The sequence below is a fragment of the Anabrus simplex genome, chromosome X, assembly GCF_040414725.1.
Source record: "Anabrus simplex isolate iqAnaSimp1 chromosome X, ASM4041472v1, whole genome shotgun sequence".
In the NCBI taxonomy this organism is placed as follows: domain Eukaryota; kingdom Metazoa; phylum Arthropoda; class Insecta; order Orthoptera; family Tettigoniidae; genus Anabrus; species Anabrus simplex.
Window position 1 is genome coordinate 148,916,402 of NC_090279.1, and position 144,179 is coordinate 149,060,580.

The window sequence follows — 144,179 nt, forward strand, 5'->3', positions numbered from 1 at the left end:
GGACTGGAACGAGTTCCACTCGGAATTTCAACTGAGTAGAGAGCGGTTCGATTCCCTCCTCAGCCATCCTTGAAGTGGTTTTCCGTGGTTTTCCACTTCTTCTCCAAGAAAATGCTGGAATGGTACCGGTACCTAACTTAAGGCCACTCCCTTTTCTCTTTCTTGACTATCCTTTCCAATCTCCCCAACCCGTCACAAGGCCTCTGTTCAGCATGGGAGAGAGGCCACTTGGGCGCGGTACTGGTCCTGTTCTCTAGTTGTATACCCCCGGCCAAATTTCTCACCGCCCTTGAGGTAGAATCTCTCACTGAGTCCGGGGCAAAAACCAACTCTGGATGGTAAACGGAATCAATTATTATTATTATTATTATTATTATTATTATTATTATTATTATTATTATTATTATTATTATTATTATTATTATTATTATTAGGCAGGCTCGGCTTGTGCCGGTAACATAATGGGCTGACTCGGCCAAAGCAAGGAGTCACCCTCTTGATTATGAAACTACAGGTACATTATTATTATTATTATTATTATTATTATTATTATTATTATTATTATTATTATTATTATTATTATTATTATTATTATTGTTTTGCCCTCTGAGGAGCACGTAGAACCATTATTTAGCATTGGACTTCTTGCTCTTCTTACCTTCCCTAAACTTTCTTATCCTTTCACTATGGGCTTGTCTTCTCTCTTGTGCCCAAGCATTTTTGAGTTTTAAGTTCCTGGCTGTTGGGTTCTTGGATGTGAATTTCTGCGAATTGATATTCTGTCAGAATGTGGTCCGTGTAGTTGCCAGCGGGTCAATATTATTTTCTGCAAGGTCGCTTTGAGTGTCTACCAAACAGCGTAATTTGGTTTGTTGACTTCCGTTAGTAATGAAAACGAATTTTGTGGTCAGTCGAGAGTCGTCCATTCGTGCTTTTTTTTATTTTTATTTTGGCCTTCGATTTTAACAACCATTTAGCAGCTACAATTTGGTATGTTTCTGATTATTTATTATGAATCGACTTTGAGGAAATTATACTTTAAGACGAACACAAACACCCAGCCCCAGAGCCGGAGAAATTAACCAAACGAAGTTAAAATCCCTGACCAGACCTGGAATCGAAACCGGGACCCCAGTGACCAAATGCCAGCACGCGAACCATTTAGCCATTGAACCGGACTTTCGTTCTATGTGTCCGTAAAGTTTCAAGCGCCTCTTCCGTGCAACTGAGGAGAATCGCTCCTCAGTCATACAATACAGATCTTCTCACCTTTCACTCATCCAGATACCGTTTTGAATCTTGGGTCCAAATAACTTCCTGAGTATCTGCCCTTCTGTTTTCTCTACGTCCTTGATATTGATGGTTAAAGATGACGTCTCAATTGCATAGAGTGCTTCCGGGAGGACAGTTGTGTGGTGGTGACGGATTTTGGCTTTGGTGGAAAGCGATTTCTTACTGTATATATTCCAAGTGATTGTGTAGGCTTTATGTAATTTTCAGCGCGTGTTATATAAGTTATTTTTTTCACTTCCAGTGTTCCCGATAATTACACTAAAGTACTTGAAGAGCTTGACTTGGGTGATGTTGCCATATTTGGTTGCAAGAGATGTCAGACTTTGTTCTTTGTGTCCAGGTATTGTGTTTCTCATAAGAGATTTTGGAGGCCAGTTTTGATGGCGATTTCATGAAGTTTCACGATGGCATGTCTGGCTTCCTCCGGAGTCCGGGTAATTACTATTTTTCTTCAATTTGTCTTACTTCACACCGACACACCGACACAGATAGGTCTCATGGCAACAACGGATAGGAAAGACCTAGGAGTGGGAAGGAAGCGGCCGTGGCCTTAATCAAGGTACAGCCTGATGTGAAAATGGAAAACCACGGGAAGCCATCCTCAGGGCTGCCGACAGTTGGGTTCGAAGCCACTATCTCATGGATGCAAGCTCTGAGCTGCACGCCCCTAACCGCACGACCAACTCTCCCGGTGATTATTATTATTATTATTATTATTATTATTATTATTATTATTATTATTATTATTATTATTATTATTATTATATAGGCTTGCAAACAACATTTTTTTTTAAACTGGACTGATGGTTCCGAAGTTATAACAATTATCTTCGAGGTCTTACTTGGTGACCATATTGTTTTGATGGGTGATGCTAAAGGATTTATTTTCTGATGTCAGATTATAGATTGTCTTTGCAAGGATATCGTTAACAGCTACTGTGATATCAGCGTTGTAAAATAGCGTCACGTTTTGTGACGGACGTTTCAGCGGTAGAACACGCCCAGCGCCGGATCGACATGACGGACGTTTTCACGTCAAAAGTGACTAAGGTAGTGGTGATTATTGTTTTAAGAGGAAGCATAAGTAGGCAACCATCTAACACTAATCAGAGAGAAAAATGGAAGAGATCCGACACTATGAAAAATTAAGATATCGGCCAAAGAAAGATAAGGGCCACGTAGGGCGTGAAAATAAAAGACTCCCTAGGCCTCGAGTGCTATAATAGCGTCGGAGTCGGAAAAGAACAAGAGTTGACCTAGGGAGGGCGGATAGGATAGATGAAGTGAGGAGCCTGGCACAAGTAAATGCCAGGATTAAGGTAAGGGCCCCGTGGAGGGAAGTTATTCTACTGCCGTCACCTACAGAGGGTGGACTCAGCTAATTACTCCATAGTCGCCAACCCTCGCTGCCAAGTTGAGAGCACCTGGAGTCCTTTTAGTCGCCTTTTACTACAGCCAGATAATACCGTGGATGTTATTCTACCGTCCCCACCCACAATGGGACAGAAGTGACTAAACATTCCACGCGAAAAACATTATTAATTTCACATATTTTATGTATCTAAGGCCCAGAGTTTCTTAACTGGAATAGCGATCACGGGGCCCTTAGTTTAGTCCTGGCCTTTTCTTCTTCCAGGCCCTCATTTTTATCTATACTATCCAACCTCTCTTGGTCAACTCTTGTTTCTTCCGACCCCGACGTCATTAGAGCATTCCCCAGCTAGAGAGTCATTTCACGCCCGTCGTGGCCCTTGTCTTTCTTTCACCGATATTTTCATTTTTCGTAGTGTCAGATCCCTTCCATCCTTTCTTTCTGATTAGTGTTACGCTGTACATCCTGTACGGGGGATACCGTGGTTGTTATTCTACCCCAGCATCCACAGCAGAAATCCATTTCGTGATCTTGAAGACTCCACAAATGGGACGCAGAAAGAGAAAGTCCAATTATTCCAAGCACAAAGTGGATGTTCTTCTCGAACTTGTCGGCTCTTATGCAACCGTACTAGAAAATAAAAATATAAAAACCATACTGTACGGTTTGAAGGAGAAGCAGGCAATGTGGTCAAATGATTCGTTGTGCGATGTATGTTAGCATTGTGCCCAATTACTGTGTTCAAAACACTAGTTGCATCGGGCCTAGGCCAGTTCTTGGGCGGGACAGGCTTATTTCTATCAGTAGGAAATTTAACTTGTAATTTTTTAGTCTAACCACCACCACACTTTCTTTAGGCAGACGAAATCTCTCTTCAGACTTCCAGTCACCCTTTAATATAGTTACGATTCACATGATCAAGATACACGATTCCATCCTGGATGTCATTTTGATTATCGAAACGCGTCACCATCTTAATGCGTGTCTAGATTTAACCCGCATCGTCTCGAGAAACACGGACGTCAAACCACGATCAAGTACGTACACGAGCAAGTCCATGTCCTTGGGGAGGAACGTTAACTTTGCTAGTTGCTACGGAAGTGTTCATATCGGCTCCTCGTAATTGTAACTGTCTTGCGGGTTATATGTCCCATTCAACTTTGATCGTGATCGATGCAGTGGAATTTCGAGTTGAACAGGGTCAAATGCGAACTCACCGTGCTAAACTTTTCATCAAGAATGGTGCACCCAACCGTAGGTCATCTGTACGGTAGCGACTTTGGGACTCGTCTTGAGTCTAGCAATGCTTCTATTAATTTGGCCAAGATTCGTTTCTTTAATTCTTGCCATCGAAGTTCGTTTTGTGGGTTCTTATTCTCTTCTGGCATCTAAAGGACAAGGGCATCTTCTATTGCCCCATCTTTCATTCGTAATTGGCCAAAATTCCTTCTCTACATTCTATGATGATTCTTGAATAACAATAATAATAATAATAATAATAATAATAATAATAATAATAATAATAATAATAATAATAATAATAAAGAACTGCTAAACTGCAAAGTGCTAACAAAATCACATGGAACAGATACAACAAAAGATGTATATCAAAAGCAAAATTACGACACTACAATACAGTCATCAAACCAGAGGCACTTTATGCATCTGAAACACTGATCATTGGCGGCAGGTCACAAATGAAAAGCATTGAGAAACAAGAGAGAAAAATTCTCAGAAAAATCCTAGGACCAAAATTCGAAAATGGAATGTGGATGAAAAAGAAACCACACGAAATTTTTCAATTCACAGAAAAATCACAGATACCATCAGAAAGAGACGACGAAAATTCTACGGACACCTACACAGAATGGATAACAACAGGCTGACAAAGAAAATTCTAAATCTAACTCTAACCCTGAAAATCCGCAACAATTGGTTAGCAGAAATTCATGAAGATCTACAAGAAATGGGTATTGAGGACGAAACCATTCAAGATAGAATGAAATTTAGAAGCTTCGAGAACAAACATAAATTTGCAGAGAAACCAACAAGAAAAATACAGGCTGGACAGAAACACGCAGAAAGGAACACAGTGAAAAAATGAAGAGATTTTGGGAATAAAAGAAGAAGAAACATTGTGCAAAATAAGTTCAAACGCGCTCCACAGTTGGGCACAACGAATCAAAATAATAATAATAATAATAATAATAATAAAGACGGTATCCTGACATTACGTCTGATCTTACAGGACCGAATTAAGGAGGACAATCCCACTTGCATGGCGTTTGTAGATCTAGAAGAGACATTCGACAAAGTTGATTCGATGAAACTATTTGAGGTTCTGAAGGTGATCGGAATCAGATACCGAGAAAGAAGAATTATCTACAATCTGCACAAAAATCAGTCTGCAGTGATAAGGATTGAGGACTTTGAAAAGAAAGCAGCAATCTAGAATCGAGTGAGGCAAGTCTGGAGTTTGTCCCATCCTTTTCAGTAACTATTCCAGATAGTAATATATGTACTAAGTTTGGGTGAGAGCTATGATGCCACATACACGCACACATCCATAATCTCGGTTATCTTTGTACATTTTCTTCTCACCTCCTATGCCGATGGGGATTTGAACTTTGATTTAAACGACATCCAGAGTGTCACTCCTTACCTCAGTGACTCCAGAAACTCCGGATTTCGACACTACTTTCGATTACTTTTATACGCAACCGTCCTCCCGTTCCCACCTCTAGGGTTGCTAGGGATGGCTTACCCTCACAATAAGAGAGTAAGTCATAAGTATGGTTGAAATTGCTTCAGTGGTTTAGGAGGAGATATGATAAGATACTTTATAAAATATGGTAGCGTGTTCCCATCCTCCTATACACAGCATTTATTACCGGACTATCGTTCTATAGAGTAAAGTCCATCAAGGACGATCCAATCTTGGTGCGGCTTTACAATTAAATTAATCACATAAAATTACTCACCATAAGAACTACCCATCAGATTTCGTTTAAACCACTTCCTGAACCCTCTCAGGAGTGACAAGAATAAATAGTGAAATTTTCTGCGTAATCGGTCCGATAGTTTTTGAGACCAGTCAAGACGAACAAACAAATATTCATTTTTATATACAAGACAAGAAGATTTAATTAGACTTGGAATTAAAGGGGTGAGAATGAATCCCTATTCTCAACCACTGTATCCAGGATGTTTACTGAAACATAACGATCGTACCTTGTGATATTGCGTCATCCTATGTTTCTATATTTAATATCGAGGGGACTTGCAATATTCTCGTTTCATTTGAAAGCCCCTCGCGCTATTGGTTACGGACAAAATATTCCATCAAACTGTGTGAGAGGAATTTGGAATGTAATATAAAGTCTAAGCTCTGAATAAGTGCACTCCTACAGGAGAATTTTTATTGGAATGGAATTACAGTGATTTCAAATACTTATGTTGTGTAATGGATATGTACCCAGGGGCACGGGGAGCTGTATAATGTAAGAAATATTGTGTTTATTTATTTATTGAGCGGAGTGGTCATGGGTGTGAAGGGGCCACAGTTATGTAGCCAATCTCTGTATTGGGGACGAGTACGTTCGAACCCCACAGTCGATTGTCTTGAGAGGGGCTTTCTTGGGTTTCCAATTTTCACTTTCAGGCAAATCATAGGCCGGAGCCAATTCCTGCCCCTTCTTTACCCAATTCCATTCACTATCATTAGCTCCTCATCTGAGGTTGGCGTCAGAAAGGGCATCCGAACGTAAAAACATGCCATACAATTTCATATCCCCTCATTTAGTTAATAAATTTCGTGAAACGGGAAATATTGATGATAAACGAAGAAGGCGACGCACAATGCTATAAGAAGATAAATTTTGAAGACATTGAGCAACACCTGAAAAATGTTCTCTCTGAGTAAACGGGAGTTTCTTACTGTCCCATACAAAGGGATAGGAAATTACTGCTTAAGTTAAAGATCTATAAATGTGCTCTGGTGCAAAAACTTAGACTGGGTGATCCTGTGTTCAGGATTAGATGTAGTGAATGGATTATGAATAAAGTGTATAACGGATAACTATATCCCAATCTTATTCTCCTCTTAAACGAAGCGTGGTTTCACTTACGTTGGAACGTAAATTCTCAAAATAGCTGATATTGATGTGCCGGAACAAATAATCTGCTCCACGGGGAACCTCCTCATGACGATAAATTAGGGGGTGATTACTTTTAAAGTTTATTACAATTTATCAGGCAGTCGCTCTAGCTTGATCCCATTCCTCAGAATCGCTTCAGCAACGGTTCTGCGTTAATGGGATGACCCTGCATTTGTAGTCTTGAACTTCGTCACATCTGCCTTAAGTTGTTTTGTTGCGCCCCCTCAGGTTCATCACCATCATAATCATCATCATTATTTTCATTTCCTCTTGTCCAGCTCCTGCCAGGACGGAGTGTTGGTGGCACTTCTCCACCGTTGCCACTCTTTCCACCACACCTCTTCAATCATTGTATTCCAGTTCAGTTTTAATTTTCTTATAGTGTTCCTGACAGAGTCCGTCCATCTTGCTCTGGGCCACTCTCTTGCCCTCTTTCCCTTGCCTTAGACTCCAACACTTGTTTTGGTATCCTTCCCTCCTCCACCCTCATAACATGTCCAAATCATCTCAATTTATTCTTCTCCATCTCATCACTCAGTTTTTCTACCACTATTTATTTTCTTATCTCAACATTTCTTACTGTGTCTTTTCTTGTCTTCCCTCCCATACTCCTCAGAATCTTCATAACACTGGCTTGAATTTTACTCTCATTTCTTTCTGTCAAAGTTCAAGTCTCTGATGCATACGTTAATACTGTATATGGGTACCGTACATCATGTACATTATGATTATCTCTTTACATTTCATAGGATTTCTCTATTCCGCACCACGTTCCTTACATTCTGGTAGAACGCATTTTCCTCTTGCACCCTTCTGCTGATCTCCTTATCCAACATTGTTTCACTTCCAAAATATTTGAAGAATTCAACAACTTCTAGGCTTTATTTCGGGACACTAACGATTCCTTTCCCTTCTCTTTCCCCTCTTGTGATCACCTCTGTTTTGCTCTTCTCTATACTGATTTTCATACCATATTTCTCAATATTGTCATTTAAAGCCTCTAGATTGATTTGCACTTCTGTATTTTTGACTCCTCAGAGCACTATGTCATCCGCAAACAATATTTTCGTATCCCCTGTATATGTTGCCTTTAGAATTTCATCCATAACTATTTTAAATATAAGTGGAGATAATATACGTCCTTGTCTTAGTCCAGTTGTGTTCCTAAACCAATCTGTTCTCCACAATGGTGTCTCGACACAACTGGAAGTTTTTACACGTTCCTTTCACTAACTCCCTTGATTGCTTTTCAGATATTTTTCTTTCCAAGGTTTTCCACACCTTTCCTCAATTAACACTGATCTATGCTTTCACTAGATAACGGAATACCATCACTAGATCTTTTCCATATTCCCAGTGTTTTTCCATCAGTAACCTCATGGTAAATATAGGGTCCATCGTTGACCTGCCCTGTCGAAAGCCATACTTCTTTTCTTCTAAATTTCTTTTCGCCCTTCATCTCATCCTCCTTTCTATTAATCCCTCCAATACTTTGGTTACTTGTGACAATTTAATTTATCGATAATTACCATATAACATCCCATCACTTTTCTTAAATACTGGTATTATTACAACTTTACACCAATCACCAGGTATTTGCTTTTTCCTCCATATACAACTAAGCAGCCTATATGCAGACCAATAGGTCCTGCTGCCTTTATCACTTCCATACATATGTTATCTATCCCTGCTGCTTTTCCTGTTTTAATTTGTTTAACAGCCATTTCCACCCCAGAGACTTATGGGAATTTAAATTGTTTAGGTATTAAGTTTTTATCTCATCTCTATTTTCATTTTATACCTACCTTTTCACATCGCTGCGTCAATAAACAGAAGCAAATACTTTACATCCATCAAGAAACAGTAACAGATGAAGTATGTGTTATATACACCCATCAGCAAGGGATTGTATCATACAGTCCTGTCCGAACGTACAGAGAAATGACATTGTAAAATTATACACAATAATAAAAAATATTTTCCTTTATTTAAATTTCAAAAATTATAAATACATTTTTTTTTGTATTTACAAAGGCAATAGCTTAAATAATACATTAATTTGTGTCTTGGAATGTTCTAATAAATAATGTAGAAACATAAAATATTTTCTTCCAGGTAGCACTTTTGTAAGAAATGTCTACGTTTCACCCAGCGGACATGGTACTGCAGGTCACGTGATAGTTTACTGTGCGGTCCGCCTGACCTAGTAATATAGCAATTTTGTGTGCAGCCTGTGCACTTGGCTGTGGTAACACGACGGTGACGACCTGTGCGGGGATCGTACTGAATACGTGTCTGTCTGAAAATATTGACGTGTACTACAGTAGGTTTTCGTACTTACAGTACTTAGAGGGCACTTCCTCAATTAATATTATTACATCTTTCATAGGTTATGGATTGTTAAATTAATACAGAAATCTTAAAATCGTTAGCCTCACTACCACTTTTAAAACTCGTTCTACCTGCCAGTGAATAGATCAACTGAATCGATTTTAATTCGCTTCAGAGACGGATGACCTCTTTGTTTATACCTTAGAACAAAAACTATCATCATCAGCATGTTCTTGTTAATATTTTAATAAAACAAACACGGGTTAACAGCAGAAACCAAAAATTTCCGTGTCCTGCATTGCCGTGCATTGACGACCCCAGTCAGTAAAGTTTAGACGATCAAATACCAGATCAACATATTTACGAAGAGCAGTTTCAGAAAAAATAGTTTTATAACATCCCTTTCGACTCAGTTAATTTATAAATGTTAGGTTCTTCAGTCTACAGAGAATAATTTTGAATAAATAAATTGAAAACTATCTGAAAATCAAAACATTTGGTAACGGAAGTATACCTCTAGTTTACGCAGTCTTGGCCACTCCAGACATTATTAGCAGGTTATCATTTATCAATAAAAATAATGTCTTACAAGGTACACTTTAATTCAACGAGGGAGTTGGCCGTTCGGTTAGGGGCGCGCAGCTGTAAGCTTGCATTCGGGAGATACTGGGTTCGAACCCCTCTGTTGGCAGCCCTGAAGATGGTTTTCCGTGGTGTCCCATTTTCACACCAGGAAAATACTGGGGCTGTACCTTAATTAAGGCCAGAGCCGTTTCCTTCCTAATCCTAGCCGTTTCCTACCCTTTCGTCGCCATGAGACCTATCTGTGTAGGTGCGACGTAAAGTAAATGGTGAAATAAAATCAATTCATACTTTGCTCAGTCAAATCATTAACATAAATTTCATTCTAAACACACAAAAATAATAATATTAATAATAATAATAAATCTACGAATATAGATCCGCGAAAGGCGTTCACATAAACGAAATTATAACAGAAAATTAAAAGAAAACCAGCCAACCAATTGAAAACTCATTGGACAACGCCTTAATACTTTTAAAAGCAATCTAAATCAAGTTGATAAAATAATTAAATACTGCAATTTTAGTTCCAAAAGAGTTGACTTAAGCGGAAAGTTACGAAAATTACCGGTATAAGAGGCAGCCCATGAAATGCTCATTAAGAACCCCTGCATAGTTTACAAAACAATTTTTGTAGTATGATGATAATAATAACAACATATTTAAGAGGTCATCAAAAATAAAACACCTAAAAGTTAACTAATGCGTGTCGCTGACCTAGTCAAGGCGAGGGGCTTGGAGGGGCGTGACATGGCGGAAGGTTAACAGACTGACTAGCCAGCTGGACTCGCGCCATCTACAGAGTATCGGTATTGCAACAACTTGCATTGTGTGCTAGAATAAAGAAAGGGGAGAACAATATCAAGATAAGTTCCGAATTTCAAATTCTTTGAAATGTTTATACATTTCTAAACATTTTTTGAGTGTGATTCGACAAAACCTGATGACGTTCTCTCAGGAACGAAACCTGTCATTTTATTTTAAATAAGTTGTCTCTTTTTCATATATAATTCTGTTCTCACCTGTTTTGTTTTTAGGTAGTTAATAAATTTATTTATTCAAGATTAGTCTTGTCAGAGTGAAGAATTTAGCTCTTATAAAATAAATAAAAATTGAGGTAAAAGATTCCAGTCATTCAGGCGATTTCCTATACTTTACCCTCACAGAAGGAAATTTCAGACTACAAATGAAAAATCTTCGGTTACTGAAGATTTCAATACATGATTTTCTGATTTCAATTTACTTTTATATTTAAGATTTATTTATATTGTTCTATAAAAAATAATTATAGCATGGAAATGAACAGCCTTTCTTGAAACTAGTAGTACAGCTTCTCTTTAAACAATGTTAGAGCTAATACCAGGAGTTGAAGAGAGAGAGAACACAATACCTTTGAACACCGGCTGTACTTACACCCACAACATTTGGAGTATGACGTTTAGCGTCACCGACGAGAAAAAGTTGACTAACGCTGCTCGAAAATGGTCTGTTGCTATGGCAACGATAAGTAACGAAAATTATCGCCACGTGGGTTAGCTTGCTCCCAGTCGCCTTTCTGATATTATTCGGAGTAGTACCGTGTTATTTGTTGCTTCTTTAAGTATGTACGTGTTTTTGATAATATTTATATTGTTTTAATCAGCGGCTAGTTGTAAAGTTCTATTCTGTATTTAACATGTGCATTTGTTGAGGTTATTGTCAGAAACTGATGATATTGTTAGTGATTATGAAATCTCATATTTATCGGCAATGACATATTCTGTCTTAAATGTTGAATTATAAGCACGAGCTTAGGAACGGTTCAAAGTTCATTGAATTGCATTAGGCCTAAATGTTTTAATAAACACTCAGCTGGTATGATGGGGTGATATGCTGCAGATGGAGGTACTTATGACAACGCAGCGTACTTCCTAGCCATTGCTTTCGCCGCTCAAATGTCAGATTACATCTCTCGTGGGCTGTGCCCAACTATTGCGTTTTCACTCCGGCGGTCATATCTAAGGCATTGTATCGTCACCTGGCAAAATGTTTTTCGCTCAGGTAGTAGGGGCAGAAGGAGTAGAATTGGCAGATGCACAGGTAAGTCACGGGGTCTATACTCTCGCTTCTTGAATGCGGCTTGTATTTCAGTACTCGACATCAGAAAGCAGTTCCATCACAAGTCGGACGGCATGGTAAGAAAGCAATTCTTCACCCATGCAAACCAGCTACTCTATTGAGCTAAACGGGGAAAAACGTAGACAGAACTAGAAAATGCTACCAAAGCCTACCATTACTTGTATTCCGTGAAAGCATTCACCAATGAACTATCCAAAAACAAAAAACAAAAAAATGCAATTTACATACGAAACAAAATATTTGACTCTCTTCTAAAGGAGTCTTTACTATATTCTAATATCTAGAATATATTATGTGTTCACAGTGTAACAATAAAAACAATCGTCTGTTAACACATGTGAAAACTATTTATGTTAAAGATGTTACTTTACACATTTTAAAAAATATGCCTGTGCAAACAGTTCAATCACAGTCAACTTGCTGGTAATACTGCTAAGTGTATCAGCTTACTTATGTAAATGTAGCGCCTAATTTACTGTGATATCAGACTATTATTTTGGACGGTAGAGGGGCAGATTTTCCCTTGGGTAGGTTAGGTATATTTTAATAAAAGACGTGGTGCATTATAATCTATTGTGATTTCAAGAGGGGTTTCATTAATTAATGTTCACTTTTGCAGTCTTTGATATTGGTTGATCTGATAGCATTCTTAAAATGCAATTAATAGAATATCTGCTATGCCAATTATAGGTAAATTATACAAGGTGAGATTTTCCTCTACGGAAAAAACAAGGAGGAGATAAGGAAGATAACAAAACCAATTCACTAGTTACCGGTACCGTTTTTGTATTGGAACTGTAAGCTGCTAAGTCAGTAATTCTGCATCTAGATCTGTATCTGATGGAGCTAGACTACCTGCCAGTCTTTAATTAATTGAGGCCTAAGTGTGAATAGTGAATGCGTATGAGACCTTCCCATATTTTAATCTGAAGGCAGACTGTTTGTGTGTGCAGCTAATGTAACCGGGACAAGAAACAGCGATGATGAAAGGTCGAGCAGCATCCGCAGTAGTCAACGTTGAGTAGACCTGCACCGCTTGCTTAAGGCAACACAAAAGGTTGCTTGTTCTTCAACTTTAATAAACTGAAATGAATAAACTGTAGTATTTTATTGAGCCATACTTCTTGGCCCATCATAGTCCGTCACCTCCCTGTCTTACTTCAAATATTTAAAAACAGAAAATGGCCGAATCAATCTTTTTTTGAACGAAGAATTAGAACACGATTTCCTTACATTGGTCTTCCATCCCCCAAACGTCACCCTGTTCTTATTCAGTACTGAGAAAATGAACAAAGATTTACCGCCAAGCAATGAAACTGGAGGTCATGTGCGTGGTGAACTAGTCAGTTGGTAAGACTTCAGGGTAAGTTTCCTCTTTACTTATAAGTGGTCTTCGCCAAACAGGAGAGAATTTTTTGTAAACATCCACAGGTTGTGATCCATCACGAATCACACCTCAGTTTGTGAATTTTCTCAGCACCATACTTTATAAACAAAACCGTTTCCCAGTGCATGGCCACCTATATCACCTTACATTAACCAAGTTTATTTCCCGCTTGGATGTAAGTGAAGAACGGGCTGAATCAAAGGAACGATCAGACAAGCGATGAGCTGAAGACAGATATACAAAGATTGATAAGAACCATGCCGACAGAGGAAATTCTACGACTATGTAGCAGGCTAGAGAATTATTTTCAACTCTCCTTGTCACAAACAGTGACAATGTGAGTGCAATTTCTAGTCGGAAAAATGGTAAGTAAATATTTTAATTACAATATTTTAAAATTTTATTTGAATTATTGTGCCTATACTTTATTTTCATTCTGCAGGCCTGGCCAACAAATATTCACACCTAGTTTTATTTTTATTTGTTTACACATCTTGCATCCACAACCCAATGTACTAACGAACCTGAATTTCTACATCCAAATACATGATCTCTTGCACAGACTTTGTAATGTACGACTTAATTCAACATAAACAAATAAAATAAATAAATCTTGAAGCAGAGATAGAATTTCTAAATTACAAAAAAGCCTACGGAATCATATGGAACAGTCACAACACCAAAATTCATATCTCGGAACGCTAAATACTCTGTGGACTGGCGCCTACAGTGTACGCAACACGGCGTGCACTCATGCAAGGCAGTCACCAAATTCTCGGACTGGCACCTACAGTGTAGGCAACACAGTGTGTATCTGTGTACGTACTACAGTCAATATATTTATGGATTACCGCCTCCAGTGTACGCAATACAGTGTACATCTATGTACGCACTACAGTCAATATTCCGTGGACCGGCGCTAACAGCTCAAGAATCACGTAGTCTTTTGATCTGCCTTTTCGCGTCTTTTTCACGTCGTGGGGATCCGGGCGATTTCGACTCGATCATGTCAAACGTTTCACTGCGGATTTGCCTAATTTTCGGCAGAACTTGAAATTTGCATGTTGCTCAAACAACGACATTATCAAATCATTCAACTACCCTTCACAAGAGAGACCGTGGTTCTACTTATACTGTGTATTATCGGCACACTTTATCTTGGTGCATTTGTGTACGGGGTTGAGGAGTAAGGAGGGAGCTGTCCCGGTTATGGTAGTGCTGCCAACTGAATGAAAATGAAATCTGAATTGAATCGAGAATATGATCGATCGATATGAAGTTTCTAAACCGTTATTATTTTAAGCCAATAACTGTGTCACATTGTATAACATTTCTCGATGCGAATCTTGTTCCTAGCATGAATTATATAGTTTGGCTTTGCTGTGTAAACAACAACAGTACTAGTACGTAAAGTGTACGCCAATTGTCGCAAAACGATGCTTAAGCGATTCATAGTTTGTGTTTCAAAGGTTACCAGTACGAATCTCGAAGATTGCCGAGGTCGACCGATTCAGCACTAGGGTGTAAATGCACCAAGATAAAGTGTGCCGATAATACACGCAACTACCTCTTGCTGGGACTTGCTGGTGCAAACTCTCCGCTGTAGTGCACCACAGTGACACTATACGGCCAGTCCACGAACTTAATGACTCTACTACGTACAATATCAAACGCTGTTTTTTTTATTTAATTTTGCGCGGCTGTGAGCTTGCATCCGGGAGATAGTAGGTTCGAATCCCACTATCGGCAGCCCTGAAGATGGTTTTCCGTGGTTTCCCATTTTCACACCAGGCAAATGCTGGGGCTGTACCTTAATTAAGGCCACGGCCGCTTCCTTCCCACTCCTAGGCCTTTCCTATCCTATCATCGCCATAAGACCTATCTGTGTCGGTGCGACGTAAAGCCCCTAGCAAAAAAAAGTAAATAATTTTGAGTGACTGTTTATCTTCTAGTATTTTTAGTTTTGGCAGTCTGTAAATGTTACTATCCTCGAATTCGTAAGTTAAATTCTCTGGAAATGAAAAAAGAAACTTGTGCAAATCCACTCTAGGGACAGAAAGAAAATATACTCCGTCAGTACGGTATGCAACAATTCGAACGGAAAGGAGAGGAAATTACTTTAGGATTTCAGTTGCAACTTAAAATCTGTAAGGTAAACATTCCACATTTCGAGAGATCCCACCCACTCTTCCTGAATTACAACAATATTTACCACACGTTGCCAGATGATCCTTACTTCCAAACAGTTGTAAAGAATGTGTAACGGAATTCGACTTTTGGGAATAGTCTTGATACCACAAGTGTTTCTTCAGAGAAAGATAATACATTCCCAGGCAGCAATGCAAGTGACTTCTTACTTCAGTTGTACCAGCACCATGAAGTACGTCACCACGGCACCAAGAACCTGGAAGAGATTCATCGATGAGATCAGTTATCAGAGAACAATTAATTAAGCAAAAGAAATCATATTATCCTATAAATTTATTTTGAAAGAAATGAAATCATGTTAACTGATCAACCAATCGGAAATAAAGTTAATACTGATGAATATAAAATCAAAATTGTTGATAAATTTAGGCGAACTTAGAATCCAAACCAAAAACCACACTAAACAAAATATAATAAATAAATTTAACTAACAAGGGAACACATACAGGTGTTACACTCGTATTCGGTTTAAATTTTGTAGGAATATTCGTGCGAGGCAGTACAATGCTAAGGTGAAAACTGCATGTGCTCAGCGCAAGTTTAAACGCCAAAATTGAACAAATAAATAGTCGTAAAATTAGAAGTGCCGCGGGAATATCGGGGTGTGGCGGAGAGGTAGGGAGGAGCGAAGCAGCGGACGTGAGCCAACCGGGCTGTGTCGAGCTGCGCCAGCAGCCAGGCAGCGTATAGTTAGCGCGTTCCCCGTAATTTCCCGATCAGATGTGCAAAACGTAAATATGAAAATAGCACATGAAACAAGTGTACAAAGAACAATGTTTGAACAATGATGCCGATAAGGTTAGAAAAATTACAACGAGTAACAAGAACTCGGGCGTGAATTTTTCAAACCTTATTGGCATCGTAGTTCAAGCATCGTCCTTTGTATAATTGTTTCATGTGCTGTTTTCATATTTAGGTTTTGCACATCTGATCGGAAGTTAAGGGGAACGCGCTAACTATACGCTACCTGGCTGCTGGCGCAGCTCGACGCAGTCAGGTTGGTTCACGTCCGCTGCTTCGCTCCTCCCTACCTCTCCGCCACACCCCGATACTCCCGCGGCACGTCTAATTTGATGACTATTTATTTGTTCAATTTTGGGCTTTTAAACTTGCGCTGGGCACATGCAGTTTTCACCTTAGCATTCTACTGCCTCCCAAGAATATTCCTACCAAATTTCAACCGAATCCAAATGTAACACATGTATGTGTTCCCTCGTAAGTAAATTATGTCACCGAAACACTTGTAACAAATCAAGACTGTCGATCGCAGCCAAATTAAGGCATTATAAAACAGTCACACAACCAGAGGTGACTTACGCAAGTGAAACTATTTTCAAAACTGCTAATACAGCTGAAATAGATCAAATACTGAAGATAGATGGAGAATAATTGGAATGTGTATAAGGAACAATGTCATCATTGAAGAAAAGATTCAAATAACATAGTTTATAAGGAAATCGAAACTGTTGAGCACAATTAGTAAGAAGCGCATCTTGTTGTTGGACATCTTATTAGAACACCGGAAACTAGAATTAGTAGAAAAATTACGTAATAGCAATACGAGGAATGAGTGGATCACAGAAACTAAGAATGATATTAATAAAATACAAAAAACACTAAATTATCTCAAGAATAACCCAGAAAAATTAAAATTGTCAATGACTCTAATATGATACCAAAACTAATATCCATAAAAAGGCAAAAGGTGGAGTGTTCTCGTGTGAAGAAAGGACGTCGGCATAGGAGAGGGTGAAGAACAATTGCAAGTATAGAAAACCTAAATTTTCTTATTATGATTGACTGAAGTGGTTCTAGGTTGGCCAAAATATTTGATGTGGACTAATATTGTTTTACTCTTTATTTTCTTCTACCCAAATGAAGTACATTACACATCAGTTGTTATGTCCATCTTCTCAACATAATCTCCTTGTAACTGTATGAACTTTTACCGTCGATGTGTCGGTATCTCCAGACCTTCCTGAAATTATTCTTTCGGAATCCTGCGTACCCATGCCTTGACAGCTGTGTCCAGTTCCCGAACAGACGATAATCACTTGGTCGACATTTCTATGGCGGTGCACTGCCCATATGCTTTCTTTTCATCGATTGCTGTTTCGTTTGTAGCTCATGGTAATGGAGCCATGTCTCATCACCAGTCACAAGTCTAACCATGAAGTCGGCTGGATCTTGATCATGGCGTTCCAAACGTTCTCTGCACACGTCCACACGCCTCTGCTTTTCGTCTGCAGACAAGAGTCTAGGCACCCCCGTGGATGACACATTCCCCAACTGTAAGAGGCCGTGCACGATCCGCTGCAGGGTGTTTCGGCTAATTTCCGTGGCTGCCTCCATTTCCATAAATGTGATGCATTTGTTTCCTTGGATGGCCTGTTAGACCTGGGCAATGTTGGCTGGTGTTGACAGTCACATTCCTTCCAAAACTGGTTCCCCCATATCCACCGATGTGCGCCCGGTTTTCCAACCTTCCACCCAGTTGTAAAGTGTTTACCGTGACGGTGCATGTTCTACACAGACTGCCATCAAGCGCCGATGAATTCCTGCAGTGATCACGCTTTGTTTCTATAGCGCTGTCCCTGACGGTTGATTTCCATGTCGTCTGCTCCTACGCTGACAGTTTTGTTATGAAATGGCTATGACGAGTGCATTATTTGGCATGTGCCGCTACCAAACAGTGGAACAAGACACTTGTTACATGTTACCACATTCAAAAGTGAAATGTGAACCATACCCAGCATCGTAATAGGTCGTTCTGCCATCCGGCAGGTGCAATCATGGCTGTGACCTCCGTATCTCTCGATCTTATGCCCTTTTGTTCATTTCTGCATACTCTTCTTTTCTTTTTGTAATGCTGTCTAATAACTTATATCGTCTCATCCTCGTTTTCCTTTTATCATCTCTACTCGTAGTATAGTATCATGTCTTAGATTACGTCCTATCCAATTTTTCTTCCTATTTTTGATTACGGTCGGCATGCTCCTCACTTCTTCCACTCTCTTCAGAACTTTTTCACTTGATATTTTATCTTCCCACTTTACTCCTTCAATTCTTCGCCAGATCCACATCTCAAATGCCTCTATTCTTCTCTGTTCTTCCTTCCTTAATGTTCATGATTCAGCATCATATAGAGCTATACTCCATACGTAACACTTTGCAAGTCTCTTCCTCAGATCTTTCTCTAGCAGGCCACAAAACAGTTTTTTCTTATTGTTGAAGCTTTCCATACCCGGACGTACAAAAAATAAAGTGTAAAGCAATATAGTATGCCCCTCGTAATTACAATCTTACAAATGATATTTTACCTTTAGAAAATGTATGTGATTCATCGTATAAATTACGCAACTATTCTAGGAACTGTTTAACTTCTCAATCGTCAGTTTCCAAACCATAGAACCACCTCTCGATCTGTGTTGCCAGTGCTATACCACCATGAGAACAGCTGATATGCCACGTATCCCTTGTAAATTTTACATCCTGGTATAGTAAATGAATTAGAAATGCATGCTTACTTGTTAATTAACTTACAATACAATAGTGATTAATATGTACTCCATGATTACTTCAAAAGGCGAAGTATTGTGCTGGCTACCACACAGCCGGTGGCGTGATTACAACTGAGTTAGTGAGTCTCAGAGTTCTTTTCTCTCAGGGTACTTCCCCAAGCCACTGAGAGTTTCTTCTCTAACAACAAGACAGTGGTCTGATTAATCAGCTTAACATGCTTAACGGGAAATAACTGGTTGAAGGAAGTTAGGAAGGAGTGGAAGGCTATTGGAATAAGAGATAAATATCCACTAACGACTGCGTAGGAAAGATCTGCTTAGAAAAAGCTCATCGGAAGTCATAAATGGACCGATACTAAGACGAAGATTCAAATCACAGAAGCGGAGAGAAATAGGACTGAAAGAATGAAGAAGTGTTGGGAAGAACTAAGACGTGATAAACATGTAACTCGAGATCCTTAGGGTCGAAACAAATAAAATAAATAAATAAACTTACAACATGCATATAGTTATGTATCACAAAAATATTTTATCCTGCCACTAAATATGAGAATTAAAGTTATCAATACTCTTACCCTCTCTATATTTTCCTACTAGGAAGTAGTATTTATTGATGCCACGGGAGAACAATTAAGCCGATGACAACAAACTATGAATTATTCTATTAGGTTTGCCTTCTCTTTACGCTACGATCTTTCACATAAGATACTTTTGATGGTGGTTTGTTTGTCGGATGACAACGTTAAAGCCCTGAAAATGAAATGACGTGTGGCCTTCAGTGTCGGGAGTGTCCGAAGACATTTTCGGTCACCAGGTGGTCTTTTGATTTGACCCCCGTAGGGGACCTGCGCGTCGTGATGAGGATGAAATGATGATGAAGACGAAAAATACACTCAGCCCTGTGATAGCGGAATTAACCAATGGTGGTTAAAATTCCCGACCTGCCGGGAATCGAACCCGGGACCCCTGAGAGCCAACATTCTGATGATGAAATATATTTTGGACCAACGGGACTCGAACCGGCTAACCACGGTGTCAGACCATGCAGACCGCTCCAACGATCATGACCACCAGGTGGACCAAAATATGATGAGTTTTAGAGCAAATTAGGACTTGCATAGTATGATGACGAAAATAATGAAAATCCACAGCCTGTTTCCAGTCATTCGACCGGATCAGGAATGGAACGAATGGCTTCCATCTAGCGGCGAGGATAGGAATTGTGCCGGCTGCCGAAGCCTGTCCCACTCCTCTGGGGCAATGATTAATGACTGACGAATGAAATGAAATTATATTGGAGAGTGCTGCTGTAATAAAGGGTGACAGGGAAAACCGGAGTACCCGGAGAAAAACCTGTCCCACCTCCACTTTGTCCAGCACAAATCTCACATGGAGTGACCGGGATTTGAACCGAGAATGATATTTGCCACAAAGATTTCTACCATTTATGTATGGCTAGTTCCTGATTATTTGAAAGGATGCATTAGTTGTTAGAACTCCTATGTCTATGTAAAAGCATTTTGTAATAAATATTAACTGTTTAAGAATTTTTCTACAGCTAATTCTGACTAAAATTTGTACAACTTCCATATTATCATTTAACTACAGCAAACAAAATACTGATCTCTTGGCTTGTTGATGTTCTATAGTTACAGAAAGAAATGTCCATTCTAATTTTCAGTCAAAAAATGAAAATGATCTTCTATTACTGCAACCTGGAGTGATTGTATTCGGGAGATAGTGGTTCGAACCCCACTGTTGGCAGCTCTGAAGATGGTTTCCCGTGGTTTTTCATTTTCACACCAGACAAATGCTGGGGCTGTACCTTAATTAGGGCTACAGACACTTCGTTCCAACTCCTAGCCCTTATCTAACCCCATAGTCGCCATACTACCTACTTTATCTATGTCGATGAGACGTAAAGAGGAAACCTGGAATGAATGCGATAAAAAGTTGGATTTTTCAAACATTCTGCTTAATCACAATGCAAATCACTGGACACTTCGGCGCATTTTTGGAGTTTGACTGGGCCTGTTGTACTTTCTATCGCCACCCTCCTAGTTTTGAGCCTTTTTGGGGAGAGGAAGAGACAATCTGACATTGTGAAGGAGTAGAAGTGTATTTTCGCTGGTTTGTCTATTATAGAAGGAGTGGATTTCTCAGCGAAAGAACTAAATAGGGCAACATTGTTACAAACTTTGAAGGCCAAGGGATGGTGATGCTTTGTATTCCACCAGACTCCCTCAGCTGAACGAAGTTTGCGAGGTTATTAATATCGATTGATGGTCACTTTATCTTGGCCGGTGGTGTACCGTAAAGGGGCAACCCCCTTCGAGCTAATTTCAGCGAGTTCGTACTCATCTCGCATCCCCTCTCACTCCACTATTACATTGAAGTCTTATTTATATCTTCATTTAGAGACGGTCTCTTAAATCACAGAGCAATCAAATCCCCGCTCTGCGTTGTACATCAGAAGTAATTCAAGCCTTTACATCCCGTAAGGACATTCATAAGGTCTTAACCCTTTAGGAACTAATTTTCAAACATATAGAACTGCCCCTGTCCTGATTTAGTTACCACGCTTTGTGAAATTCATTGAACTCTGACCTGTATTGATGTACCGTGTGGGGAAAATAAAATTGGCCCGAAAAATATTTTCAAAAGCACTAAAGCGGGACTGACCCTTATTAATGAATATTACAGAAGATGATGAAAACTGCCACATATGAAGAAATGAAAAACTGAGGATCTAAAAGTCCTGAATGCACTTCATTGGCAGAACTCAACACGTGAAGGTTTGTCTGGACGCTTTAAGTTTGTATATATACAGATGTACGTCCCTATACTATGAAAAACATCAAATTAAGCAATTTCCTCAATTGTGCCTGAAGTTGAAGCGTGAGGAGGAGGTCTCTCCCGAGAGCGTGTGGAGGAGGTGGCGGAGGAGGCCTCTGCGGAGGGCCTGTGGAGGTGGAAGCCGCCGAACTGTCCAGTTATACTACTACCCGACAGTAACAATAAATTTCAATATTTCTTAGCCTCCACCTCCACAGTTGAAGCGCCGGAAAGGTTTCACATTGTGAGTCTTGGATAGCTCTATCAAAGTAAAAAAGAAATTTCGAAAATTTCCCGAAATACATCCCAAAATCGTTTGTTTCTTTATTCGTTTTATTTTTGATTCAAATCGTAGCCAAATTAACTTATTTTCATCATTCTTTCTGTAGTGAGTTTCTTGGTGCAATACCCTCAGGTGTTTTTTTTGTTTTTTTTTTATTTGTTCACAGCGAGAAAAGGTCTTCTCCCACCACCACCCTCTCTGGTGTCCCGCAGGGTAGTTGCGCAAAACAGTTTCGCACATGTTTTCTACGAATTGTGCTTCGTACGACTCTCACCAATGAACAAGCTCTGTTTTATCGCGAGCACCATTTTGTGTTGCATTCAACTGGTCACTAAACACGTCTGCTCCTCTCACTCACTCACACGTAATGACAGAGTGACGTACCCGAGAGATGCGCATGCGTCGACATGGAACAGACCCGATTGGTGCATCGAAATCATGGTTTACAGCATTTCCCGTCATGGGTACTTCTCCTGTTCATTAACAAGAGTCAGTTCCACTTCAGCTTTATAAACATTTTCCGGGTCAGTTTCACTTTGCCCATCCTGTATCATCCGCCTACGTTTCTGTCGAATATCACGAGAATTGTCGGTCTCGTCATCGTCCCATTCGCTTCCTCCACTGTTCAAAATCTCACTACTGTTTGCTAACAAAGAGTTATTCTGTTATATACTTCTGTCATTTTCATCTATATTGACCCGAAGTAGTATAAGTGGACTTTTTTGCGGCCTCCATCTCCACAGGCCCTCCGCAGAGGAGCCATATATAGCCACCATCTTGTGCAATTGGCGTCGGGAAGGGCATTCCAGCCGTAAAACTGAGGTTAGGTCCCTCCATGAGATTAGGCTTGCTGTCTTGTGCGTCAAAGTTAGATGTAAAAGATGTTAGGCGTTAGGAAGGGCATCCGGTCGTAAAACTGATGTTAGGCCTTCCGTGAGGTTATGCTAGCTCTCTTACTCATAAAAAGTTAGGTTAAGCCCCTCCAAGATAGCACATGTGAGGTTAGGGTCGCGCTCTTAGGCGTCAGGAAGGACATCCGGTCGTAAAACTGAGGTTAGGCCTTCCGTGAAGTTAGGCTAGCTCTCTTAGTCATAAAAAGTTAGGTTAAGCCCCTCCAAGATAGCGGATGTGAGGTTAGGGTCTCGCTCTTAGCCAGCGTGAGGAGGAGGCCTCTCCCGAAAGCGTGTGGAGGAGGTGGCGGAGGAGGCCTCTGCGGAGGGCCTGTGGAGGTGGAGGCCGCCGAACTGTCCACTTATACTACTACCCGACAATAAATTGCAATATTTCTTAATTCAGCGATTCTATTCTTGACGCTAGTTACATTCACAATCATATACATACAGTTCAGTATGTATCGATGAATAACACCTCTTTGAAGCACATTTCAAAAGCAGAAAGAGAGATGTCCTCAGATATTTTTTTCTATCTTTTTTATATTGCACTCTCAAATGCCGGTCTTACGGCGACGATGGAATAATAACAATGATAATAATAATAATAATAATAATAATAATAATAATAATAATAATAATAATAATAATAATAATAATAATAATCATCATCATCATCATCATCATCTGTTTACCCTCCAGGTTCGGTTTATCCCTCGGACTTAGCGAGGGATCCCACCTCTACCGCCTCAAGGGCAGTGTCCTGGAGCTTCAGACTCTTGGTCGGGGGATACAACTGGGGAGTATGACCAGTACCTCGCCCAGGCGGCCTCACCTGCAATGCTGAACAGGGGCCTTGTGGAGGGATGGGAAGATTGGAAGGGATAGACAAGGAAGAGGGAAGGAAGCGGCCGTGGCCTTAAGTTAGGTACCATCCCGGCATTCGCCTGGAGGAGAAGTGGGAAACCACGGAAAACCACTTCCAGGATGGCTGAGGAGGGAATCGAACCCACCTCTACTCAGTTGACCTCCCGAGGCTGAGTGGACCCCGTTCCAGCCCTCGTACCACTTTTCAAATTTCGTGGCAGAGCCGGGAATCGAACCCGGACCTCCGGGGGTGGCAGCTAATCACGCTAACCACTACACCATAGAGGCGGCTATAATAATAATAATAATAATAATAATAATAATAATAATAATAATAATAATGCCTGAGTCATCAGTCCATAGACTGGTTTGATGCTGCTCTACATGACACACCAGCCTGTGATAACTTTTTTATTTCTACATAACTGCTGCACGCTACATTTGCTATAATCTGCTCGTCATACCCATACCTTCGCCTACCCCTACCGTTCATACCGCCTACACTTCTCTCAAAATCAAACTGAACAATTTCTGAGTGTCTTAATATGTGTTCTATCATTCTATCCGTTCTTCTCGTCAAATTTAGCCAAATCGATCTCCTCTCACCAATTCGATTCAGTATGACTTCATTCATGATTCGATCTAGTCATCTCATCTTCAGAATTCTTCTGTAACACCATATTTCAAAGGTTTCTATTGTATTTCCTTCTGAGGTAATTATCGTCCACCGAGCTCGATAGCTGCAGTCGCTTAAGTGCGACCAGTATCCAGTAATCGGGAGATAGTGGGTTCGAGCCCCACTGTCGGCAGCCCTGAAGATGGTTTTCCGTGGTTTCCCATTTTCACACTAGGCAAATGCCGGGGCTGTACCTTAATTAAGGCCACGGCCATTTCCTTCCACTTCCTAGGCCTTTCCTCTCCCATCGTCGCCATAAGACATATCTGTGTCGGTGCGACGTAAAACAAAATAGCAAAAAAAAAAAAAAAAATTATCGTACAGGTTGCACTTCCATACAATGCCACGCTACAGATGAAAGTCTTCAGAAATATGTTTCTAATTCCTATATCAATGTTCGAAGTATCCAATTTCTTTTCTTAAGAAAGGACTTTCTTCCTTGTGCTAGTCTGCATTTAATGTCCTCCTTATTTCTGCCTTATTACTACCCAAGTAGCAAAATTCACCTATTTCCTTTAAGACTTCATTTTCTAATCTAATATTTCCTTCACCACCTGACTTCGTCCGACTGCACTCCGTTACTCCATTACCATTCAGCAATTCCTCCAGATCTTCTGCAGTCTCAGATAAAATAACAATATCATCGGCAAATCTCAGGTTGTTAATTCCCTCACCTTAAATTGTGACTCCCTTTCCAAGTTCCTCTTTGTTTTCATTTACCGCCTGTTATATAAACATTTTAAAAAGGAAGGACAAACTGCAACCTTGCCTCACTCCTTTCTGGATTGCTCATTCTCTTTGAAAGCCTTCGATTCTTATCACTGCACACTGATTTTTGTAGAGATTGTAGGTAATTCTGCTTTATCGGTGTCTGATCCCTATCATCTACAGACTAATAATTATAATCATCTACCAATTAACCATTACGTGTGGGGTCGGGTGTGTGTGAACTGTGTCGCACATCTGGATTTGGCCCTGTTTTACGGCCGGATTCCCTTCCTGATGCCAACTCTATATGGAGGGATGTAGTCACTATTTCTGTGGCGGTTGGTAGTGGGGAGTGTTGTCTGAATATGAAGAGAACCTTGGGGTAAACACAATCACCCAGTCTCCGAGCCAGAAGAATTCACTAGACTCGACTGAAATCCCCGAACCAGCCGGGAATCGAACCCGGGACTCTCTGAACCGAAGGCATCAACGCTGATGATTCAGAGAAGCGGTCAGATCTCAATAATAATAATAAGAAGAGGAAGAAGAAGAACATCAAATCAAATCAAAATCTCTTTATTTGCAAATGAGGTGTCTACCTCGGTGGCAAATGGTACACTAAAATAAATTATTGTCAAGCAGTAAATTTTAAATTAACAAGAGAAGAATAAAAATTTTCTGGAATACAATAATATACAATTTATGCTAACATTTTTTTCTATTAAACAAACAGATCATCCTTAATAAATTTATATTGTTTACAAAATTCTACTTATAATATCTCCTATACTTACAATCATAGTCAACTTATATAGAGTAAGTGGAATACTTCGAATAATTCTATGCAACTGGTATACAGTAAGATTAAAATTTACATTGCATTTATTTACTTTTTCTTACCATTTTGTAACCTAAGTAGCATAACGACCTGCTGCAGAGCAAATGGGTGTGTGGTTTGGGTCACGTAGCAATCAGCTTGTATTCGGGAGATAATGGGGTCGAACCCCGCTGTCGACAGCGCTGAGGATTGTTTTCCGTGGTTTCCCATTTTCACGGCCGCATCTTTCCCACTCGTAACTCTTTCCTGTCACACCGTTGCCATAGTAACCATCTGTGTCAGTGCAATGTAAAGCAACTTGTAAGAAACATAATAATATGTGCTAATCTTCAGAAAGAAACCCCTCAAAAGAGATAAAATGGAACATCTGACAGACTATTTTTGATTAAAAAAATTATTTCAATTGTAATGAAAACGTAAGCAGGATACATTTTCATGTCATAATAACACATTCCGTTTGCAAAGAATTCGTTACGATTCATTAGAAACAATTTAATTTGCATACATTTTTGTGTCATGTAATGGGGAAATCTGTTTAACAATTATACCGGCACCATCATCATCATCATTTCCCCACTCCAGTTTCCCGGGTGTGGTGTACAAGCCCTCGCCATCTCCTTCTGTCTTCATACATCTTCTGATCGAGTACATCCTCCCATTTTTATCCTCTCTCCTCCACATCTGATCTTACAGTCTCTATCCAAAGTTTTTTTGGTCTTCCCTGTGGTATTCTTCCTAGGTCGAAGTATTTTCTGGCAGATCTTTCCCTGTTCATTCACATTATGTGCCCATACCACTGAAGTTTGCGTTTCTTTATGACACTGGTAATAGTAACCTCGATACCAGTTACTTTCCTATTCACTTCATTTCTGATCTTCTCCTTTCTGGTTGTTTGGTTCATGGTTCGAATGAATCTCATTTCAGTTGCTTTGATTCTTTTGAAGTCTTTGTTTAGTAGGGTACATGTCTCTAAACCGTACGTGAGAATTGGTACGATGTAAGTGTGGTACATGATTGTTTTCGCTTTCTGTGGTATTTTGCAGTCCCAGAGGAGATTTCTGACTTGACTGTAGAAGTTCGATGCTTTCTGTGTCCTCCTGAGTATGTCCTGCCTAACAATGTTGTCTTTCGATATTGTGCTTCCGAGGTACTTGAAGTGGGAGGCTGATTCGATTTGTTTTGCTCATCTTCAGTCCAAAGTTAAGTTTCTTCTGAACTTCAGCATCTGTCTCTCCCCATAAAAGCACATCATCAGCAAATACCAGGGCGTTTGGTTCACTGTCCATTTTCTTGATAGATTTGATGACCTTGTCCATTACTATTACTGTATAAAATATGGCAGATAAATCTTTTTCAGAATTTTTCTCTTCTTTAAACCGTATACCCACCCCTCAAACATATAATTAGCATGTGAAAAATCATCAACAATATTTACAGGTGAGAAAGGGCTAAGAAGTGGAATGTTTTCCTTTGTTATTCCTTACTTGCAAAAGGAACACATAGTTCAATTAACACAAACCGTACTTACATTAGCTACTCATAAAATAAGCTATTCTCTCAGACAAAGCAGAAACATCAATGGAATAAATCAATCATTTTAAAAGAGACAGCAGGAAAAGCAGGGCTACAAATTGCTTTCGACAAACATTAAACATGGTTCAAAATATCATAATTAAGAAAGTAAACAAATGTAAGTACCGCGGAGAGGTAAATGAATCTAATGGTCTTGATAAGGAAGCAAATAAAATAAGATCGTAAAGAAATGAAACTGGCTTATCAACTAACTAAAGATATTTACAACAAAAATGTCAAATCATTACAACATCGTCGAAAAACTGGAGAAGCTGTATGGAACTGTATGTTTGGTCTTAAAAGAAAGGAGAGATTGATGAATTAGAACAGAAAAAAAGAAAGAAAATCTACTAAAACAAATTCTTGGTTCAAACAAAATGAAACTCTTTCTGGTAGTATCAAAAGAAAAGAGGATTACAGTTTATGGCCATTTGTTTAGAATGAATACAGAAATGCCAACGAAGAAAATGTTATCATTTTGATAAAAATCCCAAACCACAATTACGATGGCTTATTGAAATTAAACATGATGTGGCTGAGCTGGATATCACAATTAAAGAGGTATTAGATAGAGTCACTTTCAGAAAAAGGATTAAGGAGTTTGGGGGTTTCCAGGAGTAAGTGAATAAGCAAAACAATATATGTCCGGACGAGGGAGGAGGTGGTGGTGTGATTACTGTTTTAAGCGGAAGTACAACTCTCGAACCATCCTCTATTAACATTAATCAGAGGAGAGAAATGGAAGATGTCCGACATTTCGGAAAATGAAGGTATCGGTCAAAGATAGGCAAGGGTCACAAACGGCGCAAAAATTAGACTCCCTAAGTTTCGTGAACCCAATAACGTCGGGGTCGGAAAAGAAAAAGAGTCGACCAAGGGAGGTCGGTTAGAATCGATGAAAGTGAGGCCTGGCACAAGTAAGTGGAAGCAATGCCAAGATTCAGCTAAGGGCTCAGTGGTCAACCACCCACTCTCCCAAGTTAAGAACCCCTGGGACCTTTTAGTCGCCTCTTACGACAAGTAGCATATATCGTGAGTGTTATTATACCACCCCCATTCACAGGGGGGAAAAGTGAGAAGCGTAGCAAAAGCAAATGGAAACAACTCCAGGACCCAGTAAAGGGCCGTGGTCGCCAAGCCACGCTCCCAAGTTAAGGGAACCTGGGGCCCAATTTAGTCGCCTGTTACGAAAGGTAGGGGATACCGTGGGTGTTCTTCTACCGCCCTCACCAACAGGGACCAAGTCTAAACGAAGGAAAGGAGTGACCATTGTAAATTAATTAATTAATTAAGAAATAGTGGATGGACAGGAAGGCAAGGAGAGGAAGAAAATCGTGAAGTTACTTCACGTGGTCGACAGCTGGCCAAGATTGCAGAAAGAAGCATGAGGGAATGAGATACACGAACATATTTGCCCTGGAATTAGATAATTAGATACGTACGGAGGCGAAGAGATCCAAGGACACAGTGAAGAACTTTGCCCCCGATATAGAGAGTGACTTCTGACACTGTTGGCACACGATCTGGACGAAGGTCTTGGCTTCCTCTGAGCCATCGTACCAGTGACAGCTGTAGGCCGCCTCCATCACAGAGGAGCTCTGGAAAGGCAGACATGGCTCTAATTAGACTGAGGAAATTAAAGTAGCTTTAATAACGTGTTTACAAACAACACGTGCTATTATTCTCCACGTAAAGGCTTCCTCACTCAGAGCAGTCCAAAAATCACTACCCAGTTCAATACGTTTTGGAATTCCATGATAGCATCTTATCTGGATCAGTGATGATTGATGATGATTTTGCAGTACATGATCAAAATATGCTTCTTCAAAGGATTAAATACGATTTTATGTGAGCAAAGTATCTTTCCCCCTTATTCAATTTGTGAAAATAGCCATGGTATTAGAGAGTCTCATTTATTACACACAGAGTTCTTCTCGATGTTTAAGAAAATATCTGTAATTATACTGTATATAGTGTGAACCAAAGTCCGTTAACATTTAACACGGCAATACTTCATGGAATATTGAAGGGAGAGAGATAATAATGATGAATGAATGAATGAATGAATACGCTTCTCTCCCCGTCACGGATGACCACCAACTGGGGAGAGCGTATTCTTTTATTGTAATCTAAACATTACATGTAGTTAAATTGAACGTACTCCAAGCCAGCAAACCCATAACTGAAAGCAAGATACACAAAAATTCAAAGATTTTAAAATTCGTTAACAGTTAGATAATGTTAGTATATACTGCAAACTACATACATATTATACATCCTTATAAAAACAGCGAACAGCCTCCCCACCCCGCAAAGTCAGGGACAACCGCCCACCGGGGAGGGGGAGAAGGTCCGCCCGTCGCGACCATTGCATACACATGCGACCAGGATTATTAATTACAGTAAATCGAATATATTTAACTCCACACAACCGATTGGAAACAATGAACGGACAAACTCCCCCCCCCCCCCCAGCCAAGGATGACCACCAACCCGTGGGAGAGACCGTCCGATCATCGCATCCATCGCTATCACATGTCACTGGTTCTGTTCAATTTCGAAATGCTACTCACTTGTAACTGATACCATATTAAATTATAATTTACTACCACAGACATATTCTTTAAAAGTTACTTACATATATCTTTGAACGTATACAACCTTATACTTATGAGGTATTTCCTAAATTTTAACTAAGTTGTACAGTCCAGGACACCTCACCCGTAACTACATGTAATTATGAGAGAGATAATAATTGACTCACATGATTGGTATGTTATGGAGTTTTATTGGCACCAAAAAGAAGTACACAAAATAAAGAACAGATGGCGCTGGACAACAACACGTCAGGTTCAAATGGCCATACATCCTTAACATGGCATGGGGTTTTATTGACACCAAAATGAAGTGAACAAAATGACGAACAGATGGCGCTGGACAGCAACACGTCAGTGATGCCACATGAGACCAGTTAAAAGGAGTTGTCGTGGGAGAGGGCGTCAGATGCGCCTGCAATCGCGGCATGTTGACGTTACCAGAAACGGCAGTGTTAGTGAACCTTAATTTACTTTATTTTGGTGCCAATAAAACCCCATGTCATGCCGATCATGTGTATCAATCAATACCTCTCTACCTCTAATATGTTTACTGACTTTTGGGTCACCCTGTATATTTTAAATCTACCAGTTTTCACCAGAACAATTATATTATACACGTTTAGTTTTTAATTGTCCTTATAAAGAATACACTTCCAAAATTACCCATAAAATTTAATTTGAATAAATATTACTGACTAGTAGAACTTCCGTGGCTCAGGTGACAGCGCACCAGCCTCTCACCGCTGGGTTCCGTTGTTCAAATCCCGGTCACTCCATGTGAGATTTGTGCTGGACAAAGCGGAGGCAGGACAGGTTTTTCTCCGGGTACTTCGGTTTTCCCTGTCATATTTCATTCCAGCAACACACTCCAGTATCATTTCATTTCATCTTTCATTCATTAATCATTGCCCCAGAGGAGTGCGACAGGCTTCGGCAGCCGACACAATTCCTATCCTTGCCGCTAGATGGGGCTTCATTCATTCCATTCCAGATCCGGTCGAATGACTAGAAGCAGGCTATGGATTTTCATTTTCATTACTGACTAGCATCTGTAAAATCTGTACTTTCATGGGGAGCAAGTGAAAATTTACTATATACTGACAACTTATAACTTCCAGCTTCCTAATAGCAGTCTGTTTTTTGCAAAGGAAATTGCTTGGCATTCATGTGTCGCCTTGTTTTTATCAGATATTTCTGCATTCTTTACTACGGAACACTTCTCAATTAAAACATACAACGGTATTTTATTTCTTTGCAAATTTATAAATAAGTAAATAAGGAGCTAATGAACGTGAGGACTGATATTTACGATCTAAATTTAACACAAATTAACAAAACAATTTCGGAGATCATTAGTTTCCTACCTAACTCTAGAACCAATGGTGTATAATATCGTATAACTTCTGGGTTTGTTTTTCAATTATTATTAGAATCATCATTAATACCCACTCTCATCAAATTACATACAAAATGTCATCAATATGTTATCATCTACCCCCATTTTTACAGCAGATTATTTGTTAAAAGCTCCTCTCCCAATTCACCACCATCATCATCATTGTCATAATAAGCTTCTTATTAATTTGTAAGAATACACAATTCCAACTTTAGCATAGAATGTGGTTAAGTGAAAGAGAGGGCCATCAAGTTTAGCTCTGCAAATTGTAAATAAATAAAATAAATATTTTGCTAACTGAAGAACAAACAAAATATGAATATAGAAATCGTCCTCGTTTCGATCGTGATTTAAGATTAAATATAGGGAACATAGAACCGGACGTTGAAGGAATTATTCGAAACAGAATGAGGCAAGCTTTCTCCCATGATATTTAAACGAATAATTCATAATACTATACTTTTTAATTTTATTCTTTACAAATAAAGATTAGTACACAGATTCTCTCTCCCTTTTTTAAATATGACAACTGAAGTGAAATAGCGTATGGCTTTTAGTGCTGGGAGTGTCCGAGGACAAATTCGGCTTGCCAGGTACAGGTCTTTTGATTCGACTCCCGTAGGCGACCTGCGCGTCGTGATGAGGATGAAATTATGATGAAGACGGCATATACACCCAGCCTCCGTGCCAGCGAAATTAACCTATGATGGTTAAAATTCCTGACCCTGCCGGGAATCGAACCAGGGTCCCCTGTGACGAAAGGCCAGCACACTAACCAGTTAGCCATGGAGCCGGACAATTTGACAATTAAAATATATGGATTCAATGGAAGACAGCTAAGTCGTCGTGAAACTTGGGGAACCACTCTCCAATACATCTTGCTGTATCAGATTCTATAGTGTCGCGTTTTAATTTACTGGGGTACCTGGAAATGGATCATCCATAAATTCATGTCTATTTTTACAAATATATACATCGCTGCACTTCGACGTCCAGTGTCTCCTTATATTTATCTCGAAAATTCCACCCCCCCCCCGTCCCCCCAACACTTCCACGGGGATTGATGTTAAAATTAATTTGAAACACTTAAAAATCAAATAATTACCGGTACAACAAAAAGGATAATTAAACTGTAAAGAACAATGTATCAATTACCGCTATAGTAATTAATAATGCAACATATTATGATTACCATAATCTGCTAACAAGCACACTGGTCTTTCTCAGATGTAAATTAAATAAATAAACATTTCACTTGATAACTGAGAAATTGTTATTATTATTATTATTATTATTATTATTATTATTATTATTATTATTATTATTATTATTAAGTTCGCTGTGTCGACCACGGCGTTCATACGACCAATTTGCACCAGTTGTCCATTTCTCATCCCGGAAAGTCCCAAACGTCACGATGGTTGTTCTGAAAAGGTCCCGTTTGTGTGCGTCATCTGGTTGTAGGTCCATTTCTTCCAGGACTTTCTTGATGTTTACGTACCAGGGAATCGTTGTTTTGGGTTTTAAAAAAACATTTTTTTAAACTGCGTTTTGTCCATCGAGAGTCGTCCATCCATCATTAAGTGACAATAGAAGCGAGCCCTGCGTTTCCGCATTGTGTCCGTAATCTTCTCTACCTTAGAGTAGATATCTTGTCCGGGTTTTCTTATGCAGATCCCGCTATTATAGTTTGGATCAACAATGTTGTTGAGAATCTTTCTCTCTTTATGCTCTAACTTAGCGAGCGTTCATTTCTGAGGAATATCGGCTCGACGACAGTGTTGTAATGCTGAATTTTGGTATTTAAAGAAGAGCACCTTTTGTCATATACGGTTTGGAAAGCTACCTCCATTTTCTTTCTCTGGCCGTTAAGGCCTCGATTTCTAGTTCGTTTGATTGGATCCACTCACCAAGGTATTTAAATTAACGCACCCTTTTCATTTTTAGAAGGTCGTGTTGTATCTGAGGTTAGACATTACTTCCATCTTCCCAAAGGGTATCCCCGTGCCTGTTTCTTATTCTTCTATTTATTATTATTATTATTATTATTATTATTATTATTATTATTATTATTTACATCTCCATTAGAGACTCTAATGCCTTTCAGCGTTCAGTCTGCAAGATTGTACAAATTAATTCTTCTCTTCCATAACTTTTATATAATACTAACAATGATGTAATTTATTTCCACACCTCCTATCATTAATACAAACAGATTCATCCATCGAGTTCAGTTCCTTTGCTTTTATGTTTTCATTCCTACCATTGTTTCAATCATTCTCGCTATACTTCCAACTTAATAAGATATTCTGAGTTCACCACGTTTTCAATTCTGACGTAAAGACGGTTTCATCAGAGAGAATACCGATGATATATAATAATTAACTTACATGCATACTCACCTCCTCAATGAGCCTGTTTCCAAACACGCAGAACAGGAATACCTGTGCCAGTGTATAGAAGAGGTAACCCAACACTGAACAAGCGTACACGTCTACAGCTTCAATCTGAAACAAATCAGGAGGCTCTGGTTAGTCCCCACCGTGACAGAAAAGCCAGGACATAAGATTGGATTGCCAGGACGACTTCAATCTGAAAAGGAATCAAGGGGGCTTTGGCGAGAAGGAGGTGCGAGTTATGTCCCTCCCTATTAGCAATGGATTGGAAGGAGAGGTTTAGGAGGACAAGTAAGGCATCAATATCCACGGTATTAGCTTTAAGAAATAGCTACACGCCAATGGCTCACCTAGAGAATGTTATTGGTGGAGTCACAAGCCAATTGTTATGCAACATGAGCGCTACCCAGCGTTGGTGAGGGAAGAGAGATTACTACTCCCTCAAACTATGTCTAGTCATGCCAGAATAACTTCGTTTTTAGAAAAGTTTTAATAATGTCCAGCATTCAGAATGCGCGACTTTTTCATCGTTGGATAAGTTATTTCGGACGAATTATTTCCAGTGTCCTTCATCATGATTAGAAGATGTTGTATTAGGTACCTGTAGGTTGACTTTGCATAATTTTTCAAAACAAAAAGAAATGTACTATTCCCCTTAACAATACTAAACAAACTAACGAAATTAAACTCGTAGCATTCGTTATGCTCTTTGTTAAATCACATCACATTAAACATAAATTATTAATTGCTAATTGACAGGTTTGTTAGAACAAAAAACAGCATAGTCATCGGCCATCAAACTCCCCAGCTATGCTCTAAAATACTACATAATTATTTAAAGCTACATATTTTTGGTTCCTCCTCTCAAGTATCGTTTTTTCGGGAGAATACGTTAAAGTTGCAATAAAAATAGTAAAGATCATAATTTGAAGATAAAGTTCGAATTCAAGAGGACAAACAGGGGCAAATATTGTAGACATGATATTGTATAGGCTTTTGGGCTTGTGCCGTGTCAAGAAAATAAGGTGAAATTCTTAACGTTTCTCAGAAAACTGTGCTCTGCGTCCTCAGAAGAATTCTCGACTGTCCACGAGAACGGCTTCTTAAACAATGGCACTTTTGAATTTGGAACGTTATAATAGAAGTAGAAGTGGAAATTGTACGTTCATTCACCACCAGATGGCCCCCAGGACGTGGCGACGTGGCACAACGCTAGCGTTCGAAGCGGAAGCTGACCGAACTATCACAATCAGACTAAGCGGTTCACATAACGTTACGCAAGCACGTTTTTCTTCTGAGGACGCAGAGCACTGTTTTCTGCGAAACGTTAAGAATTTCACCTTATTTTCTTGACACGGCACAAGCCCAAAAGCCTATACAATAGCATGTCTACAAGTACGGGCCATGAAAGCATTAATGGCAACAAGGGCAAATCTTGATTTATAGGAAGAGATTTAGAGATTGGAATAATTTTTCTAGGGAAATGTTTGATAAATTTCCATATTCTTTGAAAACTTTTAAGAAAAGCTTAAGCAAGTAATTGATAGGGAATCTGCCACCTGCAACAATCCGTGTATTGAATTACCAAACGCTTCTTTACTTTTACCCAAATTTAAACTGCTAAAACAACATGGCAAATGATCATTAAAATGTACCTACACCTTTGAACATAGAAAAACGGGGCTATTACACTTTTCCCGAAGCAATGGAAGTGAATACTAAAAGAAAACTTATTCGTTAGTAATAACCTATGTCATTATATATGATTAATAAAGCCCGGATTTTTATGCAGTAACAGGTTAGATTGCAAACTAATTTGGTTAGTAGGAAGTGTCGGCCACCCGCTCTTCCATAATGTAGCAAGAGTAACATAAATTGTAGGGGTTCTAATGGGCCGTACCCCTTATGTTTATGCAAACCCCATAGCTTAATCGTTGTAAAGGTAGACTATGCTTGATACTCGCTTCAGTAAGTTTGCATTATAACCTATTAATGCATAAAAATCTGGGCTCTAATGATTAATTATTCAAATTGACGGTGTATCATGGCCACTATTTTACCACTTCCCTAATTATTTCTGAACAGACATTTTTCTATGTTTCTTGTTTTATTATGATTAGTAAAGTTAGAGCTACTGTACAACCTATACTAGAATCACTGAGGTTCATCAAGTATAAATATTTGTTTTCATTAAGTTGTTTTCAAGTAGTAAATTTTTCATTAATTTTTATTTGAAAGTATTTTTTTTAATTAACGAATGAAGATAGCTCAATACTTCTAGTACATCTTCTTACCCTCTATGAAATATGCATGCATGCAAAATTTCATCTTAATATATTAAAAACTTTCAGAGTTATCAGGGAAAGAGTTGTGAGAAACAAAAGTTACTGGAAACGACGCGGTGTAGGGGGCAACGCGTACGCCTGTCACCCGGCGGCCCCGGGTTGGATTCCCGGCCGGGTCAGGAGTTTTTAATTGTAAATGATTAATATCACTGGCCTGGGGACTGGGTGTTTGTGCCATCCTTAACGTTCCTTTCCTCACATTCAACGCTTTAAACTTGCACCATTTACAAAATACATGCAGGTTCCTCACATATGGTGCAAGTAGGGGCAAAAGATCTTTCTAGGTCGACGTCCCGAACAAATAGCATTTAAAAAAAAAATATTGGAAACATACCGATAAAGGGCTTGCTTGGGTGACACAGCTTCACGTTTTTTGGTCATAACTCCGAAAGTATTGGAGATACTAACAAAAAATTTGCACATTTAGAAAGAAAAGAGTTCCATTTTAAATGTAAAAAATAAATTGAAAACTAGTATTTCCCGTTAAATATATGGAAAAGTGCTGTAAAATAAGCACACACAAAACTTTAAAATATCTGACGAAACTGAATTCTGGTGACTGTGTAACAATGGTTTAACAAGAAATATAGCCCTTCTCTCTGTATTCACTGGTCAGCTCTTGTATTTACAGAAATAATTATGTCGTAATTTTCTTAGAAGCGTATATAAATAGAGACATAATGATTTGCTACATGACCGGACGAGTTGGCCGTGCGGTTAGGAGCGCGCAGCTGTGAGCTTGCATCCGGGAGATAGTGGGATCGAAACCCCACTGTCGACAGGCCTGAAGATGGTTTTCCATGGTTTCCCATTTTCACATCAGGCAATTGGTGGGGCTGTACTTTAATTAAGTCCATGGCCGCTTCATTCCTACTCCTAGGCGTTTCCTATCCCACCGTTGCCATGAGACCTATCTGTGTCGGCGCGACGTAAAACAAATTGCAAAAAAATTATATATGTAGTGCCTTGCCCTCCGAAGAACCTTGAAACAGTTGTTCGTCGCACTCGTTGCGGCTGTCAGATTTATCGCTTTTTGCGCTGTTGTACAACAAACTTCCTTTCCGCACTCGCTTTAAAACTGCAGATTAAAAAAATAAAATACTCTATGGCCATCTACACACGGAGCTACTCATTAGTAACTGATTGGTAACTGAAGTTTCCGGCCGCGTACTTGAGTGACACTTCCTGTGTATTTCAATGGAAAGCCACCAGTTAGTAACTAGTTTGTAATCAGTTCCAGGTGACTCGCGGAGCCAGTCACCAACGAGTTTAGTTCCTCAGTTCCCAGTGATCAAGTGCCTTTTACGATGGCGAGCGAACAAGTTTTCAACATAAAGTTAGTGGGAGAAATTGAAAAACACCCCCGTACTGTACAATTATACGCTGAAGGATTACGCAAGAAAGGACATTACGGAGAAAGCATAGAATTATTTTCAAAGCTTTTTTTTTGTTTTTTTGTTTTGTAAAAATGAAGTTCACTTTTCTTACCTGAGAGTTATTAGCACACTTTCCTCAGCACTCACACATTCTCTCACATTTGTATTTCGCTGTCACTTGAGTCAGTGTTTGACATTCTAGCAAAGTTAAGAAGCGATCTAGCGAGTCCGCAACAAACTTTACAAATTGCTAATCAGGAAGAATCCGTCACCGTACAGTAGCTCCGTGTGTAGAGGGCCTATCTGTTTAACTTACTTCTTTTCCAAATCAATTCACTGGCTGAATTAACAATACCGGTACGCTGTGTGATACCGAGCAAGTGGTTGCGCGGTTTGGGTCACGGTACCTATAATGGTCGTCTGACGAGAAGTCAGTCGTGTTGATGCGGGTTAAGAAGTGCGAGGGCTAAGCACGCGCCAATCTCAAGTCTCAAGGCCTGACAATAAACATCGACTCTGTCCGCGGTGAGTCTTGTGGTGACGTTTCAATGTTACACATTTACTATAATTAATAAGTACCGCATAATGAACAGTTTAATAAGGAATATCGGGGAGCTAGCATTGTCTATCACGACAAATGGTCGTACTATTGAAAGAAGTATTCTGACTGATAGGGCTGCAGGGAGGAGCATTGCACGGTGTTGCCACATTCCTGCATTCCGTTCTCCTTTCTCTCGTTTTCGGGTCGCTTGTTCGTTCACACCGCTCAGAAGTTTGGCAACTCAAGCAATTCGACTCGGTCGACAGGCTTATCTCCATAGCAGCCGCAGTAGGCACGTCCACGTTTCCATGGCAACCATACCTCCCTACTCCCTTCTTCTCACCAAGGCAGGCAGTAAACGGACCTCCCCCTAAGAACTGTCAGAATGCATCTTTTAATATTACGACTATAGCTAAGAGTATAGCATCTGTTACTTGTGCCGTGCATGCAAGCAACCGCGACTTCTCGTCATAATTTCAGCTTGTGTTCGGGAATTGGTAGGTTTTCCGTAATTTTGTATTTTCACAGCAGGCAAATGTTAGGGCTGTATCTTAATTAAGGCCACAGTCGCTTCCTTCCCACTCCTAGCCCTTTCGCCCTTGCCTATCCCATCGTCGCCGTAAGACCTATCTGTGTAGGCACGACGTAGAAAAAGTTGTAAAAAATACGCTTCGTGATTTTTTTTTCACAGAAATACTTGGCAGAACATTTCTATGCCGAAGCGGAAAGTTATACAATTGTTGTTTCGAATTCCTTGTCGTATCCATTTGTTCTTGGCCTTGACGTACGTGGAAGTGTATGACTGGCTGTAGGAACGGGGGCGATGGCTGCTACATTCCTTGGGGTTCAGACACGTTAGGATATACTTCCTCCTAATTATTAAGAGTATCACAGTTCTTTATCATGATCCTGCACATATCGTGGAAACACAAGACTACGTGTTATTCTTCTACCGTTTTTCCCCACACCTGTAGGGTCGCGGGTGCGAACTGCGCCGCACATGTGGATTTGGTCCTGTTTTACGACCGGAGGCCCTTTCTAACGCCAACCCTATGCACAGGGATGTAATTACTATGTGTGTGTGCTCTATGATGGTTGCTAGTGTGGTGTGTTGTCTGAATATGAAGAGGAAAGTGTTGGAACACACACAGACACCCAGTCTTCGAGCCAACACAATTAATCAGACGCGATAAAAATCACCGACCCGGCCGGGAATCGAACCCGGGACCTTCTTAACTAAAAGCCTCAACGCTGACCATTCAGTCAAGGAGTTGGACTTGGATACACAAGACACACAGGTATAAATCCTTTCCTTGCCCTTTCTTGGTCGCCAACAACTGCTGACAGTTTTGGTTGTTCATGAAAGGTATACTGTATAGCAAATTTCATCATCATCATCATCATCTGTTTACCCTCCAGGTTCGGCTTTTCCCTCGGACTCAGCGAGGGATCTCACCTCTACCGCCTCAAGGGCAGTGTCCTGGAGCTTCAGACTCTTGGTCGGGGATACAACTGGGGAGAATGACCAGTACCACGCCCAGGCGGCCTCACATGCTATGCTGAACAGGGGCCTTGCGGGGGATGGGGAAGATTGGAAGGGATAGGCAAGGAAGAGGGAAGGAAGCGGCCGTGGCCTTAAGTTAGGTACCATCCCGGCATTCGCCTGGAGGAGAAGTGGAAAACCACGGAAAACCACTTCGAGGATGGCTGAGGTGGGAATCGAACCCACCTCTACTCAGTTTACCTCCCGAGGCTGAGTGGACCCCGTTCCAGCCCTCGTACCACTTTTCAAATTTCGTGGCAGAGCCGGGAATCGAACCCGAACCTCCGGGGGTGGCAGCTAATCACGCTAACCACTACACCACAGAGTATAGCAAATTTACCTTTTTTTATTATTTTTAATTTTATTTGATTATATCCGTTTACCCTCAAGGGTTGGTTTGTTGCCCGAACTTAGCGAGAGATCCCACTTCTACCACCTCGAGGGCAGTGTTCTGGAGCGTGAGACATTGGGTCGGGGATACAACTGAGGTGAAGGACCAGTACCTTATCCAGGCTGCCTAATCTGCTGTGCTGAAAAGGGGAATTGTTAGGGATGGGTAAAGACAACGGAAGCAATCGGTTGTGGCCTTTAGTTAGGTACCATCCCGCCATTTACCTGGAGGAGAAGTTGGAAACCATGGAAAGCTATTTCAAGGATGGCTGAGGAGGGAACTGAAACCCCCTCTGCTCACTTGAACTCCCGAGTTTGAGTGGACACCATTACAAATTTAACCATAAGTAACAAAAATTTATAATTCTTACGTTGTCATAAAAATTCATAAATTAAAATACATGATCTAAACATCTTCAAAATTCTATATATTGACCTAAAACCTTCTAGGAAGTTCAAATACTGACTGGTCATCCCAAATCGGCAAAACGTTCAAAATAATGTAAAATAAAAACGTTCAATCATTTGTTTTATCGCAGAATGAATTTCTATACTACAGAGCAATGTCCTAATGCAAAGCTGAAAAAAGATCCGTCCCATAGTCATAACCAGGGCTATGATATTGATGACAGGTCATCCTTTAATTCAGGGTCTCTCAGGGTGCATGCACGTGGTGCATGCACTGTGCACGGTGCAAAAGACGACTTGGCTTGGTTGACCAGAGTGCAGACCCCCCACTCCTCGATTTGGAGCATTAGCGCTTACTCTCTCTTTCCTCACGCTTGTCTCGCTCGCTCCGCCTATCTCCCTCTGCCCCACTTGCGCCGTAGCACTCCAAATCCGGGCTGAGTGAGCCGAGTATAGCCGAGTAGAGCCGAGCTTAGCCGAGTAGCCCAGAGACGAAGCGTTGATCCGAGCCATTCCGAGCGGCATCGATGCACAGTGCACAGAGCTCTTGCGCCTCTATCTGCACGCGTGAGATTTGGGGCTTTTGAGAGGCCCTGCTTTAATTCGTTCACAACAGACATTGCTAACTTGTACAGAAATCCCGATCATATTTCCCGCATTGTAAGGTAAGGGTGTATTCTGCCCGAAGGCAGTTTAAGTGCGGTAGGGTGACCAGTTCCTTTCCGCTCCTCCATTCCCTTACCCCCACCAACAGCACGTGGCAACCCATCCAACTCCTGACCACGCCCAATGTTGCTTAACTTCGGAGATCTCACGGGATCCGGTGTTTCAACACGTCTACGGCCGTTGGCTCCCGCATTGCAGACATGCTAATTTATTAGGTAATTTTTTGTCATTTTTTGTCATTCTGTATTTTAGGAGTATTTTCCAAAATTATGCGTCATCACATGGTAATTTTATGGAATTTATTAGACTACTAGCAATTACCCGCAGCTTCGCTCGCGTGAATTTCGTAATTTGATCAAAGCAATCGTTCTTCGGCATTGTACTAAGGCATTGTCTGAAAATTCCTAAAGTATAAAAACTCAAACAAAATTGAGATTCATTTACCCCAGAAATTCTTTGTAAACCATGTTTGTGGTATTACCTTCTATGGCTGAGACGACCATGCGACATAGAACTGTACATGTGAGAAACAGTCTTCTCTCGAGTCTAAAAAATAAATACACGTTTCTTTACTTTTAAAGGGGATTCCAAATACCTATTCCCACATCTGTAACATCTTCCCTTTCTGAGATATACAGAAGTATCCCCATAAAAAGAATTCAACCCCTTGATCAGTCCTTCCCCCACACTCACCCCCATCTAAGTGTATTTTCCGAAAACAAAAATACATGTTTCTTTATTTTTAAAGGAAATTCCAAATACCAATTTTCACGTCTGTAACATCTTCAGTTTTTAAGATGTAAGTATCCTCATAAAAATAATTGAACTATTTTTTTACTTCTTTTCAACCCCTGTTGCCTTCTCCGAAAACAAAAAGGTACAGATTCGTGTATTTCTAAATGACTTTCCAAATACCAAGTTTCTGTCTCTATCATGTTAAGTTTTTGACGTTTGATGTAGATATACCGGTACTTATTTTAAAAATTCACCCGCTTTTCCAATTCTTTTCAGCCCCTTAACTGGATTTTCCGAAAACAAAAAAATACGTTATTCATTATTTTTAAAGGAGATTCCAAAAACTAGTATTCATGTCTGTACGTCTGTAATATCTTCACTTTTTGAGATAAACGTGTACTCATAAGAATAATTCAACTTCTTCTTCACTTAATTCCACCCCTCTCCCGCCTTAAGTGGACTTTCCGAAAACAAAATGTACGTGTTTATTTTGAAAGAAAATTCAAAATACCAACTTTCACGTCTGTAACACTTTCAGTTTTTAAGATAAAGTATCCTCATAAACAAATTTCAGCTCCTTATTTACCTATTTTCAACCCCAGACCCTTTACGTCGATTTTTCGAAAAAAAAACCTAATGCGTGTTTCTTTATTTTTAAAGGAGATTCCAAATACCAATCTTCACGTCTTTAACATATTTAGTTTTTGAGATTTAAGTACCCTCATACAAATAAATCAACTAATTTTTCAATTCATTCGCCTCCATTAAGTAGATTTTCCAAAGACAAAAGAACACGTGTTCCTTTACTGCGAAAGAAGATTCCAAATACAAATGTTCATGCCTCCAACTTCAGTTCTTGAGATAAAAGTATCCTCATAAAAAGTATTCGTCTCCTTTTTCACCCCATCCCGTTAAGTTGATAGCCCCCGCCCCCTCCAAAAATGCGGGTTTATTTTTTAAGGTGATTCCAAATACAAATATTCACGTGTGTAACCTTAAGATCTTGAGATATAAGTTTCTCCATAAAAATAATTATAATTTTTCACTTCTTTTCACCCTCTCCACTTAAGTTAAGTGAATTTTCCGAAAACCAAAAATACTTGTTTCTTTATTTATAAAGGAGCTTCCAAATGCCAATTATCACGACTTTAACATCTTCAGTTTTGAGATATATGTATCCTCATAAAAAGGAATTAAACTCCTTTTTCACCGCCCCCACCCCCAAGTTGATTTCCCCCAAAAAATCCGTGTTTCTTTATTTTTAAAGGAGATTCCAAATACTAATGTTCACGTCTGTAATACCTTTAATTTTTGAAATATAAGTATCCTCATACAAAGTATATCCTCATTTTAAAAATTCACCCCCCTTTTCACCCCACTAGCGACGGAATATCCAAAAATCCTCCCTTAGCGAGTACCTACATGTTAATATGAAAGTATCCCCAAAAATTTAAAATCTTTATGTACAGTAGTTTTGGCTCGGCGATGATGAATCAGTCAGTCAGTCAGGACAAGTTACTTTATATACATGCATATAGATTTTCAACTCTTGAGTCATTTTCCTACATGTTTGTGGATTTTGAAACATTTACGCGTGTGCTATTGGATATCATCGCAACTTTACATATTTTTATGCTCGACGATACCAAAATATAAATATTATATGCCAGAAAACTGAATCCTAATGAGGCTCAGTATAGTTCAAGTTGTATTATGATACAGGTTCTCTGCCAATCAGAGTTCATATTTTCATTATGATATAGCTGTTTGGCCAATTAGGTAAGGATAGCATCGCTCCTGCGCTCAACGCACTAGCTTCGCACTTGTTTCCAAAATCAAACATGTCGGACACACATATTAACACCAATGCACCTTCTACTTCTAATATTCTACAACCACATGGACAATTCCCGCAAATTTACTTCACTAAATGTACAATAAACAATTTGTATTTGAAATAAAGCTAGGTTATGATGATCTTCTATCGAAGCTTTGAAAACTTATGACATTGTCAAGGTCTCTGATCCACTCACAACCCAACGCATGCGCTCTGCGCTCTGTTCACTAAACTCAACTGCCAAACGGTATCTCGACAGAAATTTATGAATATTTAAAAATAGAGCTATAATTATCGTCGAGCATAAACAGTCGTATGCAACTCGCATGTAATGGTGATTAAGACACGAGTATGTTTATAAAACGAACTTGGAAAATCTGAACATTCGTTACCTACGAGGGTCATCCAATAAGTTACTATGACGTCACACAAATTATTGATAATCTTATTAGAGATTTATACCTGTACATACAACAAAGTTCTGAATGTAAACTTTCTATGTACATCACCAAAAATCAAAATCTTAATTATTGCCATTATAGGCTTGTTCCATAATGTACTATTGTTTCCTTTTGTTCTTCACGTGTTCCCGACTTAGCGAACCATGTAACAGAAAATATATTCTTGAAAGAAAAATTGAATTAGCAGTATTAAACAATGAGCTGAAATGTTAATCACTATTTACGTGCATCTTCATCAAAGTATGAAGTTAGATGTACGAAATTTATGTTAGTATAGAATGAGGCAGTCTGACTTTATTCGTTTTTGTATTCAAATTATGCCAACAACATAAATATAGGTTTTACCAACTCGATTAATAAACTGATTGTAAAATTGCATTCAATACTTAATTGTTTTTTTTTTTTTATTTTCGGATCATGATACTGGATTTTTGCCGTAATTTTAATTTTTTTTTAAACCTGCAATACTAACCTTGGTAGCCTGGTACGCCAGTAGGGTGAGTGTAACAGTACTCGTCAACATATGTAACAGCAGAGCCGAGCCGTAGGTATCTCCGATGTTGCCGACAAACCTGAACAAGACCAGAACAGATTAATAACACAAATACAGACTAGAGCACACGGTCTACGAGAAGAGAAACACAGGATTAAAAAGGAGGAAGAAAAATACAACCTGCTGTTATTAATGGTCCAGACGGCATAAGCCTTATCTTAGGATATAAAAAGGTTAAAAAGTTGTACAATATTTTTCACAGACTCAACTCACGGAATGAAATGGCTGGCCAGGTAACATTTCTACCTGAGTACAGAGCTGTGGATCAGGCTGAGAGAAAGCACAGTTCACGCCGGTTTTATCTCCTCCGCTGCATGTTCCTAGAACCTTTCCCGGGCGACGTGGGAGCGATGTGGCGGCGCGTTATCATCTTGAAACACCGCAGAACCGTCTGGGCAATGGAACGCCAAAAATAGGTGGAGATGGTCTCCGAGCAGCTCAACGTACCGCGTACCATTCAAAGTCTCTTTCAGAACAACTAGGAGGCCTATTCCATACCAAGAAAATGCATCCCAGACCATAACAAAGACACCAGCGCCCTGGACCACACCTTCGAGGCAGGCAGGCGGGATCCATCCCTTCATGTGGTCTGCGCCATACGCGGTGTCTCCCATCGGCATGGTGTAGTTGAAGTCGTGATTCGTCGAACCTTATCACGTTACGCCATTGTTCCAGTGTCCATCCCTGGTGACTGGCGACAAATGCGCATCGTTGTGCCCGATGACGTTGGGTTAACAGCGGCACCCGTGTGCGGCGCCGGCTCCCATACCCCATAGAACCAATGTTCCTACGTATTGTCCACTTGGAGACGTGTCTAGCACGGCCTGTGTTGATTTGAGGCGTGATTTGTTGCACGGTTGCCCGTCTGTCACTATTGACAATCCGTCTCAGATGTCGCCGGTCACGGTTATCGAGGGTGGCTGGACGGCCGATAGTTCGTCTGCTGTGGACGGTGACACCCGCATTCAACCATTCACGATACACCCTGAACACGGTTGATCGTGTAAAACCGAATTCCCGCACCACTTCCGAAATCGCACTTCCCATCCGTTGGGCACCGACCACCATACCCCGTTCGAACGGTGACAGCTCACGACGACGTTCCATGTTACACCTGTCACATGCACAGCCACTGCTCACAAGGTCTCCTATACAACTGCCGCTGGCACAGGGGGCGTGTAGTGCACAGACAACAAACCTGCGCATCAGTGCTCCGCTATCCCATGACATTTGCTCAGTCAGTGTATATAGCTGTGTACCTACGTCATCATGGCAAATATGGAACAACGACTTCGCTGATAGAAACGTAATTTTCTTCAAAAAGTAAAAACGTCGTCGTCGTGATGGGCTCGTTGTATTTTTCTTGTGAAGAACACACAGAAGTCTTTAACTGGTCCCAATTCCTGCTGTTGAAACCTTATTCTATTCTCAATATCACTGTGAATGACAGACAGAGTTAGGGATTTTATATATATTGCTAACCTTCCTTCATGTTTTCTTTACACTTCTGCGCACCCATCTCAGAAGATAGTTGAGAAATAAAAACAATAGACATATATCTATCATTAAAATACCGTAAGGCGATTTGTGAATCTTTCGTCGTCTCAACACAGCTTGTTATGAACAACAAAACTACGTCAGACTGAACTCGGAAGTGGAGAAGATGGCATCGCATGAAATATGAATTAACTCGTGTTTGGGACAGCGGGAGACATGTTGACATCAGACTTAACTCGTACATGGGATGTAAAAGGTTAAGATATGCTTTTTTAATTAAACAAAATGAAAACTGAGATCAAAATTCTCAAAATACTGATTAATATACCTAATTGACTCATGAAATGGTAACTGTCTTTAATAAATATTCTGTCGTAGAGCCACTGTAAGGGATTCAAAATTTAACATCACTAAATCAGTGACCACCGATTTGCACTTAGGGGTGTCGTCCGAGTTGGAGGAATTTGGGATCATTTTCGCACTTATTTTGACACCACCATGCCAGTTTTCCGTTGCTTTCTCATTATACATTAGCCATAGGTACTATTATTGTTGTTATATTTTATGACACAGCTACAGAGGACACAAATATACTAAAGCAGGAAGCATATGAAGCTGGACTCCAAATTTCCTTTTAAAGAAAACAAATATACGATCTGCATAAAAAAAATAGTATGGTACGACAGAAAGAGTTGACAGCTTCAATTACTTCCGGGAAATCATATTTCTTTCTTTCATATTCTGTTTACCATCGCGGGTTTTTTTCCAAACTCAGCGAGAGATCCCACCCTTACCACCTCAAGGGCAGTGTCCTGGAGTGTGAGACTTTGGGTCTGGGGGATACAACTGGAAAAAGGACCAGTACCTCTCCCAGGGGCCTCACCTGCTATGTTGAACAAGGGCCTTGTGAGGGGATGGGAAGATTGGAAGGGACAGACGAAGAAGAGGGAAGGAATCGGCCGTGGCCGTAAGTAAGGTACAATCCCAGCATTTGTCTGGAGGAGAATTGAGAAACCACGGAAAACCACTTCGAGGATGGATGAGGTGAGAATCGAATCCCTCTCTAGTCATTTGACCTCCCGAGACTGAGTGGAACCCGTTCCAGTCCTCGTATCACTTTTCAAATTTTTGTGACAGAGCCGGGAATCAAACCCGGGCCTTCAGGGGTGGCAGCTAATCACGCTAATCACTGCACCACAGAGGCGGACTATTATTATTATTGTACCGGGAGGTACACCTCTACACCGCGCGTTCAAAAGAGCGCCTAAAAGAACTCCTCTATCTATCAAATGTGAAACCAATAATGCAACAAGTTAGAACTTTACTCTGAAGATATCACCACGAAAATCTGACATAATTTTGTTATTGTGAAGTTTCCTGAACTGTGTGAATTTCTACTTGTTTTGTTTTCCATTCATCAAGAAGTTTGGACATTCTCTCATAGATGGCACTACCAAAGAACGATGATCATGCACCTTGGTGCGAAATGAAAGAACCTTTGATTTAAAGAAGTTTTGTATTCATAAGTTTTTTTCTAATTGATGTTAATTTATTTTTGGGTTGGCAATATTTCCTTTTTATTTCCGCCAGTTTTGAATCTAGCCAAACCCTAATTCCTGTAATTAATTTTCTACCAATCACAGTCTTCTTCTTCTTCTACTTCTACTTCGATTTTCAGTGTAACTTTTAAATTCACCAATAAAAGTGAGAGGGTGTGGCTAGTTTAATCTTGAATGATCTCGAACTTTCCCCGAGGGTTTATAAACTGCGGATTTTCACGTCTCTTGGCCAATTGATCGTCATCTGACCTAGTGTGTGTGTCAAAGCAGGAGGCGGGCGGCGCCTCTTTCATCAGGCAGCAGTACTCCGACAAGGTAATGGCCACATAACATCTTTATTTCTTGCTAGCTCCTCAGTTTAACCTGAGGGAAAGGTCCGAATCATTAACCATGTAACCTAGTTTTCCTAAAAATGTAACTTTCTGCCAGCTAATGTAAAAACTTTATAAAATCTTTAACTGTAAATCGGGGATAGAGAGTGATGTTCCCTCTCGAGCTCCCCTTCATATTGGTTTGAGGTGACTACGTTTTGTAACTGGTTTTCTTCCTTTCCGTAATGTCTTAATTTATTCTTATGCGAGTCACCTCCATAGTTTGGGAATAGCCCCTGTTTCATCGGCCTAGTGCCCTTTAGGTTTTAAGTGTTCATATCTAGGAGTGCAAGTATTCGCCTCCATTCATTTGTGTTCGGGCCATTTATTTAGCCATTATTCTTGTTCCATGAAGGCCCAGTAGGTTGGGTATTAAATACCCTTGTATAATCCAGGAATTGTAAGTTGATGCTGCCTTGAAAAGGCTTGGGAAACTGAGAGCCTGTTAGCTCTTTTTTCAAAGTAAGATTACTGTATGCCTCTTGAAGGCTAGATGTTGGATTTTGGGAGCAAGTGCTCCATGAATTGGGGGGGGGGGGATTTCTGCCCTTAAGTGAATTTATGCTCTTTGTAAATTTGAGCTGAAAGTTTCAGGAAATGTAAAGCGAGGGACTTGAAGCCCAGGACTTGTGGAATTCACTATATTGTATTTTCGTTGACTTGGTTCTAAACTGCTAATTGTACCTGTTACGTTGTTATTTGTTGATTTTTGAAATTCTAAAGAAATATAACCTTTGTTAAAGTTTTAAATAAACTTTAATATTGTAGTTAGACCAGGGTGCGAAATCAGAAAGAAATGGTGGGGGCGAGGAGGAACATAGGAATTAACTACTAGTATTTATTTCAGGCAGTATTTTGCGGGGGGGAGGGGGTATAAATTTCCCCTGTAATTTAATTACCCCCTCCCCGGAATATGTAAATTTAAGATCTTTTTGTTTGAGATTTTTTATTATAACGAGAATGATATGCATTAGAACGTTATTCCAATCAGCTGAGAAGTTTATGAGAGACTCTCACTTTCTTAAGAAACGCCAGGTGAGGCGCGATTTGTCCTGATTTATTCCTTTATTAGTGAAACCTTCGTCTATCAGGGCTAAGTTTTGACTGAACAAATTTTGTCGGTTTGTACACTGCTTAAGTGAATATTGTCCTATTGGCCACCTATCGGAAACACACCCTCTCCAAGAAGTACAGGAGAGGTGTAAGCTCGAGCTACTTAGAGCAACGACAAAGGAGGGCTTCAAGTAACTTATATTTTTACCCGTGTTTCAAGCGGACTTGTCAGAGTGAAACATGAATAATAGGCTGCAGGTCCGGATCGCCACAGCTGCGTTGTTTTATTGCTCAAGGTCTGGCAGCCATTTGAATTATTGCTGATGTTCTTATGAAAATATGTACAGTAAAAATCATGAATTTCAGTAATAAATTGTAGGTGTTCTACATTTTCCTCATTATTTTATAATGAAAGGATCCCCCCCCCCGGACAATTTTAGTGGGGGGGGGAACTTTGAGATAAAATCGTCGGTGGGGGGAAATCCCTCCCTTCCCCCCCCCCCCCGCGATTTCGCACCCTGAGTTAGACCCATTCCCCCCCCCCGGCAACTTCTTTAACCTCTTTCTGCTCCACGGGTAACCCCGTAACAATTATTACTATTATCATTATTATCTTTTTATGATACAGCTATAGAGCACACAATTATACTAAAGCAGGACTATAAATATCATTTGAAAAAAAAAAGCAAATATACAGCCAACATCAAAACAACCCTTTACCATTTGAAGACAGAGCTTCAAGTACCTCGGGGAATTCGTAGGGCAGAAAATTAGTGACAAAGAAGCCATCCACACCAGAAGATGGACACTGCTTTTCGCAGGACACATGGTTTATACAGGAGAAGAGTCATCTCAGGCGAGCTGAACTAAGACACTACAACACAGTGATTAAAACAAGAGTGTCTGTGTGCTAGTGAATGCCTCCGAATGACAGGAATATCGAGACTAAGAGAAGCCGAGAAATTTGATAGAAAGATTCTCCGCAAGACAATAGGTCCAAAAAACGTGGTTGGCCAGTATAGGTTACGAAGTGATGGTGGTGGTGATTACTGTTTTGAGAGGAAGTAGAGCTAGGCAAGCATTTTCTATCAACACTAAACAGAGAGAAAAATTGGAACGGATCTGCACTTCGAAAAAATGAAGGTATCGGCCAATGGAAGACAAGGGCCACGGTGGCCGTGAAAATGAAAGACTCCCTAGGGTTCGCAAACCTAATACCGTCGGGGCCGTAAAAGAACAAGAGTTAACCAAGGGCAGATATGATAGACGAAATTGAAGATCCTGGCACAAGCAAGTGGAAGCAATGCCTGGACTCAGCTAAGGGCCCCATAGTAGCCAACTCACGCTCCCAAGATCAGAATCCGTGGAGCCACTTTTAGTCACCTCTTACACCAGGCAGGGGATACCGTGGCTGTTCTTCTACTATCCCTACCCACAGGAGGATAGGTTACGAGGAAGGTAAGAATTATACCACCGGGCGAGTTGGCCGTGCGCGTAGAAGCGCGCGGCAGTGAGCTTGCATCCGGGAGATAGTAGGTTTGAATCCCACTATCGGCAGCCCTGAAGATGGTTTTCCGTGGTTTCCCATTTTCACACCAGGCAAATGCTGGGGCTGTACCTTAATTAAGGCCACAGCCGCTTCCTTCCAACTCCTAGGCCTTTCATATCCTATCGTCGCCATAAGACCTATCTGTGTCGGTGCGACGTAAAGCCCCTAGCAAAAAAAAGAAAAAGAATTATACCAAAAATGCGCAAGACTCAGTCAATGAAGTAAAGAAGACTCAAATTTTATGGACATATGTTTACAATGGTTGGGAAGAAACTGACAAGGCAGAGTTTTTAAACTCTAGACAATGGGCCTAAAGCTTCCGAGAAACTGGATTATACCGGGCAGACATCCTAAACCGAACAAACTATCGATCAGGTTCGACAGCTGCAGAGGCTTCCACGACGAGCAGGAACTGAATAGGGGATGGGCAGAGGAAAGAAAACAGGCTACCAGAGAAGGGCTACAAGGAAGGTTTCCAGTAATGTGTGATTGTTGCTAAACGTGGTCTCAAGTGGCCGTAAAAGAATATTATAATAATTATTATGATGTAAGTAAAAATCCACATTTCTAGCCATTCAGGCAAGCAACTCAGTGTTAAAAATATCCTAGGGGTGTGAGCTAAGAATTTTAAAATATAAGAAAGTGTGATAATATTTCCTTTATTTATTCCTAAAAATTACAATCTCTTTCTTATTCATAGTTATCCGGTGGATTACATTAGCAGTTTGCCTTTCTCTACCACTACGAGCACTAATGTGATTCAATGTATTGTTTCACTTACGTCCTTATAACTACTGTATATTCGGTATGGACATTTTTCAAAAAATCAAGAAAACGTTTGAGGTTATTGAAAAACACATTACAGAAATAATTATGTAAATACGTTAATTTGGCAAGGATTTGAAACAAAAAAAACGAGTAAAGAAACAAGCGATTTCAGGCTTTTTTTCCCGAACTGCATTTAGACCGGAAGTGATTTCCGAAATGTGTTTCTTTAGTTTTATACAGCGATCCAAGGCTCATAATTTGAAACCTTTCCGGGCCCTTTAGGGCCGGTATTATAATAGTGGTTTAAACTGTTGGTTCAGTTTAAACTTCGGTTTATCTGTTAGTCGTGTATTATAAAACTTATTCTTAAGTTTAACTAGAGATTAATTTTACTGCCACTCATCTACCGTTTAAACTGAAGTTTAAGAATACATAACCTTACAACATGGCAGAACGAATGGATCTCGAAGATATTTTTGAGTTGTTTGAAGAAATACTAAGCGATGACGAAGAAGTGGTTTAAATTATTGACCGACCACGAGCACTACGAGCTTTCCGAGCAAGGGGACGTCACTTTCATATATGGAATGAAAAAGTTTTTAAATAGGTTTAGGCTTACAAAACAGACTGTCATAACCCTATTTCAGCAAATTGGTGCTAGAATAAAACATGCAACGAAAAAGTAAGAGTGTAAAAAAGACCTTTTGAACTGTTTGAATGTCAAAAGTATAAATTTTAGAAAATAAAGTAACTTCCTTCTATTTCAGAAATCATGCTGTAGAACCCATCAGTCACCTACTAATAGCATTTAGGTTTTATGCCTCCCGTAGCATGTTTATTAAAATGGGAGATTTCGGAGTAATTCATAAGGCCACTGTTTCTCGGACTACATAAATATTTCTGTACTAATTGCACAAGCAATTCTATTTCCTTACAAGTAAATTAGGACAACGTTTATTGCTTTCATCCGCCATTTTACCTACAAGAAGTAAAAATCCACAGTTCTAGACATTCAGGCAAGCAACTCAGTGTTGAAAATATCCTAAGGATATGAGCTAAGAATTTTAAAATATAAGAAAGTATGATAATATTTTCATTATTTATTCCTAAAAATTACAATCTCTTTGTTATTCATAGTTATCCGGTGGATTACATTAGCAGTTTGCCTTTCTCTACCACTACGAGCACTAATGTGAGTCAATGTATTGTTTCACTTAAGTCCTTATAACTACTGTATATTCGGTATGGACATTTTTCAAATCATATATTTCCTTTTTCACCGCAGTTTAACTTAGGCTGGCTATTATGAGACTCAACAACGGTTTAAACTCAAGTTACAGTTTAACTCAATCTTCAGTTTAAACCCTCATTATGATACCGGCCCTTAGTCCTTCAACTTTCGGTAAAACTGAGGAAATTGCTTAATTTTTTCATAATATGGGAACATCTACCTTATCTGCTAAGAAAATTGTTTTCAACATTCATCATCATCATCATCATCTGTTTACCCTCCAGGTTCGGTTTTTCCCTCGGACTCTACCGCCTCAAGGGCAGTGTACTGGAGCTTCAGACTCTTGGTCGGGGGATACAACTGGGGAGAATGACCAGTACCTCGCCCAGGCGGCCTCACCTGCTATACTGAACAGGGGCCTTGTGGAAGGATGGGAAGATTGGAAGGGATAGGCAAGGAAGAGGGAAGGAAGCGGCCGTGGCCTTTAGTTAGGTACCATCCCGGCATTCGCCTGGAGGAGAAGTGGGGAAACCACGGAAAACCACTTCCAGGGTGACTGAGGTGGGAATCGAACCCACCTCTACTCAGTTGACCTCCCGAGGCTGAGTGGATCCCGTTCCAGCCCTCGTACCACTTTTCAAATTTCGTGGCAGAGCCGGGAATCGAACCCGGGCCTCCGGGGGTGGCAGCTAATCACGCTAACCACTACACCACAGAGGCGGACGGTTTTCAACATTAATAAATATAAATCTTAAGTCAGTTAATCATACCTTATGTGTGAATACATCATCATCATCATCATCATCATCTGTTTACCCTCCAGGTTCGGTTTTTCCCTCGGACGTAGCGAGGGATCCCACCTCTACCGCTTCAAGGGCAGTGTCCTGGAGCTTCAGACTCTTGGTCGGGGGATACAACTGGGGAGTATGACCAGTACCTCGCCCAGGCAGCCTCACCACAGGGGCCTTGTGGAGGGATGGGAAGATTGGAAGGGATAGGCAAGGAAGAGGGAAGGAAGCGGCCGTGGCCTTAAGTTAGGTACCATCCCAGCATTCGCCTGGAGGAGAAGTGGGGAAACCACGGAAAACCTCTTCCAGAGGTGGGAATCGAACCCACCTCTACTCAGTTGACCTCCCGAGGCTGAGTGGACCCCGTTCCAGCCCTCGTACCATTTTTCAAATTTCGTGGCAGAGCCGGGAATCGAACCCGGGCCTCCGGGGGTGGCAGCTAATCACGCTAACCACTACACCACAGAGGCGGACCATGTGTGAATACAAAGAAGCATTATTACTCAGTATGCTGCAGCTAGGACCGGTTCTAATAGAAATCATACCTAGCACTAGCTCTAGTACTATTACTTACAAGGGGACATTTCCTACTCGTCAACACCGATTTCGCTCAAATTTATAGAACATGCAGGGCTTGGCTAGAAAGGAAAGTACCCGAAGTGGGAACTCCAGATGGCCAAGCACATAGAAAATAAAACTAAAAATGTTCACGCGCCTCTTGCACCGTACAAGCCACTTACGTTACCGCGCACGCCGAACAGTTGTTCGCGTAGCGCTAAGAGCTCGGACTGGTAATTCGATGGTCGTGGGTTCGACTACCCGTGTGGAGACTGGTTTTTCTATCAACTTTTATATTATTTTTTCCAATTAAACAAAGAGGTGAATAATTCATTTTATTTATTTACTTATTTATTTATTTATTTATTTATTTATTTATACGCAAAAGGCATTGAAAAGGTAAAAAATTGGGATTTCATTGTTAGACTTTTTTCTACCTGCGCCAAGAATCTATTGTTTATATACAGCCGCCAGGAGTAACCTTCACTTGTCAGGCAGAAACGAATCCTACAGCGAAACTTCTATTCACGTTTATGGCACATTCCCCAAGGAAGGTAGATAGCCAATAACGGAGAAAAGAAAGAAGAATTTCTCTTTGAACACGTCGGGAAAGTTCGCAACTCCAAATTTTCTACAATTGTGCCCTCATTAAATAAAATGACATCCTATATGCCTTTTGCATATAAATAAATAAATACGATAAATTAGAATAATGAATAATATAAAAATTGAGAAAAAATCTCCAGCCGCGGAGTTGATCCCACGACCATCGAATTACTTTTTGCTATGGGCTTTACGTCGCACCGACACAGATAGGTCTTATGGCGACGATGGGACGGGAAAGGCCTAGGAGTTGGAAGGAAGCGGCCGTGGCCTTAATTAAGGTACAGCCCCAGCATTTGCCTGGTGTGAAAATGGGAAACCACGGAAAACCATTTTCAGGGCTGCCGATAGTGGGATTCGAACCTACTATCTCCCGGATGCAAGCTCACAGCCGCGCGCCTCTACGCGCACGGCCAACTCGCCCGGTCATCGAATTACTAGTCCAAGCTCTTACCGCTTCGCCAACTACTGCTCAGCGTGCGCCCTAATGTAAGTGGCTTATACGGTGCGAGAGCCGCGTCAACATTATTTTTATTTTCTATACGCTTGGCCATCTGGAGTTCCCACTTAGGGTACTTTCATTTCTAGCCAAGCCCTGCATGTTCTATAAATTTGAGCGAAATCGTTGGTGACGAGTAGGCAATGCCCCCTTGTGAGCTCCGTGTAAAATGTAGACTATACGTCACGTTGGTTACCATGGCGATTGCTACCGGAATGTGTAAAGAAAGACTCAGCGGACCTTGACTGTCAAGCGGGAACATTCCTATGTGGCCATGACCTCCATTCTTCATCACACCCTAGGGCGTCGTTAGAATCTGACCTCTGGCGACCACAGACAAGGGGAATAATAGTATGTCCACAATGAAAAGAGTCTTCCAGCGCCGAGATGTTTAAAGTACAGTTCGCGAACCACAGCGTTTATGAGAGATCGTTAAAAAATAGCACGTACTAGAATGTAACTCTGTTGAAGTCTTTAAAGGTTATGAATTAATGAGGTATTTTACTTATCCCGGCAAAGTTGTGGATATATTCCGTATCTTACACTAACATGACATACAATTCATCATCATCATCATCTGTTTACCCTCCAGGTTCGGTTTTTCCCTCGGACTTAGCGAGGGATCCCACCTCTACCGCCTCAAAGGCAGTGTCCTGGAGCTTCAGACTCTTGGTCGGGAGATACAACTGGGGAGTATGACCAGTACCTCGCCCAGGCGGCCTCACCTGCTATTCTGAACAGAGGCCTTGTGGAGGGATGGGAAGATTGGATGGGGCAGGCAAGGAATAGGGAAGGAAGCGGCCGTGGCCTTAAGTTAGGTACCATCCCGGCATTTGCCTGGAGGAGAAGTGGGGAAACCACGGAAAACCACTTCCAGGATGGCTGAGGTGGGAATCGAACCCACCTCTGCTCAGTTGACCTCCTGAGGCTGAGTGTACCCCGTTCCAGCCCTCGTACCACTTTTCAAATTTCGTGGCAGAGCCGGGAATCGAACCCGGACCTCCGGGGGTGGCAGCTAATCACGCTAACCACTACACCACAGAGGAGGACAGATTACAGTTACCTTCAGAAATTTATGCGAAGTAACATGGCTCTATTCACACGTTTAATGCGATATCTTGAAATGATATTTTCCAACGAAATCGCGTGGCAGTAACGTCAAATATGATGAAGCTGAACAAAATCGAGAGAAAATGAGAACGATTTCCGAATTTCTTGTACATTAAAGTTCCCGGTCCCAAGTTCTGCGAAATTCTCCGTGGTTCTCAGGTTCCATATTATATCCCTGACCACGGGTTTAGCGCAAAATGGCTCTTTAGTTTTTCCCATTACCCCACCTTGAAGTGACATGTATGTCATGTCCCACGGGACTTAGACTAAAATCCGTTTTTTTCGTAATTATCTGCGTTATTATCCGTCGTAACATAAATACGTACATGGCATAAAGGAATGAAAATAGCATATCCTTAAACGTTTAGGCTCTTATATACCGTCTTTTGATAGACCTAATGTTAACGAAAATATTTGAGAACAAACTTCTTATAAATACCAAATGCATGCGAGTACCATGACATCGTATGCACGTGATATCACAGTCCTGAGTGAGTATATTCCAAATACATAGTTTGGTTGAAGTAAGTCCAGCAGTTTTCAACTTCTAGGAATATACGTTCAGACAGACAAACAGACCACCAGAGGGGTTAATTTTCAAACCGAGCGAAATATGATGCATCCTCTGATTTTCTCCTCTTATGGATCCTTCAGTCCACCTCTGTGGTGTAGTGGTTAGCTGCCACCCCCGGAGGCCCGGGTTCGATTCCCGGCTCTGCCACGAAATTTGAAAAGTGGTATGAGGGCTGGAACGGGGTCCACTCAGCCTCGGGAGGTCAACTGAGTAGAGGTGGGTTCGATTCCCACCTCAGCCATCCTGGAAGTGGTTTTCCGTGGTTTCCAACTTCTCCTCCAGGCGAATGCTGGGATGGTACCTAACATAAGGCCACGGCCGCTTCCTTCCCTCCTCCTCGCCTATCCCTTCCAATCTTCCCATCCCTCCACAAGGCCCCTGTTCAGCATAGCAGGTGAGTCCGCCTGGGCGAGGTACTGGTCATTCTCCCCAGTTGTATCCCCGACCAAGAGTCTGAAGCTCCAGGACACTGCCCTTGAGGCGGTAGAGGTAGGATCCCTCGCTGTGTCCGAGGGAAAAGCCGACCCTGGAGGGTAAACAGATGATGATGATGATGATGATGGATCCTTCAGAAGACTACGTCTGCGGCGGTGCCCGTCACTAGATGCAGAACATGAAGCGTATTGAAAATAGTTATTTTCTCCGTCATTTTAAGAGTAAGCGAAATTATACACATGAAAAAAAATGGTCAAAAATGAAGGGGCGTTTCACATACAGTCCAGAGATTTTGCATATAATCAATAGTGTAAGAGTATATTTTAAAAAATCTTCTGGTCTTCCTATAAACCGTTAATCTGTTTGGTGATATTTTAAATGATATGCATTTAAAAACTTCTTCCTGGGTGAGTAGATTCTAAATTTGAAATTTGGTTGAATTATATTCAATAGTCTAAGACAGGGCTTCTCAGGGTGCATGCGCCTGGTGGATGCACTGTGCACGGTGCAAAAGACGACTTCGCTTGGTTGCCCAGAGTGTAGACCCCCACTCCTCGATTTGGAGAAATAGCGTTGTCTCTCTCTTTCCCCCACGCCTGTCTCGCTCGCTCTCCCTGTCTCTCCCTTCCTCACTTGCTCCGTAGCGCTCCAAATCCGAGCCGAGCTTAGCCGAGTAGCCCAGAGACGAGCCGAGTGGAACAGATGCACTGTGCACAGGAACTCTGCGCCGCTGTCTGCATGCGTGAGATTTTTGGGCGTTTGAGAGTCCCTGGTCTAAGAGAAAATTAAAAAAGCTCTGCTTGTCTTCCTATAAACCCTCAGGCTTTTCAGTGACTCTTAAATGATGTGCATACGGAAACCTGCTCCTGGATGAGTAGACTCTAACTATAAAACTTGGTCGAGATCTATTCAGCCGTTTACTGGTAATAGTGGAACAAACAGACAGACAGACAAACAAACAAACAAACAGGCACGAAAGCTAAAAACTGCTGATACGATCTCAAGTTGACCCAAAAAACGGATAAATATATCAAAATATGACGAAATAAATGGCATTATAGTCAGTGGACCTACTAGAATTTTATTTATAAGATTAGTAAAAAGTGATTGTAGGGACCCGTCGAGTGGCCATGATCGTTAAGGCGTGAATGGTCTTACACCGTGGTTACGCGGTTCGAATCCCCTTGGTCGAAAATATTTTCACCATCAGAAAGCAGGCCGGCAGATTGCGTGCCAAAAACCTCTCCGAAGTGGACATATGGAATGAGGGCATATGACGCTGTTGATGATGATGATGATCCGTCTGTCGGATGGAGACGTAAAGTTTTGAGCAGTCAGTAGTAGGCTATGTGCCGCCACCAGGTTTCACCCTCTCCCTACCTTTATCAACATCATTCCATGTCAAGATGCACAGATCAAATAGAAGCACCAGTACCAGGCGAGCCGAATATATCTTCGGACATTCCAGGCACTAAAGTCCGGCTCCATGGCTAAATGGTTAGCATGCTGGCCTTTGGTCAGATGGGTCCCGGGTTCGATTCCCGGGAGGGTCAGGAATTTTCACCATCATTGGTTAATTTCGCTGGTACGGGTGGGGGTGTATGTGTCGTCTTCATCATCATTTCATCCTCATCAAAATGCGCAGGTCGCCTACGGAAGTCAGATCAAAAGGACTGCACCTGGCGAGCCGAACATGTCCTCGGACACTCCCGGCACTAAAACCCATACGCCATTTCATTTCATTTTTTCCCGGTACAAAAAGGCATACAATACATCCAATGTGTGCTGTGGTGGTTAGCGTGATTAGCCGGCACCTCCTGAAGGCCCGGATTCGATTCCCGGCTCTGCCACGAAATTTGAAAACAGGTACGAGGGCTGGAACTGGGTTCACTCAGGCTCGAGAGGTCAACTGAGTAGAGGGGTTGGATTCCCACCTCAGCCATCCTGGAAGTTGTTTTCCGTGGTTTCCCACTTCTCCTCCAAGCAAATGCCGGGATGTTACCTAACTTAAGGCCACGACTGTTTCCATCCTTCTACCTTGCCTATCCCTTCCAATCTTCCCAACCCCTCACAATGGCCCTCTTCAGCATAGCAGGTGAAGCCACCGGGGCGTACTTGTCCTCCTCTCCAGTTGTATCTCCGTCCAAATGTCTCACGCTCCGGGACACTAGCCTTGAGGTGGTAGAGGTGGGTTCCTCACTGAGTCCGGTGTGAAAACCAACCCTGGAGGGTAAACGGATAACATAAATAAAAAAATATAAGTACTCTTATTCGTCCGCCTCTGTGGTGTAGAGGTTAGTGTGATTAGCTGCCACTCCCAGAGGTCCGGGCTCAATTCCCGGCTCTACCACGAAATTTGGAAAGTGGTACGAGGACTGGAACGGGGTCCACTCAGCCTCGGGAGGTCAACTGAGTAGAGGTGGTTTCGATTCCCACCTCAGCCATCCTGGAAGTGGTTTTCCGTGGTTTCCCACTTCTCCTTGAGGCAAATGCCGGGATGCTACCTAACTTAAGGCCACGGCCGCTTCCTTCCCTCTTCATTGTCTATCTTTTCCAATCTTCTCAGCCCCCGGAAGGCCCCTGTTCAGCGTAGCAGGTGAGGCCGCCTGGGCCTGGTACTGGTCACCCTGCCCAGTTGTATCACCCGACCCAGAGTCTGAAGCTCCAGGACACTGCCCTTTAGGGGGTAGATGTGGGATCCCTCGCTGAGTCCGAAAGAAAAGCCGACCCTGGAGGGTAAACTGATAAAGAAGAAGAAGAAGTGTCAACATGGCCTAATACGTTCATTTGTTCCAAGAATAGGGACAATCGAGTCTATCGCCAATTAGTACAGTACCTCCGACCAGGTCAGATCCTCTATGCGGGGTCCCTTCACAAACATTAGGAAATATGATCGACCAAAATGAAATATTACGTCATGCAGGTATTGTTACCATCAATCGATACGTGTGACCGTGAAGTTATCTATTTCCTTTTTTTTAGCGCGATGGTGATGGTGTTCTGAGAATACTTTGTCGGGGAAAGGTCACGGCCACAGGGTGTTTGAAGTTGAAATATTTAAATACCTGAATTACACATCTGTGTGTCATTCAGCTCCACAAGTGCAACCGAAGTTCTTCAAATGAAACGTTTACTTTTCATTTTCCGTTTAGGGAATTACTAACGTTTAGTTATTTCACTGTTTCATATTGTTCTTCTGCAATTATTTATCACCTTATAGATTTGCCATACCGGTATGTGTGAACTTTTGAATTCTTTGTAGATTCAGTATAAAAGCTGAAGTGAAAACACGTTAAGTCTCCATTTGTAATATTTATTCATTTTACAAGAAAAGTGACGTTTTAGGCCCTATGTATAGTGGCAATCAAGCAAGAATTAATGGCAAACATATGCGAGACGTGCAGAGAGAACTGACAGGAAGGACAGAGAATTAGCGTGAACTCAGAGCGAGACAACTTCGGAGCCAGTTTGGTCCCTGCTGTTGAGGAACGAGAACAACTGAGTGAGCATGGAGGGGAAGTGCATGATGTAATATAATATACTGAAGGCTAGTGGGGGATACACGTTATTCTCACACTACATGAGGTTCAAGCCTATATTTTCTTACAATAAATTGTCGCATCCCAAAACTTTAGTTAATTAATCGTGAAAATTTACTTATTCAGGATGCACTGCACACTGCTGTATTTTCCGTTGTAGATGAACAAATTTTTTGCCCTGTTAATACTCTATATTCTGTGTCCTGTTTGTTCCGCATAATCCATGCTCCAAATTTTTATTATTACTGTTGTTGCTGTTGATATGGTAACATTTTTTCCGTGCGTTTACTGCAAGTACCACCACGGTATGCAACCCACCTGCCCGCTGCTCTCTTCTCACGCGGCAGCAAGTGATGTCGTCTGGCCTAGTATCCTAACAGTCCCTCCTGCTGGAGAGAGTGGCTGTTCTCTTCAACAAGAAAAAATTAGGAGAAAGCCTCTTTATAAGGGCCCGGAGTTTGATTACATATCTTCCAACTGGCGCATCACACACATCGCTGACTTACATATAAATCTCGGTCTTGGTCCCCTGATTTCTGAAATGCATACTTATTAAATCATGTTTCGTCTTTTTCAACCCACCCATTTTTTACTTTTAGGTTTCTCTGATTTTACCTCACTTTTGTGTCATTTTCAGCAAATTAGTGATATTACATTTTGTTTCTAAGTCATTTCCCTTTGTTCTGCTTTATTATACAGTATAAACATTTTTATGCTTTTACGTTGGATAAACAGCATGCTCGCGAGAACCCCTGTCCATTTGAATGGACATCCTCGTATTCCTTCTAATAATTATAATTAGAGCCCGGATTTCCAAGCACTATAAAATCTCGAAATATGCATGCATTCATGCCCTATTAAAAATGACGGAACATGCATAATAAACTATAAAATATGCACTATCAAAATTCAGCTCCACATTGTTATAATTTCATTTCCTTTTGAAACACTGAACTGTCTCCATATCTTCTTCATTCAAGTTTATTCGTTTATCTGACAGAACATTCCTGAACACAGAAAATGATCTTTCTAAGTCACAAGAAGTGACAGATTCATACTTAAATGAAGATATTTAGGACAAAGTATATCTGAAATGAACTCTTTTCAAAAATTAACTTAGAAATTCCTTTCCCTCAGTCCATTTAGACACGAGGTCTCTTCGTAGACTTTTAACAGGTGACATGAGATGAACACTTCACACCAAAGTCCAACACTAAATTACAATTTGAAGCGTGTAAGCGTGCTGATTTGCAACTCCCTTATTTTCTCAATATGGTCTCCACATTTGTGACCATTGGGGGTTCGGAGCTCGGGGTAGCAAATTCCAAGAAAACAAAACAGGATTCAGCGCGAAACCAAGGTTTGTAAGCTGCTATCTCAGCAACGCGGCGTCATGGAGGTGTGATTTAAGTTTTGATTTCTTCGTCTAATGTAGATGGAAAAAAAAATAGCCGTCATTTAATAATGCTAAATTTAGGGTTCATTTTTCACTGGGCCACCTTATTTCTAAGGATTAGAGTGGTCGACGCGGGGTCTTCCCGCTTATGTCAATATTTTCTCAAGCAACAGATAAGAAAGTGCTTGATTAACTGGATTATGGGACCTCTATGCATCTAACTTTCGATGTCAAGAAGTACGCTAAGAATACGCTCTCTCTCCCTCTCAGTGACAGACAAATAACGTGGGCGTACGGTCCCCAAATTCTGCACACCAATGTTCACACCAAAGAGGATAGAATAGAATAGAGATGAAACTCAATGATAAATTTCGGTTCCAAGCCACTTGGCGCTAGTAGTTTTAGTCTCTTTTCCGAGATAGCGCCACAGTGTGCATTCTGGTGCAATACCTTAGTATTACTATCAACAGATAGCGCGGAGAATTAACATCCGGCGCAGTGACGCACATCCGGTTATGCTTAAAGCACCCTCCTTTCTCCTGCCACCCCCCCCCCCCCGATCCCTACCATTCGTCGATTACAATGCAGTTCTACTATTTCCATGTCCAATACATTGTAATTCATATATTTTTATTTTCAAGTACTTACTATGTTGTAAATAATGATCTGATACCCCTAGTTCGTATGGCATACTATGTTATTGAGGACATAACCTCACACCTCAAAGCAGCTTTAACTTCAAATAAATGATTGACACATTAAAACAAAGCTGATATTATAACAAATAAGAAATCCCTTCGAAAGCAAGACAACAGAGCACACCATATGCAAGACAAAGGGGTATCACATCAATATCCAAGTACCACATGAAAATAAAAATAACACAATTAAATGCACTGAGACAGGAAATATATGGAACTACACTAATAGAACCATTCAGCTTTCAGCCCCTGATGTGTACTCAAACAGGAAATACAGGATTTCAGGAAGACTGGCGAAGATATATTTCAAATAAACAAGCACAAGGAAGGAACTAAGATTTACATCACAAGCACATGAGCACTTGGAATTCAAACAACACAAATACTGTAGCATCATGGGAACTATCGATTAAAATCGATATAAGTTCGAACAAGGTTAATCGATTGGGTAAAGTCGAATTCGATGCAATTCAGCAATATTATCTCCACAATGCTTGACGTTTTATGACTAATTAATTTGTGAGAAGTGCCCACTGATTGAGGTTAGACTTGAAATACTTTAAATACTTCACTTCGAGACAAACTGCCTTTAATTATTAACATCGCTCATTTCATACTTACTTGCGTGCCATCTACAGAACGTGTATATAACTATTTACACGTTATGAATGACCTCCAGCGCCATCTAGAAAAAGAGACTGAAACTACCTGAAGCTAGCTACAGATTGGAACCAAAAGCCCTATTAGAGTTTCACCCCCCTGGTTCACACCTTAACACACCATATACGTCAAAGTCACAAGAAAAGTCATATAATCCAATATAAATGTCCAATTATTCGCTATTGAATCCAACTTTTTTCAAAATATGCATTATGCATGAATTTTATCCCAAAAAGGGCAAAACATGCAAACATGCACAGTAAAAGTACGGTTATTTAGAAATGATTAATTATAAAACGTGTATTTACAAAGTTTCAGAAGTGTAACCAGCTTATTTAGGAACATGCATTTGCATGGAAATCCGGGCTCTAGTCATAATATTCGTTACTTGGCATTGAGATCCAGTGTCCAGCCAAATGGACTGTATGGTGCTGCTATCTGTTGAGGAAAATTTGAGAAAAATGTATGAAACGATACAAATTAAGAATAATGTGTTTCCATGGAGCATCATCGTGTCTGATAAGTGTTCTGCGTTCTTTATGGAATTAAAAATAAATTAATGGTTCTAAAATATGAGTATTGGCATAAAATTAAAGCAAAAACTATATATCTTAATACTTTAGTAATCACTTTGAGATTTTAATGTAGTAAGTTGATGGAAATAAATATTAAAATGCATCTTCATTTTATTGGGACATGATGACATGGTGAGGTTATTTGTTGTTCTGCCATAACCTCAACTTTTACACTGTACATTAATGCTTTAGTAGCCATTGTAAGATTTTAACCCAATAAATAGATGATAAACAAAAGTACCGTACCGGAGATGTGAAAAGTACTCCGCATAACTTAAAAAAAAAAAACACTGTTTCTCAGAGTTCCCTGAAAAGTGATGACTGAATGAATGGAAAAATCAAGTCATAAAACCTCATAAATTATCATGTGCTCTATGTAATATTTGTTCGTTTTCTTGGCCAGTATTTACATTTTAAGCGATTATTTTAAATATCCATTACAATAAAAGTATTTGTAGCAAATATGCAAGTGACTCCAATGTGAACAATGAAAATCCACGGCCTGTTTCCAATCATTTGACCGGGTCAGGAATGGAATGAATGAAGCCCCATCTAGCGGTGAGGTTAGGAATTGTGCCGGCTGCCGAAGCCTGTCACACTCCACTGGGTCAATGATTAATGATTAACAGATGAAACGAAATGATACTGGAGAAAGTTGCTGGAATGAAAGATAACAAGGAAAACCGGATTACCCGGAGAAAAACTTGTCCCGCCTCCACTTTGTCCAGCACAAATCTCACATGGCGTGACCGGGATTCGGACCACAGCGATGAGAGGCCGACGCGCTGCCGCCTGAGCTGCGGAGGCTGTCTGACTCCAATGTATTTTTTCTAAATGTTTATTTAATTTTTTGCATATTTCTTGATTCACATTTTGTTGTTTGATGTATATGTGACTATATTTCCTTGATTTCTCTTTAATTCCTATAAATTGATTGATATATACTGAAATTCAATAAATAGTGGAATATTACCTACTGAAAAATAAATAAGTTCACTTACATTTTTACTGAAAGAAGACCCAATGTCCATTTAAATGGACAACCCTCATTTAAGCCCTTGGGCATCAATATAAAAAAATTACCCCATAACACATTTTAATAATCTATTTTAGTATGTATGAACAAATTTCATCAAAATCTCTCAACCTGAACTACGTTTTGGCTCAGGAAAAGCCTTCAATACACGAGAATACTCAAACATCAAAAGGTTCAGTAGTCAGCTTGAAATCGGAAATAAAGTACGAAATACAGGGCATCATAAAATACGACCTGTCATTGCTCAAGAATTAAGTGACTCAGGCTTACTGTCTTCAACGAGGTTTATGGTCTCCCTGTTAGAGGTACTGGTAACACTCGTCGAATGGACATGACAGCCTTCGAAGAGAACCGAAAAGGATTTATAATAGATACGACGATCCGATTCAAGACATCAGAAACACAACCTAGTGCGGTACATGAGAAAAAGGTAACGACATACCGGTATGAATGAACCATCCCATTCTATCAACAAGTATACCATCAGGATGATATTGAAGTCATCGGATTAATTGGTTGGCGCTAGAGGAATCACTCCTCCCTTTTTCATCAAATTCTGCAAATCTTTTAATCTCGAAGAGAAGTTGCAGTGACTGCCTTGAAATATTCGATAGCAATCCTCAAGAATTATATCTCCCAAACTTTTAAATGCAACAACATATGTCAAATGTAGCCTACTAATCAACTATTATATATGTAATCAACTCACAATTACTTTTTTCTTGTATAGTTCGTCGTCAGACTTCCTGACGGGGAATCGAACTCACGTCCTTCCGGGTGAACCAAGCACGAATCTCCAGTTGGGGAAAGTCGAAATAAATATTAAATACGCTTAGCCGTACCCGTTGGAAAACAGCATTCCTAAAGTATGATGAGACGTTGCTTGTAATCTGCATAGACTTGCGATTAGAGGGGGGGGGGGGTAGATATTATCACTGTAGTAGTTACAGAATTCACATTTTAGTCACGTTATTCAAGTTCAGGAGTACTGACACACATATGTGTATTTGTTACTTTCCTTTTACACTGTGTGACTTTTATTTTATTCGTGTGTTATTCATTTCAAGTGTTAGAATCCCGAAGATAAAGTCTTAAACTTATCCACTGAAGGGAAATTATTTCAAAATCAGGGTTTGTTCAAATGCCTTTCTGAGAAATACGCGAAGTAAAGGAGACAAGAGATAAAGATTTAACATTCAAAGAACGTGCAAATCTCGACAAGCAAATGGTAATATCAGCTTTTTTTGTTTTTTGTTTTTGTTTTGCGTCGCACCGACACAGATAGGTCATATGGCGACAATGGGATAGGAAAGGCCTATGAAGTGGAAGGAAGCGGCCGTGGCCTTAATTAAGGTACAGCCCCGGCATTTTCCTGCTGTTAAAATAGGAAACCACGGAAAACCATCTTCAGGGCTGCCGACAGTGGGGCTCGAACCCACTATCTCCCGATTACTGGATACTGGCCGCACTTAAGCGACTGCAGCTATCGAGCTCGGTAGGTAATATCAGCAGGTAGCATAATATCCTAATAATGATGATATAATAGATGCTGAGTTATTTTGCTTGTAAGAACTACATTTGAAAAAACAGGACTGAAATATTATTTTTCGGGAGTTTTTGTGCATATTATTATTTCTTTATATTTTATGGACTTCTTCGGACTACTTTAATCAATGTTAAAAAGAGGATTTTTCAATTTTCAGTCAGACCAGTACTTCTGCATGCTCTCGGATCTTAACTTTCTTTCTTCGTCTGAAATCATCCGTGTCATTGTCCGTCTGTTGATCTGGGTTTGTCTGTTTCTTTACTCTTCTATTGTATTTTGTAGTTGACACATATCATCCTTGTTTCCTTTAAGCTATCTAATGTTGGTCTCACTGTTCCACAATTTTTCTGTAATTCTCCTGATGATCCTGTTTTCCGCGTTCTGAATAAATGTCCAAAGAATGAGGTTCGTTTCTTTCTGACTGTGCACATTACCGGTTCCATTTGCTTGTAGATTATTATTATTATTATTATTATTATTATTATTATTATTATTATTATTATTATTATTATTATTATTATTATTATTATTTCTTTCTTCGTTATGCCCATTCATAGAGCGCGTTTGAACTTGTTAGTTGGTTTGATGGTTTGTGCCTTCTTATCCTCCCAAAATCTCTTCATGAATGCACTGTGTTGCATCTTGCGTTCTGTCGACCACTTCCTACCAGTTGTCTTTTTTGGTTTCTCCCTAAATTTATGATTGGCTACTTTGGTTCTAAAAGCTCCACGATTTTCCATGATGTCGTCTATAATATTTCTTGGAGGTCCGCCTTAGTTTCTTCTAGCCATTTTATTTTGACCTTCTTTGAGTTGATTACTTTGAATAATCTTTTAGTTAGTCTGTCGCTGTTCATTTTGTAGATATGGCCATAGAAATTAAGGCGCCTTTTCCGTACGGCATCAGTAAACCTGTCGGTGAAGGAGTAGAGGTCCGCTGTTTTCCTCTTAATCCACATTCCATTTTCTCTCGTAGGACCATAAATTTTCCTGAGAATTTTCCGCTCCTGCTTTTCAATTTCTGTAATTTTAGAGTGACCACCTAAGCATATGGTTTCTGAGGCATATAAAGCTTCGGGCAATACAACTGTCTTGTAGTGTCGTAATTTTGCATTACGCGATATGACTCTTTTGTTGTAGTAATTCCACGTCAGTCTGTATGCCTTATGTAGTTTGGTGTTTCTTTCTACATTGGCACTACTGTCTAATCCTGATGGTAGTATAATTTTTCCAAGGTATTTCAAGGAGGGCACCTGTGGAATTGTGCCGTTTTCCATCTCTAGCGGAGTTCTTTTGCTATTTTGACGTAGATTTTCCATGTACTTGGTTTTCTCGTAGGATATCTGGAGGCCTGCCTTTGATGCTATATTGTGTAGTCTCTGTATGGCATACTTTGTTTCATCCTTGGTCTTAGTAATGATTGCGAGATCATCAGCAAATGCTAAACATTTCACATTGACCTTGTTTCCCAAATTTCCGATGTTCACACCCTTGATATCCTTTTCCCACTCTCTAATAACTTTGTCTAGAACTAAGTTAAACAGAATAGGGGAGTGAACGCCCGTACATATTTCAAAAGGCTGAGAGATTTCTCCAAGGAATTTCACTTTAGAGGTCGTACTTGTGAGGGTCTGCTGGATAAGTGCTCTGGTCTTCTTGTCCACTCTGAGTTCTTCTAGAGTATCAAATACTGTCTGTCTGTCACAGAGTCATACGTCTTCTTAAAATCCACAAAGGTGACGATCGTGCTGGCACTTCGGCGAATCCTTAATATCGTCTTCAAGTTCCATATTTGTTCTGCACATGATCGACCTTTCCTGAAACCCGCTTGGTACTCGCCAATCAGGTGATCTGTCTGTTTTTCTAACCGGTTCAAGAGAACTTTGGAAAGAATTTTGTATGCGATTGGCAGTAGAGATATGCCTCTATAGTTGTTTGGATCTGCCTTGTCACCTTTCTTATGCAATGGGTGTATTAATACACACTTCCACTCCTGTGGAATCATTTCCGTTTCCCATATTTCTACTAGGATTGCATGCATTTTGCTAACAAGATTATCTCCAAGTTTACACATCTCCGCAGTGATGCCGTCCTCTCCAGGAGCTTTATTATTTTTAAGCGATCGTATGATCTCTGCTGTTTACTGTATTGTCGGTGGCTGTGAATCGGGGTTGGCATGGGCTTTTCAAAGTTCAGTCTTTCCTTTGGAGGATCACAATTGAGGAGGTCTCGGAAGTAGTCAGCTAGAATAGTGCAGTTCTCTTTGGTGTTCGTTTCTAATGTTCCATTTGCTCGACGGAAACATAAAGATGGTGGTTGATAGCTAGATAAATTCTCACAGAAGGTCTTGTAGAAATTCCTGGAGTTGTTTCTAAGGAAATCTTGTTCGATTTCCATGAGTCTATTTTTGTCATAGGCTCGTTTCTCCCTGCGGATTATTTTTGAGGAGATTTTCTGAACTTTTAGGAAGGTCTCCCATCTCTTAGTTGTTTGGTGTCCATTCCACTGATTCCATGCTTTCATCCGTTCATCAATGGCTTTATCACAGGTCGTGTTCCACCACCTATGTTTGCGTTTCCTTGGAGGCTGTCCTAATTTCATGGCTGATGTCTGAAGTATTTTACGAAGGCCTGGCCAGTTCTTGGGGTCCTGCTCTCGTATGTCTTGTAGAAAGGTCGTGGCGTTCTGTCGAAGACATTCCGGATCAACTCTTAGAGATCTGTTGTGTTTAGGTCTGCATCTGTTGGGTTGGAATCTCACTTTGATTTGTGTTAGGTAGTGGTCCGAGTCGACAACTCCCTTCCGTGCTCTAACATTTTGGATCTCACACATATTCTTTCTGGAGATTGCGACGTGATCAATCTGGAATTCGCCCAATAACGGGTTTGGTGATTTCTGCGTTTTCTTCTTATGTGGGGGTCTCGCAAAATGCGTAGACATTAGTTTTAAGACAAAGGTTTTACAGAAGTCTATAAGACGTTCTCCATTCTTGTTCGTTCTCCAATGTACCGAGTGATGACCAACAATCCATTTGTGTTTCCTCTCTCTGCCAACCTGTGCATTAAAATCACCTACGAAATTTTCACGTGATGCTTTGGAATCTTGCTAGTGGTTTCTTCTAAGAGTTCCCAGAAGGATTCCACTTTCTCTGGGTTTTTCTTATTGTCAGTGTTTGTGGGAGCGTGGGCATTGACCAAGGAGTAAGCTTTATTGCCAGATTTCACAGTAAGTACTGATATTCTTTCAGATGGGGATGTAAAGTCAAGTACAGAAGTACCGCAAAAGCTGTTCCAAGTTGTATTAAGTTCCCATGGATTCTTATGGCAGGTTTACCTTTAAATATCCTGTACTCTTCAGAGTCAAAATGGTTTTCATCCTGGTAGCGCGTTTCCTGGAGTGCTATGATTTGAATATCGAACTTATCCAGGGTGTCCGTTAGCTGTTTAAGCTTGCCTGTTTTCAGTAGGGTGTTGACATTAATTGTACCTAAGAAGGTCTTTTTCTTGGGACGAAGAGATTTTGAGAAGCTCCGACTCTTCTCTGCATGATGCTCCCGATCCCCCAGAATCCGATGATCGGGAGAAACCGGAGTAGGTGTGTTCAGAGCCTGGGGTAGTTGCTGTGATAACGTGTTATCCATCATGCCAATGTTGCAAGTTGAAGATACATGCAATGGGTGATCATACATTATTATTATTATTATTATTATTATTATTATTATTATTATTATTATTATTATTATTATTATTTTGCTTCAACCACCTACGGCTTGCGATCACACAACTTCCATCATTTTCTCTAGTTCTCTATCTCATTTCTCTTTCGCCATTTCTCCTTCATCCCTTGGTTTGCTCATACTCGTTCTTCTGGCGAGAATACTCTGTTCTTTCTCGTTTTCCGCAATGTTATTTTTCTGTAGGCTTCTCTGATTTGTACGTGTTCTGCCCTGATTCCACACATTTTAGCAATGAGGATGCTTCTTAGATCACACAGTAAATAGCCCCCCCCCCCCCCAACCCACCAACTTTGGCAAAAACGTGAAGTTAAATTATTTTACTAAATTGTGACTAAAGCATTGAAGGTAGAAAAACGGAGAAGGTGTCGAAACGCGAGTTTTGGAACGCCCTATCAAATCAGTATTCAGCCCGAAGGCTGGCTTGATCCTCACAGCTCCGCCAACAGCTGTAATGATAGCCTGGGTGTCAATGAAGAGGCATACTAGGAAAATGTGGAGTGAGACAGTTTCCTGTTGCTTTTCTCACTGAGCTAGAAGTTGCTATTACGGATCAGTCCGCCAAGCCCACTGAAATGCATGCACTAACCGACATTATGAACGACATTTTCACACCATTCATATTAGAGTCTGGCTGAATAAGGAATAGTATTGCTAGCATCGCTCATACCTCAGTCACTTTCATATTGTCAAAGCCAAGGATTAGAGTGAGACAGATCATTGAAAGTAACAAATTTATTCTAGCTCATACCAGAATACATAGTGCACTGTAAATACAACATTTCTCCAGTAAAGGCATTTGGATTATATCCGGTGCAAATGTTATTCAAAAAAACACTTAAAATAGAGCATTTAAAAATGAACTTGTTCCGCAATTATTCGATGTTACTTTCGAATATTTCAATAATTAGTTTGATCCTTTGAATGATTTGACCGCCAGACTCTTTGAATTTCCCAAAACTAAGGTTTCCAGTTCGATTTGAACGGGGGTAATGTACACGCATGATCATAAAAACCAGAACACCTTGAAATACTAGAGATAGGAAGTTCTTATTCAGAGGGCATGTGTATTAGTATGTTCTGAAGAAATGGTTAGCATTTGAACTATGTCGGCCCTCAGGTTCAAGGTCCACATCGATATCTCGGCGCATTACCTACGACTGGTAATGTGTGCCTGCGACTCTCGTTCTCACTATAAACCGAAGGTATTGGATCAGTGTGACTTGAGCAGACGTGCAAGATGCCTCGCAGACGTATGCGAGAACCGTATCGTCAAATGAGTGAGTTTGGAAGAGGGCGCGTTATTGGCATGAGAGAACGTGATGCATCCATCCGGGAAATTGCTGCTCGTGTGGGACGAAGTGTGTCGGCAGTGCAACGGGTGTATACTGAATGGTTCACAGAAGGCAGTAGAACACGACAAGATGGCTCTGGTCGCATCACCCAGACCATCCTCCGAGAAGATCGATACCCCATCCGAATGCCATTGCCGGACAGATCTGCGTCCTCCTCGGCTCTGGCGCAGCAGTGGAACAGAGTAACACATCCTACACTATCAGGAGTGACAGTCCGTCGCCGTTTATAACGGTCTGGGTTACGGGTGCGTCGTCTACTTCTCCGCCTACCTTTGACTAATGTGCATAAACAAGCTAGACTGCAATTGTATATGGAACGACGTCACTGGGGACAGGAATGGCAGCAGATACTGTTCTCGGAAATATCCAGGTTCTGTTTGTTTAAAAATGATGGCCGAATTTTGGTTCGCCGCATTCAGCGGGAGAGGCATCATCTTGACTGCATTCGCACAATACATACAACGCCAACTGAAGGTCTTTTGGCGTGGGGTGCTATTGGGTACAACCACAAATCACAGTTGGTGCGTGTCCAGGGCACTGTAACCAGTTTGACCTACGTGAATGACATCCTATGACCTGTAGCCATTCTCTTTCTGCACGACACACCAGGCACCATATGTCAGCATGACAATGCGCGACCACATGTTGCTACACGAACACGTGCCTTCTTGTTGTCACAGGTTGCCAGACTGTTGCCCTGGCCCCCTCGATCACCGGACTTGTCGCCAATCGAAAATGTGTGGGAATGGTGAACGACGGGTGCCACGCTGTGACCCACTGCCAACCACCAAAGATGAACTGTGGAAGCAGATGAATGCCCAATGGATGGCTATATCCCAGGACGCCATTCGCACCTTATACGCGTCGATGCCATCACGCATGGAACAAGTTATTAGTGCCCATGGAGGACCTAGTGCCTACTCGGGAACAGGACACATGTTGAACTTGGGTGACTAAAATATTAATCGTTTCTGCAGAACATACTAATGAACATGTCTTGTGAATATGGAATTTCTATCTGTCGTCTTTCAAGATATTCTGTTTTTATGAGCATGAGTGTATGATGTGGTAGAGTTAATCAACCAATGAGTTTCCGGTTTGAGGTTATATTATCTAACAATGAGTCACATGAGTATGTCGTGCACCATTACGCCACCAACACGTAAATGCCGTTTGGTTTCAAATAATAAGTTAGAAAAGGGGAAAATCTTAAAGTGGTAGAATATAGTGATGAACTAGGACCGAGTGGCCGTTCGGATGAAAATGTCGTGAAAGTAGAGCGACCAGCAAAGACAACTGTTGAAGACAACCGACCATCAAATACGTCGAACGGTATCAAAGTGCAGGAGCAACATAAACCTTATCAACAAGAACAATCAAAGTATCACACGTTGAGAATGTATCAGTCACGAGTCCGACAGCTGATGAAACCATATCATTAGTGAGGAATTCGAGAAGCAAGCTAAATCGTTTCAAAAGGAACTCCATCCGGGAGATAGTAGGTTCGAATCCCACTATCGGCAGCCCTGAAAATGGTTTTCCGTGGTTTCCCATTTTCACACCAAGCAAATGCTGGGGCTGTACCTTAATTAAGGACACGGCCGCTTCCTTCCAACTCCTAGGCCTTTCCTATCCCATCGTCGCCATAAGACCTATCTGTGTCGGCGCGACGTAAAGCCCCTAGCAAAAAAAAAAAGAAAGAAACTCAAATACATCTGGCAAAAGATGTATTTATTTGTATATAATTACAGTAAAAAATGTGTACACTGTAAGAAATCTCATGGTTCACTTCTCCTTCATATCCTAAAGAATCCCTTTTCCACATTTCGTGAAGGAAGATTTTCGATGTTCAAAGGACTAGAAGTGTTGATTTTTTTAGATCCCGATGGACTCCTTTCACTCACGATGGGACTCGTTGACTGAATGGTCAGCATTCTGGCCTTCGGTTCAGAGGGTCCCGGGTTCGATTCCCGGCCGGGTCGGGGATTTTAACCTTCATTGGTTAATTCTATTGGCCCGGGGGCTGGGCGTTTGTGCTGTCCCCAACATCCCTGCAACTCACACACCACACATTACACTATCCTCCACCACAATAACACTCAGTTACCTACACATGGCAGACGCCGCCCACCCTTATCGGAGGGTCTGCCTTACAAGGGCTGCACTCGGCTAGAAATAGCCGGACGAAATTTAAAAAAGTGAGAATCCTGTTGGCGAGCCTTCTGGTTCCTTCCTTTTAATAGTCCATAGAAAACCAATCTCCTTTTCTTCACTGTGGTAATGATATTTTCAAATGTTTGGTATAGTTCGTGGTTTTGTCTTAAGCGGAAAGTAAATTAATCGGTTGACTGCCTGGGTCCAAGAATATTATTATTATTATTATTATTATTATTATTATTATTATTATTATTATTATTATTATTATTATTATTATTATTATTATTATTTGGCATCGGGATGGCAACCCCATCGTTCAGTGGGGAACCACTGCAATCAGCCACCCGAGTATTGGCAGGAAAACCATACCGACTTGAGGTAGGATGAAATGCCTACTCTCAACGGCATCAAGAGGGGCAAACGCTGAAGAAAAAGAAGAATATTATTTGTTATCGGTTTTCGCCATTTTAGGACCACATGAAATAACCCAGTGCATTCATTTCGGTTTGTCTCCTGCTTTCGTTCTTCCTTTCCAATAGTTCTTCATTGTTTCACTGTGTTTCTTCTCCTCTCTTCTGTCCAGTGTTATTCCGCTCCTTCTCTTCTTCAGGAAAGCATTGAAATTTTGTATTAATCTCCCAAAAATTATTCTTATTCTTCTTCTTTCCGACGAGGCCTGCTAAGGACCACGTGCCAATTTCAATTCAGTCTTTCATACTTTGTTGGTTTCTCTTCCGTTCCTTCCAATATTCTTTCATCCTTTCACTGTGCTGTTTCCTTCTGTCCTCGGACCACTTCGCACCAGGCTTCTTGTTCAACCTTCCTTGAAATCATTCCATACTTACTACCCTCTTTCTAAAAATGTCTCTGTCCATAATTTCTTCTTCTCTTATATTATTTCTTTCTAAATCTTTCTTTACTTCTTGAATCCAGCTAGTTGTTGCCTTTTTATCCCAAAGGTACTTGAAAATCCTTTTTGTTAATCTGGAATCATCCATTCTGGAAATATGTCCGAAAAATTGCAATCTCCTTTTTCTTATGGTTACTGTTGTGTTTTCTACGTTCCTGTATATTTCATAATTAGACCATAATTTCCGTACTTCTGTTGTTTTCACAGGGCCTAAGCTTTTTCTCATGATTCTCCAAAAATTATTATTATTACGCTTATTTCTTATTGTAAACTACGTCGCAGAAGATCGCTATTAACGTGGGAGTAAGTCAATGAGCGCTACGAGTTGTTTAATTTGAAGATAAACATTGTATATTTTGTACAAGTGTAGTCAAGCCATTCCATTACCTTTCAGGTAAGTGAACTTTCAATTTTTCGTATCTTCTTCCTTTTCAAACAATTTCAAAATGGCCAGTCTCGGCCTCTTTCGTGGCCGACCAGACTAATGAAATATACATCCAGTGCACACGGTTCTAGATCCATCAGTTTCAACAGTGACCGGCCGTACTTGACAAAAGAGCTTAATAAAATACTCCGCGTCTACAACTTTCACGTTGCGTTACGGCTCTTCAATAATTTCTCTCTAGTGAATAGAATATTTACTATTCGTGCCAACCATTTAATTACATAGGTAACAGTATTCTCCGCTTATAAAAAATATATATAATTACAGTCATTAATTAACGAAGAAATTTGATAATACTTATTCTATTTGAACATCCATACAATTACAGTTGGAATGTTTAATCCGAGTTCTTGTTCGATATAATTATAACCCAGAACAGGATTTCCCAAACTTCTAGTGTCTGAAGACACCTCAGCATATTGCATTCATGTCAAAGGAAACTCTAGCCACAAAACATAATTTTGAATTCAGAGACTGAGAAACAGAATTGTGTAATGTTACCCTGTTTGATTGTATTCGAGCACTAATATTTACATTCCTATAAATTTGAACCTAACTTCATTTACACAAAGATACTTTATATATACATAAAAATGATAAAACATTGTGACACTTAACTAATAATTATAACAGTTTGGATCTGGAAACTTACCGGTACTTCAGAAAATTAACCTGATATAGTTGTTGGATCAATGGAACGGATGGAGCAGTTTTCCAGAAACCAAGCGTTTTACAAGCGCAGTCACTCGAACCGAAGATCAGCCTCAACATTAGTTCCGTTTCTATACTGCGTTTTAATTTGTGTGAGAGCGGAAAAGGTAGGCTAGACTCACACAGGTATGTTGCCACAAAAAGCATTGAACGTAGTACTTTTTTCTAGATAGTGTAGGGTAATGGGGATGTCACGTGGAGTTGTGATACGAGGTCTTCACATGATACCAGTATCGGCGATTATGGAGGGGTGAAGCGAGGGGGGTTCAGTCGCTCCCCTAATTTGTGGAGAAAACATTTTTATTGCATTATAGCCGGCTGCAACTAAGAATTTTATTCTAGGAATCATTTTTTTTAAAAGCAATTTGTAAAATTCTCTGTTGTCTTACGAACTAATTCTTTCCTTTATTAACTTTAATTATTAATAAAATTATTGGCGGGAATACGCACAAAATGTCGTCCGTCCCGGCTAACCGATTTGTACAGCGCCACAGCAAGTAGTGGTGGAGACCTTGCATGTGCTGTGGGGAAGGGTAGAAGGAGGTTGTTTTGTTTTACCAAGCCCATGGACACTGAGGAATAATTCATCCGCTTGCCACGCGCATTCGTCAGTGTGGCAGTCTCTTTAGTGTATGTAGGTTTCTTAGTGTGTAGTCAAATACGAAAAGAAAACCTGGCACTACAGCCCTTAAAGGGCCTTGGCCTACCAAGCAACCGCTGCTCAGCCCAAAGGCCTGCAGATTACAAGGTGTCGTGTGGTCAGTACAACGAACTCGGCCGTTATTCTTGGCTTTCTAGACCGGGGTCGCTATCTCACCGTCAGATAGCTCCTCAGTTCTAATCACGTAGGCTGAGTGGACCTCGAACCAGCCCTCAGGTCCAGGTAAAAATCCCTGACCTGGCCGGGAATCGAACCCGGGGCCTCCGAGTAAGAGGCAGCTACGCGACCCCTACACCACGGGCCTGGCTTGTAGTCAAATACTAAAAATTTTTATTGTATAGTGTTGAATCAAAATCTCAAAAAAACTATTATTACCACACTTAAGTTGGTAAACTATCAGCCTTTACCTATCTGTCAAAATTCGCTCAAAGAGCCGCAAATCTTACCAGTTTGTAGCGTTCTTTTTCTTTTCAGTTTTGATGTATATACCCCCTCCCCTCGCCCGCTATATTGGACAAACAACCCGGGTACTTTTTGTTGTCTTTGCATATTTTGCCACCCCCCCCCCCCTCCCGACCTCCACTTCTAATTCGCAAACGCCGCTACTGCAAGATACTGCCAACGTGTACCATTTATTGGCCAAGATTTACTGAATGTAAGCTATGGGCTACAACAGTGAAGACATAGTTGCAAAATTTAGAATAATGATCTGTGAAATGTGTGCGTTACAATTAAATTTCGCTCTTTAAATACTCACAACTTATCGCGGACCCCTTGGACTATCGTCGCGGCCCCCCGTTTGTCCGCGTATCACAGTTTGGGGATTGCTGTCCTAGAGATATCCCTTTGAAATTTTAATGCGGAACTGTTATATCATCATTTGATTCAAAAATGTAGTGAAGACAAAGCCATTAATTATCTTTACATTAATTCATTGTAACCTTTACGGTTAAATATTATTTATTTTACTGTAGGTGATGCTCTGGTTATAAGTTAATTTATTGTACGAAATATTACTGTAGACCGATACATACAACCTTTCGATAAAACTTGGCGCTACTGAGTTTGTTAGGAGCTTGTTTTTCGTTGGTCATTTGGAGTGCCCCTGCAGCGCTTATGGAGTGGTTCCGACATACAGTGTTGGTCAAAGCAATAACGACACCACTACTTGGGTCTTCTGACGAGAAGAAGTGTGCATGCGGGGTACGGGGTGCGGAGGGTAAGCATTGCTCCTGCTCATGCGCCAGTCTCAAGTCTCAAGGCCTGACAATAAACACCTATTCCATCCGCGTGAGTCTTGTGAACTACTGTAAGGTGCTGCTGTAAAGTTTCAAATTGGTAGTGCAATTTCGCTTTAGTTACACATTTACTGTGAGTACTACATAATGAGGGGCTGCCTGGCCGAGGCGGTAAAGGAGTGCTCGGTTCACCCAGAAGGACGTGGGTTCAATTCCCCGTCAGATGTCGTAAAATTTAAGAAACGAGATTTCAACCTCCGGAGGTGCACATTGGCTTGAGACTCACTCAGCCTACACCAAAAATGAGTACCAGGTTAATTCCTGGGGACAAAGGCGGCCAGGCGTAGAGCTAACCACTCTACCCTACCAAGTGCCGAGGTTAGGGATAGTGGAAGCCTTTACCTTCCACCCCTACAGGGGCCTTCATGGCCTGTACGGAGGTGACTTTGCTTTGCTTTTTACTACATAATGAACATGCATCTCTTTCAGAGACCTCGCACTGTTTATCACGACTAATATTTATAGCTTAATGTAGCTTAGCTTTCACTCGCGCCGTACGTATAAGCTGCCGCGACTTCTCCTGAGACGCAGATAGTAATAAAGTGAGTTCTTCCTCCTGTCCGCAATATGGTGGTGATGCACTGATTTTGATTTTATTAATGGAAACTACAGAGAATGAGCGTACTTTTCGTAAAAGAAATATGGATTTTGGTTGAAAAATAAGGAAGTTCTTTGCTGGTGAACCCTAGTATTTACAGTCTCTTCTGGTATGGACTAGAGCAAGGATGGCAAACATTTACCGACTAGTGTGTCAATTAAGAACTTGTTTATTACGTTTTACTGTATGGTGTGTCATCGGTTATTTCCTATAAAATCATCATGAAACCCTTTATTTGACTTCATTGAGTTATTAGATTACGTTACATATAAATCTATTCGACTGAAGGATTCACGATTTTATTTTGCAAACAACACTGAAAATTCCATTTAAAAAAGGTAAATTGTAAGAATAAGATATATTTTCCGCCTCTGTGGTGTAGTGCTTAGCGTGATTAGCTGCCACCCCCGGAGGCATGGGTTCGATTCCCGGCTCTGCCATGAAATTTGAAAAGTGGTACGAGGGCTGGAACTGGGTTCACTCAGCCTCGGAGGTCAAATGAGTAGAGAGGGGTGGGTTCGATTCCCTCCTCAACCATCCTCGAAGTGGTTTTCCGTGCTTTCCCACTTCTCCTCCAGGCTAATGCCGGGATGGTACCTAACTTAAGGCCACAGCCGCTTCCTTCCCCGTTTCTTCCCCTTTCCTTCCAATCTTCCCATCCCCTAAAAGGCCCTTGTTTAAGCATAGCATGTGAGGCCTCCTGAGCGAGGTACTGGGTCTCCCCCCAGTTGTATCCCCTGTCCCAAAGTCTCACGCTCGAGGACACTGCCCTTCAGGCGGTATAGGTGGGATCCCTCGCTGAGTCCGAGGAAAAACCAATGCTGTAGGGTAAAAAGATTAAGAAAGAAAGGATTATTATTATTATTATTATTATTATTATTATTATTATTATTATTATTATTATTATTATTATTATTATTATTAACGTATACCACCCCCACCCCCAGGAAATGTGTATCTACACCACTGAGCACTAGTAATAAAATTCTACGCGGGATATTTACATAAAAACTGTTTTAATATTTAAATCCAAATTCTAGAGAGTTTATCAATAGCCCAAATGTTACAATTTTATCTTGTCTTCTAGGTCACTCGAATGCCCTACAACATGAACTTCCGCTGTTACTCATAGCTGCGCCAGATGGCTTTGAACCTGGCGTTACTTTCCCACGACCACGGAGGGTTTTGAATATTTCACGGCCTCCTCACCCGAGTGGAGTGAAACTTCAGCGGCATTGGCAGCTTGGATCTATATTCCATGACGTTGTCTGACTGCGGTTGTCAGCACGCCATCATGTTGTGTGCTAACTGGCCGAGCTCGATAATGGACTTGTGTGCATTCTGCGTTTCAGAAAGCCCTTCTCAATATCTTTCTGTCGCATCTCTCTCTCTCTCTCGTGGAAAGAAGAGATTATATGAGCCCACAATTTGTGTATCTTATTCAGTAATGGAAAGAGTAGAAAAGTGCCGACGATTATTCTTTATTAACACAAATCTGAAGGAAAATTCGAAAGGATCCAAGACTTCGAAAAATGAAGTTATTGGCCAAAGAAAGACAAGGACACTGACTTCGAGATGTACAGGCCGTTCTCTCGGATGCGCACCAAAGCCGTCAACTGATTGATTAGGGTGGGCCTAACGAATGTTATGAGTTTTAACTGTGAATGTTATACACACTGTCTGAGAGCAGTATTTTAATCATTTTTAAGAATATTGCATGCTGAAAGGTATAAAATGGCAGGGAGGGATTCAGTTAGGTGAAAATGTAATAAGCAGTTTGGCCTATGCTGACGACTTGGTTTTAATGGCAGACTGTGCCGAAAGCCTGCAGTCTAATATCTTGGAACTTGAAAAGAGGTGAAAATAACCCTCTCGAAGACTAAATTGATGTCAGTAGGTAAGAAATTCAACAGAATTGAATGTCAGATTGGTGATACAAAGCTAGAACAGGTCGATAATTTCAAGTATTTAGGTTGTGTGTTCTCCCAGGATGGTAATATAGTAAGTGAGATTGAATCAAGGTGTAGTAAAGCCAATGCAGTGAGCTCGCAGTTGCGATCAGGAGTATTCTGCAAGAAGGAAGTCAGCTCCCAGAGGAAACTATCTTTACATCGGTCTCTTTTCAGACCAACCTTGCTTTACGGGAGCGAAAGCTGGGTGGACTCAAGATATCTTATTCATAAGTTAAAAGTAACAGACATGAAAGTAGCAAGAATGATTGCTGGTACAAACAGGTGGGAACAATGGCAGGAGGGTACTCGGAATGAGGCGATAAAGGCTAATTTAGGAATGAACTCGATGGATGAAGCTGTACGCATGAACCGGCTTCGGTGGTGGGGTCATGTGAGGCGAATGGAGGAGGATAGGTTACCTAGGAGAATAATTGACTCTGCTATGAAGGGTAAGAGAAGTAGAGGGAGACCAAGACGACGATGGTTGGACTCGGCTTCTAACGATTTAAAGATAAGAGGTATAGAACTAAATGAGGCCACAACACTAGTTGCAAATCGAGGATTGTGGCGACGTTTAGTAAATTCGCAGAGGCTTACAGACTGAACGCTGAAAGGCATAACAGTCTATAATGATAATGTATGTATGTATATTGCATGCCTGTCTCTAAATTTGTCACATCGGCATTTACGTAAAGAGCTCTTATAGCGATAATGAGACCTGATGGATTAGGTTGGGTATGTTACCTTCATGTGATGAGTAATAAAATTTCAAGGGACGTAATGCTTTTCGTGGAATGTATTGTCTGAATTACACACGTTTGTGGAAATACAATATTTTGCAAATTTAAATAAATTGCCACAATTCCAAGAAGTTGGGGGTACCATGACGAAAATCCAACTAAACAAGTGTCTATAGACCAATATTCTCATATCCTTCGAATGAGGGTGGAAGGCATTTATGGAAGACGAAAATCCTAGCAGAAAATGTGTAACTATTACGAAGAATTTAAGAGTATGTTTCACTCATTTTTCCGAGCTGATGGTGAGCTCTTACTTTGACCTCCTTTTTATTACATAGTTTCAGAGCAGTGCGTTTCGTTGTTGATACAGAACAATATTTAAAGAAAAATAGATGATCAGTAACCAAGTGAACCTACATTTGTGCTCTTCCTTGAGGTAATATTGAGAAAGAGCAATAAATAAAGGTGGAATCGAATCCAAAATATAGAACTAAATGCAATTTATAAAATCTAACCCTCTGTTAAATGATTTTGGCGTTATTATACGTACACTTTAAACAATTTCAATTAAACTATTGCTAGTAGACAATAGTCAGGTGTTGCAAGCAATCATCATCAATCACTACTGATCTGCACTTAGGGCAGTCGCCCAGGTGGCAGATTCCCTATCTGTTGTTTTCCTAGCCGTTTCTTAAATGATCGCAAAGAAATTGGAAAATTATTGAACATTTCCCTTGGTAAGTTATTCCAATCCCTAACTCCCCTTCCTATAAACGAATATTTGCCCCAATTTGTCCTCTTGAATTCCAACTTTATCTTCATATTGTGATCTTTCCTACTTTTAAAGTCAATACTTTGTTGGATACTCTTTAGCACTTTTCACGACTCTTAAACGGTCAGCCACAGATTGTACGAGATTTTCACAATAAGATGGATCTATTTTCTTCCATTCTTCACATGGCCTTCAGATGGCCTTCATTTAAACCGCAGTGGTACGTATAAGTTAGGAAATTTGTTCGGAAGGGTAATACGGAGGTACATTCAGGGAAACGGGATGGCCAAGGGACCGGTGATAAGGGAACAGGGAACTGGAAATCAAGTAGGGATGACATAAAATTGTTAGTGTTGAACTGTATAAGTATTGTAAAGAAAGGAATAGAATTAAGTAATTTAATAGATATATATATATTTACCAGATATTGTAATAGGAGTTGAATCACGGCTGAAAAATGATATAATGGATGCAGAAATTTTCTCACCGCACTGGAGTGTGTATCGTAGAGATGGGATAGGAATGGTGGGAGAGGGAGTGTTCATTCTGATGAAAGAAGAATTTGTAAGCTACGAAAAAGTTAAAGATGAGACACATGAAATTCTAGGTGTAAGGCTCATTTCTAAAGATAATAGGCAACTTGATATATTTGGAGTGTACAGATCTGGAAATGGTAGCACTGACGCGGATTCTGAATTATTTGATAGGATAGTCAGCTATGTGAGAAACGACATGGAAAGAAATGTGATTGTAGCGGGAGATCTGAATTTGCCAGACGTCAATTGGGAAGGAAATGCGAAGGACAGGAAGCATGACCAACAAATGGCAAATAAGTTAATATGGGAAGGACAGCTGATTCAGAAAGTGATGGAACCAACCAGAGGGAAAAATATCCTGGATGTGCTGCTGATAAAACCAGATGAGCTCTATAGAGAAACTGAAGTAATAGATGCTATTAGTGATCATGAAGCTGTTTTTGTGGTAGTTAAAAATAAATGCGACAGAAAAGAAGGTCTTAAAAGTAGGACTATTAGGTAGTACCATATGGCTGATAAATCAGGCATGAGGCAGTTTCTAAAAAGTAACTATGATCGGTGGAAAACGGTAAATAAAAATGTAAACAGACTCTGGGATGGGTTTAAAGAAATTGTTGAGGAATGCGAAAGCAGGTTTGTACCTTTAAGGGTGGTAAGGAATGGTAAAGACCCACCTTATTATAATAGATAAATAAAGAGACTAAGAAGGAGGTGCAGACTAGAAAGAAATAGAGTTAGAAATGGCTGTGAAAGTAAGGAGAAATTGAAGGAACTTACTAGAAAATTGAATCTAGCAAAGAAGGCAGCTAAGGATAACATGATGGCAAGCATAATTGGCAGTCATACAAATTTTAGTGAAAAATGGAAGGGTATGTATAGGTATTTTAAGGTAGAAACAGGTTCCAAGAAGGACATTCCAGGAATAGTTAACGAACAGGGGGAGTGAGGATCTTCAAAAGGCAGAAGTATTCAGTCAGCAGTATGTAAAGATTGTTGGTTACAAGGATAATGTAGAGATAGAGGAGGAGACTAAGGCCAAAGAAGTAATAAGATTTACATATGATAACAATGACATTTACAATAAGATAAAGAAGTTGAAAACTAGAAAAGCGGCTGGAATTGATCAGATTTCTGAGGATATACTAAAGACAATGGTTTGGGATATAGTACTATATCTGAAGTACTTATTTGATTATTGTTTGGTCGGAGGAGCTATACCAGAGGAATGGAGAGTTGCTATTGTAGCCCCTGTGTATAAAGGAAAGGGTGATAGACATAAAGCTGAAAATTACAGGCCAGTATGTTTGACATGTATTGTATGTAAGCTTTGGGAAGGCATTCTTTCTGATTATATTAGACATGTTTGTGAAATTAATAACTGGTTCGATAGAAGGCAGTTCGGTTTTAGGAAAGGTTATTCCACTGAAGCTCAACTTGTAGGATTCCAGCAAGATATAGCAGATATCTTGGATTCTGGAGGTCAAATGGACTGTATCGCGATTGACCTGTCTAAAGCATTTGATAGGGTGGATCATGGAAGACTACGGGCAAAAATGAGTTCAATTGGACTAGACAAAAGAGTGACTGAATGGGTTGCTGTATTTCTAGAAAATAGATCTGAGAAAATTAGAGTAGGTGAAGCTTTATCTGACCCTGTAATAATTAAGAGGGGAATTCCTCAAGGCAGTATTATCGGACCTTTATGTTTTCATATATATATAAATGATATATGTAAAGGAGTGGAATCGGAGGTAAGGCTTTTTGCGGATGATGTTATTCTCTATAGAGTGATAAATAAGTTACAAGATTGTGAGCAAGTGCAAACTGACCGCGATAATGTTGTGAGATGGACAGCAGGCAATGGTATGTTGATAAACGGGGTTAAAAGTCAGGTTGTGAGTTTCACAAATAGGAAAAGTCCTCTCAGTTTTAATTACTGCGTTGATGGGGTGATAGTTCCTTTTGGGGAACATTGTAGGTATCTGGGTGTTAATATACGGAAAGATCTTCATTGGGGTAATCACATAAATGGGATTATAAATAAAGGGTACAGATCTCTGCACATGGTTATGAGGGTGTTTAGGGGTTGTAGTAAGGATGTAAAGGAGAGGGCATATAAGTCTCTGGTAGGACCCCAACTAGAGTATGGTTGCAGTGTATGGGACCCTCACCAGGATTACCTGATTCAAGCAGTGGAAAAAATCCAAAGAAAAGCAGCTCGATTTGTTCTGGATGATTTCCGACAAAAGAGTAGCGTTACAAAAATGTTGCAAAGTTTGGGTTGGGAAGAATTGAGAGAAAGAAGAAAAGCTGCTCGACCAAGTGGTGTGTTGCGAGCTGTTAGCGGAGAGATGGCGTGGAATAACATTAGTAGTCGAATAAGTTTGAGTGGCGTTTATAAAAGTAGGAAAGATCAGAATATGAAGATAAAGTTGGAATTCAAGAGGACAAACTGGGGAAAATATTCATTTATAGGAAGGGGGGTTAGGGATTGTAATAACTTACCAAGGGAGACGTACAATAAATTTCCAATTTCTTTGAAATCGTTTAGGAAAAGTATAGGAAAGCAACAGATAGGGAATCTGCCACCTGGGCGACTGACCTAAATGCAGATCAGTATTCATTGATCATTGATAATGCAATTTTCAGACCATCTTTGTTCGAAATCTGGTGTTTTCTTATCGCTACTTCCAAGTAATGTCATAGATTTTATATCACATTTAAGTCTGATGACTGTGGAGGTGTCTCGAATACCTTTGGGCAATAATACAGCAGCCACATCCGTACTATGAGTTTTGTGCTTCGGGTCGTTATCTTGGTAATACTGAAATCGATCAAGTATTCCAAACTTTTGAGCACTAGGTCGTAAATTTTCTTTTAGTATATTTAGATACACATGTTGATCCATGGTCCCATCAATAAAAGTCAACTCTCTGGTCCACTAACCGAAATGCACCCCCAGACAGTTACACTATCTCCACCATATTCAATACTTGGACGTAGATTGCTAGGTTTCAACTCCTCATTCGGTTTCCTCCAGACATTAAACTTTCCATTTGATCCGAATAGATTGTATTTGCTTTCATATGCAAAAATAGCGGTCTTTCAGAAATGAAAATCTTTTTCTATATACTCCTTAACGAAGCTCAACCTTTTTTTCCTATTAATCTTGCTAACAAGTGGTTCTTTCCTAGTTATTCGTCCATGCCTGTTACTTTTCCTTAGGAAAAGTCGAATAGTTTCTGGACGTTCTCTCTGGTTGCTATGTTACTTAGCCATCATACCAATTTAGGAGCACTAATCGCTGGATTTTTCTTCACTTGTCTTATTATCTAACGTTCCTCCCTGAGGTTGAAAATTTTTCTCCCACTTACTTTGTCTTTATTTTCAATACTGCGTGTACTTTTTTATCTATTTACAAGTTTACCCATTTCTCGAAGTGATTTTCCTCTCTTATGGTAAAAATTAATCAGTTCTTTCTTCTTTCGAAAATTGTCCTCTTTGATGCCCCATGATAGCACCGGAACTTGTCTGTACTTCACAACTGAATGTGGTGTCGAAAAACAAACATACGGAATTTGTACTGCCATCTTATCTGTCTATGTAGGACTGTATGAGTTTCATTTTGACGTGCCCCAGCAACATATAGACAAAGAATCTGTTATATCTTGCCAAGTTAAGGGATACGCTAACTTGCCTGTGGTGACTTAATAATTCAAGACATACCTTTATTGTTCCATACATAAAATGCGTACATAAATTATTGTCCATATTTCTATTCATAAACACGTACTAGTTACAGTGATGTATGAGTTTCACTTCGACTCGCTGTACCTATTGTCATTAAAATATGGCAATAACGACAATATAATTCATTGTCCTTTAAAATTTGAACGTTATTTGTTGGTAAATAAATTATTCCAAGGAAAAATGTATTAAAATTATGTTTTTTGTTTGACCTTTCTCCACGTTTCTTTGGATTGCGTTCGCCTCCTTAGCGCGACGTCACCGCGCTAATGTGAGGCCTTACTGTAGTGTCTAGGAGGTGCTGACCTAACCTATGTTTACTTAAATCCTGGCTCCTTTAAAAATCTGAACAATGAAGCTTGTGCACTACCCTTGGGCTCACATCCAGGCACACGGCACATACGGCCCATCTAACTAAACTATAAACATATTGCAAAGGTAACTGAAAATATGATGGAAACACTTTCAGAGAAGAACACGAGAACAAAGACCTAATCACCAGTCGGATATTGTTCGAACAAATGAGCTTTTTATAAACAAACAACAGATCGACAACACTGGTGACCAGAGCTAGAGTCTAACGCGCTTTATCGGAACGATCGGCTGGCTATGATTTGCTGTTTATTAATTCTCTTAAGCTAAGCAAAGTCATCTCCATACAGGCCATGAAGGCGTGGAAGGTAAAGGCTTCCATCATTCGTAATCTTGGCACGTGATGGGGTAGAGTGGTTAGCTCTACGCCCGGCCGCCTTTGCCCCCAGGAATTTTTTTGCTAGAGGGCTTTACGTCGCACCGACACAGATAGGTCTTATGGCGACGATGGGATAGGAAAGGCCTAGGAGTTGGAAGGAAGCGGCCGTGGCCTTAATTAAGGTACAGCCCCAGCATTTGCCTGGTGTGAAAATGGGAAACCACGGAAAACCATTTTCAGGGCTGCCGATAGTGGGATTCGAACCTACTATCTCCCGGATGCAAGCTCACAGCCGCGCGCCTCTACGCGCACGGCCAACTCGCCCGGTTGCCCCCAGGAATTAACCTGGTACTCATTTTTGGTGTAGGCTGAGTGAACCTAAAGGCCATATGCACCTCCGGAAGTGGAAATTTCGTTTCTAAAGTTTTACGACTTCCTGACGGGGATACGAACCCACGTTCTTCCGGGCGATATTCATTCTATAAACCTCCGCCAAAAGGCAGCGCTCAAATGTCAAGTCGAAACTCATAAAAACTGAACTATACACTCAGCTGTCTTGTTGACCTTGCCTCAGACAGGGGGTGACCAGACTTGCAAATACCAAATATATTATTGGTCCAAATTACACACAGGTCCAAATTACACGGACTTCCCCTATTAATTATTATTTTTAGCCTAGGAACTCGAAAACAAATGACGGGAAGATGATTGTGTGCAAACGCTAGTAGTTTAAATTTTCGCTAACTAGGTCATCGGATAAAAGTTGAAAGAAAAATCGAGCGTTTTTGGACGTACCAGACTTGTGTCCTGAAGCCTTCATATATAAATAAGCTGCCTCATTTTGCGGGTCCGTTAGCTTTTTCTCTTTTCGAGTGATAAATTCTCAGCGGCACGATGTACGACCTTCATGTTTCACCAGTGACTGAAGAGTGTCGCTGATCTTGTTCGGTGCCCCTCTCACTTGTTGCGGGTGACTAATGTACGCTGAACTCACCGCGACCTACAGATACACTCGGCCGAGTGGTGACATTGCGACGGGGGAGAGGAAATTGCAAGCAACCAGGAGGTCTCTTGCAGGCAATATTCCGAACTTACAAGGGGAGTTCGCTGTGTGATTTTCTATTAAAAAAATCAAATTTTGGCGATTTGTCCTTCATTAAAAAATATGTTAGCCCTGTTCGAGCGTATTTGCCAATAGGCCTTATTTCTTCTTCTTAATCTGCTTACCATCCAGGATTGGTTTTTCCCTCTACCGCCTCCTGGAGCGTGAGACATTGGGTCGAAGGATAAAACTGGGGGAATGGCCAGTACCTCGCCCAGGCGGCCTCACCTGCTATGCTGAAGAGGGGCCTTGTGGTGGGATGACAAGATTGGAAGGGATAGACAAGGAAGAGGGAAGGAAGCGGCCGTGACGTTAAGTTAGGTACCATCCCGGCATTTGGCTGAAGGAGAAGTGGGAAACCACGGAAAACCACTTGTAGGATGGCTGAGGAGGGAATCGAACCCTCCTATACTCAGTTGACCTCCATAGGCTGAGTTGACCTAATTTCAGCCCTCGTGCACCTTTTCAAATTTTGTGGGTGAGCCGGGAATCGAAACGGATTTCCGGAGTTGGCAGCTAATCACACTAATCCCTACACCACACTATATTTCATGAGGAAATTTTGTAATACCTGTTATAATTCTATATTATTGACATGTGTGTAACATGGGAAGTGTAACGTCTAATCCTAAGCTTAATTAACATGTTCGTTTCAAATTTCTAATCACATTTTACATACTAATTTTAACTGTAGAAGACAGTTTTGACCACCTCTGTGGTGTAGCGGTTAGTATGATTAGCTGACACCCCCGGAGGCCCGGGTTCGATTCCCGGCTCTGCCACGAAATTTGAAAAGTGGTACGAGGACTGGAATGGGGTCTACTCAGCCTCAGGAGGTCAACTGAGTAGAGGTGGGTTCGATTCCCTCCTCAGCCATCCTGGAAGTGTTTTTTCCGTGGTTTCCCAATTCTCCTCCAGGCAAATGGCAGGATGACACCTAACTTAAGGCCACGGCCGCTTCCTTCTCTCATCCTTGCCAGTCTCTTCCAAACTTTCCATCCGCCGCAAGGCTCCTGTTCATCATAGCAGGTGAGGCCGCCTGGGAGAGGTACTGGTCATCCTCCCCAGTTGTATCCCCGACCCAGAGTCTGAAGCTCCAGGACACTGCCCGTGAGACTGTAGAGGTGGAATCCCACGCTGAGTCCGAGGGAAAATCCGACCCTGGAGAGTAAACAGATAAAGAAGAAACAGAAGAAGAAGAAGACAGTTTTACGCACTAATTTATAATAATACTATTGGCTTTACGCCCCTACTTTTACCGTTTTTGGAGAACTCGAACATCTTATGCTAAAGAAATGATTGTGGCTTGTCGTGATATTCTACACCGCAGTCGTCATAGCGGTAGCCTCTGAGGCTCAGGTGGCAGCGCGCCGGCCGCTCACAACTGGGTTCTGTGGTTCAAATCCCGGTCACTCTATGTGAGATGTGTGCTGGACAAAGCGTAGGCGGGACAGGTTTTTCTCCGAGTACTTCCGTTTTCTGTGTCATCTTTCATTCTCTCCACTATCACCTCATTTTATCTGTCATTCATTTATAATTGCCCCAGAGTAGTGCGACAGGCTTCGGCAGCCGGCGCAATTCCTATCCTTGCCGCTGGATGGGGGCTTCATTCATTCCATTCCTGATGCGGTCGGATGACTGGAAACAGTCCGTGGATTTTCATCATCATCATCATCATCTGTTTACGATCCAGGTTCGGTTTTTCCCTCGGACTTAGCGAGGGATCCCACCTCTACTGCCTCAAGGGCAGTGTCCTGGAGCTTCAGACTCTTGGTCGGGGGATACAACTGGGGAGTATGACCAGTACCTCGCCCAGGCGGCCTCACCTGCTATGCTGAACAGGGGCCGTGTGGAGGGATGGGAAGATTGGAAGGGATAGGCAAGGAAGAGGGAAGTAAGCGGCCGTGGCCTTAAGTTAGGTACCATCCCGGCATTCGCCTGGAGGAGAAGTGGGAAACCACGGAAAATCACTTCCAGGAGGGCTGAGGTGGGAATCGAACCCACCTCTACTCAGTTGACCTCCCGAGGCTGAGTGGACTCCGTTCCAGCCCTCGTACCATTTTTCAAATTTCGTAGCAGAGCCGGGAATCGAACCCGGGTATCCGGGGGTGGCAGCTAATCACGCTAACCACTACACCACAGAGGCGGACGGATTTTCATCATTTCAGTCGTTATAGCGAAGAATCTCCACTTGGACGTCCGGCTCCATGGCTAAATGGTTAGCGAGATGGCTTTTCGTTGGAGGGGTCCTGGGTTCGATTCCCGGAGGGTCGGGAATTTTAACCATCATTGGTTAATTTCGCTGACACGGGGACTGGGTGTTTGTGTCTTCTTCATCATCCTCATCACGACGTGCAGGTCGCCTACGAACGTCAAATCAAAAGACCTGCACCTGGCGAGCCGAACATGTCCCCGGACACCCCCGGCAATAAAAGCTATTTCATTTCATTTCCACTTTGACCCGATTAATGCAATAATATTCGTAGTCCTCTGTGTAGACGCTGGGGTGAATATATCACCTGCGGTCTTGTATTGCTCCAATTTGTAGTTCGAATAAAATTTGTTGCACTTCTTTTCATGTTGTCGTATGTATGTTCAGTCCGTCAGCGATTCCGCTGGTGGGATCCTCAACAGCTCTGCCATCAGCTGTCATAGATGGCCTAGGCATCACTGAAGAGGCGTACTAGGGAAATGAGGAGTGAGGTAGTTTCCCGTTGCTTTCCTCGCCGAGCCAGAGTTGCTATTACATATCAGTCTGCCAAGCCCACTGAAATGCATACACCAACCGACCCTATGAGCAACATTTTCGCACCATTCATAGCAGGGACTGGCTGCATAAGGATTGGCATTACTAGAATCGCTCATACCTCAGTCACTTTTATATTGTCAAAGCCAAGGATAAGACAGAGACAGATCTATGAAAGTAACAAAATTGCTCTAGCCCATACCAGAAGACATAGTGCACTGCCAGCAAAGGGATTTATGTTGTCGTACAGGTATTTTATTTGTTTTACCGGGCTGCGTGGCTGAGTGGCTCAGACGGTTAAGGCGCTGGCCTTCTAATCCCAACTTGGCAGGTTCGATCCTGGCTCAGTCCGGTGGTATTTGAAGGTGCTCAAATACGACAGCCCCGTGTCGGTAGATTTACTGGCACGTAAAAGAACTCCTGTGGGACTAAATTCCGGCACCTCGGCGTCTCCGAAGACCTTAAAAAGTAGTTAGTGGGACGTCAAACAAATAACATTATTATTATTATTATTATTATTATTATTATTATTATTATTATTATTATTATTATTATTATTATTTGTTTTGCTGACTGCGTGGTCACATTCAAGTAGCTATTGAATTCACTTCCTAATTCATTCCACGACTTTTCCTTTCCCGTTAAGGATGTAACACTCCTAAATTTAGGAAGTAAAGTGACTGTAATATCCGTCTCCAGTGAAGTAAAATGACTGCGCTGAAGTTCTTTTCCCGTCACCTTCCATTATAATATTCTTGTGTGCGTAGTCTTATTTGCTATCTCTCCCTATCAATTCAATTTCAAATGGAACTTTATATTCCGCGCAAAACGCGTACAGTATTATGCCCGGCACCGTTCAGAAAAGCGAAATAATGTTAATACTACACACTGCTGACTTGATCGTTACAGGGAAGGGCTTCTGACGCCACGTTAGTTTAACGAGCTTGTTATAGGAACTGTTCTGCAAAACGCGATTTCCATAACTCCACGTTAAAATCTTAACAAGATGTTAACTAACCATCCGTAGTTGATAAAACCGGCCCTTTATTTTGTAAATTGTATTATATTTTTATATGAAGAATCATGTATAGTACGGTAACCTTAAACGTTTGAAATGCTCAAAAATACATTGTGTATAGTATTTCCTAATTTTTTATGGTGAAAATATTTCTTAGGACACAAAGTAGCGGTCCCCATACCATAAAAGCAAAGGAAAGTCACCATGAATGCCCTTGAGAAGTGGAAGGTAAAGGCTTCCACCATTGTTAACCTCGGTACGTGAAGGGGTAGAGTGGTTAGCTCTACGCCCGGCGGCCTTTGCCCCCAGGAATTAACCTGGTACTGGTTTTTGGTGTAGGCTGAATGAGCTTCAGGGCCATGTGCACCTCCGGAAGTGGAAATCTCGTTTCTTAAAATTTACGACTTCCTGGCGGGGATTCGAGCCTACGTCCTTCCGGGCGAACCGAGCACGCCTTTACCGCCTCGGCCAGGCAGCCCCCACCCCCATACCATGAAAAACGTAAATTTAAGCAATTTCCTAAATTTTGCCGAAAGTTGAAGGGCTAAAGAACCCGGAAAGATTTCAAATTATATGTCCTGGATAGTTCTATCAAACTATTTTAAAAAATCGAAACTCACTTCCGGCCTAATTGAACTTCCAGGAAAACAGCCTAAAATCGCTTGTTTCTTTAGTCGTTTTCTTTTTTACGCAAATCCTAGCCAAATTAACTTACTTACATAACTCTTTCTATAATTGTTCCTTGGTTCAATACCCTCATGCGCTTTTTGAATTTTTGAAAAATGACCACACCGAATTTAGTTATAAGCTCTTAAGTGAAACTCTGCATTGCCTCACATTAGCGCTCGTAGTGGTAGAAAAAGGCAAACTGCTAATCTAATCTAATTTAATCGACCGGATAACGAAGATTAAGAAAAGGATTGTAATGTTTAAGAACAAATAAAGAATATATTCTCATATTTTATTATATTTTGTTTACCTAAAAAAATTTTTATATCCCTAGGACGTTTTCAACATTGAGTTCTTGCCTGAAGGGCTAAAACTGTGGATTTTTTTTCTATAATCCGAATTATCGTTAGAGATCACCTCCAGTCCGGAGAATTGAGGTCTTTATCATCATCATCATCATCATCTGTTTACCCTCCAGGGTCGGCTTTTCCCTCGGACACAGCGAGGGATCCCACCTCTACCGCCTCAAGGGCAGTGTCCTGCAGCTTCAGACTCTTGGTTGGGGATACAACTGGGGAGAATGACCAGTACCTCGCACAGGCGGTCTCACCTGCTATGCTGGACAGGGGCCTTGTGGAGGGATGGGAAGATTGGAAGGGATAGGCAAGGAAGAGGGAAGGAAGCGGCCGTGGCCTTATGTTAGGTACCATCCCGGCATTCGCCTGGAGAAGAAGTGGGAAACCACGGAAAACCACTTCCAGGATGACTGAGGTGGGAATCGAACCCACCTCTACTCAGTTGACCTCCCGAGGCTGAGTGGACCCCGTTCCAGCCCTCATACCACTTTTCAAATTTCGTGGCAGAGCCGGGAATCGAACCCGGGCCTTCGGGGGTGGCAGCTAATCACGCTAACCACTACACCACAGAGGCGGACTGTGGCCTTTATACCAATCAAATATAAAAGAGATAAGACTGTTCATGCATGCACACAAATGATGATGATGATGATGGTTTTTGTTTAGAGGGGCCTAACATCTAGGTCACCGGCCATAAATTGTACGAAATGAGACGAAATGCCATGATAATTTAAAAGTACAAAATTCATCCACTGACCAGAATTCAAAACGTGATGATGATGATGAAGAATGAAGGAATGAATATGAATTTAAAACAATTAGTGAATCCGACCCGCAATGCCTCACCTGACCAGAAACAATATTACGGACCCAGGGACTGTTTCCAAAGCATAATCCTGAATCGATGGTGCTTGTTGTCTAAAGGAGTTCATTATCCATGTCAACGGTTCCTCATACAGGCACTTATCGCTCCTAAACGAGAACCATGATATTTCTCAGGTTGCGGTACTGATGACAGGTAGCGTAAACTCACCGTGTTCCAAACATTATAGCACTACTCACAAGCATTGTACGTCGTACAGGTAACGCAGACCTCTGGTGTTTCTCACATAATGGCGAATCTCATAGGCAACGCAAACCCATAGTGTTCCTCACCAAGGTGTACTAATCACGGACAACGAAAGACCGTGGTGTTCCGCATTTAGTGGTACTAATCACAGGTACTGGAAACCCACAGTGAACCACGCTCTACTGCTACGAATCACAAAACTATTGAGTACGTAACAGAGTGATACTACTCGCAAGTAAAGGCGACCCATGGTGTTCCCCGTATGATGGTATTAATCACAAGTAGTTTCATGGTTCTGATGCAATCACCCCCTGGTCGCCCCTTTTCGTCTCCTCTTAGGACTGGCAGGGGATACCGTGGGTGTATTCTTCGTCTGCGTCCTCCACCTACAGGGGATAGACAAAGAGTAAAAAGAAGAAAAAAGTAGGGTTCCGTCACTTCGAAAATTGAAGTAACGGACGAAGAAAGGCAAGGTCCACAAAGGGCGTGAAAATGAAAGACTCCCTAGGCCTCGATTGCTCTAATAGTGTTGGGGTTGCAAAAGAACAAGAGTTGACCAAGGGAGGTCGGACAGGATAGATGAAAGTGTGGAGCCTGGCACAAGTAAGTGGAAGCAATGGCAGTACTTAGCTAAGGGCCCCGTGGTCTCCAACCCACACTCCCAAGTTGAGAGCCCCTGGGACACCTTTTAGTGCCTCTTACGACAGGAAGGGGATACCGTGGGTGTATTTTTCATCTGCACCCCCCCCCCAACATGGGGTGCACAGAAATTGTGCATGTTATTTTATATAGAGAGATGTTGGAAGCATGTAACTCACTGCCTAGCAGCTGGGCCCCGCGACATGACTAAAGATTAAAACAAGGGTGAAAAACGGGGTGAAATTTTTAAATGAGTATATCTATATCTCAAAAACTTTACAGTTTAAACATATGAAAATTGGTATTTGGAATTCCTTTCAAAATAAAGAAACATGTATTTTTTTGTTTTCGGAAAATCCACTTAAGGGGGATAAAAAGTGGAAAAGGGGTTGAATCTTAATTAAAAGGATTCTTATATCGCAAAACTGAAGATGTAAGAGACGTGAAAACCGAGCTCGATAGCTGCAGTCGCTTAAGTGCGGCCGGTATCCAGTAATCGGGAGATAGTGGGTTCGAGCCCCACTGTCGGCAGCTCTGAAAATGGTTTTCCGTGGTTTCCCATTTTCACACCAGGCAAATGCCGGGGCTGTACCTTAATTAAGGCCACGGCCGCTTTCTTCCAATTCCTAGGCCTTCCCTACCCCATCGTCGCCATAAGACATATCTGTGTCGGTGCGACGTAACGCAAATAGCAAAAAAAAAAAAAAAAAAAAAAAAAGAGACGTGAAAATTGGTACTAAGAATCTCCTTTAAAAATAAAGAAGCACCAATTTTTTTTGTTTTTGGAAAATCTGCTTGGGGGGTTTATAAAAAAGAAAAATGGGATTAATTTTTAAAATAAGTACATCTCAAAAACTGAACATGTTACAGACGTAAAATTTGGTATCTGCAATCACATTTTAAAATATGTTGTTTCCAGAAAATAAAATTGGAGGGGGTAGTTAAAAGAGTGAAAATAGGGTAACTTTTAAAATGAGTATATATCAAAAACTTAACATGTTCCAGACGTAAAAACTAATATTTTGAATCTCCTTTAAAATAAAAATAAACACGTATTTTCTGTTTTCAAAAAATCCACATGCGGGGGATTGTGTTGAAAAGAACTGAAAAAGCGGTTGAATCCTTTAATGGGTACTCTTATGTCTCAGAAACTGAATGTGTAACAAACGTGAAAATTGGTCCTTGGAATCTCCTTTAAAAATAGAGAAACATCAATTTTTTGTTTTGGGAAAATCTGCTTGGGAGGGGTTCTAAAAGTGAAAAATGGGCTGAATATTTGAAATGAGTATATCTCAAAAACTTAACATGTTCCAGACGTAAAAATTGGTATTTTGAATCTCCTTTAAAAATAAATAAACACGTATTTTTGTTTTCGGAAAATCCACGTGCGGGGGCCGGGGGGTGTTGGAAAGGACTGAAAAAGCGGTTGTATCCTTTAATGGGCATTCTTATGTCTCAAAAACTGAATGTGTGACAGACGTGAAAATTGATATTTGGAATCGCCTTTAAAAATAAAGAAACACGTATGTTCTTGTATCTTAATATAATTTATGAAGCTACCCGACTCGTTGGCTGAACGATCAGCGTACTGGCCTTCGGTTCAGAGGGTCCCGGGTTCGATTCCCGGCCGGGTCGGGGATTTAAACCTTAATTCCAATGGTACGGGGGCTGGGTGTGCGTGTTGTCTTCATCATCATTTCATCCCCATCACGACGCGCAGGTCGCCTACGGGAGTCAAATAGAAAGACCTGCACCTGGCGAGCCGAACCCGTCCTTGGATATCCCGGCACTAAAAGCCATACGACATTTCATTTCATTTATGAAGCTATATTTACCTGACAACGTGCTTGTGTCGTTCCACCCAGTACTTGATGGCTGACCTCACGAGTAGCTCCTGTTTCTTGGTCAGTCCGTTGGGGCCTATGGTACCGCTCTGAAGTGCCATTGCCGAGTTCCGCTGGAACCCGGAGAAGTCTCGCTGATTGCTGTAGATACTGCGAATGTTCACACTTTCACTCTCTGAAAACATGGAAGAATAAATATAGCTATCCACACTTAAACCTCTGTGACTTACTTGTCGCAGAGTTATAAACAGTTCCTGGTGACAATGCTTAAACTCCGCTCTTAACCTTCATCCACTTGCGTGGACAGCAAATTGCCGACCTTTTCGAAAATAAAAATGCTCCGACACATTCACTGCGGGAGGCTAGAGTATCGGGAAGCGGTAGTATCCTCTAGTTACACCAGGCAAGGCTACATATCTACGAGGGCCATCCAGAAATTACTGTAAGTTACCATGGACCATCACGTCTACTCTTCAACGGTGCCCTTGAAAAGGTCATTTGGAAGAAAGGGACACCATAGTTACACGAGGAACTTTAGTCACCCGATGCAGCAATAATGGAGTTATTTTTCGATATAATCACCACCAGATTTGAGATAGAGTAAGGTAAGGTAAGGATGTATTCTGCCCTAAGGCAGGTCCGAACCTCCGCAGAGGTGTGCCTGAGTCGGAGTTTACGTTCCTTTCCGCTCCTCCATTCCCTTACCCCCCACCAACAGCGCGTGGCAACCCATCCAAATCTTGACCACGTCCAATGTTGCTTATCTTCAGAGATCTTACGGGATCCGGTGTTTCAACACGGCTACGGCCGTTGGCAAATATAGAGTGGAACCTCGTATTTATATCTTAAAAGCATACGTTTCTGTACACAGCAATTAAATAGGCAAATCGGCAAAATCTCATCCCTATTAATAAGGATCATGAATGACAAGTTACCTTGTTGATCGTTGAACTGGTCCGTACTGGCAGCTGATGCCGCTCGGAAAAGCTCAGTGGTATGAGGAACAAGAGTATCCAACGCGGCGCTTAGTTCCATGAGTGGCCGCATGATATCCTTGAGGTGCACCAGCTGTTCACAGGCGTAGATAAGCCAACAGCAGAAGAGGACGTCCAGAAGATTAGCCTGGGTCAGTGTCATCAGCAGCCAGTAAAACTGCAAACAAAGACATTGATATCGTTACACAGTAATTTAATCAGTTAGTTTTAAAACCCCGTGTCACAATTTTTGAGAATTTCGTTTTATGTGACAAAATGAATGTTGAAGGGTAGACACAAAATTTTGTGTAGAACCCCCGTAAGTTTGCTGTATACAATGGGCGTGAAGGCATCATCAATGTTCGTTTTGTTTTTAAAACTCCGTAAGTCTCTGACTTCCGGGGTTTCTCAAGGTAACAGTGTTTTACTGCTAGAATGTGCTGTCAGCATCAGCTGTTAGTAACACGAATTTCACTAATCACGGGACCCACATTGTATTGCGTTTGTTACAGAAGCGTTTCTGATTGTTGTGTGAGCATGTCTTTTTTTAACGATAACAAACAGTAAAGAGTGAAACAAACTTCATACGTTGACTACAGTGGCAAAGAAGTGTACCCACCTTGCAAGTAGTTTGATGTTTAACCTAATATTTGCTTACTAATGTTGCATAATTTAACCCTCCAGCAGGCGCGCTGAGGTATAAAGTATACCACTGCTAATTTTTTCAACGTGGCAACGCTGTAGCTTTTCTTAAGATTGGTTGATCGTCTGCTATTCCTCCAGTGTGACCTTAGTTGTTGAATGTGAAGGTTTAGAGTAGGGCCTCTCAAACGCCCAAAATCTCACGCGTGCAAATCGAGGCGCAAAAGCTCCGTGCACTGTGCATCGGTCAGGCTCGGTTCCCCTCGGACCAACGCTTCGTCTCTGGGCTACTCGGCTCGAATGTGGAGCGCTAGGGAGCAAGTGAGGAAGAGGGAGACAGGCGGAGCGAGCGAGACAGGCGTGGGGAAAGAGAGAGACAGCGCTATTGCTCCAAATCGAGGAGTGGTGGTCTGCACTCTGCTCAACCAAGCGAAGTCATCTTTTGCACCGTGCACAGTGCATGCACCCTGAGAGGCCCTGGTTTAGAGTATCTGTGAATGCGCAAGAGCGGCTGTATTATAGATTCAATTCGAAAATGTCACAGGCGGGCTACAAAGTACCCCCGATGGAGTAAGTATTTCAACTGCATTATTTACGAATAATTTCAAGCACGTCACCGTTTGAAACCCACAATTTATTATTATTTTTCTAATTACAATATATTTTACGTTTATTTAGAATATTGGCGCCTGAGGAAATAGCCAAATTAGTTCACAAACAGCCAGAGGAAGACAGCTCGGACAGCGCAGAATCAGGTGAGGAATATGAAGTGATCACGCAACTGAATCTGAGGAAGGTCTCACTTCAGAGAACGGATCTGACTGAGAAAGAAGTGAAAACGAACGTTATGAAAAAGACAATTCCACCAGGTGGAAGAGAACATATTTCAAAGGTATGTAAAATAAAACCAAAAACGATGTCAAAGCATTTCCTAGTACTAAACGTAATGCAAGAGGACTCAAAAATGAAATATCTGCCTTCCATAAAAAAAAGTTGATGAAGATATGTAGATGACACCGTGACTCACACGAACATGTACATTCGAACTTACGCAGTGCCTGTGTATTAGAAGATGTTTATGTAATCGGATTAAATTTCTGGAAAGTTTTCAAGCGTACAACCGACATTTATTGATGCACTTTCACTTGCTACAGTGTATAATATGCTAACATTTGTAATTACACTGACTGACAGAGCAAATGCAACACCAAGAAGGAATGGTCAGAACTTTATGCCAATTGCAGGGTAGACTGACGTCACTGAGGTATGCTTATGATGTGAAATGCGCCGCTGTGCTGCGGACGTAGCGAACGATAAATGGGACACGGCGTTGGCGAATGGCCCACTTCGTACCGTGATTTCTCATCCGACAGTCATTGTAGAACGTGTTGTCGTGTGCCACAGGACACGTGTATAGCTAAGAATGCCAGGCCGCCGTCAACGGAGGCATTTCCAGCAGACAGACGACTTTACGAGGGGTATGGTGATCGGGCTAAGAAGGGCAGGTTGGTCGCTTCGTCAAATCGCAGCCGATACCCATAGGGATGTGTCCACGGTGCAGCGCCTGTGGCGAAGATGGTTGGCGCAGGGACATGTGGCACGTGCGAGGGGTCCAGGCGCAGCCCGAGTGACGTCAGCACGCGAGGATCGGCGCATCCGCCGCCAAGCGGTGGCAGCCCCGCACGCCACGTCAACCGCCATTCTTCAGCTGTTCCAATATCGACCAGAACAATTTCCCGTCGATTGGTTGAAGGAGGCCTGCACTCCCGGCGTCCGCTCAGAAGACTACCATTGACTCCACAGCATAGACGTGCACGCCTGGCATGGTGCCGGGCGAGAGCGACTTGGATGAGGGAATGGCGGAACGTCGTGTTCTCCGATGAGTCACGCTTCTGTTCTGTCAGTGATAGTCACCGCAGACGAGTGTGGCGTCGGCGTGGAGAAAGGTCAAATCCGGCAGTAACTGTGGAGCGCCCTACCGCTAGACAACGCGGCATCATGGTTTGGGGCGCTATTGCGTATGATTCCACGTCACCTCTAGTGCGTATTCAAGGCACGTTAAATGCCCACCGCTACGTGCAGCATGTGCTGCGGCCGGTGGCACTCCCGTACCTTCAGGGGCTGCCCAATGCTCTGTTTCAGCAGGATAATGCCCGCCCACACACTGCTCGCATCTCCCAACAGGCTCTACGAGATGTACAGATGCTTCCGTGGCCAGCGTACTCTCCGGATCTCTCACCAATCGAACACGTGTGGGATCTCATTGGACGCCGTTTGCAAACTCTGCCCCAGCCTCGTACGGACGACCAACTGTGGCAAATGGTTGGCAGAGAATGGAGAACCATCCCTCAGGACACCATCCGCACTCTTATTGACTCTGTACCTCGACGTGTTTCTGCGTGTATCGCCGCTCGCGGTGGTCCTACATCCTAATGAGTCGATGCCGTGCGCATTGTGTAACCTGCATATCGGTTTGAAATAAACATCAATTATTCGTCCGTGCCGTCTCTGTTTTTTCCCCAACTTTCATCCCTTTCGAACCACTCCTTCTTGGTGTTGCATTTGCTCTGTCAGTCAGTGTATTAATGATGTGGATAAATGAAATTTGATGAAAATGAGATATTTACTATTATTATGCGTTATTGAAGTGTGGGGTATAAAGTACACCACGCGCCTATTAGGCGCGCCTGCTGAAGGGTTAATTGAAAATAACTTCCCCAACCGTTCTACCTCGTAACTTGTCTTCTGGAATACTGTATATAACTGGAGCATCACTAACAAGGAGTGAATGGGGAATTTTCATTTTCATTTAAGTTTCATGCATCATGACCTGCCAAGCAACCGCTGCTCAGCCCGAAGGCCTTTAGATTACGAGGTGTCGTGTGGTCAGCACGACGAATCCTCTCGGCCGTTATTCTTGGCTTTCTAGACCGGGGCCGCTATCTCACCGTCAGATAGCTCCTCAATTCTAATCACGTAGGCTGAGTGGACTTCAAACTAGCCCTCAGGTCCAGGTAAAAATTCCTGACCTGGCCGGGAATCGAACTCGGGGCCTCAGGCAAGCACGCTACCCCTACACCACGGGGCCGGCTATGTATTTATAATATTATATATTTTCTTGTACAGTTTTGGGCAGAATGTATTGGTGCTGTAAATGTTTATAGCTTTTTGTGCATGAATAAAGCAGATATACATATCAGTAAATCATATGAGTATGAATGTTTTGTTTTTCTTTAAGGCAATAATACAGCGTTGTTCATTTGGCTTTAAAATCCCGTAAGTCACAGAGTTTTAAACTGATCTATGAAAGACCAAACCCCATGGCATTACAACCCTTGAAGGGCCTTGGCCTACCAAGCGACCGCTGCTCAGCCCGAATGCCTGCAGGTTACGAGGTGTCGTGTGGTCAGCACGACGAGACCTCTCGGCCGTTATTCTTGGCTTTCTATACCGGGGCCGCTATCTCACCGTCAGATATCTCCTCGATTCTAATCACGTAGGCTGAGTGGACCTCGAACCAGCCCTCAGGTCCAGGTAAAAATCCCTGACCTGGCCGGGAATCTAACCCGGGGCCTCTACTCATCGTACACTGAGTAGATTTGGCCTCGGCCCACAAGTGGCCACGGCTGGTCCGTGGTCCGACAGCTCTGCACTCCGACCGATCGGGGGAGGGGCTGTACTGTGGCTCTACGCCTCTGTATTCAAACGACGGAGAGGAAATGGTAGCCACCATCGGCTGCGTTGAGAATTGATTTCTAGAGATGGGTAAGAGTAGTTCACCAGAACTGCTCATTCCCTAAAATGAATAGTTCTTTGGGAGCAGGTCTTTCAGTTCTTCAGTAAGTTCGCTCGCAAGAGACCCAGGCGGCTGGGCTGCCGACAATGGCTCGTGACCAGCACGTGGGTATGTTATATCTGCTCGCGCTTCACACCACAGCAGCCGAATGTACCTTTAAAATAATAATAATAATTTCGTGAAGCCGAGTGAAGCCCTTGTAAGCCCTCCGATGAGGGTGGGCGGCATCTGCCATGTGTGGGGAAACTGCCTGTTATTGTGGTGGAGGATAGTGTTATGTGTGGTGTGTGAGTTGCAGGGATGTTGGGGACTACACAAACACCCAGCCCATGGGCCATAGGTATTAACCAATGAAGGTTAAAATCCCCGACCCGGCCGGGAATCGAACCCGGAATCCTCTGAACCGAAGGCCAGTACGCTGACCATTCAGCCAACGAGTCGGACACCTTTAAAAATTAAAGTCATGATTTCAAACCCTCTAAATATCTCATAACGTGCGTTTGGATTAGGCCTGTTTTAGCTTTGAGTACTTTACATCATGAACACAAAAATGTAAAACATTGTGTCAATACTTAAATAAATTTTGGCCAAGTTTTTGTTTTAGAACTGGCTTTACGTAGCGCCGACACAGATAGCTTTTATGGCGATGATGGAATAGGAAAGGCCTATGAGTGGGAAGGAAGTGGTCATGGCCTTAATTTAGGTACAGTCCCCAGCATTTGCCTGGTGTGAAAAAGGAAAACCACGGAAAACCGTCCTCAGAGCTCCCAAAAAAGGGACTCGAACCCACTCCCGGATGCAAGCTCACAGCTGCGCTCCCCTAACCGCACGGCCAACTCGCCCGGTAGGCCAAGTTTTATGGTTTCTCTACTAGTGTTTCGTATTACAATCAACCTACATAAGTACATTTATTTTTCACTAGAAAGTTTTCACCGCGCACTCCTGTAAAAGAGCCCCGGGCCAACCTTCAGGTTAGTCTTACTCCAGCTCCTACTCCTAGTCCCATCACATCCCGCTCAAATCGCATACAAGCCTCTCATTGGTCGGTTGTGACTAAAAGAACTACAACTCCGTAGCTAGTTCTTTGAAGAGTTGCTCATCCCGAAGAGCAGTTCTTTAGGAGCAATTCAGACAGGAACGACACATCTCTATTGTTTTCCGTGGTTCTCCATTCTCCTACGCTAAGGTGAATGCCGGGACAGTTCTTTGTACAGGCCACGGCCGCCAACCCTCTCACATCCTCCGATACAAACCTCCCGGCCCGAAAGACGGCATCACCATCTAGGAGGCCCGCCTTCCCTTTCATGGGAGGAATGAAAATATTTAGTAGTAGTAGTGGCTACTTTTACTAGCCTCGCAGCTTTTCATTCGGGAGGAGGAGAGGCTGGTCCCCACCATTGGCTGTCGCGAGAATGGTTTTCCATGGTTTTCCATTCTCCTGCAGTTTAGCAGCTCTTTTTTTTGCTTCCTCATTTATCCATTCTGGTTAAACAATTTCGCCTACATACGTGAAGATATCAACTTGGAAGATATTTCCGAATTTGATTATTAATCCATGGTTGTCGAATCTTGATATGCAGCGTCTCCCATATAAACCCAGAGCAAACGCACGGCGTTTGTACTCTGGGCTACGGCAGCTGCGGTATGGGAGGCGCGCGCATAGTTCTTGGCCTTGCAAGCAGCCTGCACGTGTTCGACCTGGCAAGCATCAGTTGCCAGTCTCAATCTCAGCTGTTAACATGGTGTGGCAGTTATCATTGCCCACCGTATATTCGTATGTAAAAGTTCTGGTTTCAACTTAATGGTCGTGTGAACAGTCATAACTCTCGCTATTAGTGTGCAGCAAACCCTAATTGTGTTTATGAAATCCCTCATTATTATAGAATTATTGGTGTTTAGTGTGCTGTTGCCAACGGCCGTAGCCGTGTTGAAACACCAGATCCCGTGAGATCTCCGAAGTTAAACAACATTCGGCGTGGTCAAGAAGTGGATGGGTTGCCACGCGCTGTTGGTGGGGGGTAAGGGAATGGAGGACCGGAAAGGAACTGGCCACCTAACAGTGCGAAAACTCCGGCTCAGGCACACCTCTGTGGAGGTTCGGACCTGCCTTCGGCAGAATACACCCTTACCTAGTGTGCTGTTAGTGTAAGACGTATAATTGGGCCTATTTTCTTCGGGACGACAGTAAATGCAGAGAGGTACCAAGCTGATATTTACCGGGCGAGTTGGCCGTACAGTTAGAGGCACGCGGCTGTGACCTTGCATAGTGGGTTCGAATCCCACTGTCGGCAGCCCTGAAGATGGTTTTCCATAGTTTCCCATTTTCACACCAGTCAAATGCTGGCGCTGTACCTTAACCTTGGCCATGGCCGCTTCCTTCCAACTCCTAGGCGTTTCCGATCCTATCATCGCCATAAGACCTATCTGTGTCGGTGCGACGTAAAGCCACTAGCAAGCTGAAATTATGATGCCGCTCTTCCATCAGTTATTGGAAGAAGAAACATCGCGTGGGTGGTTTCAACAAGATCCAGCCCCTGCTCATACAGCTGAAGATTCCCTTCTTACAATCTCGGAAGTGTTTGCAGACAGAGTGATGAGTGCTGGTCTATTTCCCCCTCGTTCTTCAGATCTAACAGTGTGTTGTTTTGACTTGTGGGGTAAATTGAAAGAAAAAGTGTATCGAACAAATCCTCACATATTGGAGGAACTGAAAGAAAAAATTACGAAAGAAATCAGAAACATTACTATGGTAGAATTCACGCCAGAATGTGGTTACCAGATACAATTCCTGCATAACCCAGGAAGGACGACACTTCCAGCATATTTTATAAGGTTAGATTTCATAAAAGATTGTACACACGTTTAAGGCAGGGCGGATGAGCGCAACATAAGTTCGACTGAGGCAGCTGCCGTAGCGCAGAGTACAAACACGATGCGTTCGGTCTGAGTTTATATGGGAGACGCTGTACTGTACTGTACTTCCTTCCTTATACTGCGTCTTTTCAAATGAAATTTGGAGTCCGTATCCTGCCACTATTTCATTAAGTTTTCTATGGACTGGATTGCTTCTTATCTGCTGCAGGAAAGGATTGCAAGGCCATCTTCAAACGCCAAAGAAGTCGGTGAACTTTGTTTTTAAGAAGATCGCGGCTTGGGTCCCATAGCTATCAGCTTGCATCCGGGAGATAGTGGGTTCGAACTTCACTGTCAGCAGCCCTGAAGATGGTTTTTCGTGGTTTTCACATTTATACACCAGGCAAATGCTGGGACTGTACCTTAATTAAGGTTACGGTCGCTTCCTTCTCGTTCCTAGCCCGCTGCTATCGCATCGTCCCCATAAGACCTACCTGTGCCGATACAACGTAAAGCGAATTGTAAAAAAAAAAAAAAAAAAAAATTAAAAAAAAAGAGTTTTTAAGAAGTCTGCCAATATTTGTCCCATTTGTTTCTTTTATTCCATTCACGAACCACTTTTTCCAATATTAGATTGAATATTAGTGGGGATAGTCCGTTTTTCTTTTTTCGAATTTGGCAATCTATGGACCACATAGAACTTAAGGCTTCTTGGCTTTTCTTCTCTTCTCTTCCCTAAACCTGTTCGTTCTTTCGCTTCTCATCTTTCTGCCTTCTTTAAAAATCATACGTTTGGGCCTCCCTTTTACTCACTCCTCTTCTTCTTCTTCTTCTTCTTCTTCTTCTTCTTCTTCTCCTTCGAATAAGCCTTCTGAGAGTACGATAAATCAACTTTGGTTACTTTTATTTGCATTTAACTTTCTTCGTTTCCAAACTTCCTCCATTTTTTAAGAATTCCTTTCCCTCTTGAGACCATTTTCTTCCAGTTGTTAATTTCTTTCTCTCCTGAAATCCTGCCTTTCGGGTAAGATGCAGGCACGCTATCCCTACACCGCGGGGCCGGCAATTGTAAGCACGATTCAAAATTTGTTTTGGAAGTCTGGAATTATCCATCCTCATTATGTGACCAAAGAACTGAACTCTCCTCTTTCTGATCGTATCGGACATTCTTTCAGTTTCTTTATTTTCGTAGAGGTCCGCATTCTTCCTGGGTCTGAATCCCGCATTTTCAGTCCTTAACGGGTCGCAGATTTTTCTTCGAATTTATCTTTCTCTTTTCTCTAGCTCTTCTATTTCTCCTGTTTTCAGGGGCAGCATACACACCGTAGCATAGAGATATTCTGGTTTAAATTATTATTATTATTATTATTATTATTATTATTATTATTATTATTATTATTATTATTATTATTATTATTATTATTATTAGTTCCGTTTGGGCTTGCTATGGACCACGTGGTTCTTATCTCTAGCAGCTTTCTTCTTTGACCAGTACTCCTTCATTCTTGCACTGTGAATCTTTTCGCTCCTGAGTCCATTTCACACCTCCTCCCGGACGTACTATTTTTTCTGTTAGTGACTGGAGAGAGTTTGATGTTCTGATCAACGTTCTGTACCCATTCCTGTCATAAATGTCACTGGGAGCAATGTCCAATTCTTGAAGGTCTTTTCTGACGAGTCTTGCCCACTTGGCATTAGTCGCTTTCCCTCTAGAGATGGTGTGGAAGATTCTGGAGGTGAGCCTCTGATTGTCCATTCTCATGACATGACCGTAGAAGTTCAATCTCCTCTTCCTCATAGATATTGTAATGCTCTCCAATAATTGTTGGTACAGTTCGTTGTTGTGCCTGATTCTGTACTTGCCTTCTTCTTTAATAGGGCCCATGATTTTTCTCAGGATCTTCCTTTCCTTCAGCTCTAGTTTTCTAAGTTGCCCTTATTATTATTATTATTATTATTATTATTATTATTATTATTATTATTATTATTATTATTATTATTATTATTATTATATTCCTGCTGTCTCTATTTTCTAACATTAGTACAACTATATTATTTAATTTTATCAGACATTCTAGTTATTTTTTTTTAATATTACTGCTACAGAATTTTAATTTTGTGAAGTCGCTAAAAATACAATGAGCTCATGGCATTGTGTACATTTCACGTAAGTACACTTCTCAGAAACAGATGAACCTATGAATAGATGTGTAATGTGGAGATCCACAGAGTTTTTAATTACATAGGAAGTAAATTATATTTTAATCATCATCATCTGTTTACCCTCCAGGTTCGGCTTTTCCCTCGGACTCAGCGAGGGATCCCACCTCTACCGCCTCAAGGGCAGTGTCCTGGAGCTTCAGACTCTTGGTCGGGGGATACAACTGGGGAGTATGACCAGTACCTCGCCCAGGCGGCCTCACCTGCTATGGTGAACAGGGGCCTTGCTGGGGGATGGGAAGATTGGAAGGATAGGCAAGGATGAGGGGAGGAAGCGGCCGTGGCCTTAAGTTAGGTACCATCCCGGCATTCGCCTGGAGGAGAAGTGGGAAACCACGGAAAACCACTTCGAGGATGGCTGAGGTGGGAATCGAACCCACCTCTACTCAGTTGACCTCCCGAGGCTGAGTGGACTCCGTTCCAGCCCTCGTACCACTTTTCAAATTTCGTGGCAGAGCCGGGAATCGAACCCGGACCTCCGGGGGTGGCAGCTAATCACGCTAACCACTACACCACAGAGGCGGCTTAAATTATATTTTAATAATAATTAAAATTGTCAGATAAAATATTAAATATAAGAAATATTAAATGCTCATTTTTGAGCGACTGTATATGGTAAATACGATGGTTAAAAGTATAACAGAGTGAATAACAAACAAAGATTTTTTTCTCTCTATCTATCTATCTATTAAACCATTTGACAAGACTGCTTCTCACTCACCTGATAGATAAATGTTAAGAAGTACGGCATTCCATGTCTGGCGTCCCAAGGGTACCACGACTTCACCATCAGTTGGGGTATTTCTACGAACATGGTATCGTTGAGATTATCAGGATCCTGTATCTCTTTGGTCGGATCTGCAACGATGGTAATCACAACCCAAGCGATGATGGAAGTGACAGTACCGACAATGATAAGAATCAGCAGACGTTTCATCTTCATAACCGCCATCGAATTGTGCCTGTGAATACATAAACGTACGCACTACCAAAATTTGTTTGCAAGCAAAAATTCATTTCTGGTAATACATTCTATAGTGTTTACAATGCATAATATCTTAAGTGATAATATTGGCTAGAAAAAATCCTTTCCGAAAAAGGATTTACGAAATTTTCAAATGTATCTGCCAAAAACTTCTGCTTGATAATGATGATGCTTGTTATCGAAACCGACTTTCAACTTATTAGGTCGTGTTACGTACATTTAGTACGTATTGAAGAGATGTTAGGTACAGAACAAAAATCGCCAACCAGACACCAGTGGGATCCGAACCCACAACCTCCCGATTTCGCGTCGGTTGCTCTACCAATTGAGCTATGGTAGCCTAGGCCATCTTTGTTCTGTTGGAAAGGATCTAAGCTACAGGTCTGGTACTACTACCATCTCACTGTAGAGAGCGTTTAAGTTGCCCGTTGAGGGCCAAGTCAATGAATATTGAATTTTCACGACCGCATTGTAATCGAAACCGACTTTCAACCTATTAGGTCGTGTTACGTACATTTAGTACCCACAACCCACAACCTCCCACTGGTGTCTGGTTGGCCATTTTTGTTCTGTACTTAACATCTCTTCAATACGTACTAAATGTACGTAACACGTCCTAATAGGTTGAAAGTCGGTTTCGATTACAATGCGGTCGTGAAAATTCAATATTCAATGATGCTTGTTGTTTTAAGGGGCTTAACATCGAAGGTCATCGGCCCAAATACTTCTGCAGTGATATAGTTTAGATTATTCTTATTTGTGTTGTTGTTGTTCTTCTTCTTCTTCGTATTAGTATTATTATTAACTGAACTGAACTGCTAGGGGCTTTACGTCGCTCCGACACAGATAGGTCTTATGGCGACGATGGGATAGGAAAGACCTAGGAGTTGGAAGGAAGCGGCCGTGGCCTTAATTAAGGTACAGCCCCAGCATTTGCCTGGTGTGAAAATGGGAAACCACGGAAAACCATCTTCAAGGCTGCCGATAGTGGGATTCGAACCTACTATCTCCCGGATGCAAGCTCACAGCCGCGCGCCTCAACGCGCACGGCCCACTCGCCCGGTAGTATTATTATTATTATTATTATTATTATTATTATTATTATTATTATTATTATTATTATTATTATTATTATTATTATTATTATTATTATTATTATTATTATTATTATTATTATTCATGTCGTATCGGCTGACTTCGGGCCACGTCATTTCAGCTGGCTACTTCTGGCTTTGATGTTTGCCCCGTACTTCCGCATGCCTACTCGGTGTCGTTCCTCCCTCTCCTGCGTCCATGCCTTTCCTGTTTTTTTAACTTTTGGCTTGCCTCGGATACTCTGGAACGCTTGAAATTTCTTATTAAGTGGGACACGCTCCTGGATGTCACTATGCGTGATTCCCACTTGTTCAAGGTCTCTTTCCACCTGAATGAACAAAGCCCCTTTGGTTTTCTTCTGCTGAGAGAAGGTAATGAACGATGCGGTTGGGTGGATTCGTGTCACTTGCCCAAGAAAGGTAATTCTTCTTTTCCGGATGGTATCGATGTTCTCTGCGTGGCTGTATAATTCGTCGTTATGCCGTCTCTGTCGGTACCTAATATCTTTCTCAAAATCTTCCTTTCTTTGGCCTCCAGTTTTTTGATCAGTCTTTTTTTTTTTTTTTTTTTTTCATTGCAAGACATTCTGAAGCGTATACGACCTCTGGGCGGATGACACCGCAGTAATGCCTCAGCTTCGGTTTGAATGATACGGACTTTTTGTTGTGGACACCGTTGGTTAAATGGTACGCCATTTCCATTTTGTTCATCCGTAAAGTAAAGGGTTCTTTCTCTGACGTGTGTTATCAGTTCTCCCAGATACTTGAACTTATCTACTCATATAATTTTGTCGTGTCCCACTCTCTGTGTGCTAACTTGATATTAGTTAAAAATGTTGTTTTCTCAAAACAGAACTGGAGGCCTGCTTCGCTGCTTGTGTTTTAAGCTGAAAAACCCGTCCCATGGCTGTGTTTAAGGAATCGGAAAAATGTAAGATAATCTGCAAGATGTATGCTTTTGCACCCTTGCCTGCCTCCAGTTTGAACACCTTGATTATTTAGTTCCTTGCGCCACTCCCGGATGACCTTTTCAAGGACACAGTTGAAGAGTAGAGGTGATGGTCCATATTATTATTATTATTATTATTATTATTATTATTATTATTATTATTATTATTATTAATGTGCCATCTTCTAGCGAAGGTTGGCGGTCAACATGGCGATCCTGAATTTGGATGCAGCGATACGGAACAGAGACATCGTGTCCAACCCATACCAGTCTACGAGGTTCTTCATCCATAGAGTTCGTCGTCTACCAGGACTCCTACGTCCTTCTATTCTTTCTTGTATAACAAGCTGCAGGATTCTGTACTTATTATTCCGCATTACATTGCCGAAGTATTCTAGCTTCCGCCTTTTAATGGTCAGCATGACTTCAGTCTTCTTTCCAAGTCGATCCAACACCTCGGAATTCCGAATTATGTCTGTCCACGAAATGCGAAGCATCCGTCTGTACACCCACATTTCGAACGCTTCCAGTCTTTTACAGAGGGCTTTATTATTATTATTATTATTATTATTATTATTATTATTATTATTATTATTATTATTATTATTATTCATGGAAGCAACATATTAATAAGTTGTGTGAAAGACTGAGGCTAAGCTTGTTCAAAATGCAAATGGTTAAGTATATAATACCTCATGATAGCTTAAAATTGGTTTATCATTCACTTGTTGAGTCACTTATATCATATGGTGCAAGTGTATGGGGATCAGCTTCTGTTACAGACAAATGGTACAAATGTTACAAAATCGCATTGTCAAAGCATTCTTTTGGTATGAAAACAGAGGAATATTTAGCTTAAGTGAGGATATGTTAACAGGGATGTACCAGAAAGAAAGGTTCTTGAGAGTTAAACAACTTTATATGTACAACATAATTAAAGAAAATTACTGGAAGCCACAATATAGAATTGTTAATGAACATAAACATGGAACAAGACTGAGGCATATAAGTTATTTTCAGGTCATGAGGTACTACAACAAATATGGATCCAGAACACTGCAAGTTGTAGTTCCTAAATTTTTGAACAAGTTGCCCTCAGAATTGACACACTTGAAAACGAAATATCAACTAAAAAAACATGTGAAACTATGGATCATAGATAATAAAATTACAGTTTAAATATTTGTTCATGAATGAAAAATGTACCAAAGACTTATCTACTTTGAGTGATACTTTCAGGGATTACGAAAAACTTACACCACAGGACAAAATTACAATGCTAATGTAAATATACATACCTTATTAATGTTGTAAACAGTAAGTATTGCAACAATGTATACAAATGTGAAACAACTACACCGGAAGATAAGCACATCAAGTGCTTTGCAGGTGTAAATAATTGCAAAGATAATGTATAATATCCTACTGCATATTTGCAAATGTATTTTAGATAAGTTAGAAAATAAATAAATAAATATAAATATAAATAAATATAAAATTATTATTATTATTATTATTATTATTAATTCATCTATACGGCGATCTGTGGGCGACGTTTACACAATCTTCCTGCGATCCTGGTTCGATCCTGGTTCGATCTCAACCGGAGAGCATGTTGGTCCTTTCAAGACTTTTATGGACCGAAGACTTTTTACGAAGAAATCTTCTATCTCTCTTTTTCAAGGACCGAGTCTGCCAGCCTTGTCAGTGTCTCCGGCCCAGTGCAGTGAAGTCTTAATTTAGGTTGAATGAAAACAGACTTGTATTCTATCCTCCACTTTCGATGCCTCCATTTCATTTCCATTGGGAGTGAGAACTTCTCCCATGTATTTAAATTTACGGACGCTGTTCCGACCTTGTTCGGGGGTTCCCTGATACCACATGGTGCTGGGAACCACATGCTGGTTCATACACATAGAAATATATTTATGTATACATATACTAGTTCACCTAAATGTATATCGAAGATTAATCCTCGTACATGACAATCTAGAGTCTGTTGTTTAGTGATATTGTCCACGAATAAGTATTTTCTTATAGGGAAGGATCCACCTTTCAATACTCCGTAGTAAAAATTAGTTACAACCTGTTTATTGGGACCGGTTTCAACACATTTCAAGTGTCATCATCAGCCAGTTAGCGAAGATCTTAAAACAACTAATATATTGAACACAGGCAAAATATTAACATTGTATCATATTGTAGCAATTCAGTTAATGTTCAAAACACAATAATCACAGTCAAGAGAGTAAACAGAACATCACTATCTTGCGCCGAAAACAAATATATTTGAAGTTCATAAGCAGATCAAGTATGCACTTATGTAAAGTCGTTGCTAGGCAGGTCTTGTAGGCATTTGTTTCTCTGGCCGAAGAGTAAAAGGTGACGTGAATAAAGTCTTAGGAAAACAGTGTAGGATTTAATTTCGTCAAAATCAAAGTGGATATATAGGTTTTAAAATAATTTAAAACGTTAAAAAAGAATAAAGCCAAATAAAAATATATTTAAAAATGGGAAGAAATAATGAAAGAAATACGAGGTTCAACTCGAAACAACTTGCCGTAGTAATTGATAAAGAAATGATAAATAGAGAAAGGGGGTGGGGAACGTTTATTAGAGGGTGGTGATGGTGGTTATTGTTATTAGAGGAAATAAAATTGGGCAACAATCCTTTATATAACACTAATTCGAGGAAAAAAGAGGAAGAGAACCGACACTTCGAAAAATGAAGATATCGGTTAAAGGAAGACAAGGGCCACGAAGGGCGTGAAAATGAAAGACACCCTGGCCCTCGCAAACCTAATAGCATCGGGGTCGGAAAAGAACAAGAGTTGACCAAGGGAGGTCGGACAGGATAGAAGAAAGTGAGGAGCCTGGCACAAGTAAGTGGAAGCAATGCCAGGACTCAGCTAAGGGCCCCGTGGTCGCCAACCCACGCTCCGAAGTTGTTTTAAGATCTTCGCTAATTGGCTGATGATGAAACTTGAAATGTGTTGAAACCGGTCCCAATACACAGGTTGTAACTACTTTTTACTACGGAGTATTGAAAGGTGGATCCTTCCCTATAATATTGTACATCATCTTATTTCTCTATTCAATACGGAACAATCATGAAGTTTTTAACTTTAAAAGTATTTTCTTGTTATTCTATCAGGATTAGGGCCAATAATACAATTGTTGCCGGCCTCTTTGTTACCTTAGTACACGAAAATTGTTAGGCCTACTCCTATTTATCTCAAAATACTTACTTAATCTCCTTTGGGTCCAAATTAATTATAGGTACCGTAGGCTATATGTAGTTTAGATAGCCGTAACAGAAAATAGGATATTAAAATATGGTCCAAGCATTGTCAGAGCTCATTTTAATAGTTTTGATGCGAGAACATTCTGATATATCAAGGCCCAGAACGATCTGTTTTGAAGACACCATGTACCTTATCACACACCAGACAACTATTAAAATTTTCCGTCACGGTTCACCGTATGGCAACTTCCTAGCAGTTCCGTTAACGTCCAACAGCTGTCACTAGGTGCATGAATGGAGTCGACACCGCAGTCGAGAATGTCAGTTGCAGAGGTCACAGAGTATTTTCATTGCGACGCCGTTCGCGACACATCCCAAGTCCCCAGTTTCTTAAAAATTCTTCGTTTTGCTTAGAGCCTTACTCTAGGATTTAACGTTAGTGCTACAAATGATGTGAATGACTACAATAATATTCACTGCTGCATCAAAATGCAGTTACTGAATGATATTCTTGCTGTGGACGATTATTACATAATGCCTATTGCTCACGGTAAAATGTTTCGTAAAATTTGTTGTACAATTAATTTTATAAAAATTTAGTGAAAATAAGTTGTGTTGCTCACGGTAAAATCTATATATATAAAACAAGAGTTTTGTCTGTACATTGCTCAGAATTTGAAAAGAATGGTATTTCTTTATCGGTCATGCCCATAGTAACAAAAAAATGCACTTTTTTCTTTTCCGTAATTTCTGTCTGTCTGTCTTTCTGTCTGTATGTATATACACGCATCACTAGAAAACGGATAAAGAGAATTTAATGATAATCAGTATGCAAAGTCGGAGAATAAGTCGCTACAATCTAAGCCATAAATAATTTTATTCATGCTGATAGAAATGGTAGTTTAGGGGAAGGCCTAAAATTTAATTTTCAAATATTTATATTATTAGTGGTCATATCGATAAATAGTACATAACTAAAGTTATATAGAATTAAATTACTGATCATTTACGTCTTATGCATTTTACCGTACCAGCTATGATAACACAGATATTCATGAATTTGGATTTTTGTTGCTAAGTCCATATCAACGCCGAGCCCTGACAAAATGGATAAACAGAATTTAATGAAAATCGGTATATAGAGTAGGGGAATAAGAAACTACAGTTTAAGCTATAAACAATGTTATTCACCCTGGGTGAAATGGTAGTTTAGGGGAAAGCACCTAAAATTTAATTTTTAAATACCCATGTTCTTAGTGCTATGGAAAAGTACTACATAACAAAAGTTATAGAGAATATAATTTCCGATCATTTACGTTTTATTCAGTTTTACCGTACCGACTATGATGAGTGGTATTTCAGAACCGGAAGACAATTAATAATATGAAGGCCTACAATATCGAAAGCGAGTAACATAGATCAACAATAACATTACACTGACCATTGTTTGTTGTAATGTTCTTTGTCTCTTATGCTGACATTCAACTCCGATAGATGGAATTACTGCTGCTTACCGAGTATAACAGCCTAACTGAATATTGGCGGGAAATAGCTGAGGAGTTAGATAACTTTCTTCTTTAGCATGCCGATCCTCTGGTTCATACATTTTCTGATACTGCTGGTACGTAACACACTGGTTCATCATAGTATGCCAGCTATTCGATACCTACTCTGACGCGCTGTTTTGAATGAGCAGTGTGCGCACTTAAGTCAGAGGCTCAGTTAGTAGTAGGAAACATAAGTAAACGAGCATACTTTTTGCCCTGGGACTATCCACTATTTGAACCCCCCCCCCCCCCCCGCCGTAAAAAGGACGAAGATTGTTCACGGATGTCTGCGTCTTGGTCATTCCAGCTTTATAGCTTTGGACTGTTAGTTCGGCAGCATAGTACTGTTCATTAAAAGTGAGAAAATGTGTGGTTTTTCATTTGATCGAGTATTTCATATGAAGGCATTGCTTTTGATCGCGCCATTCCTCCTGACGTCATTGTAATGACCCATGTTCATTTCAGTTGGGAAAACCACTAAGAGAGTCTTTCGAGAATCTATAAAGGCAGGCGGAGAGTGAGTGTCTGCCATTATAATGAAAACTCCCCAACCTGATTGTGAGTGACGGTAGGCAAGCTGGCCTACCATTACAATGGAAATTTCCTAACGCAGTCTTCATATGAGAAAAGACGTTGGTGACTTGCCCGTCGTGCTTCTAGGGCAACGTTAAGAGCTATGCAACTTAATGCAATCTTGCTCACATCGTTTACACTACCTAACCTAGAATTCTGTATAAAATTTAGAATTCCGTAGCGAAGCACGGGTACATCAGCTAGTTATGTTATAAAATCGGTGGAAGCACCAGGGTGGCCATCTATGAACTCACTTCTTGACTAAGATGTGTATGTGCTGCCATCTATCGATAAATTTTTAACCAAGAATCAGCTGTTCAACTTACAGTCTGTTTGAGAGTGTGGCTCCAACAAACAAAGCAAAACTTGCTGCTTTAGCTGCAATCATATGCTATACACTGGTGAAAAGGAAGAAAAGAAATGCTGGACTCACTATTGGATCAAAAGAATAGAAGAAAGTAGAGGATTGCTGTCCTTGGTTGAAAATTAATTGAGGTTAGAAGACCAGCATTCATATAGGAATTCGTAAATTGTGTTTTCTGCCTCTCTTCTTGCATTTCTGTTGTGGTAAAGTGGCGTTTTAACTTCGTACAAACAAGGATATTTCTGGTATTCATCAGTAAAACACTAACAGCTTCCTTAGTCCACCCGGATCCTGCCATTTTAGAAAGAAGTGTTTGTTTACAATCGAGCTTCGCAATCTTCTCACGGCGTAGCGCCAGCATCATCGTGATGTCAGCTTCGCTGATTGGTTCCTTTCGTAAAATTAATTTTACGGAATAGAACATGTTCTATTTTATGAAAAGTTTTATCAAAGGTTTTATAAAACTTGAATTTGACCGTGAGCAACATAAATTTTATAAAATTAAATTATTGTACAATAAATTTGACAGACATTTTTACCGTGAGCAACAGACATTAACAATATATCATCATTTTCTACAACGCAATGTAAATATTCTGCATTAATGACAAGCACACCGATGACGCACATATGCGTCTACCGGCACCTAGGATATTATATCGTTCTCCAGTGCGTCATCGATCATTTTTCATGTATATGTGTAAAAATTTTACTTGTAATGTTGAAACTGCCATCTACTACCTTCTAACTAATAGAAGGAGAAGAAAGACGTATCGGCTCGTGAGGTGATTATAGATTAAATTAAGGCGGCAGTGAACGTGTTCGGAATGGCCTGTTCTCCTTGCTTGTGCTAGTCTGCATTTTATTTCCTACTTATTTCTGCCATCATTAGTTATTTTGCTACCCACGTAAAAACTTAATTTCCTAATCTAATATATTCTGCATTATCTGACTTCCTTCGACTGCACTCCAATATTTTGTTTCAGATGTATTTATTTTCATCTTATACTCCTTCCCCAAGACTCTGTCCATACCATTCAAAAATTTCTCCACAGCTCCTGCAGATTCAGATTAAATAACAATGACAGTGGCAAATCTCAGAGTTTTGATTTTATCTGCCTGGATTGATTCCTTTTTAAAATTCTCTTTGATTTCATGTACCACCTGTTCAATACAATCATTGAAAAGGAGAGGGGACAAACTCCAGCCTGGCCTCTCTGCTTCCTTTCTTCATAGTCCTCGATTCTTATCAATGCACACTGACTTTTGTGCAGGTTGTAGATAATACTTCTTTTTCGGTACCTGATCCCAAACACCTTCAGAATCTCACATAGCTTGGTGCAATCTACATTAGCGAATTCCGTTTCTAGATCTACGAATGCCAAGCACATGGGCTTGTCCTTCTTAATTTGATCCCATAAGACATAAATTCAGAATTGCTTTTCGTGTTCTTACATTTCTTGAAGCCAAATTGATCTTTACCAACTCAGTCTTGTCACCAGAATATTACAAAATTAATTGAACCAACACTGCTGAAGCTATTGCTTCAATTCAGGAAGAAGAAAATTTGTGCCTGTGACTTGAGCTCGCAGAAATCCACGCTCCGTGCAAGTCCAGAATTTCAAATTTCGCAGGTGACGTGTGAACGACTCTCATGAAATCATATCGATTACAGCGGGTGAAAGATTTGAAACACCCAAGTTACCGCTGCAGTTTCAGCTACAGTATTTCTAGTTTTACCAAAATAATTGTATTGTAATGTATGTACAGTACAATCTCGATAATCCGGCGGTTGGTTAGTCCGGCACTTTTGGTAATCCGGCGCTCTCGGGAAACACGTATCATAAATGTTATCCAGCAAATAAAAGTTAATTACAAACAATCGCTCTTTTCTGATATAATAAAACAAACTGATGGAGTAATACATTTTTAAAAAACATTAGATACGTTGTTTCCAATCTACCTCACAGCCGGAACAAAGTTAAAAGTGACAGTATCCAATGTTCGTGGAAAAAGGTTTGGCCAACGCACCCTGCTTTCAACTCTGAAAACGGGGCCGATGACCTTCGATGTTAGGCCCCTTAAAACAACAAGCAAGCAACTCTGAAAACGTGGTTGACCATTCTGAAGATGATAACTCTTCTTTACAATTGACTTTCCAATTTTTGCAAGAGTTATCTAACAAATGTGAAGTGGATATTACCCTGACACACGAGGATATCACCGATTGGCTTCAAGGGACAAGCGAGGAAAATTTTCAGTCCCTGTCTGACGAAGAAATCCTCAGCCAAATTCGATGCCCAGGATGACGAATCTAATGATGACTTGGAGGTTTCTACTCAGCGAACTGTGACCAATCGTCTCCCAGTATGATCAGCAAACGCACTTAGGCCACCTATCTCTCTCCTCCCTTAAAAGCCACCCCACACGTGAGACATTGGAACAGCCTACTATCATTATGAATATCAATATGTCCCTAAGAAAAACGACCGCTTAAACGCACTCCCACAAACAGAACAACCAATGGGCCTACCCCCGCTATGTGTGACGCTACGCAAACCAAGAGAGGATTTAACCTAAAGGAGCTCCAAAGGAGTTTTATAAGAGATTCCACAAACGGAACGAATGTCGATCCCCACTATGACTGCTAGTGAGTACCTGACAATGACTATCTGACTGTGTACATTGTTACCTATGGAATTTAATTACCTATGTAACCTAACCATTGAGTATTATTGTGTGTATGGCCATTGGCTGCAACAAATAAATTATTACAGCGACGCACTGAACGCTCTCAATGTCTGCTCTCAGTGGGCAGAAGAAAATGGCATCGCAAGTGATGATGTCCTGATGCTTAAACGGTTACAAGAGTGCTTTTTTGATTAAAATGTATAAATTAAAGAAACAAAAAAAACAATAAATGATTGTACTTATCTGTAAAATAGTTTTTTACTCCCGATAATCCGGCGGTTTCCCGGTCCCATATGTGTCGGATTATCAAGATTGTACTGTATATTGTTGCCTAATTAAAAGAAAAGAGAAATAGAAAGAAGTATAAGCCCGACAGCAAATAAGCTGATTTGAAGGGGTTGTCTTAAAACTTTTCCTGTCACTGTACAAAAACATCTCCATTCTAGGTGAAGACACTTACCTCGCCAGAGACTCCGAGAAGAGAGGATGGCTGTTGGAGGTATTCCACGTCGCTAAAGTGCGGTAGAAGCTTTTAGTCCTCAAAGCAAAGTACGCTAGTTTGGTTATCGAATGTACGAAGAATAATACTGTGATGGTATTGGCTGCTAGGTCATTGACGTCATCCGCTTCTTTGATGAGGTTTATGCAGATGAAGGCGAACTGAATCACGATGAGCAGGGCGTTCACACTGGAGTAGGAGACTCTCAAAGTTGTCCACATGCAGCTGTACTCATCTCGGTAGTCGAACATGAAGTGTCCGAACATCTGCATGAGCCGTATGACGGGCCATACATCCTGCACCAGACCCCGGTACTTCTGCATCTGTGGAAGAGAAGAAACTAAGTGTTATCAGGCACGTCTACATAGTGCGTCCGTAGTCAGAGTCGAACTGAAGAACTGTATTTAATTGCAAACGTTCCAAATAATATATCATCAACTTCACACATTGGTGATACCTTCATCGGCGTGGTCCTGTTATTTTCCTCAATGTAGTTTTGCTTGGTTTCCAAGAGTTTAGTCAAAACCCACCAAGTTCGGGTCAAAAGGCTGGCGCCTTAACCGTCTGAACTACTCAACCCAATAGTTCAACTATTAAGTGCCGAACACACACACACACACACACACACACACACACTCGGTAAGTTTGAACCAAAGTCGTGTTTTTCACCCAGCTGTTAGAGACCAAACAGATATTGTCTACCAACATGGATTGAAAAATTTTGCAGTGCTAGTATTGCAAAATATGAAAGTTGCAAACTTGAAATAGCAGTATGTGTATGTTGGGTATTCAGCCCAAAGGCTGGTTTGATCCTCTACAGCTCCACTAACAGCTGTCATAGATAGCTTAGGTGTCACTGAGGAGGCATACTAGGGAAATGAGGAGTGAGGTAGTTTCCCGTTGCTTTCCTCACTGAATCAGAAGTTGCTATTACATATCAGTCTGCCATGTCCACTGAAATGCATGCACCAACCGACCCTATGAGCGATATTTTCACACCATTCATAACAGGGGCTGGTTGCATAAGGAACGGTGTTACTAGAATCGCTCATAACTCGGTCGCTTTCATGTTGTCAAAGCCAAGGATAAGACTGAGACAGGTCAATAAAAGTAACAAATTTATTCTAGCCCATACCAGAAGACGTAGTGCACTATTCCAAATTTATTATGCTCAGCACGATTCTTGCGCACGTCTAGCTTGCAAAGTGTGAAGAATGCAGTGACATAAAATTTCCTGTTCGCTTTCTAGCACTATTACTGTAGGCCTAGTAATTAAAGACAAATAGGCGCTGGCCTTCCGACCCCAGTTTGGCGGGTATTGACTAACTCTCGGAAACTAGGGAAAACTATGAATATTGAATTTTCACGACCGCATTGTAATCGAAATAGGCTTTCAACGTATTAGGTCGTGTTTCGTACATGTAGTACGTGTTGAAGAGATGTTAAGTCATCATCATCATCATCTGTTTACCCTCCAGGTTCGGTTTTTCCCTCGGACTCGGCGAGGGATCCCACCTCTACCGCCTCAAGGGCAGTGTCCTGGAGCTTCAGACTCTTGGTCGGGGGATACAACTGGGGAGAATGACCAGTACCTCGCCCAGGCGGCCTCACCTGCTAAGCTGAACAGGGGCCTTGTGGAGGGATGGGAAGATTGGAAGGGATAGGCAAGGAGGAGGGAAGGAAGCGGCCGTGGCCTTAAGATAGGTACCATCCCGGCATTCGCCTGGAGGAGAAGTGGGAAACCACGGAAAACCACTTCCAGGATGGCTGAGGTGGGAATCGAACCCACCTCTACTCAGTTGACCTCACGAGGCTGAGTGGACCCCGTTCCAGCCCTCGTACCACTTTTCAAATTTCGTGGCAGAGCCGGGAATCGAACCCGGACCTCCGGGGGTGGCAGCTAATCACGCTAACCACTACACCACAGAGGCGGACGAAGAGATGTTAAGTACAGAACAAAAATGGCCAGCCGGACACCAGTGGGATCCGAACCCACAACCTCCCGATTTCGCGTCGGTTGCTCTACCAATTGAGCTATGGTCGTGAAAATTCAATATTCATTGACATGCCCCACAACGGGTGACTTAAACGCACTCTACAGTGTGCTAGCAGCAGTGCCAGACCTGTAGCTCAGATCCTTTCAAACAGAACAAAGATGGCCTAGGCCACCATAGCTCAATTGGTAGAGCAACCGACGCGAAATCGGGAGGTTGTGGGTTCGGATCCCACTGGTGTCTAGTTGGCCATTTTTGTTCTGTACTTAACATCTCTTCAACACGTACTACATGTACGTAACACGATCTAATACGTTGAAAGCCTATTTCGATTAGGGAAAACTACTTTTGAAGATGCCTGTGCAGCCCGTGTTAATAGATTTACTGCTACGTAAAAGAACTCCTGTAGAACTAAATTCCGGCACTTCAGTGCGGTAGATTTACTGGCACATGAATGAACACTTGCGAGATTAAATTTCGACACTTCATCGTCTTCGAAAACAGTTTGAAGCGTGGATTGCAATTTCAGCACTTAGCAAATTAATTGTCGAGTTAATAGCTCAGACGGTTAAAGTGCTGGCCGTTTCTTTCTTACTATGCAGGTGTTCGTAGGTCTTTACTTCTTCCTTCGGAGAGACATCTACGGAATAAACCTAGTGCTCTGTATGCCTTACACCTCACTTCCTCCACATGCTTATTCCAGTTCAGATTCTCCATAATATTAATACCGAGCAGTTTGATGGGGATGGAAAGTGGTTGTTGGATTCCACATATAGTAGGCTGATTCTGGAGTGATTGTCTAACTCTGTTTAGTGTTTTATATTTACACTTCTTCATATTTATACACATTTCCAGAACACCCCTCTACTGCAAAGCTGCTGACTGGCTGGTGTTACTTTGGGACAAATATCTGAACTAGTCACCAATCTCCATTTGGGGTAAGTCATCGTCCAAACAAGTTATGTGCTCTGAGATAACAATGGACTGGCTTTGAATTGTAAATGGCAACCACTCGTGCAGTCTGAGGATGAAATATTGAACTAAAGTGTGCTGCCCTGAAAGGGTGCCAGGGGCTCTTAACTTGGGAGCGTGGGTTGGCGACCACGGGGTCCTTAGCAGTGTCCTGGCATTGCTTCCGCATACTTGTACCGGGCACCTCACTTTAATCTATCCTATCCGACCTCCCTTGGTCAACTCTTGTTCTTTTCCGACCCCATCGGTATTAGGTTGCGAGTGCGAGGGAACCCTTCATTTTCATGCCCTTCGTGGCCCTTGTCTTTCTTTGGCCGATATCTTCATTTTTCGAAGTGTTGGATCTCTACCTTTTTCCCCATCTGATTAGTGGTAATAGAGGATGGTTGCCCAGTTGTACTTTCTCCTGAAACAATAATCATCACCATCAGCACCACCTGAACTCACTCATGAGGAACACAAAGAGCATATTAATAATACTAAACTGCAAACTTAGCTAAATTAAATACGTGGACATCAAACAAAGAGAATTAAACTTCATGTGGTTTTACAAAGAGAATCATTAACTACACTAACTGGAATTCAATCAACAGAAAATAAGCAACACACTTTTTTACTAACAACTGACACACATACGCCCACAGAGTTCATGTATTATGCGGCGATACTATTTTTATTTTGCTCCTCCTGATTTGGTCATCAGTTCACAGATAAACTTATTCGATGCAGATCTCCACATTGACCGATTCTGTGAAAGATCTTTCTCTCTAAATAACTAACTGCACTAGTACGTTTGTAAAATTCATACATTGGACTTTCTCTGCCCGTGTACTGCCCTCTGTCGCGCAACTGTGAGCTTGAATTGAGGAGATAGTGAGTTCGAACCTCACAGTCGGCAGCCCTGAAGATGGGTTTTTCACGTTTTCCCCGTCTTCACATCAAGCAAATGTTGGTGCTGTACCTTAATTAAGGCTACGGCCACTCCCTTCCCACTCCTAGCCATTTCCTCTCCCATCGTCGCCATAGGACCTATCTGTGTCGGTGTGACGTAAAGGCAATTGTAAAAAAACACACACACACACATTTGTATGGATAGTTTTGGTACGACCTGGACAAGACGAACAGTTTGGGGAAAGAAAAGAGGGTCTGGAAGTTTAAGCAGCCATGTCATGGCAGCGAAGCCTCTAGTATCCCCTGGAATCCAGCTAAAATGCGACAATTTGTTTATGCCTGTGATAACAGAGTATTTATGAATTTGTATTTTTGTTGCTAAGTGCTTAACAACGCCGAGCCACGAGCAAATGGGTAAATAGTATTGAATGAAAATCGATATGTAGAGTCGGAGAATAAAAAACTATAGTCTAGGCTATAAATAATTAAATTCACCCTAGATGAAGTGGTAGTTTAGGGAAAAGCGCCAAAATAATTCTTAAATACCAATGTTATTGGTCCTATTGGAAAGTACTATATAATAAAAGTTATAGAGAATACAATTTCCGATCATTTATGTTTTATTCAGTTTTGCCGTACCTACTATAGTAAGAGTGGTATTTCAGAGTCGGAAGAAAACTAAATGTAAAGGCCTACAATGTCGAAAGCTCATAAAATTGATCAACAATAACATTATTGTTTGTTGTGATGTTCTTCGTCTCTAATGCTGACAATCATCTACGATAGATGGGATTACTGCTGCGTATCGAATATAACAACCTGCCGGAAATTAGTGGCAAATAGCCGGGGAGTTAGATAACTTTCTTCTTTAGCATGCCTTTCCTCTGGTTCATAAATTTTCTGATACTACTGGTACATAACAACACACTGGTTCATCATAGTTCTGCAACAATTCGATCTCTACTGTCTTGCGCCGATTTCAGTGAGCAGTATGCAAACTTAACAGAATACGGCAGAGGAGTGTTCACAGCTGTATGCGGCCTGATCATTCCGGCTCTGGAACTTTGGACTGTTAGATCGGCAGCATAGTATTATTCGTATACTAATGTCATTACCCGCCATCTCTCCACTAACAGCTCGGAATATAGGCCTACCTCTTAGTCGAGCAGCTCGCCTCCTTTCTTGTAACGCTACTCTTTTGTAGAATCAATTGTTTGGCGTACCCTGTTGTATGTAAGTTAAAGTTGGACAATGGGAAAAACAGGAAGAGACTCGTCTTGAAGCAAACGAGATGTGGGTATGGAGGAAAATGACAAGAACAAGATGGACTGAAAGAAAAACAAATTTGAAAGTACTTCAACAGACAATGACTTTTCTCAACCAATCATTAGGTCATTGGAACATTATATTTCATCTTTGATGCATGTCACATTATTGGTTTGAAATGGTCCCACATCGGCTGTATCTAATAATTAACTAAGTAAATAAATACATTAAAAAAGTAAACTTCGGTCGTTGGCACATGATATTTTTGATTAAGCCGTTTCTGTTTGTCTCCGCAAGGATCAAACTGAAGATTCTGAATCAACGCTTGAGCGCTTAGTGATATATTCTCTTTCATGTCTGTAATGATCAAAACTTCCCGTCACGTAGTTATGAACACTCAAAACATTGTTTACTATTTTAATATTCTCTTATCGTTGCGAAGTAGTTCCCTCGTTCGTTTTACGACTGTTTTATGATGCATTTAATGTTCATTGTTTCATAACAGCCGATAAAGAGAATGTTATTTTTTAAACTAAGCAGCCAGCCTGTCCACCGAGTACCCTAGACTTTATTCTCCTCTGGTAGCAGATTCGGAAAAGGAAACTAAAAAAGTTATGAGTTCTATCTAAAACTCTCAAACAATGCAAATTATAAGTGAACTAGTACATCCGCCTGCCTTCGACAGTCGAAATTACTTTCCATAAAGTAATTGGAAATTCTAAATGGACTATTAATATATGTTATGAATGAAAGTAACAGTTTCCACGTTTTATATCCCGTTCGAATGGAATCAAAACAGGTATTGTAGGATTTCCTTTCAAACCATATTGAGTGCAGTTGTAGCTCGGAGTTGTACTTTGACATATATGGATCTGCTTACTCTATAATACTGTCCACAACGAACCAACATCAACAGCCTCATATTTCCACACTCCATACGAACTCTGCGGAGAGGTTTGTAATTGAATCCAGGCTTTTGGGACGCAATCTAGTGATTGGAAATTGTATATCACCAACTCCCCTACCCTGCTGGCCAACATTCTGATGGTGAATATATTTCCAACGAACGGGACTGGAACTGGGTAACCATGGTGTTAGACCATATAGGCTTCACGCGTTAACGATCATGGCCAACAGACGATAAACTCCATCACGTGATTATCGACAGAGACAAAGCTCAAAATGGAAAAATATTATTCATTCATTTTACTGAAAGATAGTATTTTTCACTGAACAGATCAAGCATGATGCTCATCATTGGATTGTCGTTGTAACCCATAGCTTGCGCAGTTGAAAAGCAGAATTAGAAGTCAGATCTAATCTCGTAAGGAACCAATGTGACTTCCTCTCTTTCATCACATAAGAACATCGAGGTTGTAGGATTATTTGTCGGGTCTACCAAACGACGTCATTGTTACGTGGCTACGTGTCCTACGAATACCAAAAAAAAACACGTAAAATTTACATGGCAACTTAACTTTCGAAGGTTATTTTGGCGTGAAGGGCACTACTGGTGAACCTTAGCCAAGCTCACTAATTAGATGGTGAGATGTACATGGAAGGGAGGATCGCTTCGCCCTTTCGGTTAAAAGCAATTGCATTTTTAGAACGCTTATCCGTCATTCTTACGCCTTATTGCTACAAGGTAAACTACAATCATAAAATTTGGATTTTTTTGTAAGGCCAGTTCAAATATTGTTATCCAATTTGTCATAAATTTTGCCAAAAAATTGTATTTCCATGCTTTCATTGTAGTTCATTTTAAGATAATTGCACACTAAAAATGTGTGCCAAGTTTCATTGGTCTGTCATTAATGGTTACAGGGATAATAAAATAAATATTCTAAGAAATGCCATTTTAGAGAAGTGAAATTCAAATCTATATATATAAAAGCAAGTCGGGCTGGAGCGAAGTATATATAAATACTTAAAAATGAAAAAAGACGTGAATTAATGAGGCACTTCCAGAAATCTCAGAAATTTGAAACTTGGTACGGGAGAAACTGATGACCCCAGGATCCCTAGAAAAATCGAAAATTCTCAAAATTCCCTGAAGGGGGCACGCTGGGGGGCTCAAATTTTGGGCTCGGCATAAGAACACAGTCGTATAGTATATCCAAAACGATAACCTATAGGTTTCGTGAGCTTAAAAATTTTCGGGAATATCCTCATTTTTTATCCCCCATCCCCCCAAACCAAGATGGCGGCACAACCTGCCAGACGAGTTAGACAATTGAAATTTGGTGAAATTATAGCTTTTGGTCCCTAACCGACGGGAAAATTCCAAGATGTGCAAATTTTTCACTTTTTACCCCCAAAGATATATAAATATTGAGGCAATTCACACAAGGAGCCAAGCTCATTAATTAGATGGTGAGTTGTACATGGAAGGGAGGATCGCTTCGCCCTTTCGGTTAAAAGCAATTGCATTTTTAGAAAGCTTACCCGTCATTCTTACGCCTTATTGTTACAAGGTAAACTACAATTATAAAATTTGGATTTTTTTGTAAGGCCAGTTCAAATATTGTTATCCAATTTGTCATAAATTTTGTCAAAAAATTGTATTTCCATGCTTTCATTGTAGTCCATTTTAAGATAATTGCACACTAAAAATGTGTGCCAAGTTTCATTGGTCTGTCATTAATGGTTACAGGGATAATAAAATAAATATTCTAAGAAATGCCATTTTAGAGAAGTGAAATTCAAATCTATATATATAAAAGCAAGTCGGGCTGGAGCGATGTATATATAAATATTTAAAAATGAAAAAAGACGTGAATTAATGAGGCACTTCCAGAAATCTCAGAAATTTGAAACTTGGTACGGGAGAAACTGATGACCCCAGGATCACTAGAAAAATCGAAAATTCTCAAAATTCCCTGAAGGGGGCACGCTGGGGAGCTCAAATTTTGGGCTCGGCATAAGAACACATTCGTATAGTATATCCAAAACGATAACCTATAGGTTTCGTGGGCTTAAAAATTTTCGGGAATATCCTCATTTTTATCCCCCATCCCCCCAATCAAGATGGCGGCACAACCTGCCAAACGAGGTAGACAATTGAAATTTGGTAAAATTATAGCTTTTGGTCCCTAACCGACGGGAAAATTCCAAGATGTTCAAATTTTTCACTTTTTACCCCCAAAGATATCGAAATATGGAGGCAATTTTAATGACTGTGCAGACATTCTTTTGAGCTATTTTTTGGCTAAACGGTAAGTCGTATCACAAAACGGATGGCACAGTGTCGCTTCAATTCGTAGTGATCTACAACTTTGGTCCTGTGACATTTTGTCGTATCTCTCTCCCTTATACGTTAAATTTGGCCGTATTTCTGGATTGTTCATAAATTTGGTGATTTTTATAAGTATATTTCATTGTTTGACACACTTATAAGAATGATAGGATCATCACGTTGTGTGGGCACATTGGCACGATTAAGGGACATATGTGAACCAAATTTCATGATTCTAACTTATACATAAGTAGACAAAAAGTAATGTAAAATGTTAAAAATGCTCCCAAATTTCACCCTATTCAAACTTTGATCTCAATTTACCCCCTTAGTATGGGAGATACGAGGATATGGTTTAGAAACAAACATGTAGAGCGATAAATGAGGCGTCTGATGGCGCAAACCGTTTCTTAATATCATAAACCTTTTAGGAGATATGAATCTCGAAGTGGAAGGTTGCACTTTTCAACGTGCTCATGCTTATCCGTCATCTATCTATGTATATAAAAGCAAGTCGGGCTGGAGCGATGTATATATAAATGAATCGTTTTTTTTCTTTTTTTTTTTTTGAAACGACACATGTCAAGATTTTGTCAAAATTGAGTTAAGGCAAGTAATACAGTCTTTAAGTATAGATCTATCGTTTTATGCAGACACTACACACGTCACTGCATTGCTTTATCCGGTAGCTCTGCCTGGTAATAATAGTTTGTTGGAGAAACAGCACTTGTCACTGACATGTGCACTTTATCCGTAAAATGAACTGGCTTGCTGTATCCAATCGGCAGTTCCACGCATCCAGCTGGCAGACATTGCAGTAGCAGAATTACTTATACACAAAAGGAGGGCAAAAAATTTTTACTCCAAAATGAAATTCGTCAAAGAGAAATGCTTCAATTGTTGCTATTACATTCGATTTTATGCAAAATTTGCCCCTGCCAGATATCCCTGTGCAGGATATTTTTTACTTCCGTCACTTAACAGTGAATATGTTTAGCGTCACATCGCTGGGTCCTAATAATACGAAGTTTTATACATATCATGAAGGGCAAGGACATAAAGGTCCGAATGAGGTTGTCTCTTTTTTTTTTTTTTTTTTGGACTTCATTAACAATGCCTAATTCGGTACAACACCTCCATGTGTTTTCAGACTCTTGCCCTGGACAAAATCGTAACCACACGGTCATACGATTTTTCTTAGCTTTGGTGACTATGGGCAGATTTCAGACAATTAATATTTTCCTCAAAGAGGACATTCTTATTTACCCAATGACATGCATTTTGCTGCAGTAAAAAGAGTGGTAAGGAAAAATGACAGAATTTACGTTCCCAAAGATTATACAGAGATGATTGTACTGTCCACAAGTCAAAGAAAGTTTACAGTTAAAATGGTTGAATCCAAAGATATTATTGACTTCAAATATTGGTGGCCTTCATTCTTTAAAAAAATGCCTATCTGTGGAATCAATGAATCGCAGACTTCCACGAGACCAAAAACAATCGTTCCAGATATCGTTCTTCAGTCACTTCACATACTCAAGTGAAATCCCGAATACTGTTCAAGCTCGAGATTTCATTGACGGTCTAGTGGTACATACGTTCAGTCTAGGTATCAGGAATTCAATGAGTGTCATAACGTTCCCTACAAAGTTAGCATATCCAGAAGATAGACTGCCTATTCAGGAGAAGAAAATACAGGATATAAGGAAAACAATGCAGTATATTACAGAAGAGCATCTGATTTCTACAATGAGATTATTAATTGGCCAGTAACCAAAGATAATGTGTTCGGTGATGACTAGAATGAATACTGACCAAACACTTTTGTAAAACAGCGAAAATAAAGATATTTTGTAACAAATTAATTTTTGTCGCCCATTTTTTTGGGGGGGTAAAACAGCACATGTTAAGGGGATATAATTTCTGACAAACCTAAACTACTGCAATATTAATTCCTTTATTTTTCAATAAAAACATAGATTTCAATGTCCTCTATCTATAAAACATAGTGTTTTTACAATGTGTATATTGTTTACCGTTCCTGTACGTTTTAGGTGGGTATCTCCAAACTAAGATTTACTGACATGTGCTGTTTCAGAAAAAAAAACGATTCAAATATTTAAAAATGAAAAAAGACGTGAATTAATGAGGCACTTCCAGAAATCTCAGAAATTTGAAACTTGGTACGGGGGAAACTGATGACCCCAGGATCCCTAGAAAAATCGGAAATTCTCAAAATTCCCTGAAGGGGGCACGCTGGGGGGCTCAAATTTTGGGCTCAGCATAAGAACACAGTCGTATAGTATATCCAAAACGATAACCTATAGGTTCCGGGGGCTTAAAAAGTTTCGGGAATTTCTTCATTTTTATCCCCCATCCCCCCAAATCAAGATGGCGGCATAACCTGCCAGACAAGGTAGACAATTGAAAATTGGTGAAATTATAGCTTTTGGTCGCTAACCGACGGGAAAATTCCAAGATGTTCAAATTTTTCACTTTTTACCCCCAAAGATATCGAAATATGGAGGCAATTTTAATGACTGTGCAGACATTCCTTTTGAGCTATTTTTTGGCTAAACGTAAGTCGTATCACAAAACGGATGGCACAATGTCTCTTCAATTCGGAGTGATCTACAACTTTGCTCCTGCGACATTTTGTCGTATCTCTCTCCCTTATACGTTAAATTTGGCCGTATTTCTGGATTGTTCGTAAATTTGGTGAATTTTACAAGTATATTTCATTGTTTGACACACTTATAAGAATGGTAGGATCATCACGTTGGGTGCGCACATATTTACTATTAAGGGACATATGTGGACCAAATTTCATGATTCTAGCTTATACATGAGTAGGCAAAAAGTAATGTGAAATGTTAAAAATGCTCCCAAATTTCACCCTATTCAACATTTCAACTCAATTTACCCCCTAATATGCGTGATACGAGGATATGGTTTAGAAACAAACATGTAGAGCGATAAATGAGGCGTCTGATGGCGCAAACCGTTTCTTAATATCATAAACCGTTTAGGAGATATGAATCTCGAAGTGGAAGTCTGCACTTTTCAACGTGCTCATGCATATCCGTCATCTATCTATATATATAAAAGCAAGTCGGACTGGAGCGATGTATATATATATATATTTAAAAATGAAAAAAGACGTGAATTAATGAGGCACTTCCAGACATCTCAGAAATTTGAAACTTGGTACGGGGGAAACTGATGACCCCAGGATCCCTAGAAAAATCGGAAATTCTCAAAATTGCCTGAAGGGGGCACGCTGGGGGAGCTCAAATTTTGGGCTCAGCATAAGAACACAGTCGTATAGTATATCCAAAACGATAACCTATAGGTTTCGTGGGCTTAAAAATTTTCGGGAATTTCCTCATTTTTATCCCCCATCCCCCCAATCAAGATGGCGGCACAACCTGCCAGACGAGGTAGACAATTGAAATTCGGTGAAATTATAGCTTTTGGTCCCTAACTGACGGGAAAATTCCAAGATGTTCAAATTCTTCACTTTTTACCCCCAAAGATATCGAAATATGGAGGCAATTTTAATGACTGTGCAGACATTCTTTTGAGCTATTTTTTGGCTAAACGGTAAGTCGTATCACAAAACGGAAGGCACAATGTCGCTTCAATTCGGAGTTATCTACAACTTTGCTCCTGTGACATTTTGTCGTATCTCTCTCCCTTATACTTTGAATTTGGCTGTATTTCTGGATTGTTCGTAAATTTGGTGAATTTTACAAGTATATTTCATTGTTTGACACACTTATAAGAATGATAGGATCATCACGTTGGGTGCGCACTTTTTTACTATTAAGGGACATATGTGTACCAAATTTCATGATTCTAGCTTATACATAAGTAGGCAAAAAGTAATGTGAAATGTTAAAAATGCTCCCAAATTTCACCCTATTCAACATTTCAACTCAATTTACCCCCTTAATATGGGAGATACGAGGATATGATTTAGAAATAAACATGTAGAGCGATAAATGAGGCGTCTGATGGCGCAAACCGTTTCTTAATATCATAAACCGTTTAGGAGATATGAAATTCGAAGTGGAAGTCTGCACTTTTCAACGTGCTCATGTTTATCCGTCATCTATCTATATATATAAAAGCAAGTCGGGCTGGAGCGATGTATATATAAATATTTAAAAATGAAAAAAAGACGTGAATTAATGAGGCACTTCCAGAAATCTCAGAAATTTGAAACTTGGTACGGGGGAAACTGATGATCCCAAGATATGGCCAGAAAGTTCGTCTTATCGTACAATCCGTTTTCGATTTGATGTACCGTTTAGCAGGAGTTATTCTGTAAATGATGGTTAACATCCTTATACTTCCGTATGACGACTATACTTTCATTGACGTCGATTTGTAGCAATCTAGAAAGGGTTTGTCTGCCATTGGTATTAAATACATTGCAAATCGATAGTGACTGTCAGAAGGAGGACTTCTGCTATTGTTTTCAGTCCTCCCCACATCGACTTTGACAGGCAATAAGAATGGGGTCGTCCTACATCTCTTGTGCACTATTTTAATGCATAATTCCCTTCTTGATTCGACTAGCAGAACTCTAAGGAGCGTGTCTTCCATTATAAATAAATTGACCCATCTAAAATGTGACTGACGATAGGCATAGTGGTCTGCTATGGAATCTCACCCACTCGGTGTGACTGGCAGGAAGCTGACTGGCATTAGAAAATTCGTCTGCCATTATAAAGATAAGAACGCAACTCACTTTTGACTGGCAGTAAGGAAGGTCCTTGCAAATATAATAAAAGTTCCTCAACTGTAATCTATCTGGAAGTAGGAAATGGCGTCTGCCATTGTAATGAAACCTCCCCAAATCGATTTTGGCCGCGCACTAGGCAATGGGGTCTGCCGTTAAATGAAAATTACTTTCTTCGTTGTGAATTGCAGTAAACAAGTGGACTTGCCGTTATCATAGCAATTCCGCAAATCACACTTTCATTGGAAACAACATCTGTGGTTTTCACAATACAGATTCTCGGATAAAGCCAAGACAAACCCAATTTAAAAATCTTATTCACTTAATGTGCACTAATTTACTTCGATATCCGTATACAATGTAAAGTACCGTAGCGAAGCACGGGTACATTTGCTAGTTAAAAATATAAGTTGAAAATCTCTGTAACCATTACTGATAGAATAATGAAATTTGGCACACATTTTTTTTATGTGCAATTATCTTAAATGCGAACTACTTCTACTTCTTCTACTTCTTCTTCCTCTTCTTCCTCTTCTTCCTCCTCCTCCTACTCTTCTTGTTTTATGACCTTATAGGATCACTTTAATCAGTCCATGGTTCAGGTCTCTTTGAAGGGATTGTTCGGGCTTTGCGGTCCTCTAAATGTGAACTATAATACTGAATGTAGTTCTTTATTTATGAAAAATAGGTCATAAGGTATTCGACAAAATTTATAGAAGTTTGAATAGCAATATTGTCCGCCTCTGTGGTGTAGTGGTTTGTGTGATTAGCTGCCACCCCCGGAGGCCCGGGTTCGTTTTCCGGCTCTGACACGAAATTTGAAAAGTGGTACGAGGGCTGGAACGGGGTCAACTCAGCCTCGGGAGGTAAACTGAGTAGAAGTGGGTTCGATTCCTACTTCAGCCATCCTGTAAATGGTTTTCTGTGGTTTCCCACTTCTCCAGACAAATGCCGAGATCGTACCTAACTTAAGGCCACGGCCGCTTCCTTCCCTCTTCCTTGTCTATCCTTTCCAATCTTCCCATCCCCCCGCAAGGCCCCTGTTCAGCATAGCAGGTGAGGCTGCCTGGTCGAGGTATTGGTCATCCTCCCCAGTTGTATCCCGGACCCAGAGTCTGAAGCTCCAGGACACTGCCCTTGAGGCGGTAGAGGTGGGACCCTTCCCTGAGTCCGAGGGAAAAACCGACCCCGAAGGGTAAACAGATAAAGAAGAAGAAGAAGAAGAAGAAGAGGAGCAATATTTGAAATTATCGTAAAAAAATAGTTTATCAAATATCATGATTGTAGTATACTTTGTACCTATATGCTGCGGGTAGTAGCTTTAAAAATATCATTCATATCACATGAGTAGGCCTATTTCCCGAGCTTACCCTTCCACAGGCTTGAACTGAATTTTCAGTCTTAAAACACATCGCAAGGAGTAAACTGTCCTAAAACATTAACCATTAAGTACAACCAGTAACCAATAAGCTGATAAAAATCCACGACAATCATTCATTGAAAATGATCATTTGTGTCCACCTAGAATAAGTGTCCAAACTACGATGGCAAAATTGTGCTTTTCCAGTTGATTACTGTGGTCTCCACAGACATGTTCCCTTAACACAATAAGACGTTAACAATAAAATTCATAACAATCTTATCCTACAATATAATAGAGATACGTCAGCATGATACACGAAAAGATCGTAATATTCATACCTTTCAATCAGGTACAGTAACTTATGGAACAAAAAGTCAGAAGGATTACTTGTTTAAAATATACAACGAACTACCTCATTAAATAAAGTATATTTCAACAATTAATAAATTTAGACTTAATTTAAGGAAATTATTGTTTCATTCCTACCCGGTCTAAAAAATGATGTTAAAAAATATATCTGTAAATTACTAAGTTAAAACATATAAACATTGGTTTTGTTATTAGTTAGGCTATAATTTAGTGTCTTTCAATGTTATGCTAGTTTTTGTTTATATTTATTTGTATTATTTTAATAGTTTTAATTTTAAATTCCATTGTAACTAACACATATCACACCTTGAATGTTCGATTTTTTAAAATTTTGAATGTAATGCATAATTATGTCAAATATATACAGCCCCTTGAAAGTGAACTTTGCTCGTTGGGGCCTGTCATAAATAAATAAAGAAAGAAAGAAAGAAAGAAAGAAATAAAATGATCAACAGGGGAGATAACAGTTCGAACCAGGATGTTTTTTCGTGTTTGGTAGTGATATAGATGTCTTTCCAAATGTGAGTAAGTTGTGTTGTTGAATTCCTCGTCCTACAAAGTATGTAGGGATCTCAAGTTCGCAGTCACCGATATTTGTGACAACATATCCCCGTACATGAAGTGACTGGCGACCTCGTAATCGGCAAAAACACAGCAATAATGACATCTGTTGATAACTGTGTAAGTTTTCAATCTTATTTTAACTTTCTTGGTGATTGTTGGTTTCGCTATTTGCTTTACATCGCACCGACACAGATGGTTCTTTTTGGCGACGATGGGATAGGAAATATCTAGGAGTGGAAAGGAAGCGGCCGTGGCCTTAATTAAGGTACAGCCCCAGCATTTTCCTGGTGTGAAAATCGGAAACCACGGAAAACCATCTTCAGGGCTGCCGACAGTAGGGTTCGAACCCACTATCTCCCGGGTGCAAGCTCACAGCTGCGCGGCCCTAACCGCACGGCCAACTTGTCCGGTATTTTATTGGTTTAAGACACAGTACAACTGGGCAAACATTGTCTCTTAACACTAATCAAAGGGAAAATGAATGAGATCCCACACTTCGATAAATGAAGGTATCGGCCAAAGAAAGAAAGACAAAGGCCAAGACGACTCGCTGTGCCTCGAAAAAAACTAATACCATTCAGGTCAGAAAAGAGCAAGAATTCACCAAGGGAGGTCGGCTAGGATAGATGTAAGTGAGGAGCCTGACATCAGGATGTTGAAACAATGCCAGATTCAACTACGGGCATCGTGTTCGCCAAGTCACGCTCCCAAACTGAGAGCCCCTGGGTGGTGGTGGTGGTGATTATTGTTTTAAGAGGAAGTATAACTAGTCAGCCATCCTGTATTTAACACTAATCAGAGAGAAAAAATGGAAGGGATCCGACACTTCGAAAAATGAAGGTATCGGCAAAAGGAAAACAAGGGCCACGTAGAGCGTGAAAATGAAAGACTCCCTAGGCCTCGAGTTCTCTAATAGCGTCGGGGTCGAAAAAGAACAAGAGTTGAGCAAGGGAGGTCAGACAGGACAGATGAAAGTGAGGAGCCTGGCACAAGTAAGTGGAAGCAATGCCAGGACTCAGCTAAGGGCCCCGTGGTCGCCAACCCACGCTCCTAAGTTGAGAGCCCCTGGGGCCCCTTTTAATCTCTCTTACGACAGGCAGGGGAGACCGAGGATGTTATTCTATGGCCCTTCAATATTTAGGACAATATCAGCCCTAAATGGCAATCCAACAGGCGTCTGAAGTAAATAAATAAATAAATAAATAAATATACAATACAGTTTTTAAGAATGGACTTCCGTTTTTTAGGTTTAGAAACAGTTACACGCAAACTATTTTTATTTTCGATTTGCTTTATGTCACACCGAAAGATATAGGACAGGGCGAGTTGGCTGTGTGGTTAGGGGCGCGTGGCTGTGAGCTTGCATCCGGGAGAGAGTGGGTTCGAACCCCACCGTCGGCACCCCTGAAGATGGTTTTCCGTGGTTTCCCATTTTGACACCAGGCAAATGCTGGGCCTGTACCGTAATTAAGGCCACGGCCGCTTCCTTTCAACTCCTAGGCCTTTCCTATCCCATCGTCGCCATAAAACCTATATGTTTCGGTGCGACGTAAAGCCACTACAAAAAAATATATATGTCTTATTGTGACGATGGGATAGGAATGGGAAAGAAGCGATCATGGCCTTATTAAAGCACAGCCTGGTTTGAAAATGGGAAACCACGAAAAACCATCTTCAGGGTTGCCAACAGCGGGGTTCGAACCCACTATCTCCCGAATGTAAGCTCACAGCTGCCCGCCCCTAACCGCACGGCCAACTGGCTCAGTACACAAACTTTGTTATCTAAATTTACGATTGGAGCAATTCCCTTGCTGTGGAATTTAGGACTCAAATTGTTATCGATGTTTGCATCAACTTTCATTTGTGAGAGTACTGTCTCGACAGTGTAACAAATAACATCATTCCATGTCCGATAAATCTTCTCGTAACCAAATTAGTCTTCGCTAAACTAGCATCGTTCTGTCTCCCATGAAACAAACATTGGAAGTACTATTAATCAATTTTGATCCATGCCGATTATGATTTGCAAATAGTTCTCATTTTCCCTTGATTTATGCTAGTTGTTTTCATTATCTTTCAGCAGTATTTATCGTCTTTCTACAGTCCTCTGGTTATTCTCATTGGAAACCGCAATAATAATTGTGCACTCGTGAACGGAACAAGGGCTGTGACATTTCTGTGGCGCAATACTGGTGGCTTTTTCTTTATTTTATGGTTTAAAATTTTGTTTTACGTCCTACCGACACAGATAGGTCTGAAGGGGACGATGGGATAGGAGAGGGCTGGAAGCGGGAAAAAGCGGCCATGGCCTTAATTAAGAGACACACCGGGCGGGTTGACCGTGCGGTTAGGAGCGCGCAGCTGTGAGCTTGCATCTGGGACATGGTGGGTTCGAACCCCACCGTTGTTGGCAGCTCTGTAGATGGTTTTCCGTGGTTTCCCATTTTCACACCAGGCACAGAGAACAAAACTTTCAGCATATTAATACATTTTATTTATGCATTTAAACTCCTTGCAGGGCAGTCTACAAATATGTTGGCTTCGTCGACTAACCAGAGGCGATGCGTGGTATTGATGCAGGGTTGCACAACTCCCAATAATTTTGCACTTCATTTGTCGTCTTTTCTTCTAATGTTTTAGTTTAATAAACCCAGCATGTATTCGAAAACATATTAAATTCAACAATCTTCGGTCGTTCGCTGTACTAATGCTTCATAACGGACCAACAAACGCTGCTGGCTTCGAATCAAACTCAGGGGGTTTGTTTTCCTACTGCAACTCCCTAGCAGACAACGCAGCGCCAAGTACCTCAGCAGGGACGAGCTTAAGACTATTAACCTTGCTGCATAGCATTAGGTAAGCATGCTCGCCAGTATTGGTCTCAGGGAGTTGCACGAGAGTAGCAAGTCCCCTCCCGAGAAACAGTTCCAAATGTCCCCGTTAGATTGCGCCACTCTGGGGAGATTACTTCATTCCTACTTTCTCTCCTCTCGCAAAGGTAATTCATTTCCATTTTTAAAATTTACAAATTTCATTTACGTTGCAGCGACGCACATAGATCATACGGCGACGATGGGATAGGAAAGGGCTAGTAGTTGGAAGGAAGCGACCGTGGCTTTACTAAGGCACAGCCACAGCATTTGCCTGGTGTGAAATGAGAAACTACGGAAAACGATTTTCAGGCTTCCGACAATGGTGTTCGAATCCACTATACCTCGAATGCAAGCTCACAGCTACGCGACCCTAACCGTACGGCCAACTTCCTGGGTAATTCCTTTTCCACGCCATACCAGATCACCCACAGTATTGCCAACATCCGTCTTCAATGAAAAACAGGACGGCGAGTTTTCAATTCAAGTGAGGCATAAGTAACTGTGCCAGGCTGAGTGTCTCAGACGGTTGAGGCGCTGGCCTTCTGACCCCAGAGTGGCGGGTTCGAACCTGGCTCAGTTCGGTGATACGGTATTTGTAGGTGCTCAAATACGTCAGCCTCGTGTTGGTAGATTTACTGGCATGTAAAAGAACTTCGGCACCTCGGCGTCTCCGAAAACCATAAAAAGTCGTTAGTGGGACGTAAGTGTACTGTAGGTACGGTAAATAATTAGCTTCTAATTTCCTGGGTTTTAATTGGCAGATATATTACAGTTTTAGTAGGAATGTAGTTCATAACTTAACGATAACAGATTTTCTTGTTATTTCTAAAAGCAATAAAAATGTGACACTGCAAATATTGGTGCAACACCCAGCTTCAGATACCACCAGCCACCACTGAGACTAACACAGTTACGTAACAGCCTTACTCACGAAACAAAAAACCTTATACAGTTTTTTAACACTTGTATAGTTATACATTGAATAAACCGCGTACAAGCGTTGCATATTTGTTCTTTCTAATAAGCGTGGTATACGCATTGCACATATACACTCGTTCCAAACCGTACGAATCTCTTCCTTCTGTTCACTGCCGTGATGAATGGGACACGGGACCGCATGCCAAAATAAAAATGCGCCCCCCCCCTCAAATAATCTTTTAAAGCTATGAATAACTTAATATAAATTTAATTATAGCAGCTAGAAGTATATGTGGTTCTATTCATCTCCAGTCTTGTTTCTAATATTGTTCTTAGAGCCAAATTCTCTTACTCCTATCCCTTTCCTGAAACCAAACTGGTCTGGATCAATTTGGAAATCAAGTTTGTTATTTATCCTGGCTTTTATTATTGACAATAATATTTTGGATGCATGAGAGAGCAGTGTTATGGTTCCGAGTTCGTAGCTTTCTAAACTACTTCATATCTTTGGTATCATAACTGTTCTGCTTTTGGTGAAGTCTTCAGGAATTTTGCTACTATTGTAGCATCTGCAGATTACATTATGAAGTAGATCTTTCATTTTCTCACCCATATTCACAAATGATAACCGTTGCAGCAAAGAGATAAGAAGAAGAATAGCGCTTGCCAAACAAGCATTCAGCAACGAAAGAAATCGTCTGACCAATGTACATCTAGATACTGAGATTTGGAAAAGTTTTATGATGTCATTTATGTGAAGCGTACTCTTACATGGATGTGAATCTTGGACAATCCAAGAACAGGATAGGAAACGGCTTGAAGCATTTCAGATGTGAGTCTGGAGGCGAATCCTAAATGTCAGTTGGACTAAAAAAATGAACCAACGAAAGTATCCTGCGAGAAATACAGGAGAAAAAAACAGCTGATCATAACAATACATAGAAGAGCAGCTAAATTCATTGGACACACAGTGTGTCATAATACCTTTCTTTATAACCAATCTACTAGGAGGAAAGTTCTTAGGAAAGAAGGGGCGAGGTCGACTTTAAATACTGATGCAAAACTTTGGATGTAGTTCCTAGTATAAGATGAAACGACAAGCTGAAGACAGAAAACAATGGTTGAATCGACAAGGCATTACCTTTAGACATTGATTGAGAAGTAATGTGATATATTGTCAAGTAATATTGTACCGGTAACGGCGGTACAAAACTAAGTCCCCGTAATAGAAATCTTAAAAACTTACGCGCTACGTTCCAGGCCGGCTGCGAAAGACTGACTAGACGACGAGCAACAGCTGTGTGCGAGTGACGTCACAGCCCGCCTCGCCGCGACACAGAGCCTAGGCTACTGTGGAATGTTCTTCGAGTTTGTATGGGTAATAACTTCCCCCACAATAATAATTAGACAAATTTAAAAACATCATTGTGTAACCCGATCCTTATCTACGTTCCTGTAAAGTTTCACGTAAATCTGACATGAGGCGACGAAGTTATGGAACGAGATGTGAAGGCCCGGATCAGATATAAATACAGTACTGCTTCGCTCAGCAGAGCAGTGTGTGGCCTGAGTGTGTGGCCATAGTGTGTATGTGCACGCTAGGCAGTGGAGTTCATACAGTCGGTTCGCGAGGACCGTGATCTAGCGTGAAGCGGCTATCAATCTTCGAGTCCGTGGACTTTAACCCAATCGCGTCGAATATGGACTTGTACGGATTTCTTTATACTGTGAGTGATAAACTTTTACTCCGACGGGACGTGATATAAATTGTGCTTCGTCTGAACATTATCAAGTGACTGTTTATTCTACACGAGTGTCTAAGACTTGCGAATGTTTTCGAGTGCTCGTAATTTGAAGTTTAATGTTGTGGACAGGACTTAGAACAATTTGCTCCTTACAGAGTACTAAATACTTCAAGTTTATGAGACTGTGTTTTAATCCAGATTTACTCGATTGCAAGCATGACTACGTCACTAATTTACCATTTCATGAACTGTGTAAATATTTGTAGGTCATGAACTGTAAACTGTGCATGTGTGAACTGTGCATTCCAATTCTACTAAACAGCACATTTCAATTCTACGAACATTCAGCTGTGCGTTTCTATTTTACGAACAGTCGAACCGAGGACTGTCAACACATGATTAATTTCGTCTTTTAATTTCATGTTATTATCAATACGTGAATGAGTTCGAATTCACGAGTGAAACATCTTTATTTTCTAATCCAATTAAATTACGTTGAACAGTGCTTCAAACTAAGAACTAAGTCGTGCGGCATTACTTTACATTGTGTCAAGTGCCACAAACTTCAAGTGACTCTGTTAAAATTCGACGATAAGTTTCGAGTGGACTTTTTATTTTATGGGTACTAAACTTACATGCTCATTCGAATTTAGTGGCCTTCTTTTCATTTAACACGGGACAAAATTTAGTGACATTTCACCGTGTGATAAACTTTCAAAGATAAATATTTTTTTTTTCGTGTTTGAACCTTGTTAAAACCATTGATAAACTTTCCTCTCATCTGTGCAGAAGCAGTTTTGCATTAACTCGCCCCAAGGCTTAACGATGTTCATTCACGTTCATCGTTCACGAGGACTACCTCAACGCCCTTCATCAGCACCGTATGGATCTTCAAGACGTCGAATGGATCTTCTAGAACTTCCATCGGGGGAGGAATGGTGGTTCATTGGTATGGGAAAAGGAGGAGCTGCCGGAATCCAAGGACATCGCCAGCCCTAGGACGAGGAACATTTTCTACTGTATCTGCTGTACAGAGGTGACATGACTTTGAATTTATTAATAAACTCAGAGGAAAAATTTTAAGATTTATTTCTAAACAAACCCTCTCCCTCTGTACGCACTTCAACGAATGGTACACGCCCTGCGTCTCATGTCTACCGAAGTACCACATTTACTGTTACAATATGAAGAAAGGAATTGTCGTTACCGTAAGATTATTAGTAATTAAGGTTTAATAGGATTTTTTTTAAATATCAGCTAAGCTGCTGAACTACCAACCATGCACCCCTTACATGCTCGTGCTTAACTGTAATTTTCCAGTAACTACAGAACTGTACTCTGTAACGGATACCGAAATCTCGGTTATATTAATTTATTCGATTACACACAGAAAAATATACGAACAAAATTAAATCAAACACTGTTCAAATAACGTTTGAAAAATGTCAAACCGCACAACAGGTAAGCCAATTATTAACTTCACGCAAAGAGAGTTAATTCGAAACTGAGTTGACTGATCGTTACTACACCAAATTCTTATTGACACCTGTTGTCGAATAAATATGTGACAACAGTAATTATTCGGCAAAATTTGTGCATAATGCGATTTCAGGTACACTATACAACAAGAATGTATAATTGTATAACTAAAATATGATATTTTGATGTCATTTTTCACTGCTGCAATTATTTTGAAATAATTTGGTGCAGGTCTTTTATGAAGACCATCTCGTGGTCTTGCGAAAGATAGCAAGGGCAAGCATTTGTTTACAACTGTGGTGAGTTGTGCTGAACACAATCAACTGCTGCTAGGTGCAACCAAGTACCAATTCCTAAGTACAAATTGTAAAATAAAAATTTATTTCGACTGATTCTAAAAAATCCCGTTGATCATTTCCGTCCAGAATGGCATTAGGCTAGATATATTATTTTTTCGTCAGGTGTCTCTGGTAAACTACCTCACTCCTCATCTTGCCTAGTACGCCTTATTTTGGTGCTGCCATTGGTTTTTGGGGTTCCCTTGTAACCGCATAACCTTTGGTGGTGCTATTTGAGGATCCAATCAGCCTCTGGGCTGATGACCTAACAGATTTTCTAATATTTCTGCGATTTCATTTACTTTTACGTTGTTTAATACTTCGCTTCTTATCGGGTAAAGAACCAGTTCCTCTCAATTTGTTTACGAGTTTCCGCACGGTCTCTCTATGTGAAGGGCGTACACCTGGAAATTGTGTTACAAATCGCCTAACGACTTCTCTGCAAGACTCTGTTTTCACATAATTATCGTACATAAATACCCTTTCATCTACCGTGAAACACACCTGCAGGCATATTGAGAATTATACCCCGAAGTAACACTTCACAGCTCGAGAACAGTTGGAGCGACTGCTCAACACTTAATACACGTTCTAAACACGGACCTGAACTGCGAAGTGCGGGCATTCCCGTGCTGTCGCTGGGTTGTGTAACGGGAAATGATGAGTCAATGTGAGGCAGATAAGCTGGGCGCGCCTGCCGACCAACCTATGAGAGAAACTCACTGTACGTTAAAAATATCGTGGACATCATCAACGTTATTTTCCATTCCTTCAATGTCTGCCTAATGGATAAGTCGGATATGTTACCACGATTATATTACAATAAATAGCCTACCCTTTAAATAATTATACAGTGATCATTCGTTTCTTTTTCGTCATTCGCTGCTATACAGGGATTATCTATACAAGGACCCTGGTCTGCATAAGCAATTCAGTGAATCTTTGTAACAAATTGCACATAAACGGTGTGAAAGAAATGGCGTGAGGATTTTAGGACCGTGAGTGTCGGAGGATAAGTTCGCCCGTAGGTGCGTCCTGATGAGGGAAGACAACACATACACCCAGGCCCCCTGCCAGCGGAATTAACCAATTATGATTCAAATACCCAAACATGCCGGGAATCGAACCCGGGACTCCTGTGATCAAAGGTCAGCATGCTAACCATTTAGCCATGGAGCTAGACACAAACGGTGTAACCTGGTATGAAAGTTATACACCGTTCATTAGTAAGACTGTAAAATGTATTACTGAAGACCACTGAAGGACGATATTACAGCAAATAAGTTATGTATAAAAATATTCTGAGTTTGTCATTGTGATGGATTTATATAAAAACAAGTGCACGCAACTGAAAAGTCCAAGAATCTATAATTTCCTCGCGAAATGCAGATTTAATTGGTTGCAGTTCGTGGCATTATTCTACCTGACTGGTCAGTGGAGCCATGTTTTAAATTATCACTGGCAAAGTAATTGGCACGCTGCAACTAGAGCTTTGAAATGTATAACTTCACTAGCATTATCCGCTGCAACTTCACCCGCCATTATTTTAATTATAAAGGCCAGAACGGCGTTGATGTCACATTCGCTATGAAGTATTTGTTACGTATCCAATTTTATGATATAATTATTGCTCAACTCTTTGTACCTCTTGCAATTCGAACTTTAAAAATGCAGATATTGTATTTTAGGTATTTATATGAAGAATGTTTTCGTGCAAAAACGAAGTTATACTTCATTTCGCGACCAAGAAAATCGAAATAAAGAGGTTAATTTCGAACACACGCTTCATCAACCCTTCGCACCCATTGTAACTCGAATTTTAAAAAATGCAGAAATTGTATTTTAGGAATTTACAGTATATGAAGAATGCTTTAGTGCAGAAATGAAGTTATATTTTATTTCGTGGCCGAGGAAATAAAAAAAGGTAAATTTCGATTATATCCCTTTGTAAAATCCTGTCTTAATTTGTTACTATTAGGTTCTTCAGCCTTCCGAAACTAATTTTGAGTAACAAATTCATAAAATACTTTAAAATAAAACATATGATAACAGTATTACACATGAAAAAGAAAATTCTAAATTAAAGAAGAATGGCATGTTGTTTTGTTCTTGAAAAAACATCATCAGATCCTATCAAATCACACTCAAATATTAAAAAATGTATAAACATTTATACTAACATATCCTGAAAATTTCATATCTCCAGCATTAATGATCTCCGCTGTGCATTTATGAGTTAGTCAGTTAGGATATCCTTCTTATATGGATATAAAATGTCAGCTGCTTGTGAGGATCTTCATACGAGAAGGGAGTGCA

At 40.9% G+C, this 144,179-nt stretch overlaps 1 protein-coding gene across 1 annotated transcript; it reads right to left on the reverse strand.

Annotated features, from left to right (window-relative positions):
• Positions 1 to 29,068: 29,068 nt before the first annotated feature.
• On the reverse strand, positions 29,069 to 119,432 carry Orco (odorant receptor co-receptor). Its single transcript, XM_067159524.2, has 7 exons — positions 119,071 to 119,432; positions 107,885 to 108,125; positions 97,614 to 97,830; positions 96,670 to 96,853; positions 44,802 to 44,901; positions 34,034 to 34,138; positions 29,069 to 29,236 (listed from the first exon to the last, which is right to left on the reverse strand). The coding sequence occupies exons 1-7, from the start codon at positions 119,430 to 119,432 to the stop codon at positions 29,069 to 29,071; spliced, it is 1,377 nt and encodes a 458-aa protein (XP_067015625.2).
• Between the last annotated feature and the right edge of the window lie 24,747 nt (positions 119,433 to 144,179).

Coding starts and splice junctions, on each gene's coding strand:
- Orco (XM_067159524.2), bottom strand. CDS start 119,432: ATGCAGAAGTACCGGGGTCTGGTGCAGGATGTATGGCCCGTCATACGG. Junction 108,126..119,070: donor TTCTCGGAGTCTCTGGCGAG/GTAAGTGTCTTC, acceptor ATGTATTCACAG/GCACAATTCGATGGCGGTTA. Junction 97,831..107,884: donor TCTTAACATTTATCTATCAG/GTGAGTGAGAAG, acceptor CTTTGTTTGCAG/TTTTACTGGCTGCTGATGAC.